The 144,179-nt window shown below is 40.1% G+C and overlaps 1 long non-coding RNA gene and 1 other non-coding gene across 4 annotated transcripts; both read left to right on the plus strand.

Annotated features, from left to right (window-relative positions):
• Nucleotides 1–22,032: 22,032 nt before the first annotated feature.
• LOC131819938 (uncharacterized) lies at nt 22,033–106,611 on the plus strand. Of its 3 annotated transcripts, none has more exons than XR_009349394.1 (3): nt 22,033–22,237; nt 95,357–95,416; nt 106,387–106,611. It is a non-coding gene; the product is annotated as an uncharacterized LOC131819938 (long non-coding RNA). The 3 variants fall into 3 exon arrangements; XR_009349393.1 differs by lacking the exon at nt 22,033–22,237 and adding an exon at nt 86,574–86,660; XR_009349395.1 differs by lacking the exon at nt 22,033–22,237 and adding an exon at nt 92,807–92,893.
• Nucleotides 106,612–133,419: 26,808 nt separating this feature from the next.
• Nucleotides 133,420–133,526, plus strand: LOC131820269 (U6 spliceosomal RNA). The gene has a single exon (XR_009349563.1). It is a non-coding gene; the product is annotated as a U6 spliceosomal RNA (small nuclear RNA).
• The last annotated feature ends 10,653 nt before the right edge of the window (nt 133,527–144,179 follow it).

Here is a 144,179-nt window from a genome sequence, read left to right on the forward strand (position 1 = left end):
AAGCAAGATATTGTAATACCACAGAAAGACTAGATTAAAGCAACAGAATATATATTATCAATTATATTTTATATTTAATATAAAAGCAAAAGCAATACAAGAGAGCAAAATACAATCTTGTAAACAAATGGTTCTGGAGTAATGGTGAAGCTAAATGTAAAAATATAAAATAAAATAAATTAAAAATATAAAATAAATCCAGGCAGATATCATACACTCTTCACAAAAATTAACTCAGATTGGATTATAAACCTAAACATGAAACATGTAGAAGGTAATATAGAAGAAAATTTAAATGACCTTGGTTTTGGCAATAACTTTAGCTACAAAAGCACAAGCCCTGAATTTAAAAATGTCTACTCTGTGAAACACAATGCCAAGAGAATGAAAAGGCAAAGCACAGACTATGAGAAAAAATTTGCAAAATACACATCTGGCAAAGGACTGTTAATCAAAAATACACAAAGACCCCTTAAAACTCAACAATGGGGGAAAAACCTGATTAAAAATGAGCCAAAGACCTTAGCAGATACCTCACAAAAGAAAATATTACAGATGGCAAATAAGCATATAAAAAGATGCTTCACATCATATGTCATCAGGAAAATGCAAATTAAAACAAAAAAGAGACACCAGTACATACCCAGAATCCAGAGCACTGACAACAGAACACGAAATGTTGGTGAGGATGTGGAGCAACAGGAATGTTCTTCCATGTCTATTGAGAATAAAGAATGGAAAACAACTTGGCAGTTTCTTAAAAAACTAAACATATTCTTGCCAGATGATTCAGCAGTAGCAGTTCTTGGTATTCATCCAAAGAAGATGAAATCTATACCCACAAAGATGTCTATAGTAGTTTTATTCATAACTGACAAAAGCTTGGAAGCAACCAAGATATCCTTCCATAGGTGAAAGGAAAAATAAAGTGTAGTATAGGCAAACAATGGAATATTATTTAATGCCAGAGAAATGAATTACCAAGCCATGAAAATATATGGATATAAATATTTAATAAATATTTGATTTTAGGCTTCTACCAGTCTATCAATAGTATTAGTATATTTTAACAGTGAATGCTCAGCATTCATGAATTTACCTAATAAAATATTTTGGTCTCAATATTTTAAATACTTCAACCTCTATGATTATATTCCTAATAATTTTGAATTGGGGTAAATAAACCTTAATTTTTTGTAACTTGTTTCTTATTGCAAAAGAGATCAATGAAATTTTAGAAAATACAAATTTACAAAAAAAAAGTTTAGTTTACTATTGCCAAATAATTTAAAACTTTATCTTATATTCAAATACATATATTTTTCTAAATTGATTTATATGCTACTAAAACCAAAAACTTTTAGTTATACTAGATTTCATATCATGCAATCAATGCCAGAAATCCATCTGGCAATGATTTGTCTTAAATAGAGTTAAGATGGGTGTTATTACAATGCAAGATGGAAACAAAGATAGTATAACAATTGGTGTTACATAACTTTTCCGTTTTGATCAAGTTACTAATCTACAAAAGGCTTTTATCAGTGACAGACTTGGGAATTTAACAAAACTTTTAAACTAGCATGTGCGACTCATTCCTAGAAAACAACACAAGAAAACAACACTTTATTTAGATTAAATCATGACTATTTCTCCATTTGAATAAAAAAGGTCGCAACCCCAATAAGTTTATTGAACATGAAAAGTTGAAATGCTATAATGCTCCTAAGGAATTAAATGATCCAGTCATGAATTACAAAAAAAGGATATAAATTACCAAAGTGTTTGTATAATTGGAATGTACAACTGCCCATTATCGTTCAATAGTGTAGGCTTGTACAAGAACTCTATAAAAGAACTCCACTTCTAAACTGTGGAACATATGTTCCCTTTCCCCCTATATACAACTATTAAGCCATTCATTTAGCTTTTAAAATATCCACTTAATACAGGCTTTTTACACATTTGAACAGGCAGCAGGGCTCTATTCTTATTGCTTACATCTGAAGGATAGACGTCTAGCGTAAGAGGTAAAGCCCATAAAGGAGCCCAATAATAACAACAAAATACAGTTTAGTGAGCCCTTACAATCTGCCAGCTACCTTTCTGAGAATACTTCAATTAATAAAACATATAAAATACCTGACCACAAAGAGCTTACATTCTTTTGAAATATAATAGTGAAATAAACCAATAATAGAGGGGCACCTCGGTGGCTCAGTCCATTGAGTGACTGCCTTTGGCTTGGGTCATGATCTCAGGGTCCTGGGATGTAACTCCCCAGCACGCTTTCTAGGCAGTGGGGTGTTTTCTTCTTCCTCTGCGCACCCTCCCAATTCTCTCTCTCTCTGTCTCAAATAAGAAAATAAACCAGTAATAGAATAATGATTGATGGTTGATGGTGATAAGTGTTACAAAGAAATACAAGAAAGGGAAAAGCCATTGCAGAATGCTGGGATGAAAGTTAATTTTATTTTGTGTTGGGTGGTTATATCTCATTTAGGAGATATTATTTGCACAAAGACCCAGGAAGTGAAGGAGAGTTTTATACAAATATTAAAGGAAAAGATTGCTCTAGGCAGAGCAAGTAAGTATATAGACTTTGTGTGAACAGCTTGTCTGTTGCTTTTGAGGAAAAGCAAGGAGGCCAATGTGGAGTTCATACTGGTAGAGAGAGGAAGAATGTATTGATGTATGACCTTCTAGTACATTGAAACGCCTTCAGTTTTTATTTAATATGAAAGGGGAACATACCAAAAGACTTTCAACAGCAGAATAAAATCATCTGACTTGATTTTTAGGTTAAATTGCTGTACCAAAATAAATTTGCAGGGAGAAAGGAGTGCAGTATGTGTGGAAGTGGGGTTATCAATCAAGTCAATAATTCAGGAACATATGATGGTGTTTTTAGCATGCTGGGTGTTAATAGAAGTGGTGAGGTATGGTTTTCATTTTGTATATATTTGGATGGTGAATATTCTGGTGAACGGGATGGGGTATGTGCAGGACAGACAATATCAACATTTATTTTACCTGCACAAACAGAAGGGTGGAGTCTTCATTTCCTGATATGGAGAGAACTCTGAGTTCAAATGTTCTTCCTCATTAAATGGCATAGTGATGATGAGGATTTAGTCAGACAGTGAAAGAGAGCAGTAAGCAAAGTGTTAAGCGGTAAGACATTATAATACATTTGAACATCAAAAAACGTTGTGTTGGATCATCTGTTTATGTGAGTAAATAAATAAATAAAGCTTCCTGGGGTTCTGATAGAGGTAAAGAAGACTGCTATATGATCCAAAGGGGCACGTGCACCAAATGTTTAAGGCAGTAATATCCACAATAGCCAAACTATGGAAAGAACCTAGATGTCCATCAACAAATGAATTTATATATATATATATATATATATATATATATATATATATATATATGCGCGATGGAATACTATGCAGCCATCAAAAGAAATGAAATCTTGCCATTTGCGTTGACATGGATGGAACTAGAGGGTATTATGCTTAGCAAAATAAGTCAACCAGAGAAAGACACTATCATATGATCTCCCTGATATGAGGAAATGGAGGTGCAATGTGGGGGGTTTGGGGGACAGGAAAAGAGTAAATGAAACAAGATGGGATCGGGAGGGAGACAAACCATAAGAGACTCTTCATCTCACAAAACAAACTGAGAGTTGCCGGGGTGGTGGGGAGGGTAGGGAGAGGGTGGTGGGGTTATGAACATTGGGGAGGGGATGTGCTGTGGTGAGTGCTGTGAAGTGTGTAAACCTGGCGATTCACAGACCTGTACCCCTGTGGCAAATAATACATTATATGTTAATTAAAAAAGAAGAAGAAGAAGAAGACTACTATAAATCATATGCTCTGGTGTTCAGCAAAGAGTGTGTAATCAGGCATATTTTATTAAAGTAACCAAGTAAAATGATGGTCGAAAATTGGAATAACAGAAAACATAAAAATCAGAGATTTAAAAAAAAATATGGGACAGTGTAGAGAATATAGTGAATGATATTATAATAGTGTTATATGGTGACAGATGGTGGCTATATTTGTAGTGATCATAGAATAATGTATGGAGATATTGAAAACCTGAAACCAATGTAACACTGAATATCAACTATACTCAAATGAAAAAATAGTAAAAATTAAACATTTTAATTTAAAAAGATAAAAAGAGGGACAAGAATTTGAAAAGTCAATTTCAAAAAGAGTAAGATGAGGCTAAGACATACTCTGAACCTTGAGGAAAACACCATTTTGAAAATTCTTCCCATTTTGAGAAAACTCAAATGAATCAGTACCATAAAAGAACCCATTTTAACTGAGAGATGTAATGAATGCTCAAGAAATAATTTTATGACAGGATAATTCCTCCCTCTGAAACAGCATACAGAAACCAGGGGAAACACCTGGAAGCAAAATAAGCTATACTGAAAATAAGAATTAGGAAAAAGATAAATGATGAAAGATAAGAAAATTAGACCTGCGACAAAGACCTAGTGAAGAGAATTTTTAGCTTGTGGTTTAATGTTTTTGAGGATAATCTAGAGTTCATAACTGCCTTTAGGCAGACTGGTTGTAGGCAGTTTAGGCAGACCCCTAAGACAGGCCTACTTTGGGCAGGTGGTGTTGGAGGAGGCCATTGGGCTGGACAAAGACAAATCCAACCATTTGACTAAAGTGTCTGTGAAGATGTTGAAGTCAGATGCAACAGAGAAAGACCTGTCAAACCTAATCTCAGAAATGGAGATGATGAAGATGATTGGACAGCACAAGGACACCATCAACCTGCTGGGTCCTGCACACAGGACGGTCCTTCGTACACTCTCATGGAATATGCCTCCAAAGACAACATACAGGAGTACCTGCAGGCCCAGAGGCCTCCTGACCTGGAGTACTGTTACAATATCAGCCACAATGCAGCAGAGCAACTCTCCTCCAAGGACCTGGTATCCTGTGCCTACCAGGTAGCCTGAGGCATGGAGTACCTTGCCTCCAAGAAGTGCATACACCAAGACCTGGCCACCAGGGAAGTGCTGGTGACAAAGGACAACATGATGAAGATCTCAGACTTCAGCCTTGCCAGAAATATCACCACATCAGTTACTATAAAAAGACAACCGACAGTGGACTGCCTGTGAAGTGGATGGTCCCTAAGGCCATGTTTGACCAGATCTACATCCACCAGAGTGACTTCTGGTCTTTTGGGGTGATCCTGGGCAAAATTTTCACTCTGGAAGCCTCCCATATCCTGGAGTGCCTGTGGAGGTGGTTTTCAAGCTGCTGAAGGAGTCATTTGATGGATAAGCCAATAAGTGCACCAGAGAGTTATACACAATAATGAGGGGTGGCTGGCATGTGGTACCTTCGAGCTGCTGGTAGAAGACCTGGATCATACTGTGGCCTTGACCTCCAACCAGGAGTACCCGGACCTGTCCTTGGCCCTGGAACAATACTGTCTATGCTTTCCCAACACCCAAAGCTCCACCTGCTCCTCAGAGAAGAATTCCACCTTCTCTCATGTGCCGTTGCCCAGGGAGGCCTATCTGCCCTGACACCCAGCCCAATTGCCAATGGTGGACTCAAATGACTAGTATCCCTATTACTCCTGTCCAGATTCTGTCATAAGCTGTAACCCTTACCCCCCACCCTCCCTGAAAGACTCACTGCCTTCTCCTTTGTCCCTTTCCTACTGGCAGGAGCCGGCTGCCTACCTGAGGCCTCCACCCGTTGAAGTTCACCTCTCTTCCCCTTTCTCTTCCTCCTCCTTACAACCTGCTCATGAAAGAAAGGCACAGAGAGGCAGGTACTTGCTCGTGGCTACTTCCTTCCCTCCCATATGTTGGACCAAGACCCCTCCCTGTCATCTGGTACTGCCTGGACGTCGAGGGAGTTGGAGATGAGGCATGCCAGTGAAAGCTGTCGGAGCTTTCCTGTTTTGGTTTTGTCTGCTTAGCATAACATGTAAGACTGAGTTCTGGTGGCAGGGACCTAGTCCTTGGGGCTATAGCACTAGCGAGGGGAGGTCAACTGCTCTGGGCCTTGGCTAAGAGCAACCCCTGCTCCAGAGATATGGTGCCAAGGGCTTATTAATTTTGATACTAATTTGCTTTTCTGACCAAATACCTGGTATCAAAAGATGGGAAGGCAAAGACTGGAAGCAGTGTTGTGACCATTGGGTCCAGCCCCAAACTATGAAGAAAACACAAAGTGTATAAATCTGAGTAAGTATATATTTACACACCTTTTTAAATAGGTTGTTATCAAAGATTTAATCAATGGGTAATATGCTTCTCGTGGCTGGGAAGCATCAGTTGCCATATATTAAAAACAAAGAAAAGAGGTGTCTGGGTGGCTTCCTCCATAAGTGTCCCTTCTTTTCAGGTCATGATCCCAGGGTCCTGGGATGGAGCCCCACATCAGGCCCTATGCTCAGTGGGAAACCTGCTTCTCCTTTTCCCTCTGCCCTGCTTATAGTTCCTCTTCCTGTCTCTCTGTCTGTCAAATAAATAAAATATTTAAAAAAATACAAGAAAGAAAAAAATGTTTTTAAAAGGTCTTTTTTTTTTTTAATTTTCTAGGGGTGCCTGGAAGACTCAGTTGTTTAAGCAGATGTTTGCCTTTGGCTGAGGTCATGATTCCAGTGTACAGGGATCCAGCCCTGCATGGGACTACTTGCACCCCAAGGAGCTTGCTTCTTCCTCTCCCTTTGCACGTGATTCCCCCTGCTTGTGTGCTTCTTCTTCTCTCTCTCTCTCTCTCTCTCTCTCCTGCTGTCAATAAACAAAATAAAATCTTTTACTAAATAAATAAATAAACAAACAAACAAATAAATAAATAAATAAATCTACTTTCACTCTAGGTCCCTTAACAAAAATTGGTACTGCTTTATTTAAAAAAAAAAAAAAGATAATTTAGAAAGATGCTTCCAGAGTTAAAAAGCTGTTTTGTTTCTTTGTCAGGATTAAATATATAAGTGCTTTAAAAAGTAAAAGAAAATATATGCTATATTAACACTAATCACACTATAACTTTGGTGGTTATATCAAGATAATGAAAAGTGATTTTAAAGCAAATTTCATTATCAGACATAAAGATCAATTCAAAATTACAGAAGAGTAAAAGGATGAATTCATCAGGGAGTATAATAATTCTTGACTTTTAATACTTAATAACAGGGCACCTGGGTGGCTCCGTGGGTTAAGCCGCTGCCTTCGGCTCAGGTCATGATCTCGGGGTTCTGGGATCGAGTCCCACATCGGGCTCTCTGCTCAGCAGGGAGCCTGCTTCTCTCTCTCTCTCTCTGCCTGCCTCTCTGTCTACTTGTGACCTCTGTCTGTCAAATAAACAAATAAAATCTTTAAAAAAAATACTTAATAACTGATTTGGGGATATATAGGGAAAAACTAAGAACAAAAATCATAACTTCTACCTTAGAAGAGAAATGGAAAAAAATTTCAACACCCTTATTTTAAGATTATATAAGATTATATAGACAAATGGTCATCAAATTGGTAAGATATGTAAGACTTGAACTAAATTATCAACTAACTAGATATGCTTGATATTACAGAACACTCCCAACAACTGCAGACTACATATATCTTAATCCATGATTTTCTTTGCAAAATCAACATTGATAATATTCTAGTCATACCGCCGTGTACCAGGAAAGAAGTAGCATATTTCTTGAAAAACACAGCTATCAAAGCTCCATTGAGAAACCGTAAAGATGGAGAAGGGATTTGCAAATTATATATCTGATAATGGACATCTACTCTGATTATTAAAAAATGAATAAAAATAAAAAACCTTACTAATAACCAAACAGAGTATCCAATTTTACATGTGAAGAACATTATTGAAGAGACATGTCACCAAAAGTATATGGATGGCTTATAAGCACATGACAAATTTCTCAACATTTAGACATTGAAGAAATACAAATTAAAATCATAATGAGACATGCTTACATATCTATTAGAATGGCTAAAATTATGAAGGCTAATTGTACTTCGTCTGAGCTCGATTGGGAAGCAACAAAAAATCTAAACTGTTGTTGGCATATATCATGATACCACCACTTTGGAAAATAGTTTGAAAATTTTTTTAAATGCAAAATATGTTGCAGTTACACAAATAGCCATTTTACTTCTAGGCATTCAACCAAGAGAAACAAACCCTATGTTCATACAAGGACTTGTATATGAATTTCATAGCAGCTTTATTTTTAAGAATTGAAAACAGTGGAAATGTTCATCAATGTCCATCAATAGAGCAAAGACAAATTATGATCTTTTCATTAAAGAGATTACTGTTCAACATCAAAATGAACTATTTACAATTGGAGATTCTCAAAGTAATGATGCTGAGAAAAGAAAAGCCAGACAATGAATAGTATATACTGTGTGATTCCATGACTATAAAAAATCAAGAAAATACAAATTTATATATAGTCACAGTCATCAAATATATTGGTGTGATTTTAGTGCCTTCTTCTGTGCTCCCATAGCTTCCTCCACTTGGATCTCCGAGCATTTGTTACACCATGTGAAAATATGAACTCTTTTTCTTTATTCTGTATTACTAGAATAAGAATCCTTGAAATTTTATGGACATTTGAACTCTCCGTTATTAGCAGAAATTCTATCACACAGTAAGTTTCCAAATATAAAAGCCAGAGTTTTACAATGACTTCTAAGCTTTTACATGATCTAGCCACTCATTTAACCTCTGTGACCTCTTTCCCTGCTACTCTTCAGTCACTCACAGTGGCCTCCTTGCTATTCCTCAGATATGCCAGGCATGATCCAACCTTATGGCCTTCAAGATAGCCAATTCCTTTGTCTGGAGTGACCTTATTGCTGATAGTTCTGGGCAAATTCATCACCTTTCCATACCTTTGTTCAATTGTCAGCTTCATTGTAACTACCCTGATCTTCCTATTAAAAATTTTAACTCCCCATCCCCTGCCTAGCAATCTTGATTTTTCTCACCCTGATCGAATTTTTCTTTTTCCCCATTGTACTCATCATTTTTGAATGCACTATGCAATTTTTATTAAGGTGTATAGCTTTTGATTGTCTCACCCATTAAAATAAAAGTTCTACAAAGCCAAGTATTTCATTTACCAGTGTAGTCTGAAGTAATATCTGCCATATAATAGGTTCAGTAGACAACTGGTAAATTTCAAAATAAATTAATGTTGAGAGTATACTGAATTTCATAAGTCATTTCAATATTTTTTCCAAAAAATAAACTATGTAAAACATACTTTATATTTACTTTCAAAATATTTTATAGCATATAATGGACAATATACATAAGCCTTAAAGAAACAATCATATAAATAACCATTTCATACCTGCTTAAAAATTGCATAATACCACACTCCTAGATCCTCTCTGAACGCTCTAAAATAACCCATCAAAGGAAATACATTTTTAAAAATAACAGAGCTTTTGGCAAATAATTTAATAAAATTAAAGTTTCATTCATCTATGTAGATCATAATAAATGTTTTTAATAAGCATGAAATTATAACTCTGAAGTGTGCTAAAATGAAACCACCTGCGAAGGGTGAGAGAACAAAAATAAACATCATTTTTCCAAATAAGAGGAATTTATTGCCTTTGAATCAAAGCATGTGGATTTGTTCAAACTGGCAATAAAGGATTATGGAAACACAAACCATAGAAAGTCAGATTTTAGATTTCTAAAAGACTTCGAAGTGAAGAGTATACATTTTTTAAATGCTACATAATGCTACATAATGACAAGATGACAGGTTGTGACAAATAGCATTTTAAAAGCTCTACTCATAATGGAACGGAAGGTGTCATTTCCCTATAATTTTATATATATCATTAATTTACTATATCTGGATACAACATATTACCAAACAGATGTTCATCAAAGACTAAATCATTTCTAATGGAACATAATAATTTGAACCTACATGTATTAATCATTTTTTTCGATCTAACATTTATAGTCTCGCTAAACATTTTATCAGTTGTCGACAAAATTCAAATAAAATAGGATAAAAAGTCGTGTTTGGAAAAGTAGATTTTTTTTCAAATTTGCATTTAAATGAAAATATTTGCTGATATTTTTAAAACTTTAAATGTAATTTTATATATATCTGACCTATCAGATGATATAAAATTCTTAGAGAAAATATGACATATTTTTTTATCTTGGTTGAAGGTATTAATAAAGAGCAACTGTTTGTATTATTTGTATTGTGATATCTTAGTTAATAAACATGAATAACTGGTATAAAATATGTTTTTTTAAAAATTTTATTTATTTACTTGACAGAGATCACAGGAAGGCAGAGAGGCAGCCAGAGAGAGAGGAATGGAAGCAGGCTCCCTGCTGAGAAGAGAGCCCACTGTGGGACTCAATCCCAGGAACCTGGAATCATGACCTGAGCTGAAGGCAGAGATTTTAACCCACTGAGCCACCCAGGCGCCCTAAAATATGTTTTTTTTTTTTATATAGAATTATAGTTCTTGCCAAAATATGGAACTAGCTGGAACTGAATGCCTCCTTCAAAGTCCGCTCTGGAGAAATTATGTAAGTGTAATATGGAACTATTTCAGATATTAACCAAAAACAAAGAAATGATGATAAATTCCTTAAAAGACTCAAAGTTGCTCTTGACTGGTATGTTTCAAGCTCTATTCCTGGTTTGAAGACAGGTTTTAACAGGCCTGTCACTGTAGAAATCAGCTGGATGTTTAGAGGCTATCAGAACTGTACAAAAACCTTAAAGGGGTAAGGACTTGAAAATCCTTTAGAGAGATTAGATCCCTAAGGCATTATTCCTCCACACATTTTCCTCCAATCAATTAAGACTGATGGATGAGGGGCACCTGAGTGGCTCTCTCATCACGTGGGTGGTGGGTTAAGCCTCTGCCTTCATCTCAAGTCATGGTCTCTGGGTCCTGGGATCCAGCCCCACATCGGGCTCTACTCAAAAGGAAGCCTGCTTCCCTCCCTGCTTGCCTGCCTCTCTGCTTACTTGTGATCTCTCTCTCTCTCTCTCTTTCTCTCTCTCTGTGTCCAATAAATAAATAAAATCTTAAAAAATAAAGGCTGATGGATGATAAATTATGAAAACTGCTCCCTCCAAATGATGCTTCTTCATAAGGATTTAAGAATTTAAAATTTTAAGAATTTAAAATTGAAACTTGATCATAGGATTTATCTTATAGAATAACATCAAGTGAAGGCAGTTATTATTAGTTCTTAAGTATTTGTGATTCTGAACTCTTGGCCTCATTAGTAAATTTATTTTTAAATTCTCCCATGGAGTGGTGATTGGCCTTCAGTCTTTCATTGATGTACATCATTGGGTCAAATGAGATGTGTGTGCCCAGAACTATATATAATCTTCTTTGTATTTCACTGGAGATGGCATTTCTGAGTTTTGTTCAATTGAATTTGGACAGATGTTTTAATAGTCACTTCTAGAGTTGGCCCTGGAGAATATCTTCCTTTTTTTCTCTTCCCGATTCTCTGAAAAACCTAATTCACATTATCACAGTGATATCACAATTCAAGTTTTTCCAAGCACTATAGCTGCAAAATAGAAGGAAGCTACTCAGAATGTAATACTATTGTGAATGATTGAGAAAGAAAACATTATTATAATTAAGCTACCAGGTTTCAATGTATTTTATTGTTGCTTAGAAAATCCTAGCATACCCAGACTTTACAGAGATTTGATGATCCGAAGAGGAGCTGAACTCATGGACCAAAATAACTATGCACATAAAAAGTACAATTACTTACCTAAAAAAGATGATGTGGTTAACTTTATATGGCAATCCAAGTGTTATTGGAACAGGAATATAAAAAAAAAGCTTAGGGGCGCCTAGGTGGCGCAGTGGATTAAGCCACTGCCTTCAGCTCAGGTCATGATCTCAGGGTCCTGGGATCAAGTCCTGCATCAGGCTCTCTGCTCAGCAGGGAATCTGCTTCCCTCTCTTTCTCTCTCTCTCTCTGCCTGCCCTCCTTCTACTTGTGATCTCTCTCTGTCAAATAAAGAAAGAAAGAAAATCTTAAAAAAAAGAATGACTGTACTTTTAAAAAATAGCTTAAAAGGGGCGCCTGGGTGGCTCAGTGGGTTAAGCCGCTGCCTTCGGTTCAGGTCATGATCTCAGGGTCCTGGGATCAAGCCCCACATCGGGCTTTCTGCTCAACAGGTAGCCTGCTTCCCTTCCTCTCTCTCTGCTCGCCTCTCTGCCTACTTGTGATCTCTCACTGTCAAATAAATAAATAAAATATTTTTAAAAATAGCTTAAAAGTATATGATAAAATAATGATATACATATACAAAGAAAAGATACTATACTGTGAATATAAATTAAGTGAAAATTGTTGAAATAAAGAATACAATAAATGGAGACTAAGATGAATATAGCTGTAAAATGAATAAATGAGTTGGGAAAAACAAACAAACAAACAAATTAATGACTTCTGCCCAAATGCAGCAGAAGAGAAAAAAAAATAAAGAAAATATTTAAATAAGTACTGAGATAAATTTTGGAGAATTAAAGAAAGATAAAAGACACCAGACTTAAAATGATGCCAAACATGAGAAATCGGAAACAAAACAAAACAAAAACCACACACAAAAAAAAACCACTCATATACATTATGGTGAGTTTTAAGAATATCAAAAACAGAGAAGAGCATAAATGATGCCCAAGAGAAGAACAGATCACCTAAAATGTACAAGAATAATACTGACAACAGAATTCTCAATAGTAATAGCATATAAAGGAGACAGCTGGGTGTTTGTATAGATGGAAAAGATATTTGAAACTAGATATTATACATCAACCCAAATTATTTTTTTTAAAGATTTTATTTATTTATTTGACAGAGATCACAAGTAGGCATAGAGGCACAGAGGCAGGCAGAGAGAGAGAGAAGGAAGCAGGCTCCCCGCCAAGCAGAGAGCCCGATGCGGGACTCGATCCCAGGACCCTGAGATCATGACCTGAGCCGAAGGCAGCGGCTTAACCCACTGAGCCACCCAGGCGCCCCCATCAACCCAAATTATTGATTAAATTTGAGAGCACAGTAAAAATACAATGAAGCATGTTAGGTCTTAGAACATTTATCACACAGCGACACACATTTTAGAAAACTTCCTTGGAGGACAGCTCAATTTAGATAGAGAAAACAGAATTATGTACTCAAAGGCACATTTTGAAGGAAGGATTGAATATAGTCTGCACTGCAAATATTCTTTAATCGTATGTTCTGAATTTCCTAAATTTAAGAAGTATTTGTTTAAATATTTATCTTTAAATAAACCCTAGGAGACTTTTTCTTGGATTCTGGAAAATCAGTCCATTGGGATACAAATCTTTTTGCCACTGATGGAAATTGCCTAATGTATTGTTACAGCAATTGTGATTTGCCAATACATGGGTGATGTGTGTGTGTTGTGTGTGTTTATTTTTATTTTTGATGGTTTTACTCTTCTATGAGATTTTTAAGTAGACATAATTTTAATAAATTATGATTTGTTGAAATTTATCTGAGGTTATATATAATAAAATGAAATTTGTGTGAACTAAAGAAGTGCGTCTCCATTTTTTTGTTTTAAGAGTAGACTGGTCTTTAAATATTGTCCAAAGAAGTACATTATATTCATTATTAAATTTGATAATATACAATAAAGTATTTATGGGCATATGGAACCATATCAAATTCTACTATTAATTCATATTAATAATTACCATAAGAGGAAAAAGGGATATTTTTCAAAATGAAAATTAGCATATTCTTCGGAATATGATATAGTGTTATTCACTGAACAGAGGGAACAAATGTCAAAGTTTAACACAGTTTACAGAATGTTTTAACATAAATTGAAATTTAAATCTGACCAAATTTCACAGTTTTAAGTAAAATGGTAGCATTTTATATCCTTGAAAAGTGGTAAGTGACCCAAAACATTGCTTAGAAAAACAAATTTAACACTACACTAGTCTGCGATGGTTAAGTGATGGTACAACTTGCCATTGTGTATCATCAAATGGTATATTTTTTTCTTTTGGTCTTGTCATTATATTTTATTTTAGCCATTCTGGTAAGTGTGTAGTGATATCTCAGTGTCATTTTAATTGCATTTCCTTGATGTCTAATTATGTCAAAATATATTATTTTGATGTTTAATGTTCTGAGCTTTCTCAGTTCAAGACCATGAAGCCACTTGGGAAAAATACAGTTGCAGATGCACTCATAGACCAACTCTTATTTAGAAATAAGAAGAAACATTACTACCCATTCCAACAAAAAATAGACTTGTTATGCAGTAGGGATTTTATAAATTACCTGACACAACTTATATAGTAAGATGAAATGGGACAGGTGGCTTCTTGCAGCTATATACAACATCATTTTAATTTCAATTTTCAGTATAATTTTTCCAAGGTATACACAGAATATATATTTAATGTAAATTGTGAACATTTTAAACTCTGTATATGGAAATTAATCAATCTTAAGTTTATAACAATCAAAATTAACGGAAGTTTATTTAAAATTAGTTAGCTTTCTCTGCATTGCAAGACAGAATAATCAAGAATTGGTAAGAAAAAAATAATCTCTGTAAAATTACCGGGGGTGCATTATTAAGTGTTCGGTAACCGATCAAACTCACAATTTGGATTGAATGGCAAGTGATTTTTAAAATCTGGAACTCATTGTCAATTTTTTTTTCTTCATTGTGTCTTAATAAATTACTCTGTTCATTTGCATGGAAGTGAAGAAAAATGCATGACATTTCATCTCAACACTAACACTTTTAACTGGCAACTCTGAATGTACTTTACAGCAGTGTCACAAAGTAAAGATCAATGATGTTTCATGAAATATTTGTTATAATTCTCAAGGAGATAGGGAGTTTGTGCAAAAATGCAAATCACTTTGCGACTAAACACATTGTTTATTTCAGCTAATTTTAAGAAAGTATGCTAAGACTCTCTCAAAAAAGGAAGCAATGATTTAGGTTTTCCTTCAAACTCCTTATCTAATCCTGAACCAACAGCACATAGTTCAAAGAGCAACTAATTGGAGCAGCTCCAATTTACACGTTTCCTAACAATGCTTAATTTAGTGGAATTTCTGTCCAATTATGTTAATTTGGTGTAGTGAAAGACAAACATTCAAAAAGATCATCCTTAATTTATATAGATTGCCAAACTCTGCATTTTCTGAATGACGCCCAGGAACGTATTTTCAAAAACAAACAAACAATGGCAGAACCACTATTATGTCATCTCTAGGCAGAAAGTGACTCAGAGCCTACATTACTCTCTACCTGAAAGTATACTGTAGGCACTGAAACTACTACCCTGAGTCTGTGCTATCAAATTCCTTAAGTTAGAAAGTTTTAAACCCGTCTGTGTGGGAGTCTTTCATTTACAGATAGAGACTTGGTTGTTTATACATTTTCATACTTGATTTTTAGGGTGTAATAACTATGTTTTAAAATTCATGGTGGTGGGACGCCTGGGTGGCTCAGTTGGTTAAGCAGCTGCCTTCCGCTCAGGTCATGATCCCAGCGTCCTGGGATCGAGTCCCACATCGGGCTCCTTGCTCGGCGGGGAGACTGCTTCTCCCTCTGCCTCTGCCTGCCACTCTATCTGCCTGTGCTCCTGCTCTCTCTCTCTCTCTCTAACAAATAAATAAATAAAATATTTAAAAAAAAATTCATGGTGGTTTTGAATACTGTTGGATAATTGTGCTAAAATGGTATATCCATTCCTCCTAGGAAACAGAAATTATAGAAAGGTAGTGCTTTTCAGATCTGACATCTTTGAGTCATTGCAGTTTCAGTATAAATGCAATAGGAAAAGTGACATTCATGTTTATGATATTTTCTATAAATAAATTAGAATGTACTGGAGGCCTGATATAAAGTGGGATGCCTAAACTTCAGTAAGATCTTGTTTTCAATTCAAAATAAATTTTATTTTTTATTTTTTTTATAATGTCCCTCAATTTCAGATAAGTACCCCCCATTAGGTCCACTCCATTTTTTTTTTAAGATTTTATTTATTTTATTTGACTTATAGAGATCACAAGTAGGCAGAGAGGCAGGCAGAGAGAGAGGGAAGAGGAAGCAGGCTCCCTGCTAGGCAGAGAGCCCGATGCGGGGCTCGATCCCAGGACCCTGGGATCATGACCTGAGCCAAAGGCAGAGGCTTTAACCCACTGAGCCACCCAGGCGCCCCCAAAATAAATTTTAAAGTGAATTATGCACCTCTAAGTTCAGAGACAATAAACATCAACCAACACAATTAATAAGTTCTATTTCTTGAAATTTCGGGAGCATTGATAGTCTCATCTCCTGGAAGAACAACAGCTAAAATTTTTGGTCATGGATTCTTGCTAAAATATCACTTTCCCAAAGAAAATTAATCGAATTTTCATTGATTGTTATTGATCATGAAGAATATAACAACCACGATAAAAAGAATAGGAAAACCATGATATCTCATCTGTAAGGGCATGTGGAAAGTAGGAAATGCTAATAAAAATAACTACCATTATTTCCTAAGTTTACATAATATAACAGAACAAAAATATTTCATAACAATATTTTCTAGGCTCATTCTGATAACTCTTTTCTACATTCAAATTTAAAGGTTGAGGCATGTGATATATATTACACAAAAAACATCCCAAGGAATTTGTTAAAAAAAAAAAAACTCTTAATAAAGGACAAATGCAAAGGAATTTTTTTCTAATTTAATTAACAAATTGTGAATCGACTTACCTATTTCATCACAGTGTATCAGGCACCAATAATATTTTTTAATCGTCATACCTGATGCAATAGTTACCATCTTTCAGACATACTGATCAGGAACAAGCAAATAAACAAGAGCACTGTAGCTTAAGATCTACCTGCATAAATATAGGACTACTTCAGACAATCTCTTCACCACAACATAGCAATGAATAGAAATCATACATGCTCTGTAATGGACATACAGATGAGATAGAAGGGGATGGGTGTTAATATATGCAGAATCTTTATTAATTACATTGTAAAACATAATATGGAAAAACAGAATACAATTTTAGAAATACCCAGGTCACCATCATTGTTTTATTTTTATATGTGTAGATAAGGAGTTTAATAAACAATCCATGACTATTCAACTTCTTATATTTTGTAAATTTTAGCAAAAGTAACAAACCTAGCAACTAGAAAATTGTATCGATCTGCAAAATACAGCTTTGCCAGTATGGTAGAGGAAAAGCAAAACAAAATAAGTAAGAAAAGTTTAACATTTCACAAGAGTTTTACTTTTATTTTTTTATTTATTATTTTTTATTTTTCATTTATTATTTACTTCTATTTTCTACTTTATTTTAATGAAAATGTCATGACCATAACATAAAAGCAGAATTAAACCAACATGAGAAATTATTTTTTCATAAGTTATAATAAACTAGCTTGGTGATTCATTCAAAAATTATATTACAAACTTCAGTGTTCTTGCAGTAAGTATCACTGCATAAACAAATGAGTCAGGAGTCATAAACTAATGATGATTCTAAATGTTATTTAGAGAGACATTCTGTTCTTAATATATTTCAAATATTCTACACAAGGCAAAGTGGATCCAAGTAATCTGTAGGCAAAATAAGATTTTAGAGAAGTATATATTTCCAACAGTATTTATAAAATATTACCTTTATGTAAGGCATCATCCTGGACTTTGTGGAGAACACACAAAGGAGTAAGAAGTGGCCCTTCAAGAAACATATACAATATCAAGGTTTAACATGAAGCAGCATGTCTTCTCTAAGTAAAAACACATTGTACCAACTGACTTTACTGAAACTTTATATTTATTGCTCTCGTTTTAGGTCATAGTGTCCTTCTGCATGCAGGCTGCTATAACGGACATGATATAGACTGAATAGCTTATAAAGAACAGGAATTTATTTCTCACAGTTCTAGAACTGAGAAGTTCAAGACTAAGGAAGGGGCAGATCCAGGGAGAGCCCACTTCCTCATAGATGGCTATCTTCTCACTGTAAACGTACATGATGAATGAATCAAGAGAACTCTCTGGGGTCTCCTTTAAAAGGACTGTCATCCCACTTATGACCTAATCACCTCCCAAAGGCCCCTATGTTTTAATACTATCACTTCCAGAGTTAGATTTCATAATATGATTTTGGGAGACACAAACATTCACACCATAGTATATATAAACAAAAAAAGACACAAAAACAACAAACAACAAAAATTATTTTAACTACCTATTATTTTCAACTACATAAAATTTTAATTTGTTTCTATATAATATTAAATAACTCATTTGAGTGATTCACTTATATCCAATGCATCTGAGTGCAATTAAATTTGCTTACCCAACATATCCAGCAGCACATTTCTTCAGACTATCCCATTCCCCACCTTACAGGATTTACCACAATTAGAAGACAGGGGATAGAGGATAGATAGATAGATGTATACGTAAACACACTTGTACATACACATATGCACAATTTTCCCTGTTAATGATACTCATGCAAATAAAATTGAAGCTCAAGGAAACCTGTCTTGTGTGTTACTTAATATCCAGTTTTTAGGGGCGCCTGGGTGGCTCAGTGGGTTAAAGCCTCTGCCTTCGGCTCAGGTCATGATCTCAGGGTCCTGGGATCGAGCCCCGCATGGGGCTCTCTGCTCGGCGGGGAGCCTGCTTCCCCCTTCCCTCTCTCTGCCTGCCTCTCTGCCTACTTGTGATCTCTGTCTGTCAAATAAATAAATAAAATCTTTAAAAAAAAAATATCCAGTTTTTAGTCAACATCCAAAAACAAATAATCCAATAAAAACCTGGATAGAAGACATGAACAAGTGTTTCCCCAAAGAACACATTCAAATGTTCAGTAGATACATGAAAAGATGTCCATCATCATGTATCATCAGGAAATTGCAAAGCAATACTAGAAAGACATACCACCTCACACCTGTCAGAATGGCTAAAATCAACACTACAAGAAACAAAAAGTGTTGGAGAGAATGTGAAAAAGTAACACTTGTGGGGGCTGCCTGGGTGGCTCAGTGGGTTAAGCCTCTGCTTTCAGGTCAGGTCATGATCTCAGAGTCCTGGAATCAAGTCCCACATCGGGCTCTCTGCCAGGCATGGAGCCTGCTCCCTCCTCTCTCTCTCTCTACTTGTGATCTCTCTCTGTCAAATGAATAAAATCTTAAAAAAAAAAAGAAAAAGTAACAATTGTGAACTGTTGGTGGTGATGCAAACTGATACAGCCATATTTGAAAACAGTATGGAATTTCCATAAAATTTAAAAATAGAAGTCCTTTGTGATCCAACAATCCTGTTGGTGTGTATTTACCCAATGAATATAAGAAAACTTATTCAAAGGGATGCTAGCACCCCTATGTTTATAGCAGCATTATTTGTAAAGCTAAGATATGGAAAGAGCCCAAGTATCCATCAATTTATGAACAAATAAAGAATAAGTGGTATGTATATACAATGGAATTTTAATCTGCCATAAAAAAGACTGAAATCTTGCCATTTGCAATAACATGGATGGAACTAGACAGCATAATGCTAAAAGTGAAATAAGTCAGTCAGAGAAAGACAAATACCTTTACTCATATATGGAATAAAAGAAAAGGAAACAAACAAGCAAAGGGGAAAATAATAAGACATAGAAAGAGAAACAAAGCAAGAAACAGACATTTCATTACGGAGAGCAAACTGATGGTTACTTGAGGGGATCGGAAAGGAGTGATGGATTAAATAAGTGATGGGGGTTAATTAGAGCACTTGTCATGATGAGCACTGAGTGCTATATGTTATATTGTACACATGAAACTAATACAACCATATATGTTAACTAACTGGATTTCAAATGAAAACTTTTTTAAAATCCCAGTTTTTAGCTCACATTCTGGCTTACAAAAGGGATTTAGTCAGGAATTTGGAAATTAGTTAATGAACAAATAAGGGGTGAACAGGCAGTTGTTAGATAAAATTACTATCCTTTCTGGCATGATCTTATACCTTTTATCTAGAATTATTTTTAGCACATTAGACTCTTCTTATTTTATTTTGAGTCATTAAACAAAAATTTCCTCAAAAGACCTTAGACTCCATCCAATTTGAGCAACACTGTGAGAGAGGAAATGGTGTCAAGGAGGAAAAAAAAAAAAAAGATGAAACTACATGTGTTTACTAGTGAATGCATAGTTCTTCCACAGAAGAAGCTCTAAATGGTCATGGCTCCAGCTTTATATGTGTTCAGTCATATGTTCAGAAGTAGGTAACACTATCAAAAAATATAAAGCATCTGAGATTATTTTCCCTTATTTGAAAGCTGGTGTATGAGTCTGCCGTGGTTTCTTGGGTGTTGATAGAAGACGCAGACTCATGGTTCAGAAATAATATAGTTTATTATTCACAGCAATAGAGGTAGCCAGAATATTAACAGTATTTGTGTGTGTGTGTGTGTGTGTGTGTGTGTGTGTTTGTGTGTGTGTGTGTGTGTGTGTGTGTGTAGGGGTGGGAGTTATATATCAGTTCTGAGCCTCAGTTCCCACAAAAAGAATCAAAACAGAGGCAGATAATATTTGCAAACACAACAGGTTAAGTTAAAAAAAAAAAGATACTATTTCTGTCTTCCAAGTCTATTCAATACAACCATCTTCAAAGGATGGTCTAGAACAAATAATAAATGCAGAAATGTAAGCAACCAATTGAAAAGTGTCTCCCAAGAAACACACTTTGAGAGTCTTCATTTGACAAAAATACTATAGGATATTACATGGATCAGGTGCATTGAATACTGGAAGGTTAAAATTACAAGGGACCAAATATTTTTAAGCAGTTCTGGCATCCAGTAGAGTTCAAATAGGTTTTATAAGATTGAGGAAAGAAGCCATCAAAACCTGGGCCCAGGGGCGCCTGGGTAGCTCAGTGGGTTAAGCCTCTGCCTTCGGCTCAGGCCATGATCTCAGGGTCCTGGGATCGAGCTCTGCATCAGGCTCTGTGTTCAGCAGGGAGCCTGCTTCCCCCTCTCTCTCTGCCTCTCTGCCTACTTGTGGTCTCTGTCTGTCAAATAAATAAATAAAATCATAAAACAAAACAAAAAACCTGGGCCCAATTTTCCCAAAAGTATGATTCTGATCCCAAAAGTATGATTCTGATTCTAGTCTCTATGATGTTATCCCTTGAAGACAATGTCTCTAATTGACTTGAATTAGTTTACTAAAGAGCATACCCCATTTGTTGTAGGAGATGAACAATATTTTAACCTATGCTCACGTAAGTAACTTGGTGCATAATCCCTTTTCTATTAAACCATAGTGCAAGGACCAATGCCGCGTTTTTGAGAGAACCCCAAGCTATTTTTCTAGAATGGCCGTATGCCTATATATCAGGCGTCCTGTTTTCACTCCCTTTGTGGAGCACCTACCCTGGAGGTCATGTAATAACCAATGACCAAAAAACAATCAAAAAGCCCAAACATCCAGGTCGAAGTGCCATCCCTGCCTGGAGATGAGTAGACTGCTCAACAGATCCTGGGCAGGCATCTCAGCCCAGGCCTGTGCTGGGGAAGCTGGTTGCTGGCTTTGGGCGCAATCAGGAAGCCAGCAAACTGACTGGAGAGTGCAGCCAGGGTTAACAGGACTGATGACCTTTTCGCAGCCAGGCCATGGGCGGACACCCGCTCAGGGAGCCAGGCTAGGAGTCTGCCCAGAGCCGGCGCTGGCCACGCTTGCAGCCCCCCAGGGCTTCGGTCCCGCGCCCCAGCCCGGGCCGGCCTCAGGAGGGAGGGGGGCGGGGGCGGCGCAGAGAAGGGGCTTTGCTAATTGCCAAAGCGGGTAGTGAGCTCGGGGAGGACTCAGGAGGGATGGGGGCGGGGGCGGGTCGAGGGCGGCGGGAGAAGGGACGTTGCTAATTGCCAAAGCGGGAAGTAAGCTCTCGGAGGATGTGGCGGAGAGTCTGGGAGGAGGTGGAGCGGCTGGCGGAGGAAAGGCACGCAGCGCCGCGGTGCTGTGCTGCGGCCCAGTCGGGACTGCAGGACCCACCGGACTCGCCGTCCGTGGGCTCCTGCGTGAGGCCCTGCAGTCCCGCTCCTGCTGCCTGCTGCCCCTTCCCGCCCCAAGGCTTCTCCGAACCACCCTCTGCGCACAGGTAAAGTTACACCGCGCCGCGCCCTCACCAGGAGCAGAAAGCTGGGGACGCGACCTGGGGGCGGGGAGGGGGGTTGTCTAGGCCCAGCCTCCCAGGAACCCCAGGGCACCGGGACCACCCCGGACGCTGGGCCGAACCCGGGTCCGCATGGGGTCGGGCTGGGGACAGTGCCTTGCGAGGTGCCCCCCACCAGCGGGCGCACTAGCCCCCATCGTTGGGCACCCCCACTCCCGTGTGCTGAGGACCACCTTCCCTCCCCAGCCTTGGCCCCGCTGCTTTTGTTCTGGACTTGGGATCCCAGGTGGAAACTAGACCCTCAGACCTCCCTGGCAGCAAGGAGGGCAGGGAGGGATTCTTGGTCTTCTGCCCTGGCTCTTCCTCTCTCCCCATTCACAAGCCTTCTGGCTTCCCTTTCCTCTCCTCATTGTCAGTTTTATTAAATGGTTTTCTTCTGCATGTTGACCCGAAGAGCTATTTCATGAAAGAATATACACGAAACTGAGTCGGAGCCCACCTGTGAGAGCCCACCTGTAGAGGCCTTTCTTTAGAATGGTCTCTGGTTCTAGCCTCAGTTCAGAATACTGCATGTACCTGAGGACCTAGTCCAGATGTTTCTTTCATCTCTGACTTGAATTTGAAATCCTCCTCAGACTTCAGCTTCCAGGATTTCTCCAGTCCTTGCTCTCCCACTGTCTTGGTGGGGATCCGCCATGAGTGTTGAACCCAGGAATGAATGAATGATATATACCACAGATCGCTGGGGCTTTGTCTTGTTTTGCTGAGGTTGGAAAGGCTTGGGAGAGACCCCCTGTATGCAGATACAGAGCAGCATGCAATTGCTTAGATAAACGTGATCCCCACTATATTGCTTGGGCATTGAACATTTCGCCCTTAACCTGTGGCTTGAGCAGTTAGGAGGAGACAATCTGGAGGTGAATCAGAAGATGGCTGAATCCACATGGTGGTGGTCTGGGTTTGGGAGATTTTCCTGGAGATTCAAACGAAAGATCTAAATTCTTCCAGTGGGGAGTGGTAAACATTTTATGGATGGGAGATGGAAAATAAATGGTCTGGTTAACCTTTCCCTCCCCCTCAAAACCCATTATTTGAAAAAACAAAAAGAGAAGTGAAGGGAGAAATCCTCCCACTCCCATCCCCACTCACCTCCATAGCCACCTCCTCTTCCAAGAACCGAACAAACAAGGTGCCAAGAAGTGTTAGGTACCAGCAGTGGTCTCAGATCTCATTCAAGGATCATGGTGAAAGGCATTCAGAGATTGTGGGGGCACAGGGATCCAATTAAGGGGGACAAGTTTAAGGTTTGCCTGGCCCCCTAAAAATTAATGGCACTAGAGAAGATGAGTTTTGGGAACTATAGGTTAATGGATACAATGTGTAAAAAGCTTCAGTGAGTCATGGTGGGAAGAGGCCATGAGGGCAGCAAATACAGTCTTAGATGATGTTATTAATAGCACTACAGGCTCTAGATTTCCTGTGGTGGCAAGACCAGCCCGGCCAAAGTGGATACTCACAACCTGGAACAGAGGGTCTTGGAGATCCCAGCACGTGAGTTATGATGAGAAGGTAAAATGATAGGAGGTGTCCTTTGGAAGGGCTGTCTCCTTGACTTTAAAAGGGAGAACCCACATCTGTAGGTGAAATCTTTTTGGCTACAAAGAGGGCCGAGGCCTCCTAAGGTCAAGGTCTCCTCGTCACTTGCAAAGATGTTGAAGAACATATTCAGACATTTCAAAGATGTCCTCATGTCCATCGGTTCCCACTCTGGAATTCTATCAATAAGGTGAGAGTTCCTCTAGTTGCAAAAAAGATCTAAAAAGACGTCCCTTTCTCATGTAATTTCTGTAACCTCCAGGGCACACCCACCTCCACCTTCCAGCTCTGTAATGAAGCCACAGCTGGTGCCAATTTGTGGAACTCCTTAAAGGCTATTCTCCCTTATATACCCCCGGACCAAGTTCCCATGCTCCCTCACCTGATTTCCTGCACTCACCTCCCACCTGGTGTGTTCACACCTGCAAGTGCCTTTTACCAACCCCTTTGCCAAAAGGCAGCCAGAGTGACCTTTCAAAGACCTATCAGTTCCTGGCATTTGTCTCCATAGAAATCTGCACTGATCTTCTAACAAATTCCCAGTCCTCCAAAGGCACCCATAATCCTCGCATCAGTTTCTTCATAGCCCTCCAACTGACTGATGCCTGTTCTGCCCCATCTCTCTGCCCTTCAACCACACTGCCTCCCTCTTCCTGTGGAGACCCCTCATGGCGCCTGCCTCCAAGCACAGGTGATTCCCATTGATGGGAAGACCCTCTTCCTCTCCCCTATCTCCCCACTCCAGTTACTCCCAGTTATTCCTGAGCTCACAAGCCCCATGGTACACACTCTCCATGCAGCCTGCTCTCTCTTTTCTAGCACTGGCCTCCGTTTCTAGCTGTGGTTGTGTCATGGATGTCCCTCCCCAGCCAGCCTCCAAGCTCTCCTTCCCTTTAGCTCCAACACCTGACACAGTGCCTGGCACGTAGTAAGCCCTGGCTAGCTTCTAAGAGCCTCACTGAGGGACTGAAAGCATTTTAAAAACGTCACCACGTAGGCTCCAAACTGTAGGCAGAAAAATCTTTGCCTGGATTGACATTTTAGAGACGTATTCGTCAAGTTGGATATGTTCACTGACTTTACCTTGTAAAATTAAAAAAAAAAAAAAGGACCTCTGTATCGCTTCGCATCTAACGAAGGCACATGTATACTATTAGACCACGTTATGAGCTTAATGGAAGGAGACAAGATGTTTTCGCTAAGAAAATGTATAAGACTGTTGAGGTCAAGTGGGAGGAAACAGTCCGTTTGTTGGAGCATTGCTATCTTACTCTATCACAGCCACTCATAAAAATCTGACACGGGGTGAGTCAGAATTGTCTGTCGGAGATGAGTTAGATCTTGCTCATGTTCCTACAGACATGAAATCCAGGAATGAAGAAGGAGGCTTTGAAAGCCTGGGTTGAGGAGGCGGTGTGGTTCACTGCGATGAGCTAAGTGCCCAGGGCCACCGGAGGACATGCGGGCCTGTGTCCTTCCTTTGTTCTGGGGTCCCTCTTGCACCATGTGGTGAGGCTGGTGGCTGGGAGCAGCTCAGGACAGGACCCGGTGGCATCTTACCTCTCCCACCCTCCTGTGGGCTCCAGTGGGCTCCAGTAGGTCCCAGGGGACAGCCTGCCTTCCTTGCAAAGCCCAGTAGCACTGGGAGCAGAAACTGGGACCAAAGAGTGAGCACCCTGTTTGACAAGCTGGACCAGCCACCTCTTCTCCAGATGCAGGGGGAGCCCTGGCATGCTGACTCCTCCCTTCTCCCTTTCCCCTTTCCTCTCTTCCTCCCTCTTCCCTTCCCCTCTCTCCTTCCCTGGTGGTGCCCTTTCCCAATGCCCACTTCATCCCTTTTCCTTTCTACATGCCTGTCTTCTAGAGTTTCTTCTCTTTCCTCCCCATTACTTCCCTTCATCTGAATCTCCTCTTTGGTCCCTTTGTCCCTGCTCTCTGCTCCTCCTCCCCTTCCCTGGCCCCTGTTCCCCTCCATCCCGACTGCAGGCAGAGCTGGACTAACATGCTCACTTGCTAGCTCAGCCACCCTCCAGAGAATCACTCCTTGGTGGCCACCTTCCTGACCCCCTGGTCCCTTCTCCACTTGTTCAGATATTGCTCTGAAGTCTGAGGAGGACAGAGGCGGGGCTGCCACAGAATCAGGCCAGAGGAGAACCAAACCATGTGTCCACACTGTCCCCCAGCACTGCTGCTCTGAGAGCTTTCAGAGTCCTCAACAGGGTTAGGATTTAGGGGCTTCTTCAGAACCGGGAGTGAAAACAACCATAGGTCAAAAGAAAAGCTATGGCCCCCACACAAAAATAATAATCACAAATGAAAACTATGTAAACTCTGAAGTCCCAAAGTCGAAGAATTGCCTTGAATCTGTCGCCAGAAAGCACCCAAGGCCTCACTCTCTGGGTTCTGGGTGCCCTGGGAATGGCAGGAGGCTCTGACATGCTCCTGCCAAACGATGGGGGCTAGCCCGCCCACTGGCGGGGGGGTGGGGGTTACTTCGTGCAGCGCTGTCCCCGGCCAGACCCCTGGCGGACGGGGTGCAGGGAGGCGTCCGGGGTGTTCCCGGTGCCCTGGGGTTCGCGGGAGGCTGGGCCCCGACACCCACCCACCCCGCTCGTGCTCGTGGCCCGGGTTTTCTGCTCCAGGTGAGGGCGCGGTGCGGTATCACTTTACCTGTGAGCAGAGGGTCCTCCGGAGAAGATATGGGGCGGGGAGGGGCAGCAGGCAGCGGGAACAGGACAGCGCGGCCTCGGAGGCTAGGCTGGAGCACGGGAGCGCAAGGGCGGCGAGTACTGTAGGTCCTGCAGTCCCGACTGGGCCGCAGCACAGCACCCTGGCGCTGCGCGCCCCTCCTCCGCCAGCCCCTCCACCTCCTCCCGGACTCTCCTCTGCATCCTCCTCGCGCTCACTTCCCCCCTCAGGAATTAGCAAAGCCCCTTCTCCGGGCCGATCCCGCCCCGCCCCCGCCCCCCTCCCTCCTGAGTCCTCCGCGAGCTCACTTCCCGCTTTGGAAATTAGCAAAGCCCCTCTCTGCGCCGCCCCCGCCCCCCTCCCGCCTGAGGCCCGGGCCCTGGCTGGGGTGCAGGGCAAAGCCCAGGCGGGCTGCGAGCATTGCCAACGCCCACTCTGGGCAGCCTCCTAGCCTGGCTCCCTGAGCAGGTGTCCTCGCGCGGCCTGGCTGCAAAAAGATCATCAGTCCTAAACGCCAGCTGCACTCTTGGGTCAGTTTGCTGGCTTCCAGATTGCGCCCAAAGCCAGGAACCAGCTTCCCCAGCACAGGCCTGGGCTGAGATGCCTGCCCGGGATCTGTCTGAGCAGTCTCCTCTTCTCCATGCAGGGATGGCACTTCGACCTGGATGTTTGGGTTTTTTGTTTGTTTTTTTTGGTCATGGGTTATTACATGACCTCCAGGGTAGGTGCTCCACAAAGGGAGTGAAAACAGGACACCTTGATATATAGGCATACGGCCATTCTAGAAAAATAGCTTGGGGTTCTCTCGGAAACGCGGCATTGGTCCTTGCATTATGGTTTAATAGAAAAGGGATTATGCACCAAGTTACTTAAATGAGCATAGGTTGAAATCGTTTACTGAGAGTAAATATGTAAAATAGTTATATTTTAACTATAAATCTATCATCAATCATAAATCTATTACACGAAGGTTACAGGCAATTGAAATGCAAGAGCACTCTCTTCAGGGTTTTAAATAATCCGTGTCTGTCTTGGCACATGAGAATGCAAAGATAGGAAATGGTTTGTAAAAGATCATATAATAGCTTTTACTAATTCTATTTATTTGACAGACAGAGATCACAAGTAGGCAGAGAGGCAGGCAGAGAGAAAGATGGGGAAGCAGGCTCCCCGCCAAGCAGAGAGCCTGATGAAGGGCTGGATCCCAGGACCCTGAGATCATGACCTGAGCCCAAGGCAGAGGTTTAACACGCGGAGCCACCCAGGCGCCCCCAGATGAAATACATTTCTGACTTAGAAACTCCATATAGAATTTTTTTGTCCATGATGACAACTGAAGAAAATGTGTCATCCCTAAACCTAACCTTAACCCCTAACAACGCTGAAACCTAAGCTGACCTTAAAGCCCAAACTAGAACCCTGAATCCCAAACCTGAAATGGAACCCAAAGCCTGTACCTGAGCCCTGGATCCAAGCCCTGAACCACGAACCCAAACCCTAAACCAGACCTCCAAGTCATGAACCCTGAACCCAAATCTCAGCATGAAGCCAAACCCCAAATTTGACCTTGAACTTTATCCCCTAAGCCCTGAGTCTTAAAGCCTAAATCATAAACTTAAAGCCCTAAACTATAACTCTGTTCCCTTGTCCTTCACTCTAAATCCTCACCCTAACACTAAACCCAAAGCCTGATCTAGAACTCTGACTAAAACCTGAACCTGAACCCAAATTCAAACCCTTCACCACACTTTGCTTATGCACTTGCCATTGATGGATATTTGCAGTTTCTACCTTTTGATTCTTGTGAACATTGTTTGGGTTGGGGGCTAGGGTTAGGGTCTTGGATTAGGGTAGGGTCCAGGCTTGAGACCAAGTTGAGGTCAGAGTGTGGGTCTGCATCAGGGCCATGTTCAGTGCCACTCTTTGGGTCAAGGACTGTTGTAATTCCACATTGTTTCCAATTCATTGTTCCTTAGCTATTTGGGGGGAAGTTGGGGGGTATTGGGCTCCATGCAGCTTGAATTTCCGGAATGAAATGGCGTCAGCTGGACCCCGGGAGGGAGCAGGACCTTCCACTGAAGGGTGAGCTCCCACAGTCCTGCACTGCCTTCCACCGCCTGCAGAGGGCGCCAGACCGCAGCTCCCGCCCTGAGCCCAGGCTGCGCAGCCACAGCTGGGTTCGGAGCCCCGGAGCCCCGCCTCTTCAGGACCCACTGTGGAGACTTCTGGAGAATGTGGGGCGCCTCCCACCCTGACAGGACAAGCTGAGGAGGGTGTGGCTCTGCAGCCACACTGACCGGACCCGTTGTGGAGGACGCGCCCACACTGGCAGCAGTCCGACCTCCTAAGGACTCTGGAGGAGGTGAGGAGAAGCCGCCTGAGTGGACTGTCAAGGGGTTCGTGGTCTCAGGACCCCACAGAGGAAGGGCGCCCTGTGTAGACACTGGGGCTTCCGTCGTTTTGTGTGAGGAGACGTGGCCTCCTGCTGTGCTGTGCGCGGGGCTGTGGGGTCCCCCCTTTCTGGGCTCGGGTGCTCCTCGGTCCTTGTCTGTGTTTGTGTGCTCGCGGATTCGGTTCCTGGGGCTCCTCAGATGGTCTGCAGTCAGGGAGCGTCCGCCTGCTTCGGTGCTTGTGCTCCCCCCACCTCAGCCCTGCGGGGTCCTTCCCGTGTCCACACCCACTCCAGGCTTGTGCCGAGTCCCGAAATTCAGGAGCCAGAGTGAGGACTCTGTAGACGGTTTTGGGGAGAGTAGGTATTTTCCCAGTGTGGGTTCTTCCCTGAGCACAGTGCCTCCCCATCTCCGTGTGTCCCCCTCCCTGTCTGTCGTCATTGTTGCAGGGCTGTCAGAGGACAGGTCTGTCACCTTCTTGGTTCAGGGGCCTCCCGGGTATCTTGCTGCCTTGGATGCAGGTGTAAATGAGATCGTTCTCCGTAGTCTCTTTCTGATGGTTCCTTCTGAGCACGTAGGAGTGCCACTAATTTGTGCATATTGATTTTTTTCCTTGCAAGTTCTTGAATGTATTAGTTCGATTTGCCTTAAACTCCATCTGCCAGTTATTTGACCAGCAGCATGGGTTTATTTGGGAAGAGCAGAGAATGGCAGTCTGGGCTGAGCAAGCTACGGTCCCATCACAGGCAAGTGCGAGAAACAAAGGAGAGGAACATTATTTCATGGAGGAGGAAGAAGTTGGGAAGGGTGCTTGAAGGAAAGTCCCCTGGAGAAAGGCAGAGTGATGGAGAATTCTCACCAGCTGAGCTGCAAAGCTCCTACAAAAAGTCAGGAGATGAACCTCCGGCTTCCCCTGTGGGGCCTGGAATTGGTGAGTCTCTCCTGTGGGGGATTGCAATGTGGGGTCTGTAATGGGCACTGAGCACCAGGCGCCCCCTTCCAGCCTCCCCTTCTGGCATCCCCCGTCCACTTTACTGGGGCTTCCCTTCCTGCTTTTGCACAGTTCTAACCAGCTTGTGGTGGAAGGTTGTGGAAAACTGAAATTCCAAGTCCACTGCTTCTACTGCACCTGAGATACAGGGGTCCATTATTTAATCCTCCCATGAGTCTCTTGCTAACATGTGTCCTCTCCATGTTGGGTGACCTGGATCTGGGAGGGCTTGGCCTCCATCCCAAAGTCTGATGTTCTCCCTGCTTCCGTGTCGTCGTGCTAACATGGATGTTTGGAAGAGTCATTTCCTCTGCGGTGATTTCAAAGTGCAGTCAGCTTGTTATAGCAGCACAAATACGTGCTGTCTCCACACTCAGATTCCCCAGCCGTCATTTCTTTACCACGTTTGCCACTTCACACGGGATGCTTCAGTGTGTTTGATCCCACACCAGGACAATGTCCTGCAGAACCACCACATAACCTGAAATGAGGAGATCATTACAGAACCCATCCAAGGGTTAGTGTTAGGGACCAGGGACATGGCAGGACTAACCTGAAGACCCCATGGAGAGCTGTCTGGGTGGCTGAGTTGACAGTGTACGTGAGGGTGTCTGGCTCTGGCTTTGTGTCCAGGAGTCAGCTCTGTGTGGGTGTGTCCTCAGCTGGGCATGCAGATTTCTGCTCCTCTGAATCCTTTCCGGAGTTCCAAATGGCACAGTTTCCTTCTGGGCGGCAGGCTGAGTCCTCTGGGATTGCCCAGGTGTCCCCAAATTGTAGGGCACCTACTGCAAGGCCTTAGGGGTCAGAATCCTGAGAACCAAACCAAAGGTTATGGTTAGGGCCCACCACATGGCAGGCCCGATCTGCCAGCACTCTGTCCATCTTTCTGGGGGAGGGGGCAGTCGAGGGATTTGTTCAGGGTGAGTGTCAAGCTCCAGGTTTGCATCCAGGGGCCTGCTGAATATGGGGGTGTCCAGAGGTAGGAATGCAGATTTCAGTTCCTCTGAATCCTTTCTGGGGTTCCAAATGGCATGGTTCCTTTCAGGGTGGCAGGGTGAGTCCTATGGTGTTCCTACTGTCTTCAATCTCTGAGGCTTTGGAGCCAGGCCGTCGGGGACAGACCTCTCAGGACAGAATCTAGGCTTAAGAGTTTGTGCCTATGGGCATGGCTGCACTGATCTGAAAGCACTGTGGCGAGGATCACAGGGGTCTGAGTTGAGAGCATGGTTCAGGATCAGTATCAAGGTCTGGGTTTGTGTCCAGGGGACCGCTGAATGTGGGGGTGGTCTCAGATGTTCAAGACGATTTCCCCTACTCTGAATCCTTTCCAGCATTCCAAATAGCCGGTGGCAAGCTGAAATCTCTGGGATTTCTCAGGTCTTGCCCTTGCCCTTGCAAGGGCAAGATACTTTTTACAGTAAAAGAATTCACCAGATGAGCTGAACAGCAGAAAAGACACAGCTCAGGAGTAAATCAGTGAACAGGAATATCATGCCAAAATCTTCTTTGAGAACACACTACAGAGCAAGGGAAGATAGGAGAGAAAGCTGAGATATAAAGGACAAACCCTCCAACTTTCCAACATCATTCCCTACTTGTTTATTTCCATTGCTGTCAGCTCCTCCCCAGTCAAAAATAAGTCACCTGAGCCAGCCTTTTTTCTTCCTGAGTTTGGGGCACTGCAAAGCCCACCAGAGGGGCCAAGGGCACCCCTGTACCTGCTGAGCTGAGCCCATTTGTACCCCAACATGGAGAAGGTACCAGCCTGGCCCTCTGGTGCTCCATGGTCTGTGGCAGTCCTTCCTTCTGGACCCTGCTTTGCTGCTCTTCCTTCCCTAACCCTGGTCTCAAACTAGGGATTGCTCCTGGAGGAGGAACTCAGGGAGATGAGGCTCAGGAGGGCCTCCCTGCCTGGAATCTCCGTGTGAGGAGTGCACAGCCAACAGATTTTGCGCAGGGACTTGCAAAATGCAGAGAGGCAGATTTCCTTTCTCTCTTTCTCTCTCTCTCTCTCTAGCCTCATACCAACCGGGAGTTCTTAGAACTTTCTTCAGTGACTTCTAGGTGTAGCTTGGCCACTATTTCCACAGAAAGGCCACTTGAGCATGATCAAACCCACGTATAAGCAATTACATTAAAAAAAAAAAAACAATAAGCCAATGCACACAGACCTTTGACAGCAGCACAGGACGCTCAAGGGACCAGAGTTCCTACCTTGGGCAATAGTGGTAGAGGCCGGGTTCTGCCACGCAGGTCCCTAGACCTTTGGCAGTTTCCATGATTGCAAATCCAGACATTCAGAATCCTGAGGGGCAACATACTAACCACAAAAGAGCAAAAATTCATCAGGATTCAGAGAGTGGAAATCCATTTGTACTGGAAAAGAAAGAAGTAGGCTTGCTGTGAATCCAGCAGGGAGGACAGGCATAGATAAAGGCTGGTGTATGGGTCACGGAAACTATTGTTTCTCAAGGGTCATGCTGTCTCTGTAAAATGCTATGAGGACTGTCTCTTGGGGAACTCCTGCTTTCCTACCAGTGACGCCCCCAGATTCTGCTTTGCTAGTCCCATGGATTCCTGGGGATACCCAGTTGATAAGCTACGCTGTCCTCATGACAACACTTGCTAATGGACTGAATGTGTGTGTCTTGTCCCAATTCAGATGTTGAAGCCCTGACCCTCAAGGAGTGCCATCAGGAGGTATGGGCTTTGAGAGGTGATGAGGTCATGAGATTGGAACACTTGTGAATGAGATAAAAGCACTTCTGAGAAAAGACCTGAGAGATTGTTCTGCCAGCTGTCATCCATGCAAGGCTACAACAGAAATATGGGCATCTATAGATAATGAAGCAGTCTCTTGCTAGATATCAGATCTCCCAGGATCTTGCTTTTGGACTTCTCAGTCTCTAGAACTGCAAGGAATAGTACATGTTTTGCTGTTTCAGCCACCCAGTCTGTCATCATTTGTTGCAGCAACTTGAACTGAATAAGGCAGAGCCCAAGTCCTGGTTAATCCCTGCTTCTACTCATTTCCCCTCAGAAAGAGCTTCTAATCCAGAACTGACCTCTGCTTTCCATTCACGTGCTTCAGACTCCTTCTGTGAGAGCCCAGACTTTGTAAAAGACTCTTCCCTCATGGCAACCAGCATTCTGTGACTCCTGAGGAATGTCCTCCCTGACTATATTGAGTCAATCAATCTGATTTTGATTCTGGAGTCCCAGGATCAAGGACTGCATCAGGCTCCCAGCTTCATGGGGAGTCCGCTTCTCCCTCTGACCTTCTCCCCTCTCATGCTCTCTCTCTCACTCTCTCTCTCTCTCTCAAATAAATAAATAAAAATCTTTTAAAAATCTGATTTTAACGGACCATAAGCTTGTTCTTGCTGGTCTTTGGAAGATTAGGCATTAGCCCTTCGGAGAAAGTTCTGAATGTCTGCTTCATGAAGGGGTGAACTGTGTCCCCAAAGTCTAATCACAGATGCTGAGACAAATCCTCCCAGGTGCTGGTTTTTCAAAGCACTTAATGCTTTGGCTTTGAAGTTCCTCACTTGACAGTTCTGCTTTAATCAGTTTGTGACAAAACAACCAATTGGTGGTGGATGCAAAGTGCACTGATAAAGTTAATGTCAGGGAACAATTTTTTGAGTATCAAGCATGTGCATGTGTGTGCACACACATATCCATGTGCTAAGCATTATGGTAAATGTCTGACAAGAACTAAAACATCAAAATGTCAGGATACCCCATTAGCTGATATTTTTATTATTCCTACATCCTAAACTATGAAAATCAGGGTCAGAGAATAAGAAGTGGCAAAAAGAATCAAGATTTGAGGCAGTTCGATTTCACAGCCAGCCTTGATCAATAGGCATGTACACCTGTGTCTACTTTCAGCTCTGTGTAACCTTGCCATAACCTTGGATAAGCCATTCATCTCTCAAGTTCAGGTTCTTGGTCCAAAGAGGGAAGGGGCACAGGTTGAGTACCTCCGGTGGGACTTCCTGGCAGGCTTGTTCATCCAAGCATTCCTGTTTCAGTTTGAGTAATTGAATCAAGTCTTTGTTTTACCGAAGGCCAAGCTTGTCCAGTGTGTCCATGCCACCAGCCAACAACATTTGTCCATGCCATGTAACAACTGAGCAACGTTCATAGGAATGGGGGGAGGAAAAGATGTCCACAGGTGTTGACAGATGTTCTGCATGGAGGGACAGGAGCTGGGGCCATCACCTGCTGTTTCTAGTGGCCTTCTCTGTCGAGTTAAAATAAATGGCAATAATTTGCAACGACAGGGATGAAAGTAGAGGGTATTATGCCAAGCGAAATAAGTCAGTCAGAGAAAGACAATTATCATATGATCTCACTCATATGTGGAGTTTAAGAAACAAAACAGAATCATAGGGGAGTAAAGGAAAAAAATAAAACAAGATGAAGTCAAAGAGGGAGACAAACCAGAAGAGACTTTAAAAAAAAAAAAGATTTTTATTTACTTATTTGACAAACAGAGATCACAAGTAGGCAGAGAGGCAGGAAGAGAGAGAGAGGAGGATGCAGACTCCCCAGGGAGCAGAGAGCCTGATGTGGGGCTCGATCCCAGGACCCTGAGATCATAACCTGAGTTGAAGGCAGAGGCTTTATCCCACTGAGCCAGCCAGGTACCCCTCAGAAGAGACTCTTAATCACAGTAAACAAACTGAGGGTTCTTGGAGGGGAGGGGGATGGGTGGATGGGGTAACTGGGTGATGGACATTAAGGAAGGCATGTGATACAGTGAGCACTGGGTGTTATAAAAGACTGATGAATCACTAACCTGTATGTCTGAAACTAGTATTATATGTTAATTAATTGTATTTAGATTAAAATTTTCTTTAAAAATAATTTTAAAATAAAATAAATAACAATCAAATAATGATCAGAGTTATCCAGCAGGGAGTATCAGATCTAGATGTCAGTTAAATTTAAGGGGCTTGCCGAAGTTTAGGAGAGTCACGCTAGGTCATTTTCCTGTGTGGGGAAGTCTTCAGGGGCAGTTCCAAAGACAAAGAATATTAATATTTCTCCTTCCCCCATTCCTCCTAGAGCCAAAGATGTTTCCTCCACTCACCCACTGGCCCTGTATGTAGGTGTTGCTTTCTCTCTACCAATCAAAAAATCAGTGAGTAACTAGAACTTCACCTTTTCCAGTATCCCCCTACCCCCGACCTTTTGTCTTTAATGGCCATGGGCAACAGGGACAAAGACATTTTTTAAAAACTTACAGAGATCTATTATGCTCTACTACCTTGGCCCGCATGGGCCACTGCAAAGGGATTCTGTGAACCGTGTACTCAGATGAATGGTCATTATCTTCAAAAAGGCAGGGGCAGTGATAGACACAGGAATCAAAAAAGCAAGAGTTAATGGACCATCAGAATAATGGAGTACCAACACTTTTTTGTCCTTGGCTTGAATCCTCAAGGTCCAGTGTCTCAACAGAATTTTCATTTTGGTCTCATCTGACTCACTTGTCCACCCCTGGGCCAGTTGGCAGTTATACTGAGAACTGGAAATTTTCCTTAGAAGAGAGAAAGAGTATTTGTCAGGTAAACCAAGGAAATGTCCATTATAGGAAGTTAGGCCTTTTGTCGTGGTACTCCATTAGCACCCTCCTGACTGTTAAAGAAAAAAAAAATTTGTGACACCCATTAAAGACAGTAAGGAAGATTTTATTCAAGGGATGCTACTACGATGGGATTTTATTTTATAGTATGGGAGAGAAATCTGGCTCAGCTCAGACAAATGGAGATTTACAGCTAAAGAGCATGGTGGGGGTCACTGAATGTAAAATTAAGATGGAACATCAAGGGTAAGGATGAAGGGATTCTGGCTAAACCATCTGGACAGTAATATTGTTGAAGAAAGGCTAGGGTCATAAACTATTGAGATCAGGGGATAAGGAATTTTTTAAAAGACTTATTAATATATTTTAGAGAGAGGGAGCAGGGGTAGGGGTAGAGGGAGAGGGAAAGAGAATTTTAATCAGACTCTTCACTGAGCATAGAGCCTGAGGTGAGGCTTAATCTCAGGACCGTGAGATCATGACCAGAGCAGAAACCAAGAGTCAAACGTTCAACCAGCTGCACCAACCAGGTGCCCTGGGAATAAGGGATTTGATCAGATATTAAGCATTATAGATACTGAAGCACCTGGGTGGCTTAGTTGGTTAAATCTCTGGCTTTGGCTTAGGTCATGATCTGATCCCAGAATCAAGCCTGGCATTGGGCTTGCTGCTCAGTGGGGAGTCTGGTTCTCTCTCTCCCTCTGCTATTCCCCCTGCTCAGGCTCTCTCTCTGTCAAAATAAATAAATCTTAAAAAAAAAAAAAAAGAGTGGTAAGATACCAGGGGTGAGAGATAAGGAATTTGATCAGATATGAAGAGTAGGATAGGAGATTGCTGAAAAATTGACTAAGCAGATTTCTTGCTAAAACTGGGCTAAGTGGGCGGAGCCTGAGGTCAAGGCTGGACAGAAAGAGGACTCAGAGGAACTTGACTCCAGTCTGGTCAAGGAGAAAATCTTCATCATCCATGACCATTGTATTTTCTGCAGTCACACATTTTACTAATTCTTTTATCAGACATTCAGTGAACGAGAAACATGGACACAGCAGCAATAATATAACAAATGTAAGTGCTCTAGCAGAGACAAAGGCAGTATAGGAATCCACTTCATCAGATTTAGAATATGCATGACTCCATGACTGAATTACTATCACTGCTTGACTGTTGAGATTAAGATGTAGTACAGAGGATCAGAGGGAAGGAAGGGAAATCTGAATGGGAGTTATCAGAAAGGGAGACAAACCATGAGGCACCTTTAACTATAGGAAACAAACTGAGAGTTGCTGGGGCGGGAGGGGAGTGGGAGACATGGAGTAACTGGGTGATAGGCATTAAGGAGGACACGTGATGTGATGAGCACCAAGGGTTATCCACAACTGATGAGTTACTAAATTCTCTGAAACCAATGATGTACTATCTAATGGCTAATTGAATTTAAATATCTAAAAAAGACACTTAAAAAAAAGATGTAGCATAACTCACAATATCCTTTGAGTGGAAGAATGTGCGGACTTTCCACACCTCTGCTGTCCAAGTCCCATGGCTAGTAGCCACATGTGGCTAATGACCACTTAAAAGGTGGCCAGTTCAAATGGAGAAATGCTGTAAAAGCAGGATAAACACTGGCTTTCAAAGACATATTGTAACCAAAGGTCAGAGAGTATTGCCACCCTCACATCACAAACATCGCATGACTTCTACAGCTAATGAGAGTGGGACCCAAGATGGGAGAGGTCAACCTGAAAGTCCAGGATGTCAGAAAGAATATGGGGAAGAAAGAGTCACAATCCTGGAGTGGATGGGCTGAGGACTGTCAGATTGCCTTTCTTTTTTTTTTTTTTTTTTTTTTTTTTTTTTGGTGATTCTGTCTGTATACGGACAAGGATAATTCACTGGAGATGACATCTGTATGCCTCACCTTTTCAAGGGAAAATTATGAAAACGCATATACACCCACAGCCATAGTTTAATTATATTTGAAATGTATTCAGAACTACTCCAGTCAGTAAATTGCATATTTTCACATTTAGCTTCTCAATTTTCTCTTCGGCACCTCCCATTCTTGAAATGCCAACACAAATCCCATCTCTTGACTAAGGACCATAAACTACCTCACTATCAGAGTCTACACAGTTCATTCATTCATTTGATTCATTCAAAGCAACCTAATCTTGAGTGATGTCTTAGGCGCTCTTCTAGGGACTGGTGACACGGTGAACAAAATAGGTAAAGATCTCACTTTCATGGAGCCTATCTGGTATTTAGGGGAAAATCTTTCCTTATCAACATAAAAAGACTTATTATGGATGTTGCTTAGAATTTCAGTTTTTTTTTTTTTCTTGACAGTATCTCAGGTGATCATCTTTGAGGGGGTTCTCCTGAAAAATACCTTTGGGGGGTGCTGACTCGACTTTCTGAGTCAGACACTTTCCTAAAGACAGGGGTCACAGAAAAAGTGACAACTGTCACTCTTGCAGTAAGAACAGGGATCACAGTACTTGAAACAGAGATATGCTGCTCAGCTGTCAGAAAGTCCACAAGGCTCCAAATGTGTGTGGCCAACTAATGGAACCTGTAACTCAGAGGTTGTCATCCTGAGAGCAATGGGAAATCCCTCTATTTAAGGAATCTCCTTGACGGAAGCTTGACAATGGCCTTGATTTACTTACTATGATGTTTAGGTGATTATACACATTAAGAAAAGTGCACAAGGCACTTACATTTCCATGATACCATCAAAGATATTGTTGTTTTATTAAAATGTTACATCTAGAGCTGTAACGTATAGAGTAGTTAAGTCAATCAGTATGTGGTACAGGTGAGACTATTGTAACAGCCATACTTCCATAAAAAAGAAAAATTTTTTGTGGTTTCTGATCTAGGAATCAGCCAGTGAATAATTCTATATCAGTGTCCAGTTACCGGGCTAAACATGTAATCTATTTATATTTCTGAGGGTAAGCTGAATTGTGATCACTGAGCCAGCTGTGTTCTAGTAACTACTCATTTACCCAACATAACAGATATAAGAAGGTAAAAGGCTTCTAAGGAGACTGGTTACTTATATTTTGAACCACATTTTGGCAGGTATAACTTGCAACTTGTGCTTAGTGCTAAGATTTCTGATATTTACTTTCTCCTTCCTTTGGCAAGTCAAGTTAGTTAAAAAGTAATTAGAGTTGAGTCCATTGTTTTTCTTAAATGTTTACAGAGATATAGAACTCTCAAGTTTCTTTACTAGACAGGATTAGATCACATTAGTGATAAAGATCAGAATGATTTACATTGCTAAAACGAGAACTTCCTGTCAGTTTGGAGAAAGCTCATTTTTATAACCAACATATTGGCTGGGCTAGAGATTAATGAGTGCTATGGGTGGGGTGATGAAAGTGATATATTCAATGACCTGTGGAATTTGTTCTGTAATTTCCCCACTCCTCTGGTCAGCAGAGCGTCTTCTTCAGTACCCAGCACTGCCCATAACTGCATTCAGAAAATCACTCTCCAAAAATGGTTATTTGTTTTGCCTTTTTGATAATTTTTTAAAACATTTGATTTATTTACTTGTCAGAGAGAGAGAATGAGAGCATAAGCAGGGGGAGCAGCAGAGGGACGGGGAGAAGCAAGCTTCCTGCTTGGTGGGATTGCACAAGGGCTGAAGAAGACAGAATGGGAAGGGGACAAGGAGAATAGTGGGTTTCAGATTCTTGGGAACAAAGCCCACATTTATTTCTATGTTTATCTCACTGCTCTAAACCCAGGTCACAGCACAGTGCCTGCAGCAGAGTCATGGAAGTGCTCCAGAACTGATAACTATTGCTATTTATGCTACTCAAATTCCTCCACAAAGGGCCAAGTGTCATAGCTTCTCCCAGTTCCCCACACTGAACGCAATGAAGAATCAAACTATCGGGTTAAGGATGGCGAGGGGCATTTAACAGGACCCAGATCACAGGAGCCATATTGTATTGCAGGACCAGGGGTCTTACCAGTGACTAGGTATTCACTCCTCTTGAGAGGCTAGCTCCTTGGATCTCCCTCTTCAATCCTCTGAACCCATGTCTGGCATCAGAAACAAAAGTAAACATAACGTATCGCCCTCGTTTATTTTTTACTATTATTTGTTACAGAGGAAGAGAGAGATCACAAGCAAGGGGAGCAGCAGGCAGAGGGAAGGCAGGCCCCCTACTAGAGCCTGGTATGGGATCCAATCCCAGGACCCTGGGATCATGACCTGAACCAAAGGTAGATGCTTAACTGAGTAAGCTACCCAGGCATCCCTTATTGTCCTTCTTTAAAATTTAATGTATTCTCTCTCCCTCTCTCTTTGTCCCCACTCTGTCACTCATACTCACACAATCACAGAGTCACAGACAATAGCAAGGTATTTCCCATTCTAATTCGCTAAGGCACTATGAGCTTAAGCTCAACAGAATCACTTTGCCAGCTGCTGCTCTACCGTGCCCTGATCCCTGCTCTATCCCCAAGCTCGATCTGTAACTCAAGTGTCATGGTGGTGGCTCTTTCTGCCCTCCCTCCACAAGGCTGTCATCAGCACACTCTTCCCCGTGGCTCCACTCCCCGGCACTGGCTGCCTTTGGTCTACTGGTATGCCCTCTCCTAGAGCTTTTCCACTCTCCCTGAGGGGAAGACAACCCTTACTTCTCCCCTGTGGCTGTCACGTGTCCGCTATATATTGTGACGATCAGCCCAATTAAGAGATTGGGAACTAAAAGACCGGCTTCTGCTTATGGATAAAACTAACTCTGGGGTTTGGGACACATGACAGCAGCACATGGTGGTAGAACTGAGATGGTTAGGGAGTTAATCTGCATTTTCACATCTGGTCAGCAGCAGAACAAAGAGGACACCCCAGATCTCCTATCTCCCAGAACAGTACTCTTCAGGTAACTTACAGCACCATCCTTCTCCAGCTTTGGAAGTGGCACTTTTCCAACCCCAAAGTCTTGATTCTAGGCAGCACTCCGAGAGATACTCCCTCCAGAATCACCCCTGGCTGGAAGTAGTGGTTGGCCAAGGCCTCTCAAATATCTTCCCTTCAGAGTTGCGCTTGCATCAAACTCAAAACTGTGGCACGTACGGGACTTTCCTGTCGGCCTCTAGCTCTAATGACCTATTGGACTTCAGAGGTGCTCTTTTATACCCACTTACCTTATAACATCAACGTGTGACTCCTCTAGAATTCTCTCCATGGTTTTTCTCCTGTACTAATTGTTATGGACTGAATTGTGTCCCCACAAAAGTCATATGAAGAATTCCTAATCTCCAGTGTGACTGCATCTGGAGATAGGGCCTACCCAGAAGGGGGTACTGAAGGCTTGGTGAGGTCACAGGAGTCCTAATCTGCTAGGACTGGTGTCCTCATAAGGGCCCTCATAAGGGCCCCCTCTCTGGGGGCCCACAGAGAAGAGGTCATCTGAGGGCACAGTTGAAAAGATAGTGATCTATAGACCAACAAGAAAATGCTCACTGGAGACCAACCTTGCTGGCACCTTGATCTGGAACTTCTGGCCTCCAGATCTGTGAGAAAATACATTTCTGCCATTTAAGCCCTCCAGCCTGTGTTTGGTATAGCATCCTGAGTAGACAAAAATATACTGATAAAGCCTTCTGTCAAGCTTGGGAGAAACTTTCTATACACTGTGCTCCATGCTTTTGGGTCTAACCCTTCTCTCCATAGCCATTGCTAATATTTGAGCCAGAGAAGTCATAAGTACTAGCAATGTTGGAATTGGATAGGGGATCAATAACCATCTAACACAGTATCCCCAGCTATGAAGAATTAACACACAGACACACAGACACACACACACACACACACACACACACACACACTACAAACATGGTTATCTCACTTAATTACATTGGTGATTTCTTGATACCCAAGCCCACATGCCAGCTCCCCTTCGGAGTACTAACCTCACTATCTCCCTGTGACCTACCCACCTCCATGCAGACCTAGGACCTTATAACTCAACTCCTGCTGAGCTAATGACAAAAGTTTATGATTCAGTTCCTATCTCTCCTGCTTTATTAATGACCTCTTAAAGTCTAGTGACCCATCCTCCTCTTCTTTCTAAAAAACAAAACAAAACAAAACCCACTGCTTCCTGGGAACCTTTCAGATTTTTAAAAAAATTTTTAAAATTTTTTATTTCTTTTCAGCATAACAGTATCCAGTGTTTTTGCACCACACCCAGTGCTCCATGCAATACGTGCCCTCCCCAGTTCCCACCACCTCATTCCCCCTACCCCCCCACCCCTTTTAAATCCTCAGATTGTTTTTCAGAGTCCATAGTCTCATGTTTCACCTCCCCTTCCAATTTCCCTCAACTCCCTTCTCCTCTCCATCTCCCCTTGTCCTCCATGCTATTTGTTATGCTCCACAAATAAGGGAAACCCTATGACCATTGACTCTCTCTGCTTGACTTATTTCACTCAGCATAATCTCTTCCAGTCCCGTCCATGTTGCTACAAAAGTTGGGTATTCATCCTTCTTTCAGATGTTTTTTACCTCTATAATCTACTGGAGGATAACAATGTACCAGAACCCTTGAGTGACCATTAATGCCTATTGGTCACATCGTGTATGCTACGTAGGACCCTATTCTGTGTTCTTAACAATCATGGCTTCGACTCGTTCTGAAGGTGGACTTTAACTGGAGTCTATTGTGCAAATACCTGAAGCAGGAAGTCCCCTGCCCAGTGAATGAGGCATGCAGACTTCCAGAGGTCTTGAGGTCCTCTCTTCAAATATACACATTCACTTTGAGAAATCAGGATTCCCACCCAAACGAGAGACAAATGAAAAGAAAAAAAGTAAAAAAAGAAAAGAGGAAAAAAGAGAGAGAGAGAGAGAGAGAGAGAGAGAGGGGAAAGAAAGGGAAGATGAAAAATAAGGTTCAGCCCAGATGGGCCCCAAAATAAGATTAATGAAGTAGACAAACAAAAAGAGATAAAAAGACTGATACAAGTATATGACAAGAGAAATATATATATATATATATATATATATATATATATATATGTATACACACACACATATATGTATATATATACATGTGCAAATAAAGAAAGAACCTCGTCAAAAAGAACCACAAGTGTAAAATTTATATGCTATCAGGACAAACACAAAAAACACAGAAACACTGGTGGAAGAACATGGGAAAGTTCTTATAAATTCTCAGTGTGTGCGAGGAAGGTTGTTTTGATTCTTCCTGGATGTATCTTGATATCTTTGTTAAAGGACTCAACTTTCCTAAGATAATGGGGATTAAAAATTGGTTTACCTATAGGGGTAGTATTGATTGGGGAAAGGGGATTACTTTAGAGTTTAACTCTATATGAATATTAGAGGATAAAACTAAAAAGGAATAAACTAGACTAAACTAAAATTTTAAAAAGGGAATTCAAAAAATAAAAATGCAAAAGAAAAACATAGGTGTATGTATCGAAAAGTTAGGTTAGAAAGGTATTTGGAATTTGATGTACTGTACAACTCGCTGTGATGGTAAATAGGTTAAAAAAATTACCTATGTGTAAAAAAAAAAAAAAAAAATGAACCGGAATAGTGGGAACAAGTGAACAATACAAGTTTTCCTATGAAGTAGTGGTTGTTCTCTTGTAGTCGTTTTTTTTTCTTTCTTGGTTTGTTTTCTCGGGGAGGGGCCTGCCACGTGGGTTGTCAGTCAATTATGAGTGGCTGCCTTCGGCTCAGGTCATGATCCCAGGATCCTGGGATCGAGTCCATCTTCAGTCTCTCTGCTCAGCAGAGAGCCTGCTTGTAACTCTCCCTTTGCCTGAAGCTCTGCCTACTTGTGCTCTCTCTGTCAAATAAATAAATAAATAAAATCTTTTTAAAAAACTGGAAGGGCTTCTCAGTCACTCTTTCCTACTATCCCCATTTGTACATAAGGAAAGGCAGTGCAAACCTGGAGGGAGGATCCAAGAATAAAAATGAAAGAAAGAAAGAGAGAAAGAAAGAAAGAAAGAAAATGAAAAAGAAAGAAAATGAAAGGAGAACTGGATGAGAGACTAGAACCAGAGCTTCACCAAAGTATAGCCTTCCAGGAAGTAGAAAATGGGATGTTTGCTTCCAGCTTGGAGAGTATTGGAGCTTGGGTAAAAGAAACAAGCAAAATCCCAATGATTACGAGGCTCTGGAGGAATGGGGTGGGGTACCCAGGTGACCAGTAGGTTACAAACACTGATTCTACCCATTTTCATTAGAAAGAAAAAAAAATACCCTGCAGTTCATCCTCTTCATGCCCCTCCCTCCTGAAAAGAGAGTACAAAGCAGTGACTCTCGAGGTACATAAAAATGAGTGAGACATAAACCAACAATCACAAATGTTTCAGAAAAATCAAGCCACGGAATAAAAGAACAGCTTTAATATGTTTTATCCTTTCTTTCAAGAGAGAATATGCACCTAAGGGGGGGAAAAAGTGTTAGACATTAACATCAATGTAATTAAATTAATCATATGGATAAGCCAGAATATCTTATCATGAAATGAGAGCAGGCAGTTATAAAAATAATTAACCGATATCTTGGAAATACAAATAGCAACAGAAGTAAAAAGAAACCTTTCAAAGAGATGGGTTGAATAGCAGAATGAGCACTGCTTAAAACCAAACCAGAGAGATGGAATATCAAGCTAAGGAATTCTCTAAGAAGGCAACCCAAGGAAGTAAAAGAAAAAACCTCTGAGTGACAGGTAAGGAATTACAGAAGACAGACCTAAAAGTTCCAGTAGAAGTCTACAGACATCCCATCGGTTTGTTATCCTTCCTGCTTATCTTCTCAGCCAAAAGTAAAGCACCTTAGCGCCGTTGGACATTTTCCCAGTTATTGTTGGCTTCTGGCTCAGAGGCTCAAGTGCTGGTTTGGGCCCCAGTTTTCCCCCAGGATTCCCCTACCAGCACCTGTGACTTTTTCAGACAGCCTCCTCAGGAAGCCCAGGACAACCAGCAGCTTCAGCGCTACCCAGTCCCTAGCACTGTGCCTCCTAAGCTAACACTTCGTTACACTCTACCCGTCGAGAGCCGGTCCGAGGCGACGCCCCAGGACTCCAATGAGTCCAGCTGCCAGATGCCAATCCAGCGATGAGAAAGCTCCTGAGCTCCAGAAAGCCACATGGGGACGCTGAGCCCCAAGACCCCTGCATCATGGTCCCGCCCCTCCACGCAGACCCCGCCCCTTTATCAGCCAGGCTCTGTTGGAGTGCGGGGCCTTGTGGGAGTTGTGGTCCCCGCAGGGCCTCCAGCCTCCTGCGGGAAGGTGGGGCTGGCAGCTGGAAGAACCCGGGAACCACAGCTGCGAAGGACGAAGGACGCCTCTGCCTCCCTGGGAACTCAGGCTCTATGGCGGCCAATTAGGCAGGACCACGTGAGTCTCCAAAACAAAGAGCAGGAGCAGGCTGGGCGCCTTCCCCTAGGCCCGCCGCCCTCCTGTCCTCCCACCCTCTCGCACTCCCTCACTCCCATGAGCCCCCTCTCAGGTTTGGGACTTGATGAGGGAGCAGGAGGCTGACTGAGGAAAAAGCAAAAGCTGGCACCTTGCACCCCCTCTCCACCCGCTCCCCTCTGTAATATGTGTAACATTCCTCAGGCACCCCTGACCGCCATAAACGAGAAACAAAGAGTTAACTTGCAGAGCTCACAATCCTGCAAGACAGGCATCTCCCAACTATCTTGATGTTAATGGCTTGGTAAAAGACAACTCCTCTTTAGCATATGAAAACTCCCTTGAAACCTCCCTTACCCTCACCTTCCCCCAACCACAGATTTCTTAACCTGCAGCTCTTCCTGCCCACAGGTGCTGTCCCCATGCCTCAATAAACCACCCTTTTGCAGCAAATATGTCTCAAGAATTCTTTCTTGGTCATCAGCGCCGGACCTCAGCCCACTGAACCTCGACATTAAAGAAATACAAATTAAAATCATAATGAGACATGCTTACATATTTATTAGAATGGCTAAAATTATAAAGGCTAATTGTACTTGGTCTGAGCTAGATTGAGAAGCAACAAAAAATCTAAACTGTTGTTGGCATATATCATGATACAACCACTTTGGAAAATAGTTTGAAATTTTTTTTAAATGACTACTAATATCACCTACATTATTTTAAAGCCTGTTTAAGGCTTCTGAAATACATAGGTTTTGTAAACACTTATTAAGCATCTTGTATATATCAAACACTTTAAAAATCTCTGCTTTAAAAACAAAACAAAACAAAAAAACTCTACCTCAATGGAACTTTGAGTCTGAAAAAGATACAGGCAATATACAAGGCAACAGATAGAATAATTACATATTTGATTATATACTCCGAGGATGTCACATTAAATTGATATGAAAATGATGAGAAGGATCTGGATTTCTTGTCAAAATTTTTTGCCTTAAAAAGAAATTGATATTTAGGGAAAGTTGTTACTGAAAGAGGTCCTGTGTCAACCAAAAATGTTAAACCATGATCTGACTAAATTTTCCAGTTGTGATCATTGCTTTGTTTAGCTGTCTTATATTAAGACTGAATTTAGTAATTCAGTCTCAAATTTCAGTAAGTCTTTTTTTAATGATTTTATTTATTTATTAGAGAGCGAGAGGGAGGGGCAGAGGGAGAGGAAGAACCAGACTCCTTGCTGAGCAGGCAGCTGATGCAGGACTGGATCCTAGTACCCTGGCATCATGGCCTAAGCTGAAGGAAGACACTTAACCAACTGAGCCACCCAGGCACTCTAGACTGTAAACTTCTTAAAGGTAAAAACGTTTATTCTTCTAGTAGTTCCACAGACATTTCTAACATCCATAAGAAAGCATGTACTGATGTAAAATGCCAGCAAATCCAATTATTTAGAAAAGAAAGAAAGAAAGAAAAGATATATCTGGATAAAGAGAAAAACAGAAAATCTAATAATACATTGAATTATTAGAGCAAAGAGTGGAGGAAGAGAAAATAAATATGAAATAGAGATTTCCACTAAAAGAAAAAAATTGAATAAGGCAGGAGATTTAGAAAATTATTATGACAGACTTGAGAAAAAAATAAAATGGGAATTTTTAGAAAATAGCAATGAATGAAAAGGTAAATTGCTCCTACCTCTATAATATTAGCTGTTTGTTGTTGTTGTTGTTGCTAATTTACCTATTTAAGCTAATAAACAAAGAAAGGTTTCATTTAGGGATAAGGTTTCTATATATATATATATATATATATATATATATATATATATATTTTGCATTTAGGGATAAGATATATATATATATATATATATATATATATATATATATATATACATATATTAATTTTCATTGTTATAAAATGTGTCACAGGGCGCCTGGGTGGCTCAGTGGGTTAGGCCGCTGCCTTTGGCTCGGGTCATGATCTCAGGGTCCTGGGATCGAGTCCCGCGTCGGGCTCTCTGCTCGGCGGGGAGCCTGCTTCCTCCTCTCTCTCTCTCTGCCTGCCTCTCTGCCTGCTTGTGATCTCTCTCTGTCAAATGAATAAATAAAATCTTTTAAAAAAAATATGTGTCACAGAAAGTGTTTAAACTTTAAGATACAGATGCAACATGTAACGAACTACGTTGTTTGAACGTCCAATTTGTAAATGCTATTAGAGGAAACTTGGTGGAAATGTCCTTATGTGGTTGTGTTTCTGGAACTAAGTATATTTATTAATAAGGAATAGTTTAAAATTATGAAATGACCAGGAGTGGACAATTTTCCTAATCCTATCAGCTCTTTGCAGCTCTTTTATTAGCCCCCTTCAGGAATATCAGTTTTATTTATCTAATTAAATTTTATATTAATGTGCTTTTGACTTTTGGCCTTTCTCTTCCTTCTGTTCTTTTTTTCCCCCTAAATTACATGTTTCTGTTTAACAGCTACTATCAATTTTTTGATATGAATTCTCAGCATCAATTTACTAACTCCAGAGATGAAGCAGCATCAATATTTAGAAGCGAAGAATACAAAGCCTTGGGCATCTGGATGGCTCAGTCAGTTAAGCATCTGCCTTTGACTCAGGTGGTGATCCCAGGGTCGTGGGATGGAACCCCAGGTTGAACTTTCTGCTCAGCTGGGAGCCTACTTCTCCCTCTCCCTCTGCCTGCAGCTCCCTTTGCTTGCGTTCTCCCTCTTTTTGTCAACTAAATAAAATAAAATAAAATAATGTAAATAATACAATTATTTATTTATTAAAATGCATTTATTACACAATACATAATGTACTGCATAATTATAATAATGATTAAATAATTTATTAAATATTTATATTAAATATATCGATTTAATTAAATAAATATTTTTTAGAATTTAAAATATTTCAAATTTAGATTGTTAAATATTAAATCATTAAATTAATAAATATCTAAACATAATTAAATAAAATAATTTATTTATTAAAATGAATAAAATAATGTTGTCATTATCTGAGCATGTATTTTTAAATAGTCTAAAAAAACCATCTAATACAGTCTAAATACATTGAGTTCAGATATTTATACAAGTTAACCCAGACACTCAACCCACAGACAGTTTCAAAACATTTGTTTTTATCTACTACTCAAAATACGATTGTAATGTATTTATTTATAACTTTGACATAGCAAGGAAACTTGGAGGAAAAGGAGACATTTGCTTTTAATATTTGAAAATTATTTTGTTGATTTAAAAACAATAAAAACCTTAACACATGAGCATTTCTTCTTAAAAAACACTGTGAAGTTTCTGAGTCACATTCTATTAAAAGTGCTGATAAAATGGCCTCAGTTACTCATTTAAATTATCAGCTGAATGGGTAACAAATGAAGTAGAGAGCTTTTTAATTATTTATGAATGTATTGCTTGTGGATGGAGTGCCACATAGAGTTACCTCTCTTTTTGGCTTTGTTTTGTGAGCAGCAGTGGAATCTATGAATGAGATTAAACATAAGGACATTCACAGAAATTCTTAATGAACTTCTGGGGAAGGGCAATAAGTGCAAGGAAAAACTGCAGCAAGACTAATTACAAATTTCAAGTGGTCATCGCTTAATTATAGAAGCTTTTAAGTTCAAGTAATATATCTTTTTTATGAGCCTATCATATTGTATTAATTACCACAAACTGCACTCTTGAACACTTATCTTTTCACATATTTCTTATTCTTAGTACTTAAAATTACCCTTATGATTGATCAGTAAATGGATTTTACTGACAATGCATTTATTTACATAAATAAATAATGCTGTTTATATATATAAAAACAATTGAATATGTGTATGTGTTCAATGAAATTTTTTTTCAAATTAACATCTTAATTCTACCACATAGGTTACAAATAGATATAGACTTTATAGATTCATCAAATATTTTATTCTCAAATTTATATCTCCTTTGTGAAGTAAATGAAACTGTATATTTTAAATATAATCCTATCACATGTAACAGTTACTAGTGCATCCCAGGACATACATAGGTCAGGTCCTACTCAAGGCATCACGGATAACTGGATTTAACTTTCTATCCTGGGAGTCTTCTGTATATTTCTGTGGCTTTTATACTACAATCAGGAGGAAGAATTCTTTTGCTAAAAGCTTCCAAATCACTATGTGAGTAGATTATTTGTAGACTAGTGATATAATATTATAGTTTAATATGTAAAGCATGATAAAATAAAATGCTATTGCCATATTTAATTTGTTCAGTAAAGCATTCATTTAGTTATCAAGCATTCATTTGCTTTTTTTTAAGATTTTATTTATTTATTTGACAGACAGAGAGCACAAGTAGACAGAGAGGCAGGCAGAGAGAAAGGAAGGGAAGCAGGGTCCCTGCTGAGCAGAGAGCCTGATGTGGGGCTCTATCCCAGGACTCTGGGATCATGACCTGAGCAGAAGGCAGAGGCTTTAACGCACTGAGCCACCCAAGAGCCCCAAGCATTCATTTTCTTTATACAGAAGAGATAGAACAATATTATATAGTAGAAAATACAGTAAATAATCTAGAAACCTTGATCATTTTGTTTTGGCAATTTTAGAACATAAAATTAGCTAAAGCTCAAGTGCAAGTTATATTTGTATCATAGGAGGAAAAGTTAATTAAAAGTTTGTTTATTACCATAGTTTAACACTTCAACAAAATGATAACGAGTCAAAAATTAATGAATATATGAAGTATACAATAAAAACAATAATCTTGAGTGTACGTGACTCACTGTAGGTATTGATAGGCTAGAAATCAAAGGGAAAGTATCTATAGGGTTTGTTCAGTTCCATGCTCATCAGATTAATAGGCTTTCTCATATTGCTTCCTTCACCACATTAATTTGTCTAATGAAGTTTTCAAGAGTAAAAGACAGTGATAGGTTCATGGCTGGAGAGAAGGTACAGAATCTAAGATAGTTCAGCAGTGCTTATTATTTAAGAGAAAGACAGCATGGGAGGTGAGGGGTGGAAGTAAAGGGATAAGAAGAGAGAATCTTAAGCAACCTCCTTGCCCAGCACAGAGCCTATAGGGGCTTCGTCTCATCGCCCTGAGATAACAACCTGAGCTGAAATCAAGAGTCAGATGCTTATCTAATTGAGTCACCCAAGTGCACCATTTTTTTTTCCTGTATCTTTATTTTCATCTCTTTCTGTAACTGAGTTTCCCTTCAAAATCAGGACTTGCATACACAATCTAAATAATTATTTTGGGATTTGATCACGTGGAAGAGGAGAGAATGAGAAGAGCTAAGTGGTCCAGGAGAAACATATATGAGTTCAGACTGAGTGGATTATGATTGTGGACAACTGAGCATCAATCCTAATGCACAGAATACATCTCAGAATTATTTTCCTGAAACAAGAAAGAATCTGTTTAACCCACTGGCTTCTGCATCCTATCCACAGTGGTTAAAATTCATCCCAGAAGTAATTAATGTCCCTGACTTTTCTATTACTGGGCATGAGAGAGGAGCTGAGTGGGCTTGGTCAGTGTCCCACCTAATGAAAGGCAGAGCAGATTCAGGCAAAAAAAAAAAAAAATTATTAGTTCTTTCCAAATTAGATTTAATGGGATTCTATTTTTCATTCATGAATTCATTTTACATTTTATATTTTATCGATTTTTCTAAGCTTTGGCCAATATTCACTGCATTTTTGAATAGCTTTTATCTATTATTGTAAATCATTTTTCTGCTACATTTGTTTAGTCATGGTTATCCATTTCTTCTTCCAAGTTTTTCAGATATGTGATATCAATTTCCAAATAAATTATTTAAAATGTTTATTTTTTATACTAAACTTCTATGAAAAACATTGATATATGTATTATGGCATATTGTTCCCCTTTCAACTTATTTTTTAAAATGTGAATGTGCCTTGGCAAATATATATTGTTTCTTTTTATGTTTATGTAGATTCTTCATAATTTTCCCAAGTTCATTGGCTTATGGTTTCTATTTTTTAAATAATTTTCCTACTGCCAATTAATAGATTTTTTTCCATTACCTTGTCTAAGTTGCTATTGCCATTATAAGTAAAAAAGCATCTGGAAATCTATATCCCTGTCCAGTTTCCTCAAATCACTCATTATTTTCAGGATCTAGTTGGATTTTCTTACAGGTTCCAGGTGGACAAGCTTTTGAACTGGTGCTAATTATTATTTCTGTTTCTGGCTTCCTGCATTTACCAGCTTAGGGATCATTTTTAACAATTATGATGAAATGAGGCATCCTATTCTTATTCTCAACTTCATTAATAATGATATTAGTGTAACATGTCCTACAAGATAATAATAGATACATGTAAAATAATTTCATTGACCAAAAAAGTGGTGGAAAATGTAAATAAAACACAGTGGCAACCAACTAGTCATTTCAAGTTGAGCTATTTTTTTCCCCCTTTATCTCCCTGTCTCTTTAATTTCCTGTAGCACATTCCTACAAAGTATTTTAAGGTGTTTTATATGCACATACATAGAGATCATCATGGAGTCTAAATCTAATAATTCCTTGTCAGTTTTAAATATTTTAAGTATTGTTCATTCCTATGTCAGTTGTCTATTAACTTTTTCTCCACACTGCACTTAATTGCAAGGAAATATTTAATTTTAATATAAATTAATTAATCACTTTAATAAATATTTTTACCTTATGGATTAATCTTTGATGCTTATTTCTTAATTTTTTTTAACTTTTAAAATTTTATTTATTGAGAGAGAGAGAGAGTGAGAGAGAGAGAGAGAACAAGCGCAAGCAGGGGAAGCTGCAGAGGGAGAGGGAAAAGAAGAAGCAGGTTCCCCACCAAGCAGGGAGTCAAGCTCAGTCTCAGGGCCTTGGGATCATGATCTGAGGTGAAGGCAGAGGCTTAGCTGACTGAGCCACTGAGTCTAATTGTTATCTTTGATATTTAAGGAAATACTTTATCATCTCTAATTGATCCCCTATGTCACAAATACAGTTTTCTCTATGGTGCTATTAATTTTATTGTCTTCAGATTAGACTCTTTTTCTAGAAGCATTTTTAATCAGTCTCTTAGGTCTATAATTTAGTTTTTATACATTTCATTTAGTATTTTATTTTATCTTCATCATTTCTGAGTATTCCTGACCAGTACTCATTGGTCAAATCTTTCTTATTAATCTATTCCAAAAATTTGTTTGTTTCTATAAGATTTTGTTATTACTGCTGTCGTTCTTAGGTTTTGCCTTTATATTCTTTTTGTTTTGTTTTGTTGTTTTATGCTTTGGTGTTTTTGTTGTATTGTTTTCTCTTTCTTTTGAATTAATACAATCAAAGTTTTAGATTTCCTTCATACCTTTAATTATTGTCACTTATTTTCACAAATGATATTACCATAGTACAGTGATTCTAAATATTTCTGAATTAGCTGTATTATTTCTTTTTAGGTATAAAGTTAACTTCCAGTTACATGGACTTAATATTTTGGTCATTCTATTCTAGTTTTATTGCCTTATCATTGGAAAATATAGCCTGATACTGAACTCTAGGTAATGATGTGGGAGAGCTAGGTTCTTGTCTCTTGGAGTCAAAGAAGGAATCTCGTGGGCAATGGAGAGTGAGTAAGTGACAGAAGTTTATCAAGTGAATATTCTTTTTGCACCACACCCAGTGCTCCATGCAAGCAGTTCCCTCTATAATACCCACCACCTGGTACCCCAACCTCCCAACCCCCCGCCCCTTCAAAACCCTCAGATTGTTTTTCTGAGTCCATAGTCTCTCATGGTTCAGCTCCCCTTCTAATTTCCCCCACCTCCCTTCTCTTCTCTAACTCCCCATGTCCATGAAAAATTAACTTAAAAGCATTCATCCACCAGAGTACCCAAAGGGCTCCCATATAAACTATCTGTCGTTACATTATGTCCCAATGTGGAGCTCGATCCCAGGATCCTGAGATCCTGAAGGCAGAGGCTTTATCCCACTGAGCCACCAGCCCCAATGTATTCTCTTCAGTACCAGAATCTGTAACCAATTGACAGATGAAAAAGGAGGCAGTCAAGTGAAAAACAATAGGTCTTAGACCTGCAAGAAATTCGAATTAGATGAATTCAGCTACTCAGGCACTGTTTTACATTTTCAGATCTCTGCAGAATAGGGGTTAACCTTTTCACAGCATGTAAAAGAGAAGACTATAACACATAATATGTGTAAGCATGTAAATATCAAAATATATCCCATTAGCTGCTAAGACACACAGGGCCTATTTTTTCTCTCAAATTCATGAATATGTAGGAGCAATAAGTGAGAAGTGAATGTATACTCTTCTCTTCGAAGTCTTTTAGAAATCTAAAATATGACTTTCTATGGTTTGTGTCTCCATATTCCTTTATTGCCAGTTTGAACAAATCCACATGCTTTGATTCAAAGGTAATAAATTCCTCTTATTTGGAAAAATGATGTTTATTTTTGTTCTCTCACCCTTCGCAGGTGGTTTCATTTTAGCACACTTCAGAGTTATAATTTAATGCTTATTAAAACATTTATTATGATCTACATAGATGAATGAAACTTTTGTTTTATTAAATTATTTGACAAAAAATCTGTTATTTTTAAAAATGTATTTCCTTTGAAGGGTTATTTTAGAGCATTCAGAGAGGATCTAGGAGTGTGGTATTATGCAGTTTTTAAGTAGGTATGAAATGGTTATTTATATGATTGTTTCTTTAAGGCTTATGTATATTGTCCATTATATGCTATAAAATATTTTGAAAGTAAATTTAAGGTATGTTTTACATAGTTTATTTTTTGGAAAAAATTATTGAAATGACTTATGAAATTCAGTATACTCTCAACATTTATTTATTCTGAAATTTACCAATTGTCTATTGAACCTATTATATGGCAGATATTACTTCAGACTACCCTGGTAAATGAAATGCTTGGCTTTGTAGAACTTTTATTTTAATGGGTGAGATGATTAAAAGCTATAAACCTTAATAAAAATTGCATAGTGCATTCAAAACTAATGAGTACAAGGGGGAAAAAGAAAAATTCGATCAGGGTGAGAAAAATCAAGGTTGCTAGGCAGGGGATGGGGAGTTAAAATTTTTAATAGGAAGATCAGGGTAGTTACAATGAAGCTGACAATTGAACAAAGGTATGGAAAGGTGATGAATTTGCCCAGAGCTATCAGCAATAAGGTCACTCCAGACAAAGAAATTGGCTATCTTGAAGGCCATAAGGTTGGATCGTGCCTGGCATCTGAGGAATAGCAAGGAGGCCACTGTGAGTAACTGAAGAGTAGCAGAGAAAGAGGTCACAGAGGTTAAATGAGTGGCTAGATCATGTAAAAGCTTAGAAGTCATTGTAAAACTCTGGCTTTTATATTTGGAAACTTACTGTGTGATAGAATTTCTGCTAATAACGGAGAGTTCAAATGTCCATAAAATTTCAAGGATTCTTATTCTAGTAATACAGAATAAAGAAAAAGAGTTCATATTTTCACATGGTGTAACAAATGCTCGGAGATCCAAGTGGAGGAAGCTATGGGAGCACAGAAGAAGGCACTAAAATCACACCAATATATTTGATGACTGTGACTATATATAAATTTGTATTTTCTAGATTTTTTATAGTCATGGAATCACGCAGCATATACTATTCATTGCCTGGCTTTTCTTTGAGAAAAGCATCATTACATTGAGAATCTCCAATTGTAAATAGTTCATTTTGATGTTGAATAGTAATCTCTTTAATGAGTAGATCATAATTTGTCTTTGCTCTATTGATGGACATTGATGAACATTTCCACTGTTTTCAATTCTTAAAAATAAAGCTGCTATGAAATTCATATACAAGTCCTTGTATGAACATAGGGTTTGTTTCTCTTGGTTAAATGCCTAGAAGTAAAATGGCTATTTGTGTAACTCCAACATATTTTGCATTTCAAAAAATTTTCAAACTATTTTCCAAAGTGGTGGTATCATGATATATGCCAACAACAGTTTAGATTTTTTGTTGCTTCTCAATCTAACTCAGACCAAGCACAATTAGCCTTTATAATTTTAGCCATTCTAATAGATATGTAAGCATGTCTCATTATGATTTTAATTTGTATTTCTTCAATGTCTAAATGTTGAGAAATTTGTCATGTGCTTATAAGCCATCTATATCCTTTTGGTGACATGTCTCTTCAATAATGTTCTTCACATGTAAAATTGGATACTCTGTTTGGTTATTAGTAAGGTTTTTTATTTTTATTCATTTTTTAATAATCATAGTAGATGTCCATTATCAGATATATAATTTGCAAATCCCTTCTCCATCTTTACGGTTTCTCAATGGAGCTTTGATAGCTGTGTCTTTCAAGAAATATGCTACTTCTTTCCTGGTACACAGAGGTATGACTAGAACATTATCAATGTTGACCTTTGCAAAGAAAATCATGGCTTAAGATATATGTAGTCTGCAGTTCTTGGGAGTGTTCACCATCCTTGCCTCTAACTCATCTCTCACTGCCCACACATTCAGATATAGGGGAATATTGATTGACAAAATATTAATTGCCAAATAACACTAGTTGGAGAATAAGAAAAATGCAGGCACCTAATTATATAATATTACTTAAATAAAATATGTTTTTATAAGTGCTATTGGAAGTAAATTCCTCAATACTTTAATCACACAGAATGATGGAATCCTAGATTTTTTTTTCTTGTATTTACTAAGAAAATGATCATGCCTCAAGTATATTAAAATGGAATAGGGAAAATTAAAATTTGTTTTAAGTTGATTTGCATGTGTTGTGCATATGTGAGAGAGAAAGTGAGAGAGAAAGAGAAAGAGAGAAAAAGAGAAAGGGAAAGACAGAGAGGTGGCTGCAGTGAATTGATGAGTTGCAGGATAGATTTTAAAGATTTGTCTTTTGCTTTCTACATTTCCTTTTCCTTAGGTTCAAGAGAACAATCAGTAATATCTCAGATGACTGCTGGTAACATCAGCAGAAAGAGTGAGAGGTTCCCAGAAAATTAAAGATGAGATATAGTTTTCCTGACATAAGAAAAGTCATTTTTTGTCCCCAGCTATTTTCAATGATCTATACCCCACCTGTGTACTTGCCCAAGCACACTTCTTCCAAAACTCCCTGGGAGGTTCTTACAAAGAAATGCAAAAACCTCACTAGTTAAGGATTTTGAGGGAACAAGGCAATCGGAAAACTCACAGTCACCACCAGACCAGGAAATAGCCTAAGCTATTGAGACAATAAATCAGTGGTAAAACTCCTAGTGCTATTTCAAAAGTAATCAAGGCCTTGCATTCCTTGTCCCAGAAAATGAGCCCAAGACCCCATCTAGTTTATAGCTGCTCTTGAAGCCTGCAGAGTCCCTTTCCCTTGTCCAACAGTTACCTCTGCTTTATTCTAACGTTGAAGTTTCTGCCCTCGGTGGAATACAAGCTTCATTCAGGTGAACATGCAATACATATTGCACAAATACATATGTGGATGTGCATGCATCCACAACCTTATGACCAACCATACATGGGATAATAAAACTCTCCCTTCTGAGTATTCATCTTAAATACTAAATAAAAATGTCTCTCCTGTTCAAACAGTCAAGGCTTTGGAACTTATTCCCTGTGATCTCCTTGTATGTTGTAAACAAAGATTCCTTTGTTTGACAACTCCACCTGTTTCTGTGATTCACCAAAGACTGACCTCAGTTAGTTCCGTTACTGTAATGGCTTTCACTACTCTGATTCTACCTCTGCAAGTCTCCAAATTTAACTATTTTTTTCTCCCAATTCCGCATGTTCTTGGCTTTAAACTGCAACTCTGAAGAGATGATTTGCTTGTTTAAAAAAAAAATCAAGAAAAGGGAGTAGTAGTCAACATTGTTACTTTGAACTTCCTGCCCTAAGGGGCTCTCCTGTTGTTTCTCTTTGACTTCCTGGACTGAAACGACAGAAATTTGGCAATGCATCACTCCCCAATCCAGATTACTGACAGAACAGTTTAGACTCTTAGAAAAATATTAGTTTAAAAGATCACATAGTTAAATACTTAAGCATGTAGTGTAATATAGTGGTTTACAAGAAATATATTTTGGTCATCTGAATATTTGGTTTTCAACCATGGCTACTGACTCACAGCTCCTAAAACTCTTGGGATTTCCTGTGATAAGGGTGAGACAGGTGTGTTTTGTTATGTTAATGAAGTGACCTTCAGACCTCACTCAAGGCAAGGGCTGTTTGCCTGAAGGACCAACCACTTGGTGAAAGCCTTCATAACTTTTTGCCCAACATGCCTCCCCTTCCTCCCAATTCAGGATTATCTGGGGAGGGAAGAGGAGCTGGAGATTAGATCAGCAAATGACAATGATTTAGTCAGTCATGACTATGTCATGAAGCCTCCACAGAAAACCTGAAAGGACTGGGTTCAGAAAGCTTTTAGTTTGTTAAATGTATGAAAAGGCAGGAAGAGTGGCAGTCTTACAGAAGGTAATAGAAACTCTGTGCCCATTCTCCATACCTTGCCCTGTGCACTTCTTTATCTATCTATTGATTTAAATCTTCTATTATATCTTTTAATAAGCTGGCAAACATAAAGTAAGTATTTTTCTGAGTTTTTTGAGTCCCTGTAGCAAATTAAAAGAACGTAAGAAGTAGGCCACTGGGACTTCCAACCTGTAGTTGCTCCGTCACAAGCACAGGTAATAACCTGGGGCCTACAGTGAGACTGGCATCTGAGATGGGGTTGGAGATAGTCTTGGAGGACTGATCCCTTACTGATGAAATCTTAGGCTATGTTCAGGTAGATAGTGTCAGAATTTAGTCGAATTCTTGGAGATCCTGCTGTTGTCTGAAAATTATTTGGCATTGTTGGTATGATGTCCTAAAACCCAAAAAGATATAGCTACCTCAAAATAAGAATAAGGTTGACAGCTTATATATACTAAGTGAGTATATCAGGGATTTAAAATATACCCAATAAATAATGTAAGGAAATAAGGAAAGATTTTGAAATAAAAACAAGAATAAGAACCTAGTGGTACTACTAGATTAAATATATGTAATCTAGTTGAATTAAGAATACAATGGATAGAATACGTAATGGATTCAATAGAGATAAGAAGTCACTTAAGGATATAGTCATCTGGATACCAGCAAAGCATTAAAATTATCAATATAAAAGAGGTGTAAGATGTAGGTGATGTGTGTGGAACAAAAGCTAGAGAAAAAATTAGATTTCCTTACTACTCATAGCCTGTTGACAAGTCCTTGAAGTTCCTCTGGGGACTCAGATGCTTCCATGTGGACACAACCACTCAGGGCAAAAAGCATTCTTAGTCCACCCCCCCAGGATACTGAAAATCTACTTTCACATGTAAAAATTACTTTGGAAACTTCTTTATCTCTACTCCCCACCCCTGCCCTCAAGATATACATTGGCAATCATCTCCCAAGCATATACCCACTGATACACATCAGAAGAGTCTCTTCCCTGAGTTTTTACTAAATAGTAATAAATGACCTTTCCCTAACAATAGCTAGCCCCCTCAAGGTCCTGGAAACCTTGTTTATAAACTACCTTGGAGGCTTGTGCTATCCCTAACCTCCTCCCAAATTGAAAGTATATAATCAGCCACTCTTCATGACCCTCTCTCTCTACTCCAAATAAATAAATAAATATTTTTTAAATAAAATAAAATAAATGACTTTTTTTAAATGAAAGAAGAAAACGGAAAGAAATATTTGAATATTAATGAACATCTATTTCTCAATCATAAAATAGTCAAGACACTGGATTAAAACTTACATACAAGAAAAGAAAGAAAATATTCATAACTATAGTTGAATCTATGAATCCGAAACTAGGGCATACATACCAAAGACAAAAAAAAATAAAAATCATAAGTGTTAGAGAGAAAAAAAATAATTCATTAATAAAGAAACAAGAATCAGACTGACAGAAATTTTTTAAATAACATCAGATATAAAAAAGAATGAAGTAATAGCTTTATTATCTTGAAAAAAATAATCACAAATGTAAACATTTAGATCCTTATAAAATGTCATTGGATTAGGAAGGCATAATAAAAAAAAATATTTTCAGGAATACAGACCACAGATAATTTGCCTTAATTTGTGTAGGCAGCACTTAAATACTAATATTATTTTAACAGTTAAAATGTACTCTATGACCTATGGGGTGGGGGAAAAGAGGATGACCAAGTCATCTTGAAATAATTCAGTTTTATGAAAAAAGTAAAAAGATCGAAAAAAGACTTGAAGAAAAGAGAGATAAAACATATGCATAATAAAAATAAATAAATAAATAAACAACTGGAGTGCCTGGGTGACATAGTCGGTTCAAGTGTCTGTCTTCAGCTCAGGTGATGATCCCAGGGTCCTGGTATTGAGCCCTGCATCAGGCTCCCTGCTCAGTGGAGAGTCTGCTTCTCCCTCCCATTGAGAAAAAAATTTGACTTATTTATTTGAGAGAGATAATCTTTAAATTTTACTTATTTATTTGAGAGAGAGTGAGAAAAGGAAAACATGCACACAGCAGGGGGATTAAGAGAGGGAGAGGAAGAAGCACCCCACTGAGCAGGGAACCCCCTGCGGGGCTCTATCCCAGGACCCGGGTATTATGACCTGAGCTATAGTTAGACACTTAACTGACTGAGCCACTCAGGTACCCCAATAAATACAATCTTTAAAAATAATAATAATAATAATAAATAATATTTCAGATAGTATGATTTTTTTAAATGTAAACTTGGTATAAAAATAGGATGACATACTTGTCTAATTATAGCAAAAGACTTTGATAAGTTTAGATACAGTAGTACATAAAAAATTTAACTTCTTTCATTAACTGATAATTTAATTAGATTAAATTAAGAGACATTAAAATTTACAGAATCTAATAGTCCTGATTTATTAATAAATGTAGCAATCCTGACCCCAAAACTATAGTCTTCAGTAACTATATAAGCATAAGTTGAACATTTACACTAACAGGCCATTATTTAGGCCAGAAGTATATGCCAATAAATTCCTAGAGTTAAATATCAGGCTATATTTTCCAAGAATAAGGCAATATAATTAGAAAACAATGACCAAAATATTAAATTCATATAATTGGAAGTTAACTTCATACCTAAAAAGAAATAATACAGCTAATTCAGAAAATTTTAGAATTACAGTACTTGGTAATATCAACTCTCAAAATGAGTAATGGACATGTGGGGCTAAGGAAGAAGAGATCCACAGGGAACTTTGTGAACAGGCTCTCAGAAATCCCCAAAATGTGGTGTGGCAAAACCAGAGTAAAGAGATAAATTGGACCACCCTACCCCAGGGAAGAGCACCCTGATCTAGGCATGTGGGATGGAGGACCACCCTGCTCTAGGTGTATGGGGTGGGTCATGTGGGGTGGGTGTCTCTATGATAAACACCTGTAACCAAAAAAGAATAATCAGACCCTAAAAAGGAGGTAAGCCATTGCAGCAGTTATTGATAGAGATGTTAAAAGGATTAAAGTTGCCTGGTTACCTTTTTGTAAAAAATAAACCCTGAAGGCACTCATTGTTAACTGTGTGGGGATCCCTCTTAGTTGTGAGAGCTTTTTCTATATATTCACTTGGTAAACTTCTGTCACTTACTCACTCTCCATTGCCCACGAGATTCCTTCTTTGACTCCAAGAGACAAGAACCTAGCTCTCCCACATCATTACCTAGAGTTCAGTATCAGGCTATATTTTCCAATGATAAGGCAATAAAACTAGAATAGAATGACCAAAATATTAAGTCCATGTAACTGGAAGTTAACTTTATACCTAAAAAGAAATAATACAGCTAATTCAGAAATATTTAGAATCACTGTACTATGGTAATATCATTTGTGAAAATAAGTGACAATAATTAAAGGTATGAAGGAAATCTAAAGCTTTGATTGTATTAATTCAAAAGAAAGAGAAAACAATACAACAAAAACACCAAAGCATAAAACAACAAAACAAAACAAAAAGAATATAAAGGCAAAACCTAAGAACGACAGCAGTAATAACAAAATCTTATAGAAACAAACAAATTTTTGGAATAGATTAATAAGAAAGATTTGACCAATGAGTACTGGTCAGGAATACTCAGAAATGATGAAGATAAAATAAAATACTAAATGAAATGTATAAAAACTAAATTATAGACCTAAGAGACTGATTAAAAATGCTTCTAGAAAAAGAGTCTAATTTGAAGACAATAAAATTAATAGCACCATAGAGAAAACTGTATTTGTGACATAGGGGATCAATTAGAGATGATAAAGTATTTCCTTAAATATCAAAGATAACAATTAGACTCAGTGGCTCAGTCAGCTAAGCCTCTGCCTTCACCTCAGATCATGATCCCAAGGCCCTGAGACTGAGCTTGACTCCCTGCTTGGTGGGGAACCTGCTTCTTCTTTTCCCTCTCCCTCTGCAGCTTCCCCTGCTTGCGCTTGTTCTCTCTCTCTCTCTCACTCTCTCTCTCTCAATAAATAAAATTTTAAAAGTTAAAAAAAATTAAGAAATAAGCATCAAAGATTAATCCATAAGGTAAAAATATTTATTAAAGTGATTAATTAATTTATATTAAAATTAAATATTTCCTTGCAATTAAGTGCAGTGTGGAGAAAAAGTTAATAGACAACTGACATAGGAATGAACAATACTTAAAATATTTAAAACTGACAAGGAATTATTAGATTTAGACTCCATGATGATCTCTATGTATGTGCATATAAAACACCTTAAAATACTTTGTAGGAATGTGCTACAGGAAATTAAAGAGACAGGGAGATAAAGGGGGAAAAAAATAGCTCAACTTGAAATGACTAGTTGGTTGCCACTGTGTTTTATTTACATTTTCCACCACTTTTTTGGTCAATGAAATTATTTTACATGTATCTATTATTATCTTGTAGGACATGTTACACTAATATCATTATTAATGAAGTTGAGAATAAGAATAGGATGCCTCATTTCATCATAATTGTTAAAAATGATCCCTAAGCTGGTAAATGCAGGAAGCCAGAAACAGAAATAATAATTAGCACCAGTTCAAAAGCTTGTCCACCTGGAACCTGTAAGAAAATCCAACTAGATCCTGAAAATAATGAGTGATTTGAGGAAACTGGACAGGGATATAGATTTCCAGATGCTTTTTACTTATAATGGCAATAGCAACTTAGACAAGGTAATGGAAAAAAATCTATTAATTGGCAGTAGGAAAATTATTTAAAAAATAGAAACCATAAGCCAATGAACTTGGGAAAATTATGAAGAATCTACATAAACATAAAAAGAAACAATATATATTTGCCAAGGCACATTCACATTTTAAAAAATAAGTTGAAAGGGGAACAATATGCCATAATACATATATCAATGTTTTTCATAGAAGTTTAGTATAAAAAATAAACATTTTAAATAATTTATTTGGAAATTGATATCACATATCTGAAAAACTTGGAAGAAGAAATGGATAACCATGACTAAACAAATGTAGCAGAAAAATGATTTACAATAATAGATAAAAGCTATTCAAAAATGCAGTGAATATTGGCCAAAGCTTAGAAAAATCGATAAAATATAAAATGTAAAATGAATTCATGAATGAAAAATAGAATCCCATTAAATCTAATTTGGAAAGAACTAATAATTTTTTTTTTTTTGCCTGAATCTGCTCTGCCTTTCATTAGGTGGGACACTGACCAAGCCCACTCAGCTCCTCTCTCATGCCCAGTAATAGAAAAGTCAGGGACATTAATTACTTCTGGGATGAATTTTAACCACTGTGGATAGGATGCAGAAGCCAGTGGGTTAAACAGATTCTTTCTTGTTTCAGGAAAATAATTCTGAGATGTATTCTGTGCATTAGGATTGATGCTCAGTTGTCCACAATCATAATCCACTCAGTCTGAACTCATATATGTTTCTCCTGGACCACTTAGCTCTTCTCATTCTCTCCTCTTCCACGTGATCAAATCCCAAAATAATTATTTAGATTGTGTATGCAAGTCCTGATTTTGAAGGGAAACTCAGTTACAGAAAGAGATGAAAATAAAGATACAGGAAAAAAAAATGGTGCACTTGGGTGACTCAATTAGATAAGCATCTGACTCTTGATTTCAGCTCAGGTTGTTATCTCAGGGCGATGAGACGAAGCCCCTATAGGCTCTGTGCTGGGCAAGGAGGTTGCTTAAGATTCTCTCTTCTTATCCCTTTACTTCCACCCCTCACCTCCCATGCTGTCTTTCTCTTAAATAATAAGCACTGCTGAACTATCTTAGATTCTGTACCTTCTCTCCAGCCATGAACCTATCACTGTCTTTTACTCTTGAAAACTTCATTAGACAAATTAATGTGGTGAAGGAAGCAATATGAGAAAGCCTATTAATCTGATGAGCATGGAACTGAACAAACCCTATAGATACTTTCCCTTTGATTTCTAGCCTATCAATACCTACAGTGAGTCACGTACACTCAAGATTATTGTTTTTATTGTATACTTCATATATTCATTAATTTTTGACTCGTTATCATTTTGTTGAAGTGTTAAACTATGGTAATAAACAAACTTTTAATTAACTTTTCCTCCTATGATACAAATATAACTTGCACTTGAGCTTTAGCTAATTTTATGTTCTAAAATTGCCAAAACAAAATGATCAAGGTTTCTAGATTATTTACTGTATTTTCTACTATATAATATTGTTCTATCTCTTCTGTATAAAGAAAATGAATGCTTGGGGCTCTTGGGTGGCTCAGTGCGTTAAAGCCTCTGCCTTCTGCTCAGGTCATGATCCCAGAGTCCTGGGATAGAGCCCCACATCAGGCTCTCTGCTCAGCAGGGACCCTGCTTCCCTTCCTTTCTCTCTGCCTGCCTCTCTGTCTACTTGTGCTCTCTGTCTGTCAAATAAATAAATAAAATCTTAAAAAAAAGCAAATGAATGCTTGATAACTAAATGAATGCTTTACTGAACAAATTAAATATGGCAATAGCATTTTATTTTATCATGCTTTACATATTAAACTATAATATTATATCACTAGTCTACAAATAATCTACTCACATAGTGATTTGGAAGCTTTTAGCAAAAGAATTCTTCCTCCTGATTGTAGTATAAAAGCCACAGAAATATACAGAAGACTCCCAGGATAGAAAGTTAAATCCAGTTATCCGTGATGCCTTGAGTAGGACCTGACCTATGTATGTCCTGGGATGCACTAGTAACTGTTACATGTGATAGGATTATATTTAAAATATACAGTTTCATTTACTTCACAAAGGAGATATAAATTTGAGAATAAAATATTTGATGAATCTATAAAGTCTATATCTATTTGTAACCTATGTGGTAGAATTAAGATGTTAATTTGAAAAAAAATTTCATTGAACACATACACATATTCAATTGTTTTTATATATATAAACAGCATTATTTATTTATGTAAATAAATGCATTGTCAGTAAAATCCATTTACTGATCAATCATAAGGGTAATTTTAAGTACTAAGAATAAGAAATATGTGAAAAGATAAGTGTTCAAGAGTGCAGTTTGTGGTAATTAATACAATATGATAGGCTCATAAAAAAGATATATTACTTGAACTTAAAAGCTTCTATAATTAAGCGATGACCACTTGAAATTTGTAATTAGTCTTGCTGCAGTTTTTCCTTGCACTTATTGCCCTTCCCCAGAAGTTCATTAAGAATTTCTGTGAATGTCCTTATGTTTAATCTCATTCATAGATTCCACTGCTGCTCACAAAACAAAGCCAAAAAGAGAGGTAACTCTATGTGGCACTCCATCCACAAGCAATACATTCATAAATAATTAAAAAGCTCTCTACTTCATTTGTTACCCATTCAGCTGATAATTTAAATGAGTAACTGAGGCCATTTTATCAGCACTTTTAATAGAATGTGACTCAGAAACTTCACAGTGTTTTTTAAGAAGAAATGCTCATGTGTTAAGGTTTTTATTGTTTTTAAATCAACAAAATAATTTTCAAATATTAAAAGCAAATGTCTCCTTTTCCTCCAAGTTTCCTTGCTATGTCAAAGTTATAAATAAATACATTACAATCGTATTTTGAGTAGTAGATAAAAACAAATGTTTTGAAACTGTCTGTGGGTTGAGTGTCTGGGTTAACTTGTATAAATATCTGAACTCAATGTATTTAGACTGTATTAGATGGTTTTTTTAGACTATTTAAAAATACATGCTCAGATAATGACAACATTATTTTATTCATTTTAATAAATAAATTATTTTATTTAATTATGTTTAGATATTTATTAATTTAATGATTTAATATTTAACAATCTAAATTTGAAATATTTTAAATTCTAAAAAATATTTATTTAATTAAATCGATATATTTAATATAAATATTTAATAAATTATTTAATCATTATTATAATTATGCAGTACATTATGTATTGTGTAATAAATGCATTTTAATAAATAAATAATTGTATTATTTACATTATTTTATTTTATTTTATTTAGTTGACAAAAAGAGGGAGAACGCAAGCAAAGGGAGCTGCAGGCAGAGGGAGAGGGAGAAGTAGGCTCCCAGCTGAGCAGAAAGTTCAACCTGGGGTTCCATCCCACGACCCTGGGATCACCACCTGAGTCAAAGGCAGATGCTTAACTGACTGAGCCATCCAGATGCCCAAGGCTTTGTATTCTTCGCTTCTAAATATTGATGCTGCTTCATCTCTGGAGTTAGTAAATTGATGCTGAGAATTCATATCAAAAAATTGATAGTAGCTGTTAAACAGAAACATGTAATTTAGGGGGAAAAAAAGAACAGAAGGAAGAGAAAGGCCAAAAGTCAAAAGCACATTAATATAAAATTTAATTAGATAAATAAAACTGATATTCCTGAAGGGGGCTAATAAAAGAGCTGCAAAGAGCTGATAGGATTAGGAAAATTGTCCACTCCTGGTCATTTCATAATTTTAAACTATTCCTTATTAATAAATATACTTAGTTCCAGAAACACAACCACATAAGGACATTTCCACCAAGTTTCCTCTAATAGCATTTACAAATTGGACGTTCAAACAACGTAGTTCGTTACATGTTGCATCTGTATCTTAAAGTTTAAACACTTTCTGTGACACATATTTTTTTTAAAAGATTTTATTTATTCATTTGACAGAGAGAGATCACAAGCAGGCAGAGAGGCAGGCAGAGAGAGAGAGAGGAGGAAGCAGGCTCCCCGCCGAGCAGAGAGCCCGACGCGGGACTCGATCCCAGGACCCTGAGATCATGACCCGAGCCAAAGGCAGCGGCCTAACCCACTGAGCCACCCAGGCGCCCTGTGACACATTTTATAACAATGAAAATTAATATATGTATATATATATATATATATATATATATATATATATATATATATCTTATCCCTAAATGCAAAATATATATATATATATATATATATATATATATATATATATAGAAACCTTATCCCTAAATGAAACCTTTCTTTGTTTATTAGCTTAAATAGGTAAATTAGCAACAACAACAACAACAAACAGCTAATATTATAGAGGTAGGAGCAATTTACCTTTTCATTCATTGCTATTTTCTAAAAATTCCCATTTTATTTTTTTCTCAAGTCTGTCATAATAATTTTCTAAATCTCCTGCCTTATTCAATTTTTTTCTTTTAGTGGAAATCTCTATTTCATATTTATTTTCTCTTCCTCCACTCTTTGCTCTAATAATTCAATGTATTATTAGATTTTCTGTTTTTCTCTTTATCCAGATATATCTTTTCTTTCTTTCTTTCTTTTCTAAATAATTGGATTTGCTGGCATTTTACATCAGTACATGCTTTCTTATGGATGTTAGAAATGTCTGTGGAACTACTAGAAGAATAAACGTTTTTACCTTTAAGAAGTTTACAGTCTAGAGTGCCTGGGTGGCTCAGTTGGTTAAGTGTCTTCCTTCAGCTTAGGCCATGATGCCAGGGTACTAGGATCCAGTCCTGCATCAGCTGCCTGCTCAGCAAGGAGTCTGGTTCTTCCTCTCCCTCTGCCCCTCCCTCTCGCTCTCTAATAAATAAATAAAATCATTAAAAAAAGACTTACTGAAATTTGAGACTGAATTACTAAATTCAGTCTTAATATAAGACAGCTAAACAAAGCAATGATCACAACTGGAAAATTTAGTCAGATCATGGTTTAACATTTTTGGTTGACACAGGACCTCTTTCAGTAACAACTTTCCCTAAATATCAATTTCTTTTTAAGGCAAAAAATTTTGACAAGAAATCCAGATCCTTCTCATCATTTTCATATCAATTTAATGTGACATCCTCGGAGTATATAATCAAATATGTAATTATTCTATCTGTTGCCTTGTATATTGCCTGTATCTTTTTCAGACTCAAAGTTCCATTGAGGTAGAGTTTTTTTGTTTTGTTTTGTTTTTAAAGCAGAGATTTTTAAAGTGTTTGATATATACAAGATGCTTAATAAGTGTTTACAAAACCTATGTATTTCAGAAGCCTTAAACAGGCTTTAAAATAATGTAGGTGATATTAGTAGTCATTTAAAAAAAATTTCAAACTATTTTCCAAAGTGGTTGTATCATGATATATGCCAACAACAGTTTAGATTTTTTGTTGCTTCTCAATCTAGCTCAGACCAAGTACAATTAGCCTTTATAATTTTAGCCATTCTAATAAATATGTAAGCATGTCTCATTATGATTTTAATTTGTATTTCTTTAATGTCGAGGTTCAGTGGGCTGAGGTCCGGCGCTGATGACCAAGAAAGAATTCTTGAGACATATTTGCTGCAAAAGGGTGGTTTATTGAGGCATGGGGACAGCACCTGTGGGCAGGAAGAGCTGCAGGTTAAGAAATCTGTGGTTGGGGGAAGGTGAGGGTAAGGGAGGTTTCAAGGGAGTTTTCATATGCTAAAGAGGAGTTGTCTTTTACCAAGCCATTAACATCAAGATAGTTGGGAGATGCCTGTCTTGCAGGATTGTGAGCTCTGCAAGTTAACTCTTTGTTTCTCGTTTATGGCGGTCAGGGGTGCCTGAGGAATGTTACACATATTACAGAGGGGAGCGGGTGGAGAGGGGGTGCAAGGTGCCAGCTTTTGCTTTTTCCTCAGTCAGCCTCCTGCTCCCTCATCAAGTCCCAAACCTGAGAGGGGGCTCATGGGAGTGAGGGAGTGCGAGAGGGTGGGAGGACAGGAGGGCGGCGGGCCTAGGGGAAGGCGCCCAGCCTGCTCCTGCTCTTTGTTTTGGAGACTCACGTGGTCCTGCCTAATTGGCCGCCATAGAGCCTGAGTTCCCAGGGAGGCAGAGGCGTCCTTCGTCCTTCGCAGCTGTGGTTCCCGGGTTCTTCCAGCTGCCAGCCCCACCTTCCCGCAGGAGGCTGGAGGCCCTGCGGGGACCACAACTCCCACAAGGCCCCGCACTCCAACAGAGCCTGGCTGATAAAGGGGCGGGGTCTGCGTGGAGGGGCGGGACCATGATGCAGGGGTCTTGGGGCTCAGCGTCCCCATGTGGCTTTCTGGAGCTCAGGAGCTTTCTCATCGCTGGATTGGCATCTGGCAGCTGGACTCATTGGAGTCCTGGGGCGTCGCCTCGGACCGGCTCTCGACGGGTAGAGTGTAACGAAGTGTTAGCTTAGGAGGCACAGTGCTAGGGACTGGGTAGCGCTGAAGCTGCTGGTTGTCCTGGGCTTCCTGAGGAGGCTGTCTGAAAAAGTCACAGGTGCTGGTAGGGGAATCCTGGGGGAAAACTGGGGCCCAAACCAGCACTTGAGCCTCTGAGCCAGAAGCCAACAATAACTGGGAAAATGTCCAACGGCGCTAAGGTGCTTTACTTTTGGCTGAGAAGATAAGCAGGAAGGATAACAAACCGATGGGATGTCTGTAGACTTCTACTGGAACTTTTAGGTCTGTCTTCTGTAATTCCTTACCTGTCACTCAGAGGTTTTTTCTTTTACTTCCTTGGGTTGCCTTCTTAGAGAATTCCTTAGCTTGATATTCCATCTCTCTGGTTTGGTTTTAAGCAGTGCTCATTCTGCTATTCAACCCATCTCTTTGAAAGGTTTCTTTTTACTTCTGTTGCTATTTGTATTTCCAAGATATCGGTTAATTATTTTTATAACTGCCTGCTCTCATTTCATGATAAGATATTCTGGCTTATCCATATGATTAATTTAATTACATTGATGTTAATGTCTAACACTTTTTCCCCCCCTTAGGTGCATATTCTCTCTTGAAAGAAAGGATAAAACATATTAAAGCTGTTCTTTTATTCCGTGGCTTGATTTTTCTGAAACATTTGTGATTGTTGGTTTATGTCTCACTCATTTTTATGTACCTCGAGAGTCACTGCTTTGTACTCTCTTTTCAGGAGGGAGGGGCATGAAGAGGATGAACTGCAGGGTATTTTTTTTTCTTTCTAATGAAAATGGGTAGAATCAGTGTTTGTAACCTACTGGTCACCTGGGTACCCCACCCCATTCCTCCAGAGCCTCGTAATCATTGGTATTTTGCTTGTTTCTTTTACCCAAGCTCCAATACTCTCCAAGCTGGAAGCAAACATCCCATTTTCTACTTCCTGGAAGGCTATACTTTGGTGAAGCTCTGGTTCTAGTCTCTCATCCAGTTCTCCTTTCATTTTCTTTCTTTTTCATTTTCTTTCTTTCTTTCTCTCTTTCTTTCTTTCATTTTTATTCTTGGATCCTCCCTCCAGGTTTGCACTGCCTTTCCTTATGTACAAATGGGGATAGTAGGAAAGAGTGACTGAGAAGCCCTTCCAGTTTTTTAAAAAGATTTTATTTATTTATTTATTTGACAGAGAGAGCACAAGTAGGCAGAGCTTCAGGCAAAGGGAGAGTTACAAGCAGGCTCTCTGCTGAGCAGAGAGACTGAAGATGGACTCGATCCCAGGATCCTGGGATCATGACCTGAGCCGAAGGCAGCCACTCATAATTGACTGACAACCCACGTGGCAGGCCCCTCCCCGAGAAAACAAACCAAGAAAGAAAAAAAAACGACTACAAGAGAACAACCACTACTTCATAGGAAAACTTGTATTGTTCACTTGTTCCCACTATTCCGGTTCATTTTTTTTTTTTTTTTTACACATAGGTAATTTTTTTAACCTATTTACCATCACAGCGAGTTGTACAGTACATCAAATTCCAAATACCTTTCTAACCTAACTTTTCGATACATACACCTATGTTTTTCTTTTGCATTTTTATTTTTTGAATTCCCTTTTTAAAATTTTAGTTTAGTCTAGTTTATTCCTTTTTAGTTTTATCCTCTAATATTCATATAGAGTTAAACTCTAAAGTAATCCCCTTTCCCCAATCAATACTACCCCTATAGGTAAACCAATTTTTAATCCCCATTATCTTAGGAAAGTTGAGTCCTTTAACAAAGATATCAAGATACATCCAGGAAGAATCAAAACAACCTTCCTCGCACACACTGAGAATTTATAAGAACTTTCCCATGTTCTTCCACCAGTGTTTCTGTGTTTTTTGTGTTTGTCCTGATAGCATATAAATTTTACACTTGTGGTTCTTTTTGACGAGGTTCTTTCTTTATTTGCACATGTATATATATACATATATGTGTGTGTATATATATATATACATATATATATATATATATTTCTCTTGTCATATACTTGTATCAGTCTTTTTATCTCTTTTTGTTTGTCTACTTCATTAATCTTATTTTGGGGCCCATCTGGGCTGAACCTTATTTTTCATCTTCCCTTTCTTTCCCCTCTCTCTCTCTCTCTCTCTTTTTTCCTCTTTTCTTTTTTTACTTTTTTTCTTTTCATTTGTCTCTCGTTTGGGTGGGAATCCTGATTTCTCAAAGTGAATGTGTATATTTGAAGAGAGGACCTCAAGACCTCTGGAAGTCTGCATGCCTCATTCACTGGGCAGGGGACTTCCTGCTTCAGGTATTTGCACAATAGACTCCAGTTAAAGTCCACCTTCAGAACGAGTCGAAGCCATGATTGTTAAGAACACAGAATAGGGTCCTACGTAGCATACACGATGTGACCAATAGGCATTAATGGTCACTCAAGGGTTCTGGTACATTGTTATCCTCCAGTAGATTATAGAGGTAAAAAACATCTGAAAGAAGGATGAATACCCAACTTTTGTAGCAACATGGACGGGACTGGAAGAGATTATGCTGAGTGAAATAAGTCAAGCAGAGAGAGTCAATGGTCATAGGGTTTCCCTTATTTGTGGAGCATAACAAATAGCATGGAGGACAAGGGGAGATGGAGAGGAGAAGGGAGTTGAGGGAAATTGGAAGGGGAGGTGAAACATGAGACTATGGACTCTGAAAAACAATCTGAGGATTTAAAAGGGGTGGGGGGGGTAGGTGGAATGAGGTGGTGGGAACTGGGGAGGGCACGTATTGCATGGAGCACTGGGTGTGGTGCAAAAACACTGGATACTGTTATGCTGAAAAGAAATAAAAAATTTTAAAAATTTTTTAAAAATCTGAAAGGTTCCCAGGAAGCAGTGGGTTTTGTTTTGTTTTGTTTTTTAGAAAGAAGAGGAGGATGGGTCACTAGACTTTAAGAGGTCATGAATAAAGCAGGAGAGATAGGAACTGAATCATAAACTTTTGTCATTAGCTCAGCAGGAGTTGAGTTATAAGGTCCTAGGTCTGCATGGAGGTGGGTAGGTCACAGGGAGATAGTGAGGTTAGTACTCCGAAGGGGAGCTGGCATGTGGGCTTGGGTATCAAGAAATCACCAATGTAATTAAGTGAGATAACCATGTTTGTAGTGTGTGTGTGTGTGTGTGTGTGTGTGTGTGTGTGTGTCTGTGTGTTAATTCTTCATAGCTGGGGATACTGTGTTAGATGGTTATTGATCCCCTATCCAATTCCAACATTGCTAGTACTTATGACTTCTCTGGCTCAAATATTAGCAATGGCTATGGAGAGAAGGGTTAGACCCAAAAGCATGGAGCACAGTGTATAGAAAGTTTCTCCCAAGCTTGACAGAAGGCTTTATCAGTATATTTTTGTCTACTCAGGATGCTATACCAAACACAGGCTGGAGGGCTTAAATGGCAGAAATGTATTTTCTCACAGATCTGGAGGCCAGAAGTTCCAGATCAAGGTGCCAGCAAGGTTGGTCTCCAGTGAGCATTTTCTTGTTGGTCTATAGATCACTATCTTTTCAACTGTGCCCTCAGATGACCTCTTCTCTGTGGGCCCCCAGAGAGGGGGCCCTTATGAGGGCCCTTATGAGGACACCAGTCCTAGCAGATTAGGACTCCTGTGACCTCACCAAGCCTTCAGTACCCCCTTCTGGGTAGGCCCTATCTCCAGATGCAGTCACACTGGAGATTAGGAATTCTTCATATGACTTTTGTGGGGACACAATTCAGTCCATAACAATTAGTACAGGAGAAAAACCATGGAGAGAATTCTAGAGGAGTCACACGTTGATGTTATAAGGTAAGTGGGTATAAAAGAGCACCTCTGAAGTCCAATAGGTCATTAGAGCTAGAGGCCGACAGGAAAGTCCCGTACGTGCCACAGTTTTGAGTTTGATGCAAGCGCAACTCTGAAGGGAAGATATTTGAGAGGCCTTGGCCAACCACTACTTCCAGCCAGGGGTGATTCTGGAGGGAGTATCTCTCGGAGTGCTGCCTAGAATCAAGACTTTGGGGTTGGAAAAGTGCCACTTCCAAAGCTGGAGAAGGATGGTGCTGTAAGTTACCTGAAGAGTACTGTTCTGGGAGATAGGAGATCTGGGGTGTCCTCTTTGTTCTGCTGCTGACCAGATGTGAAAATGCAGATTAACTCCCTAACCATCTCAGTTCTACCACCATGTGCTGCTGTCATGTGTCCCAAACCCCAGAGTTAGTTTTATCCATAAGCAGAAGCCGGTCTTTTAGTTCCCAATCTCTTAATTGGGCTGATCGTCACAATATATAGCGGACACGTGACAGCCACAGGGGAGAAGTAAGGGTTGTCTTCCCCTCAGGGAGAGTGGAAAAGCTCTAGGAGAGGGCATACCAGTAGACCAAAGGCAGCCAGTGCCGGGGAGTGGAGCCACGGGGAAGAGTGTGCTGATGACAGCCTTGTGGAGGGAGGGCAGAAAGAGCCACCACCATGACACTTGAGTTACAGATCGAGCTTGGGGATAGAGCAGGGATCAGGGCACGGTAGAGCAGCAGCTGGCAAAGTGATTCTGTTGAGCTTAAGCTCATAGTGCCTTAGCGAATTAGAATGGGAAATACCTTGCTATTGTCTGTGACTCTGTGATTGTGTGAGTATGAGTGACAGAGTGGGGACAAAGAGAGAGGGAGAGAGAATACATTAAATTTTAAAGAAGGACAATAAGGGATGCCTGGGTAGCTTACTCAGTTAAGCATCTACCTTTGGTTCAGGTCATGATCCCAGGGTCCTGGGATTGGATCCCATACCAGGCTCTAGTAGGGGGCCTGCCTTCCCTCTGCCTGCTGCTCCCCTTGCTTGTGATCTCTCTCTTCCTCTGTAACAAATAATAGTAAAAAATAAACGAGGGCGATACGTTATGTTTACTTTTGTTTCTGATGCCAGACATGGGTTCAGAGGATTGAAGAGGGAGATCCAAGGAGCTAGCCTCTCAAGAGGAGTGAATACCTAGTCACTGGTAAGACCCCTGGTCCTGCAATACAATATGGCTCCTGTGATCTGGGTCCTGTTAAATGCCCCTCGCCATCCTTAACCCGATAGTTTGATTCTTCATTGCGTTCAGTGTGGGGAACTGGGAGAAGCTATGACACTTGGCCCTTTGTGGAGGAATTTGAGTAGCATAAATAGCAATAGTTATCAGTTCTGGAGCACTTCCATGACTCTGCTGCAGGCACTGTGCTGTGACCTGGGTTTAGAGCAGTGAGATAAACATAGAAATAAATGTGGGCTTTGTTCCCAAGAATCTGAAACCCACTATTCTCCTTGTCCCCTTCCCATTCTGTCTTCTTCAGCCCTTGTGCAATCCCACCAAGCAGGAAGCTTGCTTCTCCCCGTCCCTCTGCTGCTCCCCCTGCTTATGCTCTCATTCTCTCTCTCTGACAAGTAAATAAATCAAATGTTTTAAAAAATTATCAAAAAGGCAAAACAAATAACCATTTTTGGAGAGTGATTTTCTGAATGCAGTTATGGGCAGTGCTGGGTACTGAAGAAGACGCTCTGCTGACCAGAGGAGTGGGGAAATTACAGAACAAATTCCACAGGTCATTGAATATATCACTTTCATCACCCCACCCATAGCACTCATTAATCTCTAGCCCAGCCAATATGTTGGTTATAAAAATGAGCTTTCTCCAAACTGACAGGAAGTTCTCGTTTTAGCAATGTAAATCATTCTGATCTTTATCACTAATGTGATCTAATCCTGTCTAGTAAAGAAACTTGAGAGTTCTATATCTCTGTAAACATTTAAGAAAAACAATGGACTCAACTCTAATTACTTTTTAACTAACTTGACTTGCCAAAGGAAGGAGAAAGTAAATATCAGAAATCTTAGCACTAAGCACAAGTTGCAAGTTATACCTGCCAAAATGTGGTTCAAAATATAAGTAACCAGTCTCCTTAGAAGCCTTTTACCTTCTTATATCTGTTATGTTGGGTAAATGAGTAGTTACTAGAACACAGCTGGCTCAGTGATCACAATTCAGCTTACCCTCAGAAATATAAATAGATTACATGTTTAGCCCGGTAACTGGACACTGATATAGAATTATTCACTGGCTGATTCCTAGATCAGAAACCACAAAAAATTTTTCTTTTTTATGGAAGTATGGCTGTTACAATAGTCTCACCTGTACCACATACTGATTGACTTAACTACTCTATACGTTACAGCTCTAGATGTAACATTTTAATAAAACAACAATATCTTTGATGGTATCATGGAAATGTAAGTGCCTTGTGCACTTTTCTTAATGTGTATAATCACCTAAACATCATAGTAAGTAAATCAAGGCCATTGTCAAGCTTCCGTCAAGGAGATTCCTTAAATAGAGGGATTTCCCATTGCTCTCAGGATGACAACCTCTGAGTTACAGGTTCCATTAGTTGGCCACACACATTTGGAGCCTTGTGGACTTTCTGACAGCTGAGCAGCATATCTCTGTTTCAAGTACTGTGATCCCTGTTCTTACTGCAAGAGTGACAGTTGTCACTTTTTCTGTGACCCCTGTCTTTAGGAAAGTGTCTGACTCAGAAAGTCGAGTCAGCACCCCCCAAAGGTATTTTTCAGGAGAACCCCCTCAAAGATGATCACCTGAGATACTGTCAAGAAAAAAAAAAAAACTGAAATTCTAAGCAACATCCATAATAAGTCTTTTTATGTTGATAAGGAAAGATTTTCCCCTAAATACCAGATAGGCTCCATGAAAGTGAGATCTTTACCTATTTTGTTCACCGTGTCACCAGTCCCTAGAAGAGCGCCTAAGACATCACTCAAGATTAGGTTGCTTTGAATGAATCAAATGAATGAATGAACTGTGTAGACTCTGATAGTGAGGTAGTTTATGGTCCTTAGTCAAGAGATGGGATTTGTGTTGGCATTTCAAGAATGGGAGGTGCCGAAGAGAAAATTGAGAAGCTAAATGTGAAAATATGCAATTTACTGACTGGAGTAGTTCTGAATACATTTCAAATATAATTAAACTATGGCTGTGGGTGTATATGCGTTTTCATAATTTTCCCTTGAAAAGGTGAGGCATACAGATGTCATCTCCAGTGAATTATCCTTGTCCGTATACAGACAGAATCACCAAAAAAAAAAAAAAAAAAAAAAAAAAAAAGAAAGGCAATCTGACAGTCCTCAGCCCATCCACTCCAGGATTGTGACTCTTTCTTCCCCATATTCTTTCTGACATCCTGGACTTTCAGGTTGACCTCTCCCATCTTGGGTCCCACTCTCATTAGCTGTAGAAGTCATGCGATGTTTGTGATGTGAGGGTGGCAATACTCTCTGACCTTTGGTTACAATATGTCTTTGAAAGCCAGTGTTTATCCTGCTTTTACAGCATTTCTCCATTTGAACTGGCCACCTTTTAAGTGGTCATTAGCCACATGTGGCTACTAGCCATGGGACTTGGACAGCAGAGGTGTGGAAAGTCCGCACATTCTTCCACTCAAAGGATATTGTGAGTTATGCTACATCTTTTTTTTAAGTGTCTTTTTTAGATATTTAAATTCAATTAGCCATTAGATAGTACATCATTGGTTTCAGAGAATTTAGTAACTCATCAGTTGTGGATAACCCTTGGTGCTCATCACATCACGTGTCCTCCTTAATGCCTATCACCCAGTTACTCCATGTCTCCCACTCCCCTCCCGCCCCAGCAACTCTCAGTTTGTTTCCTATAGTTAAAGGTGCCTCATGGTTTGTCTCCCTTTCTGATAACTCCCATTCAGATTTCCCTTCCTTCCCTCTGATCCTCTGTACTACATCTTAATCTCAACAGTCAAGCAGTGATAGTAATTCAGTCATGGAGTCATGCATATTCTAAATCTGATGAAGTGGATTCCTATACTGCCTTTGTCTCTGCTAGAGCACTTACATTTGTTATATTATTGCTGCTGTGTCCATGTTTCTCGTTCACTGAATGTCTGATAAAAGAATTAGTAAAATGTGTGACTGCAGAAAATACAATGGTCATGGATGATGAAGATTTTCTCCTTGACCAGACTGGAGTCAAGTTCCTCTGAGTCCTCTTTCTGTCCAGCCTTGACCTCAGGCTCCGCCCACTTAGCCCAGTTTTAGCAAGAAATCTGCTTAGTCAATTTTTCAGCAATCTCCTATCCTACTCTTCATATCTGATCAAATTCCTTATCTCTCACCCCTGGTATCTTACCACTCTTTTTTTTTTTTTAAGATTTATTTATTTTGACAGAGAGAGAGCCTGAGCAGGGGGAATAGCAGAGGGAGAGAGAGAACCAGACTCCCCACTGAGCAGCAAGCCCAATGCCAGGCTTGATTCTGGGATCAGATCATGACCTAAGCCAAAGCCAGAGATTTAACCAACTAAGCCACCCAGGTGCTTCAGTATCTATAATGCTTAATATCTGATCAAATCCCTTATTCCCAGGGCACCTGGTTGGTGCAGCTGGTTGAACGTTTGACTCTTGGTTTCTGCTCTGGTCATGATCTCACGGTCCTGAGATTAAGCCTCACCTCAGGCTCTATGCTCAGTGAAGAGTCTGATTAAAATTCTCTTTCCCTCTCCCTCTACCCCTACCCCTGCTCCCTCTCTCTAAAATATATTAATAAGTCTTTTAAAAAATTCCTTATCCCCTGATCTCAATAGTTTATGACCCTAGCCTTTCTTCAACAATATTACTGTCCAGATGGTTTAGCCAGAATCCCTTCATCCTTACCCTTGATGTTCCATCTTAATTTTACATTCAGTGACCCCCACCATGCTCTTTAGCTGTAAATCTCCATTTGTCTGAGCTGAGCCAGATTTCTCTCCCATACTATAAAATAAAATCCCATCGTAGTAGCATCCCTTGAATAAAATCTTCCTTACTGTCTTTAATGGGTGTCACAAATTTTTTTTTTCTTTAACAGTCAGGAGGGTGCTAATGGAGTACCACGACAAAAGGCCTAACTTCCTATAATGGACATTTCCTTGGTTTACCTGACAAATACTCTTTCTCTCTTCTAAGGAAAATTTCCAGTTCTCAGTATAACTGCCAACTGGCCCAGGGGTGGACAAGTGAGTCAGATGAGACCAAAATGAAAATTCTGTTGAGACACTGGACCTTGAGGATTCAAGCCAAGGACAAAAAAGTGTTGGTACTCCATTATTCTGATGGTCCATTAACTCTTGCTTTTTTGATTCCTGTGTCTATCACTGCCCCTGCCTTTTTGAAGATAATGACCATTCATCTGAGTACACGGTTCACAGAATCCCTTTGCAGTGGCCCATGCGGGCCAAGGTAGTAGAGCATAATAGATCTCTGTAAGTTTTTAAAAAATGTCTTTGTCCCTGTTGCCCATGGCCATTAAAGACAAAAGGTCGGGGGTAGGGGGATACTGGAAAAGGTGAAGTTCTAGTTACTCACTGATTTTTTGATTGGTAGAGAGAAAGCAACACCTACATACAGGGCCAGTGGGTGAGTGGAGGAAACATCTTTGGCTCTAGGAGGAATGGGGGAAGGAGAAATATTAATATTCTTTGTCTTTGGAACTGCCCCTGAAGACTTCCCCACACAGGAAAATGACCTAGCGTGACTCTCCTAAACTTCGGCAAGCCCCTTAAATTTAACTGACATCTAGATCTGATACTCCCTGCTGGATAACTCTGATCATTATTTGATTGTTATTTATTTTATTTTAAAATTATTTTTAAAGAAAATTTTAATCTAAATACAATTAATTAACATATAATACTAGTTTCAGACATACAGGTTAGTGATTCATCAGTCTTTTATAACACCCAGTGCTCACTGTATCACATGCCTTCCTTAATGTCCATCACCCAGTTACCCCATCCACCCATCCCCCTCCCCTCCAAGAACCCTCAGTTTGTTTACTGTGATTAAGAGTCTCTTCTGAGGGGTACCTGGCTGGCTCAGTGGGATAAAGCCTCTGCCTTCAACTCAGGTTATGATCTCAGGGTCCTGGGATCGAGCCCCACATCAGGCTCTCTGCTCCCTGGGGAGTCTGCATCCTCCTCTCTCTCTCTTCCTGCCTCTCTGCCTACTTGTGATCTCTGTTTGTCAAATAAGTAAATAAAAATCTTTTTTTTTTTTAAAGTCTCTTCTGGTTTGTCTCCCTCTTTGACTTCATCTTGTTTTATTTTTTTCCTTTACTCCCCTATGATTCTGTTTTGTTTCTTAAACTCCACATATGAGTGAGATCATATGATAATTGTCTTTCTCTGACTGACTTATTTCGCTTGGCATAATACCCTCTACTTTCATCCCTGTCGTTGCAAATTATTGCCATTTATTTTAACTCGACAGAGAAGGCCACTAGAAACAGCAGGTGATGGCCCCAGCTCCTGTCCCTCCATGCAGAACATCTGTCAACACCTGTGGACATCTTTTCCTCCCCCCATTCCTATGAACGTTGCTCAGTTGTTACATGGCATGGACAAATGTTGTTGGCTGGTGGCATGGACACACTGGACAAGCTTGGCCTTCGGTAAAACAAAGACTTGATTCAATTACTCAAACTGAAACAGGAATGCTTGGATGAACAAGCCTGCCAGGAAGTCCCACCGGAGGTACTCAACCTGTGCCCCTTCCCTCTTTGGACCAAGAACCTGAACTTGAGAGATGAATGGCTTATCCAAGGTTATGGCAAGGTTACACAGAGCTGAAAGTAGACACAGGTGTACATGCCTATTGATCAAGGCTGGCTGTGAAATCGAACTGCCTCAAATCTTGATTCTTTTTGCCACTTCTTATTCTCTGACCCTGATTTTCATAGTTTAGGATGTAGGAATAATAAAAATATCAGCTAATGGGGTATCCTGACATTTTGATGTTTTAGTTCTTGTCAGACATTTACCATAATGCTTAGCACATGGATATGTGTGTGCACACACATGCACATGCTTGATACTCAAAAAATTGTTCCCTGACATTAACTTTATCAGTGCACTTTGCATCCACCACCAATTGGTTGTTTTGTCACAAACTGATTAAAGCAGAACTGTCAAGTGAGGAACTTCAAAGCCAAAGCATTAAGTGCTTTGAAAAACCAGCACCTGGGAGGATTTGTCTCAGCATCTGTGATTAGACTTTGGGGACACAGTTCACCCCTTCATGAAGCAGACATTCAGAACTTTCTCCGAAGGGCTAATGCCTAATCTTCCAAAGACCAGCAAGAACAAGCTTATGGTCCGTTAAAATCAGATTTTTAAAAGATTTTTATTTATTTATTTGAGAGAGAGAGAGAGAGTGAGAGAGAGAGCATGAGAGGGGAGAAGGTCAGAGGGATAAGCGGACTCCCCATGAAGCTGGGAGCCTGATGCAGTCCTTGATCCTGGGACTCCAGAATCAAAATCAGATTGATTGACTCAATATAGTCAGGGAGGACATTCCTCAGGAGTCACAGAATGCTGGTTGCCATGAGGGAAGAGTCTTTTACAAAGTCTGGGCTCTCACAGAAGGAGTCTGAAGCACGTGAATGGAAAGCAGAGGTCAGTTCTGGATTAGAAGCTCTTTCTGAGGGGAAATGAGTAGAAGCAGGGATTAACCAGGACTTGGGCTCTGCCTTATTCAGTTCAAGTTGCTGCAACAAATGATGACAGACTGGGTGGCTGAAACAGCAAAACATGTACTATTCCTTGCAGTTCTAGAGACTGAGAAGTCCAAAAGCAAGATCCTGGGAGATCTGATATCTAGCAAGAGACTGCTTCATTATCTATAGATGCCCATATTTCTGTTGTAGCCTTGCATGGATGACAGCTGGCAGAACAATCTCTCAGGTCTTTTCTCAGAAGTGCTTTTATCTCATTCACAAGTGTTCCAATCTCATGACCTCATCACCTCTCAAAGCCCATACCTCCTGATGGCACTCCTTGAGGGTCAGGGCTTCAACATCTGAATTGGGACAAGACACACACATTCAGTCCATTAGCAAGTGTTGTCATGAGGACAGCGTAGCTTATCAACTGGGTATCCCCAGGAATCCATGGGACTAGCAAAGCAGAATCTGGGGGCGTCACTGGTAGGAAAGCAGGAGTTCCCCAAGAGACAGTCCTCATAGCATTTTACAGAGACAGCATGACCCTTGAGAAACAATAGTTTCCGTGACCCATACACCAGCCTTTATCTATGCCTGTCCTCCCTGCTGGATTCACAGCAAGCCTACTTCTTTCTTTTCCAGTACAAATGGATTTCCACTCTCTGAATCCTGATGAATTTTTGCTCTTTTGTGGTTAGTATGTTGCCCCTCAGGATTCTGAATGTCTGGATTTGCAATCATGGAAACTGCCAAAGGTCTAGGGACCTGCGTGGCAGAACCCGGCCTCTACCACTATTGCCCAAGGTAGGAACTCTGGTCCCTTGAGCGTCCTGTGCTGCTGTCAAAGGTCTGTGTGCATTGGCTTATTGTTTTTTTTTTTTAATGTAATTGCTTATACGTGGGTTTGATCATGCTCAAGTGGCCTTTCTGTGGAAATAGTGGCCAAGCTACACCTAGAAGTCACTGAAGAAAGTTCTAAGAACTCCCGGTTGGTATGAGGCTAGAGAGAGAGAGAGAGAAAGAGAGAAAGGAAATCTGCCTCTCTGCATTTTGCAAGTCCCTGCGCAAAATCTGTTGGCTGTGCACTCCTCACACGGAGATTCCAGGCAGGGAGGCCCTCCTGAGCCTCATCTCCCTGAGTTCCTCCTCCAGGAGCAATCCCTAGTTTGAGACCAGGGTTAGGGAAGGAAGAGCAGCAAAGCAGGGTCCAGAAGGAAGGACTGCCACAGACCATGGAGCACCAGAGGGCCAGGCTGGTACCTTCTCCATGTTGGGGTACAAATGGGCTCAGCTCAGCAGGTACAGGGGTGCCCTTGGCCCCTCTGGTGGGCTTTGCAGTGCCCCAAACTCAGGAAGAAAAAAGGCTGGCTCAGGTGACTTATTTTTGACTGGGGAGGAGCTGACAGCAATGGAAATAAACAAGTAGGGAATGATGTTGGAAAGTTGGAGGGTTTGTCCTTTATATCTCAGCTTTCTCTCCTATCTTCCCTTGCTCTGTAGTGTGTTCTCAAAGAAGATTTTGGCATGATATTCCTGTTCACTGATTTACTCCTGAGCTGTGTCTTTTCTGCTGTTCAGCTCATCTGGTGAATTCTTTTACTGTAAAAAGTATCTTGCCCTTGCAAGGGCAAGGGCAAGACCTGAGAAATCCCAGAGATTTCAGCTTGCCACCGGCTATTTGGAATGCTGGAAAGGATTCAGAGTAGGGGAAATCGTCTTGAACATCTGAGACCACCCCCACATTCAGCGGTCCCCTGGACACAAACCCAGACCTTGATACTGATCCTGAACCATGCTCTCAACTCAGACCCCTGTGATCCTCGCCACAGTGCTTTCAGATCAGTGCAGCCATGCCCATAGGCACAAACTCTTAAGCCTAGATTCTGTCCTGAGAGGTCTGTCCCCGACGGCCTGGCTCCAAAGCCTCAGAGATTGAAGACAGTAGGAACACCATAGGACTCACCCTGCCACCCTGAAAGGAACCATGCCATTTGGAACCCCAGAAAGGATTCAGAGGAACTGAAATCTGCATTCCTACCTCTGGACACCCCCATATTCAGCAGGCCCCTGGATGCAAACCTGGAGCTTGACACTCACCCTGAACAAATCCCTCGACTGCCCCCTCCCCCAGAAAGATGGACAGAGTGCTGGCAGATCGGGCCTGCCATGTGGTGGGCCCTAACCATAACCTTTGGTTTGGTTCTCAGGATTCTGACCCCTAAGGCCTTGCAGTAGGTGCCCTACAATTTGGGGACACCTGGGCAATCCCAGAGGACTCAGCCTGCCGCCCAGAAGGAAACTGTGCCATTTGGAACTCCGGAAAGGATTCAGAGGAGCAGAAATCTGCATGCCCAGCTGAGGACACACCCACACAGAGCTGACTCCTGGACACAAAGCCAGAGCCAGACACCCTCACGTACACTGTCAACTCAGCCACCCAGACAGCTCTCCATGGGGTCTTCAGGTTAGTCCTGCCATGTCCCTGGTCCCTAACACTAACCCTTGGATGGGTTCTGTAATGATCTCCTCATTTCAGGTTATGTGGTGGTTCTGCAGGACATTGTCCTGGTGTGGGATCAAACACACTGAAGCATCCCGTGTGAAGTGGCAAACGTGGTAAAGAAATGACGGCTGGGGAATCTGAGTGTGGAGACAGCACGTATTTGTGCTGCTATAACAAGCTGACTGCACTTTGAAATCACCGCAGAGGAAATGACTCTTCCAAACATCCATGTTAGCACGACGACACGGAAGCAGGGAGAACATCAGACTTTGGGATGGAGGCCAAGCCCTCCCAGATCCAGGTCACCCAACATGGAGAGGACACATGTTAGCAAGAGACTCATGGGAGGATTAAATAATGGACCCCTGTATCTCAGGTGCAGTAGAAGCAGTGGACTTGGAATTTCAGTTTTCCACAACCTTCCACCACAAGCTGGTTAGAACTGTGCAAAAGCAGGAAGGGAAGCCCCAGTAAAGTGGACGGGGGATGCCAGAAGGGGAGGCTGGAAGGGGGCGCCTGGTGCTCAGTGCCCATTACAGACCCCACATTGCAATCCCCCACAGGAGAGACTCACCAATTCCAGGCCCCACAGGGGAAGCCGGAGGTTCATCTCCTGACTTTTTGTAGGAGCTTTGCAGCTCAGCTGGTGAGAATTCTCCATCACTCTGCCTTTCTCCAGGGGACTTTCCTTCAAGCACCCTTCCCAACTTCTTCCTCCTCCATGAAATAATGTTCCTCTCCTTTGTTTCTCGCACTTGCCTGTGATGGGACCGTAGCTTGCTCAGCCCAGACTGCCATTCTCTGCTCTTCCCAAATAAACCCATGCTGCTGGTCAAATAACTGGCAGATGGAGTTTAAGGCAAATCGAACTAATACATTCAAGAACTTGCAAGGAAAAAAATCAATATGCACAAATTAGTGGCACTCCTACGTGCTCAGAAGGAACCATCAGAAAGAGACTACGGAGAACGATCTCATTTACACCTGCATCCAAGGCAGCAAGATACCCGGGAGGCCCCTGAACCAAGAAGGTGACAGACCTGTCCTCTGACAGCCCTGCAACAATGACGACAGACAGGGAGGGGGACACACGGAGATGGGGAGGCACTGTGCTCAGGGAAGAACCCACACTGGGAAAATACCTACTCTCCCCAAAACCGTCTACAGAGTCCTCACTCTGGCTCCTGAATTTCGGGACTCGGCACAAGCCTGGAGTGGGTGTGGACACGGGAAGGACCCCGCAGGGCTGAGGTGGGGGGAGCACAAGCACCGAAGCAGGCGGACGCTCCCTGACTGCAGACCATCTGAGGAGCCCCAGGAACCGAATCCGCGAGCACACAAACACAGACAAGGACCGAGGAGCACCCGAGCCCAGAAAGGGGGGACCCCACAGCCCCGCGCACAGCACAGCAGGAGGCCACGTCTCCTCACACAAAACGACGGAAGCCCCAGTGTCTACACAGGGCGCCCTTCCTCTGTGGGGTCCTGAGACCACGAACCCCTTGACAGTCCACTCAGGCGGCTTCTCCTCACCTCCTCCAGAGTCCTTAGGAGGTCGGACTGCTGCCAGTGTGGGCGCGTCCTCCACAACGGGTCCGGTCAGTGTGGCTGCAGAGCCACACCCTCCTCAGCTTGTCCTGTCAGGGTGGGAGGCGCCCCACATTCTCCAGAAGTCTCCACAGTGGGTCCTGAAGAGGCGGGGCTCCGGGGCTCCGAACCCAGCTGTGGCTGCGCAGCCTGGGCTCAGGGCGGGAGCTGCGGTCTGGCGCCCTCTGCAGGCGGTGGAAGGCAGTGCAGGACTGTGGGAGCTCACCCTTCAGTGGAAGGTCCTGCTCCCTCCCGGGGTCCAGCTGACGCCATTTCATTCCGGAAATTCAAGCTGCATGGAGCCCAATACCCCCCAACTTCCCCCCAAATAGCTAAGGAACAATGAATTGGAAACAATGTGGAATTACAACAGTCCTTGACCCAAAGAGTGGCACTGAACATGGCCCTGATGCAGACCCACACTCTGACCTCAACTTGGTCTCAAGCCTGGACCCTACCCTAATCCAAGACCCTAACCCTAGCCCCCAACCCAAACAATGTTCACAAGAATCAAAAGGTAGAAACTGCAAATATCCATCAATGGCAAGTGCATAAGCAAAGTGTGGTGAAGGGTTTGAATTTGGGTTCAGGTTCAGGTTTTAGTCAGAGTTCTAGATCAGGCTTTGGGTTTAGTGTTAGGGTGAGGATTTAGAGTGAAGGACAAGGGAACAGAGTTATAGTTTAGGGCTTTAAGTTTATGATTTAGGCTTTAAGACTCAGGGCTTAGGGGATAAAGTTCAAGGTCAAATTTGGGGTTTGGCTTCATGCTGAGATTTGGGTTCAGGGTTCATGACTTGGAGGTCTGGTTTAGGGTTTGGGTTCGTGGTTCAGGGCTTGGATCCAGGGCTCAGGTACAGGCTTTGGGTTCCATTTCAGGTTTGGGATTCAGGGTTCTAGTTTGGGCTTTAAGGTCAGCTTAGGTTTCAGCGTTGTTAGGGGTTAAGGTTAGGTTTAGGGATGACACATTTTCTTCAGTTGTCATCATGGACAAAAAAATTCTATATGGAGTTTCTAAGTCAGAAATGTATTTCATCTGGGGGCGCCTGGGTGGCTCCGCGTGTTAAACCTCTGCCTTGGGCTCAGGTCATGATCTCAGGGTCCTGGGATCCAGCCCTTCATCAGGCTCTCTGCTTGGCGGGGAGCCTGCTTCCCCATCTTTCTCTCTGCCTGCCTCTCTGCCTACTTGTGATCTCTGTCTGTCAAATAAATAGAATTAGTAAAAGCTATTATATGATCTTTTACAAACCATTTCCTATCTTTGCATTCTCATGTGCCAAGACAGACACGGATTATTTAAAACCCTGAAGAGAGTGCTCTTGCATTTCAATTGCCTGTAACCTTCGTGTAATAGATTTATGATTGATGATAGATTTATAGTTAAAATATAACTATTTTACATATTTACTCTCAGTAAACGATTTCAACCTATGCTCATTTAAGTAACTTGGTGCATAATCCCTTTTCTATTAAACCATAATGCAAGGACCAATGCCGCGTTTCCGAGAGAACCCCAAGCTATTTTTCTAGAATGGCCGTATGCCTATATATCAAGGTGTCCTGTTTTCACTCCCTTTGTGGAGCACCTACCCTGGAGGTCATGTAATAACCCATGACCAAAAAAAACAAACAAAAAACCCAAACATCCAGGTCGAAGTGCCATCCCTGCATGGAGAAGAGGAGACTGCTCAGACAGATCCCGGGCAGGCATCTCAGCCCAGGCCTGTGCTGGGGAAGCTGGTTCCTGGCTTTGGGCGCAATCTGGAAGCCAGCAAACTGACCCAAGAGTGCAGCTGGCGTTTAGGACTGATGATCTTTTTGCAGCCAGGCCGCGCGAGGACACCTGCTCAGGGAGCCAGGCTAGGAGGCTGCCCAGAGTGGGCGTTGGCAATGCTCGCAGCCCGCCTGGGCTTTGCCCTGCACCCCAGCCAGGGCCCGGGCCTCAGGCGGGAGGGGGGCGGGGGCGGCGCAGAGAGGGGCTTTGCTAATTTCCAAAGCGGGAAGTGAGCTCGCGGAGGACTCAGGAGGGAGGGGGGCGGGGGCGGGGCGGGATCGGCCCGGAGAAGGGGCTTTGCTAATTCCTGAGGGGGGAAGTGAGCGCGAGGAGGATGCAGAGGAGAGTCCGGGAGGAGGTGGAGGGGCTGGCGGAGGAGGGGCGCGCAGCGCCAGGGTGCTGTGCTGCGGCCCAGTCGGGACTGCAGGACCTACAGTACTCGCCGCCCTTGCGCTCCCGTGCTCCAGCCTAGCCTCCGAGGCCGCGCTGTCCTGTTCCCGCTGCCTGCTGCCCCTCCCCGCCCCATATCTTCTCCGGAGGACCCTCTGCTCACAGGTAAAGTGATACCGCACCGCGCCCTCACCTGGAGCAGAAAACCCGGGCCACGAGCACGAGCGGGGTGGGTGGGTGTCGGGGCCCAGCCTCCCGCGAACCCCAGGGCACCGGGAACACCCCGGACGCCTCCCTGCACCCCGTCCGCCAGGGGTCTGGCCGGGGACAGCGCTGCACGAAGTAACCCCCACCCCCCCGCCAGTGGGCGGGCTAGCCCCCATCGTTTGGCAGGAGCATGTCAGAGCCTCCTGCCATTCCCAGGGCACCCAGAACCCAGAGAGTGAGGCCTTGGGTGCTTTCTGGCGACAGATTCAAGGCAATTCTTCGACTTTGGGACTTCAGAGTTTACATAGTTTTCATTTGTGATTATTATTTTTGTGTGGGGGCCATAGCTTTTCTTTTGACCTATGGTTGTTTTCACTCCCGGTTCTGAAGAAGCCCCTAAATCCTAACCCTGTTGAGGACTCTGAAAGCTCTCAGAGCAGCAGTGCTGGGGGACAGTGTGGACACATGGTTTGGTTCTCCTCTGGCCTGATTCTGTGGCAGCCCCGCCTCTGTCCTCCTCAGACTTCAGAGCAATATCTGAACAAGTGGAGAAGGGACCAGGGGGTCAGGAAGGTGGCCACCAAGGAGTGATTCTCTGGAGGGTGGCTGAGCTAGCAAGTGAGCATGTTAGTCCAGCTCTGCCTGCAGTCGGGATGGAGGGGAACAGGGGCCAGGGAAGGGGAGGAGGAGCAGAGAGCAGGGACAAAGGGACCAAAGAGGAGATTCAGATGAAGGGAAGTAATGGGGAGGAAAGAGAAGAAACTCTAGAAGACAGGCATGTAGAAAGGAAAAGGGATGAAGTGGGCATTGGGAAAGGGCACCACCAGGGAAGGAGAGAGGGGAAGGGAAGAGGGAGGAAGAGAGGAAAGGGGAAAGGGAGAAGGGAGGAGTCAGCATGCCAGGGCTCCCCCTGCATCTGGAGAAGAGGTGGCTGGTCCAGCTTGTCAAACAGGGTGCTCACTCTTTGGTCCCAGTTTCTGCTCCCAGTGCTACTGGGCTTTGCAAGGAAGGCAGGCTGTCCCCTGGGACCTACTGGAGCCCACTGGAGCCCACAGGAGGGTGGGAGAGGTAAGATGCCACCGGGTCCTGTCCTGAGCTGCTCCCAGCCACCAGCCTCACCACATGGTGCAAGAGGGACCCCAGAACAAAGGAAGGACACAGGCCCGCATGTCCTCCGGTGGCCCTGGGCACTTAGCTCATCGCAGTGAACCACACCGCCTCCTCAACCCAGGCTTTCAAAGCCTCCTTCTTCATTCCTGGATTTCATGTCTGTAGGAACATGAGCAAGATCTAACTCATCTCCGACAGACAATTCTGACTCACCCCGTGTCAGATTTTTATGAGTGGCTGTGATAGAGTAAGATAGCAATGCTCCAACAAACGGACTGTTTCCTCCCACTTGACCTCAACAGTCTTATACATTTTCTTAGCGAAAACATCTTGTCTCCTTCCATTAAGCTCATAACGTGGTCTAATAGTATACATGTGCCTTCGTTAGATGCGAAGCGATACAGAGGTCCTTTTTTTTTTTTTTAATTTTACAAGGTAAAGTCAGTGAACATATCCAACTTGACGAATACGTCTCTAAAATGTCAATCCAGGCAAAGATTTTTCTGCCTACAGTTTGGAGCCTACGTGGTGACGTTTTTAAAATGCTTTCAGTCCCTCAGTGAGGCTCTTAGAAGCTAGCCAGGGCTTACTACGTGCCAGGCACTGTGTCAGGTGTTGGAGCTAAAGGGAAGGAGAGCTTGGAGGCTGGCTGGGGAGGGACATCCATGACACAACCACAGCTAGAAACGGAGGCCAGTGCTAGAAAAGAGAGAGCAGGCTGCATGGAGAGTGTGTACCATGGGGCTTGTGAGCTCAGGAATAACTGGGAGTAACTGGAGTGGGGAGATAGGGGAGAGGAAGAGGGTCTTCCCATCAATGGGAATCACCTGTGCTTGGAGGCAGGCGCCATGAGGGGTCTCCACAGGAAGAGGGAGGCAGTGTGGTTGAAGGGCAGAGAGATGGGGCAGAACAGGCATCAGTCAGTTGGAGGGCTATGAAGAAACTGATGCGAGGATTATGGGTGCCTTTGGAGGACTGGGAATTTGTTAGAAGATCAGTGCAGATTTCTATGGAGACAAATGCCAGGAACTGATAGGTCTTTGAAAGGTCACTCTGGCTGCCTTTTGGCAAAGGGGTTGGTAAAAGGCACTTGCAGGTGTGAACACACCAGGTGGGAGGTGAGTGCAGGAAATCAGGTGAGGGAGCATGGGAACTTGGTCCGGGGGTATATAAGGGAGAATAGCCTTTAAGGAGTTCCACAAATTGGCACCAGCTGTGGCTTCATTACAGAGCTGGAAGGTGGAGGTGGGTGTGCCCTGGAGGTTACAGAAATTACATGAGAAAGGGACGTCTTTTTAGATCTTTTTTGCAACTAGAGGAACTCTCACCTTATTGATAGAATTCCAGAGTGGGAACCGATGGACATGAGGACATCTTTGAAATGTCTGAATATGTTCTTCAACATCTTTGCAAGTGACGAGGAGACCTTGACCTTAGGAGGCCTCGGCCCTCTTTGTAGCCAAAAAGATTTCACCTACAGATGTGGGTTCTCCCTTTTAAAGTCAAGGAGACAGCCCTTCCAAAGGACACCTCCTATCATTTTACCTTCTCATCATAACTCACGTGCTGGGATCTCCAAGACCCTCTGTTCCAGGTTGTGAGTATCCACTTTGGCCGGGCTGGTCTTGCCACCACAGGAAATCTAGAGCCTGTAGTGCTATTAATAACATCATCTAAGACTGTATTTGCTGCCCTCATGGCCTCTTCCCACCATGACTCACTGAAGCTTTTTACACATTGTATCCATTAACCTATAGTTCCCAAAACTCATCTTCTCTAGTGCCATTAATTTTTAGGGGGCCAGGCAAACCTTAAACTTGTCCCCCTTAATTGGATCCCTGTGCCCCCACAATCTCTGAATGCCTTTCACCATGATCCTTGAATGAGATCTGAGACCACTGCTGGTACCTAACACTTCTTGGCACCTTGTTTGTTCGGTTCTTGGAAGAGGAGGTGGCTATGGAGGTGAGTGGGGATGGGAGTGGGAGGATTTCTCCCTTCACTTCTCTTTTTGTTTTTTCAAATAATGGGTTTTGAGGGGGAGGGAAAGGTTAACCAGACCATTTATTTTCCATCTCCCATCCATAAAATGTTTACCACTCCCCACTGGAAGAATTTAGATCTTTCGTTTGAATCTCCAGGAAAATCTCCCAAACCCAGACCACCACCATGTGGATTCAGCCATCTTCTGATTCACCTCCAGATTGTCTCCTCCTAACTGCTCAAGCCACAGGTTAAGGGCGAAATGTTCAATGCCCAAGCAATATAGTGGGGATCACGTTTATCTAAGCAATTGCATGCTGCTCTGTATCTGCATACAGGGGGTCTCTCCCAAGCCTTTCCAACCTCAGCAAAACAAGACAAAGCCCCAGCGATCTGTGGTATATATCATTCATTCATTCCTGGGTTCAACACTCATGGCGGATCCCCACCAAGACAGTGGGAGAGCAAGGACTGGAGAAATCCTGGAAGCTGAAGTCTGAGGAGGATTTCAAATTCAAGTCAGAGATGAAAGAAACATCTGGACTAGGTCCTCAGGTACATGCAGTATTCTGAACTGAGGCTAGAACCAGAGACCATTCTAAAGAAAGGCCTCTACAGGTGGGCTCTCACAGGTGGGCTCCGACTCAGTTTCGTGTATATTCTTTCATGAAATAGCTCTTCGGGTCAACATGCAGAAGAAAACCATTTAATAAAACTGACAATGAGGAGAGGAAAGGGAAGCCAGAAGGCTTGTGAATGGGGAGAGAGGAAGAGCCAGGGCAGAAGACCAAGAATCCCTCCCTGCCCTCCTTGCTGCCAGGGAGGTCTGAGGGTCTAGTTTCCACCTGGGATCCCAAGTCCAGAACAAAAGCAGCGGGGCCAAGGCTGGGGAGGGAAGGTGGTCCTCAGCACACGGGAGTGGGGGTGCCCAACGATGGGGGCTAGTGCGCCCGCTGGTGGGGGGCACCTCGCAAGGCACTGTCCCCAGCCCGACCCCATGCGGACCCGGGTTCGGCCCAGCGTCCGGGGTGGTCCCGGTGCCCTGGGGTTCCTGGGAGGCTGGGCCTAGACAACCCCCCTCCCCGCCCCCAGGTCGCGTCCCCAGCTTTCTGCTCCTGGTGAGGGCGCGGCGCGGTGTAACTTTACCTGTGCGCAGAGGGTGGTTCGGAGAAGCCTTGGGGCGGGAAGGGGCAGCAGGCAGCAGGAGCGGGACTGCAGGGCCTCACGCAGGAGCCCACGGACGGCGAGTCCGGTGGGTCCTGCAGTCCCGACTGGGCCGCAGCACAGCACCGCGGCGCTGCGTGCCTTTCCTCCGCCAGCCGCTCCACCTCCTCCCAGACTCTCCGCCACATCCTCCGAGAGCTTACTTCCCGCTTTGGCAATTAGCAAAGTCCCTTCTCCCGCCGCCCTCGACCCGCCCCCGCCCCCATCCCTCCTGAGTCCTCCCCGAGCTCACTACCCGCTTTGGCAATTAGCAAAGCCCCTTCTCTGCGCCGCCCCCGCCCCCCTCCCTCCTGAGGCCGGCCCGGGCTGGGGCGCGGGACCGAAGCCCTGGGGGGCTGCAAGCGTGGCCAGCGCCGGCTCTGGGCAGACTCCTAGCCTGGCTCCCTGAGCGGGTGTCCGCCCATGGCCTGGCTGCGAAAAGGTCATCAGTCCTGTTAACCCTGGCTGCACTCTCCAGTCAGTTTGCTGGCTTCCTGATTGCGCCCAAAGCCAGCAACCAGCTTCCCCAGCACAGGCCTGGGCTGAGATGCCTGCCCAGGATCTGTTGAGCAGTCTACTCATCTCCAGGCAGGGATGGCACTTCGACCTGGATGTTTGGGCTTTTTGATTGTTTTTTGGTCATTGGTTATTACATGACCTCCAGGGTAGGTGCTCCACAAAGGGAGTGAAAACAGGACGCCTGATATATAGGCATACGGCCATTCTAGAAAAATAGCTTGGGGTTCTCTCAAAAACGCGGCATTGGTCCTTGCACTATGGTTTAATAGAAAAGGGATTATGCACCAAGTTACTTACGTGAGCATAGGTTAAAATATTGTTCATCTCCTACAACAAATGGGGGTATGCTCTTTAGTAAACTAATTCAAGTCAATTAGAGACATTGTCTTCAAGGGATAACATCATAGAGACTAGAATCAGAATCATACTTTTGGGATCAGAATCATACTTTTGGGAAAATTGGGCCCAGGTTTTTTGTTTTGTTTTATGATTTTATTTATTTATTTGACAGACAGAGACCACAAGTAGGCAGAGAGGCAGAGAGAGAGGGGGAAGCAGGCTCCCTGCTGAACACAGAGCCTGATGCAGAGCTCGATCCCAGGACCCTGAGATCATGGCCTGAGCCGAAGGCAGAGGCTTAACCCACTGAGCTACCCAGGCGCCCCTGGGCCCAGGTTTTGATGGCTTCTTTCCTCAATCTTATAAAACCTATTTGAACTCTACTGGATGCCAGAACTGCTTAAAAATATTTGGTCCCTTGTAATTTTAACCTTCCAGTATTCAATGTACCTGATCCATGTAATATCCTATAGTATTTTTGTCAAATGAAGACTCTCAAAGTGTGTTTCTTGGGAGACACTTTTCAATTGGTTGCTTACATTTCTGCATTTATTATTTGTTCTAGACCATCCTTTGAAGATGGTTGTATTGAATAGACTTGGAAGACAGAAATAGTATCTTTTTTTTTTTAACTTAACCTGTTGTGTTTGCAAATATTATCTGCCTCTGTTTTGATTCTTTTTGTGGGAACTGAGGCTCAGAACTGATATATAACTCCCACCCCTACACACACACACACACACACACACACACAAACACACACACACACACACACACAAATACTGTTAATATTCTGGCTACCTCTATTGCTGTGAATAATAAACTATATTATTTCTGAACCATGAGTCTGCGTCTTCTATCAACACCCAAGAAACCACGGCAGACTCATACACCAGCTTTCAAATAAGGGAAAATAATCTCAGATGCTTTATATTTTTTGATAGTGTTACCTACTTCTGAACATATGACTGAACACATATAAAGCTGGAGCCATGACCATTTAGAGCTTCTTCTGTGGAAGAACTATGCATTCACTAGTAAACACATGTAGTTTCATCTTTTTTTTTTTTTTCCTCCTTGACACCATTTCCTCTCTCACAGTGTTGCTCAAATTGGATGGAGTCTAAGGTCTTTTGAGGAAATTTTTGTTTAATGACTCAAAATAAAATAAGAAGAGTCTAATGTGCTAAAAATAATTCTAGATAAAAGGTATAAGATCATGCCAGAAAGGATAGTAATTTTATCTAACAACTGCCTGTTCACCCCTTATTTGTTCATTAACTAATTTCCAAATTCCTGACTAAATCCCTTTTGTAAGCCAGAATGTGAGCTAAAAACTGGGATTTTAAAAAAGTTTTCATTTGAAATCCAGTTAGTTAACATATATGGTTGTATTAGTTTCATGTGTACAATATAACATATAGCACTCAGTGCTCATCATGACAAGTGCTCTAATTAACCCCCATCACTTATTTAATCCATCACTCCTTTCCGATCCCCTCAAGTAACCATCAGTTTGCTCTCCGTAATGAAATGTCTGTTTCTTGCTTTGTTTCTCTTTCTATGTCTTATTATTTTCCCCTTTGCTTGTTTGTTTCCTTTTCTTTTATTCCATATATGAGTAAAGGTATTTGTCTTTCTCTGACTGACTTATTTCACTTTTAGCATTATGCTGTCTAGTTCCATCCATGTTATTGCAAATGGCAAGATTTCAGTCTTTTTTATGGCAGATTAAAATTCCATTGTATATACATACCACTTATTCTTTATTTGTTCATAAATTGATGGATACTTGGGCTCTTTCCATATCTTAGCTTTACAAATAATGCTGCTATAAACATAGGGGTGCTAGCATCCCTTTGAATAAGTTTTCTTATATTCATTGGGTAAATACACACCAACAGGATTGTTGGATCACAAAGGACTTCTATTTTTAAATTTTATGGAAATTCCATACTGTTTTCAAATATGGCTGTATCAGTTTGCATCACCACCAACAGTTCACAATTGTTACTTTTTCTTTTTTTTTTTAAGATTTTATTCATTTGACAGAGAGAGATCACAAGTAGAGAGAGAGAGAGGAGGGAGCAGGCTCCATGCCTGGCAGAGAGCCCGATGTGGGACTTGATTCCAGGACTCTGAGATCATGACCTGACCTGAAAGCAGAGGCTTAACCCACTGAGCCACCCAGGCAGCCCCCACAAGTGTTACTTTTTCACATTCTCTCCAACACTTTTTGTTTCTTGTAGTGTTGATTTTAGCCATTCTGACAGGTGTGAGGTGGTATGTCTTTCTAGTATTGCTTTGCAATTTCCTGATGATACATGATGATGGACATCTTTTCATGTATCTACTGAACATTTGAATGTGTTCTTTGGGGAAACACTTGTTCATGTCTTCTATCCAGGTTTTTATTGGATTATTTGTTTTTGGATGTTGACTAAAAACTGGATATTTTTTTTTTAAAGATTTTATTTATTTATTTGACAGACAGAGATCACAAGTAGGCAGAGAGGCAGGCAGAGAGAGGGAAGGGGGAAGCAGGCTCCCCGCCGAGCAGAGAGCCCCATGCGGGGCTCGATCCCAGGACCCTGAGATCATGACCTGAGCCGAAGGCAGAGGCTTTAACCCACTGAGCCACCCAGGCGCCCCTAAAAACTGGATATTAAGTAACACACAAGACAGGTTTCCTTGAGCTTCAATTTTATTTGCATGAGTATCATTAACAGGGAAAATTGTGCATATGTGTATGTACAAGTGTGTTTACGTATACATCTATCTATCTATCCTCTATCCCCTGTCTTCTAATTGTGGTAAATCCTGTAAGGTGGGGAATGGGATAGTCTGAAGAAATGTGCTGCTGGATATGTTGGGTAAGCAAATTTAATTGCACTCAGATGCATTGGATATAAGTGAATCACTCAAATGAGTTATTTAATATTATATAGAAACAAATTAAAATTTTATGTAGTTGAAAATAATAGGTAGTTAAAATAATTTTTGTTGTTTGTTGTTTTTGTGTCTTTTTTTGTTTATATATACTATGGTGTGAATGTTTGTGTCTCCCAAAATCATATTATGAAATCTAACTCTGGAAGTGATAGTATTAAAACATAGGGGCCTTTGGGAGGTGATTAGGTCATAAGTGGGATGACAGTCCTTTTAAAGGAGACCCCAGAGAGTTCTCTTGATTCATTCATCATGTACGTTTACAGTGAGAAGATAGCCATCTATGAGGAAGTGGGCTCTCCCTGGATCTGCCCCTTCCTTAGTCTTGAACTTCTCAGTTCTAGAACTGTGAGAAATAAATTCCTGTTCTTTATAAGCTATTCAGTCTATATCATGTCCGTTATAGCAGCCTGCATGCAGAAGGACACTATGACCTAAAACGAGAGCAATAAATATAAAGTTTCAGTAAAGTCAGTTGGTACAATGTGTTTTTACTTAGAGAAGACATGCTGCTTCATGTTAAACCTTGATATTGTATATGTTTCTTGAAGGGCCACTTCTTACTCCTTTGTGTGTTCTCCACAAAGTCCAGGATGATGCCTTACATAAAGGTAATATTTTATAAATACTGTTGGAAATATATACTTCTCTAAAATCTTATTTTGCCTACAGATTACTTGGATCCACTTTGCCTTGTGTAGAATATTTGAAATATATTAAGAACAGAATGTCTCTCTAAATAACATTTAGAATCATCATTAGTTTATGACTCCTGACTCATTTGTTTATGCAGTGATACTTACTGCAAGAACACTGAAGTTTGTAATATAATTTTTGAATGAATCACCAAGCTAGTTTATTATAACTTATGAAAAAATAATTTCTCATGTTGGTTTAATTCTGCTTTTATGTTATGGTCATGACATTTTCATTAAAATAAAGTAGAAAATAGAAGTAAATAATAAATGAAAAATAAAAAATAATAAATAAAAAAATAAAAGTAAAACTCTTGTGAAATGTTAAACTTTTCTTACTTATTTTGTTTTGCTTTTCCTCTACCATACTGGCAAAGCTGTATTTTGCAGATCGATACAATTTTCTAGTTGCTAGGTTTGTTACTTTTGCTAAAATTTACAAAATATAAGAAGTTGAATAGTCATGGATTGTTTATTAAACTCCTTATCTACACATATAAAAATAAAACAATGATGGTGACCTGGGTATTTCTAAAATTGTATTCTGTTTTTCCATATTATGTTTTACAATGTAATTAATAAAGATTCTGCATATATTAACACCCATCCCCTTCTATCTCATCTGTATGTCCATTACAGAGCATGTATGATTTCTATTCATTGCTATGTTGTGGTGAAGAGATTGTCTGAAGTAGTCCTATATTTATGCAGGTAGATCTTAAGCTACAGTGCTCTTGTTTATTTGCTTGTTCCTGATCAGTATGTCTGAAAGATGGTAACTATTGCATCAGGTATGACGATTAAAAAATATTATTGGTGCCTGATACACTGTGATGAAATAGGTAAGTCGATTCACAATTTGTTAATTAAATTAGAAAAAAATTCCTTTGCATTTGTCCTTTATTAAGAGTTTTTTTTTTTTTAACAAATTCCTTGGGATGTTTTTTGTGTAATATATATCACATGCCTCAACCTTTAAATTTGAATGTAGAAAAGAGTTATCAGAATGAGCCTAGAAAATATTGTTATGAAATATTTTTGTTCTGTTATATTATGTAAACTTAGGAAATAATGGTAGTTATTTTTATTAGCATTTCCTACTTTCCACATGCCCTTACAGATGAGATATCATGGTTTTCCTATTCTTTTTATCGTGGTTGTTATATTCTTCATGATCAATAACAATCAATGAAAATTCGATTAATTTTCTTTGGGAAAGTGATATTTTAGCAAGAATCCATGACCAAAAATTTTAGCTGTTGTTCTTCCAGGAGATGAGACTATCAATGCTCCCGAAATTTCAAGAAATAGAACTTATTAATTGTGTTGGTTGATGTTTATTGTCTCTGAACTTAGAGGTGCATAATTCACTTTAAAATTTATTTTGGGGGCGCCTGGGTGGCTCAGTGGGTTAAAGCCTCTGCCTTTGGCTCAGGTCATGATCCCAGGGTCCTGGGATCGAGCCCCGCATCGGGCTCTCTGCCTAGCAGGGAGCCTGCTTCCTCTTCCCTCTCTCTCTGCCTGCCTCTCTGCCTACTTGTGATCTCTATAAGTCAAATAAAATAAATAAAATCTTAAAAAAAAAATGGAGTGGACCTAATGGGGGGTACTTATCTGAAATTGAGGGACATTATAAAAAAAATAAAAAATAAAATTTATTTTGAATTGAAAACAAGATCTTACTGAAGTTTAGGCATCCCACTTTATATCAGGCCTCCAGTACATTCTAATTTATTTATAGAAAATATCATAAACATGAATGTCACTTTTCCTATTGCATTTATACTGAAACTGCAATGACTCAAAGATGTCAGATCTGAAAAGCACTACCTTTCTATAATTTCTGTTTCCTAGGAGGAATGGATATACCATTTTAGCACAATTATCCAACAGTATTCAAAACCACCATGAATTTTTTTTTAAATATTTTATTTATTTATTTGTTAGAGAGAGAGAGAGAGAGCAGGAGCACAGGCAGATAGAGTGGCAGGCAGAGGCAGAGGGAGAAGCAGTCTCCCCGCCGAGCAAGGAGCCCGATGTGGGACTCGATCCCAGGACGCTGGGATCATGACCTGAGCGGAAGGCAGCTGCTTAACCAACTGAGCCACCCAGGCGTCCCACCACCATGAATTTTAAAACATAGTTATTACACCCTAAAAATCAAGTATGAAAATGTATAAACAACCAAGTCTCTATCTGTAAATGAAAGACTCCCACACAGACGGGTTTAAAACTTTCTAACTTAAGGAATTTGATAGCACAGACTCAGGGTAGTAGTTTCAGTGCCTACAGTATACTTTCAGGTAGAGAGTAATGTAGGCTCTGAGTCACTTTCTGCCTAGAGATGACATAATAGTGGTTCTGCCATTGTTTGTTTGTTTTTGAAAATACGTTCCTGGGCGTCATTCAGAAAATGCAGAGTTTGGCAATCTATATAAATTAAGGATGATCTTTTTGAATGTTTGTCTTTCACTACACCAAATTAACATAATTGGACAGAAATTCCACTAAATTAAGCATTGTTAGGAAACGTGTAAATTGGAGCTGCTCCAATTAGTTGCTCTTTGAACTATGTGCTGTTGGTTCAGGATTAGATAAGGAGTTTGAAGGAAAACCTAAATCATTGCTTCCTTTTTTGAGAGAGTCTTAGCATACTTTCTTAAAATTAGCTGAAATAAACAATGTGTTTAGTCGCAAAGTGATTTGCATTTTTGCACAAACTCCCTATCTCCTTGAGAATTATAACAAATATTTCATGAAACATCATTGATCTTTACTTTGTGACACTGCTGTAAAGTACATTCAGAGTTGCCAGTTAAAAGTGTTAGTGTTGAGATGAAATGTCATGCATTTTTCTTCACTTCCATGCAAATGAACAGAGTAATTTATTAAGACACAATGAAGAAAAAAAAATTGACAATGAGTTCCAGATTTTAAAAATCACTTGCCATTCAATCCAAATTGTGAGTTTGATCGGTTACCGAACACTTAATAATGCACCCCCGGTAATTTTACAGAGATTATTTTTTTCTTACCAATTCTTGATTATTCTGTCTTGCAATGCAGAGAAAGCTAACTAATTTTAAATAAACTTCCGTTAATTTTGATTGTTATAAACTTAAGATTGATTAATTTCCATATACAGAGTTTAAAATGTTCACAATTTACATTAAATATATATTCTGTGTATACCTTGGAAAAATTATACTGAAAATTGAAATTAAAATGATGTTGTATATAGCTGCAAGAAGCCACCTGTCCCATTTCATCTTACTATATAAGTTGTGTCAGGTAATTTATAAAATCCCTACTGCATAACAAGTCTATTTTTTGTTGGAATGGGTAGTAATGTTTCTTCTTATTTCTAAATAAGAGTTGGTCTATGAGTGCATCTGCAACTGTATTTTTCCCAAGTGGCTTCATGGTCTTGAACTGAGAAAGCTCAGAACATTAAACATCAAAATAATATATTTTGACATAATTAGACATCAAGGAAATGCAATTAAAATGACACTGAGATATCACTACACACTTACCAGAATGGCTAAAATAAAATATAATGACAAGACCAAAAGAAAAAAATATACCATTTGATGATACACAATGGCAAGTTGTACCATCACTTAACCATCGCAGACTAGTGTAGTGTTAAATTTGTTTTTCTAAGCAATGTTTTGGGTCACTTACCACTTTTCAAGGATATAAAATGCTACCATTTTACTTAAAACTGTGAAATTTGGTCAGATTTAAATTTCAATTTATGTTAAAACATTCTGTAAACTGTGTTAAACTTTGACATTTGTTCCCTCTGTTCAGTGAATAACACTATATCATATTCCGAAGAATATGCTAATTTTCATTTTGAAAAATATCCCTTTTTCCTCTTATGGTAATTATTAATATGAATTAATAGTAGAATTTGATATGGTTCCATATGCCCATAAATACTTTATTGTATATTATCAAATTTAATAATGAATATAATGTACTTCTTTGGACAATATTTAAAGACCAGTCTACTCTTAAAACAAAAAAATGGAGACGCACTTCTTTAGTTCACACAAATTTCATTTTATTATATATAACCTCAGATAAATTTCAACAAATCATAATTTATTAAAATTATGTCTACTTAAAAATCTCATAGAAGAGTAAAACCATCAAAAATAAAAATAAACACACACAACACACACACATCACCCATGTATTGGCAAATCACAATTGCTGTAACAATACATTAGGCAATTTCCATCAGTGGCAAAAAGATTTGTATCCCAATGGACTGATTTTCCAGAATCCAAGAAAAAGTCTCCTAGGGTTTATTTAAAGATAAATATTTAAACAAATACTTCTTAAATTTAGGAAATTCAGAACATACGATTAAAGAATATTTGCAGTGCAGACTATATTCAATCCTTCCTTCAAAATGTGCCTTTGAGTACATAATTCTGTTTTCTCTATCTAAATTGAGCTGTCCTCCAAGGAAGTTTTCTAAAATGTGTGTCGCTGTGTGATAAATGTTCTAAGACCTAACATGCTTCATTGTATTTTTACTGTGCTCTCAAATTTAATCAATAATTTGGGTTGATGGGGGCGCCTGGGTGGCTCAGTGGGTTAAGCCGCTGCCTTCGGCTCAGGTCATGATCTCAGGGTCCTGGGATCGAGTCCCGCATCGGGCTCTCTGCTTGGCGGGGAGCCTGCTTCCTTCTCTCTCTCTCTGCCTGCCTCTGTGCCTCTATGCCTACTTGTGATCTCTGTCAAATAAATAAATAAAATCTTTAAAAAAAATAATTTGGGTTGATGTATAATATCTAGTTTCAAATATCTTTTCCATCTATACAAACACCCAGCTGTCTCCTTTATATGCTATTACTATTGAGAATTCTGTTGTCAGTATTATTCTTGTACATTTTAGGTGATCTGTTCTTCTCTTGGGCATCATTTATGCTCTTCTCTGTTTTTGATATTCTTAAAACTCACCATAATGTATATGAGTGGTTTTTTTTTGTGTGTGGTTTTTGTTTTGTTTTGTTTCCGATTTCTCATGTTTGGCATCATTTTAAGTCTGGTGTCTTTTATCTTTCTTTAATTCTCCAAAATTTATCTCAGTACTTATTTAAATATTTTCTTTATTTTTTTTTCTCTTCTGCTGCATTTGGGCAGAAGTCATTAATTTGTTTGTTTGTTTGTTTTTCCCAACTCATTTATTCATTTTACAGCTATATTCATCTTAGTCTCCATTTATTGTATTCTTTATTTCAACAATTTTCACTTAATTTATATTCACAGTATAGTATCTTTTCTTTGTATATGTATATCATTATTTTATCATATACTTTTAAGCTATTTTTAAAAATATTTTATTTATTTATTTGACAGTGAGAGATCACAAGTAGGCAGAGAGGCGAGCAGAGAGAGAGGAAGGGAAGCAGGCTACCTGTTGAGCAGAAAGCCCGATGTGGGGCTTGATCCCAGGACCCTGAGATCATGACCTGAACCGAAGGCAGCGGCTTAACCCACTGAGCCACCCAGGCGCCCCTTTTAAGCTATTTTTTAAAAGTACAGTCATTCTTTTTTTTAAGATTTTCTTTCTTTCTTTATTTGACAGAGAGAGATCACAAGTAGAAGGAGGGCAGGCAGAGAGAGAGAGAGAAAGAGAGGGAAGCAGATTCCCTGCTGAGCAGAGAGCCTGATGCAGGACTTGATCCCAGGACCCTGAGATCATGACCTGAGCTGAAGGCAGTGGCTTAATCCACTGCGCCACCTAGGCGCCCCTAAGCTTTTTTTTTATATTCCTGTTCCAATAACACTTGGATTGCCATATAAAGTTAACCACATCATCTTTTTTAGGTAAGTAATTGTACTTTTTATGTGCATAGTTATTTTGGTCCATGAGTTCAGCTCCTCTTCGGATCATCAAATCTCTGTAAAGTCTGGGTATGCTAGGATTTTCTAAGCAACAATAAAATACATTGAAACCTGGTAGCTTAATTATAATAATGTTTTCTTTCTCAATCATTCACAATAGTATTACATTCTGAGTAGCTTCCTTCTATTTTGCAGCTATAGTGCTTGGAAAAACTTGAATTGTGATATCACTGTGATAATGTGAATTAGGTTTTTCAGAGAATCGGGAAGAGAAAAAAAGGAAGATATTCTCCAGGGCCAACTCTAGAAGTGACTATTAAAACATCTGTCCAAATTCAATTGAACAAAACTCAGAAATGCCATCTCCAGTGAAATACAAAGAAGATTATATATAGTTCTGGGCACACACATCTCATTTGACCCAATGATGTACATCAATGAAAGACTGAAGGCCAATCACCACTCCATGGGAGAATTTAAAAATAAATTTACTAATGAGGCCAAGAGTTCAGAATCACAAATACTTAAGAACTAATAATAACTGCCTTCACTTGATGTTATTCTATAAGATAAATCCTATGATCAAGTTTCAATTTTAAATTCTTAAAATTTTAAATTCTTAAATCCTTATGAAGAAGCATCATTTGGAGGGAGCAGTTTTCATAATTTATCATCCATCAGCCTTTATTTTTTAAGATTTTATTTATTTATTGGACACAGAGAGAGAGAAAGAGAGAGAGAGAGAGAGATCACAAGTAAGCAGAGAGGCAGGCAAGCAGGGAGGGAAGCAGGCTTCCTTTTGAGTAGAGCCCGATGTGGGGCTGGATCCCAGGACCCAGAGACCATGACTTGAGATGAAGGCAGAGGCTTAACCCACCACCCACGTGATGAGAGAGCCACTCAGGTGCCCCTCATCCATCAGTCTTAATTGATTGGAGGAAAATGTGTGGAGGAATAATGCCTTAGGGATCTAATCTCTCTAAAGGATTTTCAAGTCCTTACCCCTTTAAGGTTTTTGTACAGTTCTGATAGCCTCTAAACATCCAGCTGATTTCTACAGTGACAGGCCTGTTAAAACCTGTCTTCAAACCAGGAATAGAGCTTGAAACATACCAGTCAAGAGCAACTTTGAGTCTTTTAAGGAATTTATCATCATTTCTTTGTTTTTGGTTAATATCTGAAATAGTTCCATATTACACTTGCATAATTTCTCCAGAGCGGACTTTGAAGGAGGCATTCAGTTCCAGCTAGTTCCATATTTTGGCAAGAACTATAATTCTATATAAAAAAAAACATATTTTAGGGCGCCTAAGTGGCTCAGTGGGTTAAAATCTCTGCCTTCAGCTCAGGTCATGATTCCAGGTTCCTGGGATTGAGTCCCACAGTGGGCTCTCTTCTCAGCAGGGAGCCTGCTTCCATTCCTCTCTCTCTGGCTGCCTCTCTGCCTTCCTGTGATCTCTGTCAAGTAAATAAATAAAATTTTTAAAAAAACATATTTTATACCAGTTATTCATGTTTATTAACTAAGATATCACAATACAAATAATACAAACAGTTGCTCTTTATTAATACCTTCAACCAAGATAAAAAAATATGTCATATTTTCTCTAAGAATTTTATATCATCTGATAGGTCAGATATATATAAAATTACATTTAAAGTTTTAAAAATATCAGCAAATATTTTCATTTAAATGCAAATTTGAAAAAAAATCTACTTTTCCAAACACGACTTTTTATCCTATTTTATTTGAATTTTGTCGACAACTGATAAAATGTTTAGCGAGACTATAAATGTTAGATCGGAAAAAATGATTAATACATGTAGGTTCAAATTATTATGTTCCATTAGAAATGATTTAGTCTTTGATGAACATCTGTTTGGTAATATGTTGTATCCAGATATAGTAAATTAATGATATATATAAAATTATAGGGAAATGACACCTTCCGTTCCATTATGAGTAGAGCTTTTAAAATGCTATTTGTCACAACCTGTCATCTTGTCATTATGTAGCATTATGTAGCATTTAAAAAATGTATACTCTTCACTTCGAAGTCTTTTAGAAATCTAAAATCTGACTTTCTATGGTTTGTGTTTCCATAATCCTTTATTGCCAGTTTGAACAAATCCACATGCTTTGATTCAAAGGCAATAAATTCCTCTTATTTGGAAAAATGATGTTTATTTTTGTTCTCTCACCCTTCGCAGGTGGTTTCATTTTAGCACACTTCAGAGTTATAATTTCATGCTTATTAAAAACATTTATTATGATCTACATAGATGAATGAAACTTTAATTTTATTAAATTATTTGCCAAAAACTCTGTTATTTTTAAAAATGTATTTCCTTTGATGGGTTATTTTAGAGCGTTCAGAGAGGATCTAGGAGTGTGGTATTATGCAATTTTTAAGCAGGTATGAAATGGTTATTTATATGATTGTTTCTTTAAGGCTTATGTATATTGTCCATTATATGCTATAAAATATTTTGAAAGTAAATATAAAGTATGTTTTACATAGTTTATTTTTTGGAAAAAATATTGAAATGACTTATGAAATTCAGTATACTCTCAACATTAATTTATTTTGAAATTTACCAGTTGTCTACTGAACCTATTATATGGCAGATATTACTTCAGACTACACTGGTAAATGAAATACTTGGCTTTGTAGAACTTTTATTTTAATGGGTGAGACAATCAAAAGCTATACACCTTAATAAAAATTGCATAGTGCATTCAAAAATGATGAGTACAATGGGGAAAAAGAAAAATTCGATCAGGGTGAGAAAAATCAAGATTGCTAGGCAGGGGATGGGGAGTTAAAATTTTTAATAGGAAGATCAGGGTAGTTACAATGAAGCTGACAATTGAACAAAGGTATGGAAAGGTGATGAATTTGCCCAGAACTATCAGCAATAAGGTCACTCCAGACAAAGGAATTGGCTATCTTGAAGGCCATAAGGTTGGATCATGCCTGGCATATCTGAGGAATAGCAAGGAGGCCACTGTGAGTGACTGAAGAGTAGCAGGGAAAGAGGTCACAGAGGTTAAATGAGTGGCTAGATCATGTAAAAGCTTAGAAGTCATTGTAAAACTCTGGCTTTTATATTTGGAAACTTACTGTGTGATAGAATTTCTGCTAATAACGGAGAGTTCAAATGTCCATAAAATTTCAAGGATTCTTATTCTAGTAATACAGAATAAAGAAAAAGAGTTCATATTTTCACATGGTGTAACAAATGCTCGGAGATCCAAGTGGAGGAAGCTATGGGAGCACAGAAGAAGGCACTAAAATCACACCAATATATTTGATGACTGTGACTATATATAAATTTGTATTTTCTTGATTTTTTATAGTCATGGAATCACACAGTATATACTATTCATTGTCTGGCTTTTCTTTTCTCAGCATCATTACTTTGAGAATCTCCAATTGTAAATAGTTCATTTTGATGTTGAACAGTAATCTCTTTAATGAAAAGATCATAATTTGTCTTTGCTCTATTGATGGACATTGATGAACATTTCCACTGTTTTCAATTCTTAAAAATAAAGCTGCTATGAAATTCATATACAAGTCCTTGTATGAACATAGGGTTTGTTTCTCTTGGTTGAATGCCTAGAAGTAAAATGGCTATTTGTGTAACTGCAACATATTTTGCATTTAAAAAAATTTTCAAACTATTTTCCAAAGTGGTGGTATCATGATATATGCCAACAACAGTTTAGATTTTTTGTTGCTTCCCAATCGAGCTCAGACGAAGTACAATTAGCCTTCATAATTTTAGCCATTCTAATAGATATGTAAGCATGTCTCATTATGATTTTAATTTGTATTTCTTCAATGTCTAAATGTTGAGAAATTTGTCATGTGCTTATAAGCCATCCATATACTTTTGGTGACATGTCTCTTCAATAATGTTCTTCACATGTAAAATTGGATACTCTGTTTGGTTATTAGTAAGGTTTTTTATTTTTATTCATTTTTTAATAATCAGAGTAGATGTCCATTATCAGATATATAATTTGCAAATCCCTTCTCCATCTTTACGGTTTCTCAATGGAGCTTTGATAGCTGTGTTTTTCAAGAAATATGCTACTTCTTTCCTGGTACACGGCGGTATGACTAGAACATTATCAATGTTGATTTTGCAAAGAAAATCATGGATTAAGATATATGTAGTCTGCAGTTGTTGGGAGTGTTCTGTAATATCAAGCATATCTAGTTAGTTGATAATTTAGTTCAAGTCTTACATATCTTACCAATTTGATGACCATTTGTCTATATAATCTTATATAATCTTAAAATAAGGGTGTTGAAATTTTTTTCCATTTCTCTTCTAAGGTAGAAGTTATGATTTTTGTTCTTAGTTTTTCCCTATATATCCCCAAATCAGTTATTAAGTATTTTTTTTAAAGATTTTATTTGTTTATTTGACAGACAGAGGTCACAAGTAGACAGAGAGGCAGGCAGAGAGAGAGAGAGAGAAGCAGGCTCCCTGCTGAGCAGAGAGCCCGATGTGGGACTCGATCCCAGGACCCCGAGATCATGACCTGAGCCGAAGGCAGCGGCTTAACCCACGGAGCCACCCAGGTGCCCTGTTATTAAGTATTAAAAGTCAAGAATTATTATACTCCCTGATGAATTCATCCTTTTACTCTTCTGTAATTTTGAATTGATCTTTATGTCTGATAATGAAATTTGCTTTAAAATCACTTTTCATTATCTTGATATAACCACCAAAGTTATAGTGTGATTAGTGTTAATATAGCATATATTTTCTTTTACTTTTTAAAGCACTTATATATTTAATCCTGACAAAGAAACAAAACAGCTTTTTAACTCTGGAAGCATCTTTCTAAATTATCTTTTTTTTTTTTTTTAAAATAAAGCAGTACCAATTTTTGTTAAGGGACCTAGAGTGAAAGTAGATTTATTTATTTATTTATTTGTTTGTTTGTTTATTTATTTATTTAGTAAAAGATTTTATTTTGTTTATTGACAGCAGGAGAGAGAGAGAGAGAGAGAGAGAGAAGAAGAAGAAGCACACAAGCAGGGGGAATCACGTGCAAAGGGAGAGGAAGAAGCAAGCTCCTTGGGGTGCAAGTAGTCCCATGCAGGGCTGGATCCCTGTACACTGGAATCATGACCTCAGCCAAAGGCAAACATCTGCTTAAACAACTGAGTCTTCCAGGCACCCCTAGAAAATTAAAAAAAAAAAAAGACCTTTTAAAAACATTTTTTTCTTTCTTGTATTTTTTTAAATATTTTATTTATTTGACAGACAGAGAGACAGGAAGAGGAACTATAAGCAGGGCAGAGGGAAAAGGAGAAGCAGGTTTCCCACTGAGCATAGGGCCTGATGTGGGGCTCCATCCCAGGACCCTGGGATCATGACCTGAAAAGAAGGGACACTTATGGAGGAAGCCACCCAGACACCTCTTTTCTTTGTTTTTAATATATGGCAACTGATGCTTCCCAGCCACGAGAAGCATATTACCCATTGATTAAATCTTTGATAACAACCTATTTAAAAAGGTGTGTAAATATATACTTACTCAGATTTATACACTTTGTGTTTTCTTCATAGTTTGGGGCTGGACCCAATGGTCACAACACTGCTTCCAGTCTTTGCCTTCCCATCTTTTGATACCAGGTATTTGGTCAGAAAAGCAAATTAGTATCAAAATTAATAAGCCCTTGGCACCATATCTCTGGAGCAGGGGTTGCTCTTAGCCAAGGCCCAGAGCAGTTGACCTCCCCTCGCTAGTGCTATAGCCCCAAGGACTAGGTCCCTGCCACCAGAACTCAGTCTTACATGTTATGCTAAGCAGACAAAACCAAAACAGGAAAGCTCCGACAGCTTTCACTGGCATGCCTCATCTCCAACTCCCTCGACGTCCAGGCAGTACCAGATGACAGGGAGGGGTCTTGGTCCAACATATGGGAGGGAAGGAAGTAGCCACGAGCAAGTACCTGCCTCTCTGTGCCTTTCTTTCATGAGCAGGTTGTAAGGAGGAGGAAGAGAAAGGGGAAGAGAGGTGAACTTCAACGGGTGGAGGCCTCAGGTAGGCAGCCGGCTCCTGCCAGTAGGAAAGGGACAAAGGAGAAGGCAGTGAGTCTTTCAGGGAGGGTGGGGGGTAAGGGTTACAGCTTATGACAGAATCTGGACAGGAGTAATAGGGATACTAGTCATTTGAGTCCACCATTGGCAATTGGGCTGGGTGTCAGGGCAGATAGGCCTCCCTGGGCAACGGCACATGAGAGAAGGTGGAATTCTTCTCTGAGGAGCAGGTGGAGCTTTGGGTGTTGGGAAAGCATAGACAGTATTGTTCCAGGGCCAAGGACAGGTCCGGGTACTCCTGGTTGGAGGTCAAGGCCACAGTATGATCCAGGTCTTCTACCAGCAGCTCGAAGGTACCACATGCCAGCCACCCCTCATTATTGTGTATAACTCTCTGGTGCACTTATTGGCTTATCCATCAAATGACTCCTTCAGCAGCTTGAAAACCACCTCCACAGGCACTCCAGGATATGGGAGGCTTCCAGAGTGAAAATTTTGCCCAGGATCACCCCAAAAGACCAGAAGTCACTCTGGTGGATGTAGATCTGGTCAAACATGGCCTTAGGGACCATCCACTTCACAGGCAGTCCACTGTCGGTTGTCTTTTTATAGTAACTGATGTGGTGATATTTCTGGCAAGGCTGAAGTCTGAGATCTTCATCATGTTGTCCTTTGTCACCAGCACTTCCCTGGTGGCCAGGTCTTGGTGTATGCACTTCTTGGAGGCAAGGTACTCCATGCCTCAGGCTACCTGGTAGGCACAGGATACCAGGTCCTTGGAGGAGAGTTGCTCTGCTGCATTGTGGCTGATATTGTAACAGTACTCCAGGTCAGGAGGCCTCTGGGCCTGCAGGTACTCCTGTATGTTGTCTTTGGAGGCATATTCCATGAGAGTGTACGAAGGACCGTCCTGTGTGCAGGACCCAGCAGGTTGATGGTGTCCTTGTGCTGTCCAATCATCTTCATCATCTCCATTTCTGAGATTAGGTTTGACAGGTCTTTCTCTGTTGCATCTGACTTCAACATCTTCACAGACACTTTAGTCAAATGGTTGGATTTGTCTTTGTCCAGCCCAATGGCCTCCTCCAACACCACCTGCCCAAAGTAGGCCTGTCTTAGGGGTCTGCCTAAACTGCCTACAACCAGTCTGCCTAAAGGCAGTTATGAACTCTAGATTATCCTCAAAAACATTAAACCACAAGCTAAAAATTCTCTTCACTAGGTCTTTGTCGCAGGTCTAATTTTCTTATCTTTCATCATTTATCTTTTTCCTAATTCTTATTTTCAGTATAGCTTATTTTGCTTCCAGGTGTTTCCCCTGGTTTCTGTATGCTGTTTCAGAGGGAGGAATTATCCTGTCATAAAATTATTTCTTGAGCATTCATTACATCTCTCAGTTAAAATGGGTTCTTTTATGGTACTGATTCATTTGAGTTTTCTCAGAATGGGAAGAATTTTCAAAATGGTGTTTTCCTCAAGGTTCAGAGTATGTCTTAGCCTCATCTTACTCTTTTTGAAATTGACTTTTCAAATTCTTGTCCCTCTTTTTATCTTTTTAAATTAAAATGTTTAATTTTTACTATTTTTTCATTTGAGTATAGTTGATATTCAGTGTTACATTGGTTTCAGGTTTTCAATATCTCCATACATTATTCTATGATCACTACAAATATAGCCACCATCTGTCACCATATAACACTATTATAATATCATTCACTATATTCTCTACACTGTCCCATATTTTTTTTAAAATCTCTGATTTTTATGTTTTCTGTTATTCCAATTTTCGACCATCATTTTACTTGGTTACTTTAATAAAATATGCCTGATTACACACTCTTTGCTGAACACCAGAGCATATGATTTATAGTAGTCTTCTTCTTCTTCTTCTTTTTTAATTAACATATAATGTATTATTTGCCACAGGGGTACAGGTCTGTGAATCGCCAGGTTTACACACTTCACAGCACTCACCACAGCACATCCCCTCCCCAATGTTCATAACCCCACCACCCTCTCCCTACCCTCCCCACCACCCCGGCAACTCTCAGTTTGTTTTGTGAGATGAAGAGTCTCTTATGGTTTGTCTCCCTCCCGATCCCATCTTGTTTCATTTACTCTTTTCCTGTCCCCCAAACCCCCCACATTGCACCTCCATTTCCTCATATCAGGGAGATCATATGATAGTGTCTTTCTCTGGTTGACTTATTTTGCTAAGCATAATACCCTCTAGTTCCATCCATGTCAACGCAAATGGCAAGATTTCATTTCTTTTGATGGCTGCATAGTATTCCATCGCATATATATATATATATATATATATATATATATATATATATATATAAATTCATTTGTTGATGGACATCTAGGTTCTTTCCATAGTTTGGCTATTGTGGATATTACTGCCTTAAACATTTGGTGCACGTGCCCCTTTGGATCATATAGCAGTCTTCTTTACCTCTATCAGAACCCCAGGAAGCTTTATTTATTTATTTACTCACATAAACAGATGATCCAACACAACGTTTTTTGATGTTCAAATGTATTATAATGTCTTACCGCTTAACACTTTGCTTACTGCTCTCTTTCACTGTCTGACTAAATCCTCATCATCACTATGCCATTTAATGAGGAAGAACATTTGAACTCAGAGTTCTCTCCATATCAGGAAATGAAGACTCCACCCTTCTGTTTGTGCAGGTAAAATAAATGTTGATATTGTCTGTCCTGCACATACCCCATCCCGTTCACCAGAATATTCACCATCCAAATATATACAAAATGAAAACCATACCTCACCACTTCTATTAACACCCAGCATGCTAAAAACACCATCATATGTTCCTGAATTATTGACTTGATTGATAACCCCACTTCCACACATACTGCACTCCTTTCTCCCTGCAAATTTATTTTGGTACAGCAATTTAACCTAAAAATCAAGTCAGATGATTTTATTCTGCTGTTGAAAGTCTTTTGGTATGTTCCCCTTTCATATTAAATAAAAACTGAAGGCGTTTCAATGTACTAGAAGGTCATACATCAATACATTCTTCCTCTCTCTACCAGTATGAACTCCACATTGGCCTCCTTGCTTTTCCTCAAAAGCAACAGACAAGCTGTTCACACAAAGTCTATATACTTACTTGCTCTGCCTAGAGCAATCTTTTCCTTTAATATTTGTATAAAACTCTCCTTCACTTCCTGGGTCTTTGTGCAAATAATATCTCCTAAATGAGATATAACCACCCAACACAAAATAAAATTAACTTTCATCCCAGCATTCTGCAATGGCTTTTCCCTTTCTTGTATTTCTTTGTAACACTTATCACCATCAACCATCAATCATTATTCTATTACTGGTTTATTTTCTTATTTGAGACAGAGAGAGAGAGAATTGGGAGGGTGCGCAGAGGAAGAAGAAAACACCCCACTGCCTAGAAAGCGTGCTGGGGAGTTACATCCCAGGACCCTGAGATCATGACCCAAGCCAAAGGCAGTCACTCAATGGACTGAGCCACCGAGGTGCCCCTCTATTATTGGTTTATTTCACTATTATATTTCAAAAGAATGTAAGCTCTTTGTGGTCAGGTATTTTATATGTTTTATTAATTGAAGTATTCTCAGAAAGGTAGCTGGCAGATTGTAAGGGCTCACTAAACTGTATTTTGTTGTTATTATTGGGCTCCTTTATGGGCTTTACCTCTTACGCTAGACGTCTATCCTTCAGATGTAAGCAATAAGAATAGAGCCCTGCTGCCTGTTCAAATGTGTAAAAAGCCTGTATTAAGTGGATATTTTAAAAGCTAAATGAATGGCTTAATAGTTGTATATAGGGGGAAAGGGAACATATGTTCCACAGTTTAGAAGTGGAGTTCTTTTATAGAGTTCTTGTACAAGCCTACACTATTGAACGATAATGGGCAGTTGTACATTCCAATTATACAAACACTTTGGTAATTTATATCCTTTTTTTGTAATTCATGACTGGATCATTTAATTCCTTAGGAGCATTATAGCATTTCAACTTTTCATGTTCAATAAACTTATTGGGGTTGCGACCTTTTTTATTCAAATGGAGAAATAGTCATGATTTAATCTAAATAAAGTGTTGTTTTCTTGTGTTGTTTTCTAGGAATGAGTCGCACATGCTAGTTTAAAAGTTTTGTTAAATTCCCAAGTCTGTCACTGATAAAAGCCTTTTGTAGATTAGTAACTTGATCAAAACGGAAAAGTTATGTAACACCAATTGTTATACTATCTTTGTTTCCATCTTGCATTGTAATAACACCCATCTTAACTCTATTTAAGACAAATCATTGCCAGATGGATTTCTGGCATTGATTGCATGATATGAAATCTAGTATAACTAAAAGTTTTTGGTTTTAGTAGCATATAAATCAATTTAGAAAAATATATGTATTTGAATATAAGATAAAGTTTTAAATTATTTGGCAATAGTAAACTAAACTTTTTTTTTGTAAATTTGTATTTTCTAAAATTTCATTGATCTCTTTTGCAATAAGAAACAAGTTACAAAAAATTAAGGTTTATTTACCCCAATTCAAAATTATTAGGAATATAATCATAGAGGTTGAAGTATTTAAAATATTGAGACCAAAATATTTTATTAGGTAAATTCATGAATGCTGAGCATTCACTGTTAAAATATACTAATACTATTGATAGACTGGTAGAAGCCTAAAATCAAATATTTATTAAATATTTATATCCATATATTTTCATGGCTTGGTAATTCATTTCTCTGGCATTAAATAATATTCCATTGTTTGCCTATACTACACTTTATTTTTCCTTTCACCTATGGAAGGATATCTTGGTTGCTTCCAAGCTTTTGTCAGTTATGAATAAAACTACTATAGACATCTTTGTGGGTATAGATTTCATCTTCTTTGGATGAATACCAAGAACTGCTACTGCTGAATCATCTGGCAAGAATATGTTTAGTTTTTTAAGAAACTGCCAAGTTGTTTTCCATTCTTTATTCTCAATAGACATGGAAGAACATTCCTGTTGCTCCACATCCTCACCAACATTTCGTGTTCTGTTGTCAGTGCTCTGGATTCTGGGTATGTACTGGTGTCTCTTTTTTGTTTTAATTTGCATTTTCCTGATGACATATGATGTGAAGCATCTTTTTATATGCTTATTTGCCATCTGTAATATTTTCTTTTGTGAGGTATCTGCTAAGGTCTTTGGCTCATTTTTAATCAGGTTTTTCCCCCATTGTTGAGTTTTAAGGGGTCTTTGTGTATTTTTGATTAACAGTCCTTTGCCAGATGTGTATTTTGCAAATTTTTTCTCATAGTCTGTGCTTTGCCTTTTCATTCTCTTGGCATTGTGTTTCACAGAGTAGACATTTTTAAATTCAGGGCTTGTGCTTTTGTAGCTAAAGTTATTGCCAAAACCAAGGTCATTTAAATTTTCTTCTATATTACCTTCTACATGTTTCATGTTTAGGTTTATAATCCAATCTGAGTTAATTTTTGTGAAGAGTGTATGATATCTGCCTGGATTTATTTTATATTTTTAATTTATTTTATTTTATATTTTTACATTTAGCTTCACCATTACTCCAGAACCATTTGTTTACAAGATTGTATTTTGCTCTCTTGTATTGCTTTTGCTTTTATATTAAATATAAAATATAATTGATAATATATATTCTGTTGCTTTAATCTAGTCTTTCTGTGGTATTACAATATCTTGCTTACAATTATCGTTATGGTAAACTTTTTTAAAGATTTTATTTATTTATTTGACAGAGATAGAGATCACAAATAGGCAAGAGACAGACAGAGAGAGAGATGAGGAGAAGCAGGCTCCCTGCTGAGCATAGAGCCCAATGCGGGACTCGATCCCAAGCCCCTGGGATCATGACCTGAGCCGAAGGCAGAGGCTTAACCCACTGAGTCACCCAGGCACCCCATCGTTATGGTAAACTTTTAAGTCAGTCCTCAGTCTTTGTTCTCCTTCAACACTATGTTGACTACTGTGAGTCTTTGCCTCTCCATATAAACTTTAAAATAAGTTTGTTAATATTAAAAAAAAAGAACTTGCTGGAATGCATTAATTGTATAGATAAACTTGGAAACCAGTGACCTCTTTAGCTTAGCAGGAGATAGACCATGGACATCAGTTGTCACAGTGGTGCCTCTGGCAGAACCTATTGCAAATCCCTAGGCAAAATTAGACCTCAAGGATCTGAGAGAATGTCTAAGAAGTACTTGATACAACCCTTGGGTATGGTTTATTGAAGTGTCCACCTGTCTGAAAGCTGGGGAATCTAGATAAGGGAGGGAAAATTAGTTATGATAAAACATATCAACAAACATCAATAAATTTTGTAAAACTAATTGTCATGGCTCATATACACTATGACCAACAGAGGGACCATCAGAAGGAAAGCATCAGTTATGTTTATTGTGAAAATTTTTTTTCAAAATAAAGCAATGTGAGGGGAAGACACAATGAGAAAATTACCATTTTTTAAATGGTTAAACTTCTTACAAAATGGAATAGGTTTTATATTCTAAGTAGTATATTGAAAAGTAAACCATTGGGGCGCCTGGGTGGCTCAGTGGGTTGGGCTGCTGCCTTTGGCTCGGGTCATGATCTCAGGGACCTGGGATTGAGTCACGCATCGGGCTCTCTGCTCTGCAGGGAGCCTGCTTCCCTCTCTCTCTCTCTCTCTGCCTGCCTCTCTGCCTACTTGTGATCTCTGTCTGTCAAATAAATAAATAAAATCTTTAAAAAAGAAAAGAAAAGTAAAACATTAAAAAATAAAATTTTAATTAAAAAATTATGTAATTTTAAAAAAAGGTTTAAAATAGCAGAACCATTTTTCTTATAACTGGAAAATACATTGTATATATATCTATCAAAAATAACTTGTCATGGGGGCGCCTGGGTGGCTCAGTGGGTTAAAGCCTCTGCCTTCGGCTCAGGTCATGATCCCAGGATCCTTGGTTCGAGTCCCACATCGGGCTCTCAGCTCAGCAGGGAGCCTGATTCCTCCTCTCTCTCTCTGCCTGACTCTGCCTACTTGTGATCTCTGTCAAATAAATAAATAAAATCTTTTATTAAAAAATTTTTTAAAAAATAACTTGTCATGTCTGGAATCAGGAGCATATGGAAAAAATAATATCTGAGGACAATACTTCTGCCATGTTTTGTGCCTTGTTAATATTTTTAACAGTCAGGCAACTTTAAGCTTTATTGAAATACCTGCTACGATACCAGCAGTGCCTTTTGGAGCCCTATGACTATAAAAATTAATTGCAAATATTCAAAATGTTTACTATGGTGTCACTATTTAGGGCCACCACCAAGTATGTTTCAGAAGTAAGCGTAACTGTTACTCTTCCGTAAGGCAAAAGGGCATATATTCAGGAGTTCCATCTGCTGTACCAGGAGGTGAATCAAGTAATGATTTTTGTCTATAAAATAATTCCCTTTTCAATCTAACATTCCTCATTCCACATTATAATAATAAAAACTAGAAGGAGACTAAAACAAACAAACAACTACAACTACAACAACCAGCTTTTCCTTCAGTGGAAAAGTAAATATAACCTTATGAGTAGCCTGAAATTTATTTTTAAATATTTTTAAGATAAACGTTTTTGTTAGAAAACCATATATTTTATATGACTAAGAAATAACAGGCAAAGTTTTATTAACTTCTAAAAAGTCTAGTTACTTTTATTTATCTATTAACTCATCTCTTTATGAAGTAGAACATGATCACACCTATTGTATCTACCCAAGTTTGTATGCTTTGGTTATTTTATGTTTGCTATTTCCTTGCTTAATTTTTACAATATTTGATACATAATAGTATCTTTAAGTCCATCTATGGTTTCACAGAATTTGTTTGAACTTCATAAAAATGTACCATACTTTTTGCACTGTCCTTGTTTTACTTCTCTATTAGCTTTCCAAGATTTATTCACTTTAGAGTGTGTAGCTATCATTTATTTTTATTCCTCCATAATGCTATGTTTACAAATTTGTATTTATCTGTACATTTAAAAATATCTTAATTATATACCATTTCTCATCTCACGTAACACTCATGTTACTTCTACACTTATCAGATATTATGTAACTGAAAACCACAACTCAGCAACAATAGAACACCATTTTTCAAAATTAAATGGCTTACCAGAATTCTTTAATTCTATCCTTTATTTGTATTAGATGACCCTTTATTCTGGTATTTGGCATTGTTCATATGGAGGAAAGCTTATAAGTTGATATTCCATAAATAGAAGGATTTATTATGATTGATTAATTATTTTCATTTAGAATGCATAGAATATGGTTGATTTAATATTTCTTTCTTACCCTCTGCCTGGAACATAGTGCTATCTATGTAATAGCCACTTAAATATTAAGTTAATTACCTAGACTTTAAACTGCATATTAATAGGAATAACATACAGAACTCTTCTCAGATTGGGACACCTGGGTGGCTCAGTCAGTTAAACGCCTGAGCCTTTAGCTCAGGTCATGATCTTAGGGTCCTGGCACTCAGTTCTGCAACAGATTCCCTGCTTAGCCGGGAGTTTGCTTCTCCCTCACCCTGCTGCTACCCCTGCTTGTGCTCTCTCTCACTCACTCTCTTACAAATAAATAAAATTAAAAAATAAATTCTTCTCAGATAGCTAATATAGAATATCGTCTTTGTATTCATCAAAGGGCAAGTGCCATATGATAATGAAATTCAGACTACTTCAAATTTATTTTTTAACCAGTAAGAAAGTACTAGAAATAAGCCAAAAATGTCTTCAATGAATTAAAGAAATAGATTGATTTTCAATATCTTAATGTTTCTAAAATAAATTGCAAGATTTTTATACTAGATATCAGTGTAAATATTCATTATACAAGGATATTCTAAAAATAAACCCGAGAAAACTACTTGACATATATGATGACAAAAACGAGTTTGACAAAAGTCAGTTTGGGTAAAACTTACAATACCTACCACCTGAAACTCTTGTTCTATAATTTAATTATTTTAATTTACAAAAATACAAAAATAATATATCAGAGTAAGTCTATTGATAGCTTTGAAGGTATGCTCTGGTTGTGCACTGTTTACTATTTAAAGCGGAATCAAATATGTGATGCTTATGGTGTGACTATATTAAAATTCAACAAGTTCAGAAGCATACGAGGAATAGAATAAAGACAAAAGATGACCCTTACTTATCCTAAAGATAGACAATGGTATATATGTGCTAGTTGGGGAGAGAATCCAGTCAGTAGATGGAGGATGTGGTAGTGGAAAAAAAAAGAAACAACGTTTTGGTTGAAAGTTTAGCACTATATTTAACAAAGTGAAATTGTGTGTTAATAGCCTTGAATAAAATCCAAAAAATATTTTCAATTCATTGAAGATTATTTAGGAAAAACTTGAAAAATACAACTTGATAAGGATTCCAATAAAAGATTCATAAGCAATACAAGTTTCAGAATTTTTAGTATATTTTCCCTAAAAAGCCATTTGATTTAAATTAAAAAGAATTCTGTTTACCTGCCACTTAAATAAGAGGAAATTATTTGGTTTTGTAATAAGTCAATAAAATAAATTAACATATTTTTAGAAAACAGATATGCACACTAATTTAAAAAGAATAGTGCTTCATCTGTTCAGCAAACATTTGTAAAATTCCTTGCCATCAGCTAGCTCTGGAGTTCTGCTAGGTGAGTAAGGCCATGTATGTTACTGCTCAGAGTACTGACGCAAAGCAATTGTCCCCTTCACGTCCATTTTTTGCCGTTGATATGTCATGCTATGTTGTTTAGAGATCCATAGATGGCCCTACATGAAGGCCTTTTTTTGTGTGTATATGGGTGACTGTGATTTACCTTTCAAATAAGATGGCTCCTGATTTACAGTGATTCAACTTATGATATATTTGGCAATGATGTGAAAGTGAAAGTGATTCAGTAGAAACTGTACTTTGAATTTTGAATTTGGGTCTTTATAAATTTGGGCCAGTGACATGTGGTGGTGCCATCTTGTGATGCTGGGCAGCGGCAGTGAGCCACAGCTCCCAGTCAGCTAGAAGATTACAGGGGTGAACACCTGATATTCTTACAACCATTCTATATATAACCATTCTTCTTTTTTTTAGTGTAATATTTAATAAATTGCATGTGATATTTGATACTTTGTTATAAAATAGGCTTTGCTTAAGATGATTTTTCCCAAATGCAGGCAAATGTAAGTGTTCTGAGTATGTTTAAATAAGCTTAAGGTAAGCTATGATATTTGATAGTTTAGGGGTATTAAATGCATTTTCAATTTTTTATGTGTTTCTCTGTACATAGCCCCCTTGTAAGCTGAGGAACATCTCTATATGTATATGTCGCCTTGGTATGGATTACATATTATTGGCATGAAACATCTAGAGCAGTACGCGTGCCATATAATTGTCTACAACATCCAACAAGTTTCTTGAAAACTTGTGCCAAAGGGGTTATGTCTTTAACGATTCTTATTTCAGAAGGGTTCTCTCAAACTTAAGATTTTTCAGAAGTTAAGTGAAAATCTGACCAAACTAAACATTTTTCCATTTTCCCTAGTGAGCAAAGATAGCTAAAATCTATCTGCCATTTTCAACACTGTACTCAACGACTGTAATTCTAATTTAAGAACAGATTATTTATATCAAAACCACATGTTGGCCTAATCTTATACAATATTCATAAATCTCACTCAGAGCCTTGGACACTTTTATTTGTTGAGTCTATATGGTACTACGGACATTCATCTTTTTTGACCTCTTAGCTTCATGTATGTCTATACTTTTGAAAATACATGCATCATAGTTCCATTGTAAAATGTCTGGGTTATAAAATGTGCTATGCTATCAAAATGGTAATAAGAACATACAAATGACCTAATGTAATGAACTGGACCAGATTGCCAGATATCACATTTCATACCAGAAAGATTCAGTGGTAAGTTTTAAAATGGCCAGCTATACTTCAACTGAATTATAACTCATTTAACTTCTTTCTTTGTGTACAGTATTATACATTAGTCAGTATTATAGTAAATAAGTACTTTGGACAGATGTAAATATGCTGTAATAAACAATGTTTTTCTTCTTTCTTTTAGTCCTTTTTACTTGTAAGACTAGCCACAAATACCATGCCTCCCCCAAAATAATTTGCAATCCAAATTTATCTCCAAATGAATTTATTGCACAGAAAAAAAATACATATATATATACACACACAGTAGACATGTTCAAAAATAGTTACACAATAGCAGGGCCCTATATGTAAGCTGTATAGTTGTTTTGTTTTGTTTTGTTTTTTTCTTTAAAAAAAAAAAGAGGTTATGTGAAATATTGGAATTTTATTTCCAGGCCTAGTATTCAAGACAGTTAACTACAGTTACGGTGTCAACAGCCTCTTGTTGGCAGTATGATTTTATTGGCTCCATGGAATAACAGCAAGAATTTACTATTGCTTCTTTCTTTTCTGACACACACCGAAAAAAAAATTGGCACATTTGCTCAAGACCAACCAGAATCATTTTAACCTATCAAAATTGATGGGAGGCCTTCACTGCCAAAGTCACTGCTGGGTTTTCACAATTCATTGCAGACAATCTGCTACTCCCATTAGGATAAAGGAGAGAAGAGTCATAATCAGGGAAGAAAGCCGGATTAATACTTGTAATTATCATTGAATTATTTAGCCTGCTATAGGATTATTATTATTAGTGTCATTTGATAATTTTCTCTCATTTTATTAAACAGAACTGTGAGTAATTACCCTACCTAATATTTCTCTGTATTGGATGACTAGCTAGCAAACACTCATGAAAATATCTATTAGCCACACATATAAAATGCTGCATTATGATGCTGTTGAATCAGAACATACCACTACCTGATCCTGTAGCTCTTTGAGGATTTGCAAATCAATTAATTCTATGTTTATTGGATTCTTCCCATACAATTAGAAAATTTATAATAGAGTCCATGAACATTATTAGTTTTACCATTTTAAACCAGCAATCACACTTTGATTTTTACAACAAAAGCAGAAATATAAACACACACATTTCGATCAGTTTTCTGTTAGTCTGTCTGGACTTCAAAATCCTATTCCTCAAGATAATGCACACCAAAGTTCTGGATTAAACAAGAAATTAGATGGCACCTGAACACTTGGTTTAATATTCTCAAAAGGACTATGCAACTTATTTCTTACATAATGACATTGTTTTACAAAGATCCACGCTTTTATAATGTTAGTATTTTTAATAATCAATAAAGTCAATTAATCATGATTAAAAATCAAACATAAAAATTTCTACTTTTTGCTTTTGCCCCCTCCATTTAGAACTTACTTATAGCCTGATAATTCAAAGGTCCCTATGTTTATGAAAATCTGGACAGAAATAGCTCTAAGATCCCATTCAGAACTTGATATTAATCTAAGACTTTTGGCTCCATTTATCCTGAGAGCAAAGAGTAGGACAAAGGATTTGAGTACTGTTAGTTTATCTGGGAGATTACCCAAGGTAGAAAAGAATGGGAAAGTGATACAGTGAAGAAGCAACTTTGTCAAAGAGGTACATTGTTGATATAATTGTTGTGGATAGAAAATGAAGGCTTGCTTTTACTGAAAGGTCCTAAGAAACTTCTTTAAGTTGTCCTCATGAAGACCTGAAAACTGACAATTTTACCTATGGTTCTTATTTCCACTTCACTGAGAGCTGTCCTCAGAGGACATTAACTCTCCTACACTTTTGGGTTGTGTTGGAGACATTCTAAAATGAGAGAGAGAACATGAGATGCTATCAGTGTTAAGTAGCTGCAATTTCCCATGGAACTATCCACCACAGGTTTGGCTATAATCAGGTGTTGGGCCTTGATATCAGAGGGATTTGAGGCAGTATCATTTTAGGTTAATCATTATATCTGAAATTTCCAAAAACTTCAACTGATGAAACTTTGATTATAAATCTATAAATATAACAATAAATCATTCAAATTATTTTCATAGAAATACACAAACAAAGCATCAATTGATTAATATTTACATGTTACAAAATACTGAACTGAAAGAATTTGGTCATAGAACAACGTGTAAGAAGTAGAACTTAGGTTTAGGTTAGAACTCAGGATGCATTTGAGACTCAGTTAAGAAATTGAATGGAGGGACGCCTGGGTGGCTCAGTGGGTTAAGCCACTGTCTTCGACTCAGGTCATGATCCCAGGGTCCTGGGACCGAGCCCCAAATCAGGCTCTCTGCTCAGCAGGGAGCCTGCTTCCTCCTCTCTCTCTGCCTGCCTCTCTGCCTGCTTGTCATCTCTCTCTGTCAAATAAATAAATAAATAAAATCTTTAAAAAAAGAAATTGAATGGATGTCTGACTATCTTATAGGTTTGCTAAAAATCAGTGACTTTGTGTTCACGTGTGGCTATGCAGGAATTTTTAACTTTCTCTAAGAAGTTATTAGATTTGATTATATAAGGGCAGTAAAGGATGGGGTAAAGCAAAGTACAAACCCCATAAAGACAAAGACACTGAGTATGAGAAAAGAGTAATAGATAAGAAGAATCAATGCATTTGAGGAAAATGGGAATTGAAATACACAATGATTGTTGATTTTTTTAGATGGAGAAAACAAAACTAGCTTGCAAGAAGGAAATAACAGAAGACATGTTGTGATGTGATACAGAATCCTGGAAAAGGCAGTAACGTGGATTAAAGGAGTAGGGAGAGCATATCAGGTAATTTGGATAGGAAGGAGTTAGGAGATAATTGCTTGATAAATTTTATATGGCCCACTTAAATGCACAGATTTCTCTTCTTTAATTTATATGGAGAACAGGGTGTCCTTTCTCTTCCCTTTCAGAGCACCAGAGGTGTACTCTTTCAGACTGAAAACCTGAAAAGCTCAGGACTCAGTTGCTTAAGCACAGCTGAGAGGACATATTTCAATTAAGATTTACATTTTGCTGTATGTAGTAGACTGTCAAAAGTGGTTTAACCATATTTTTTCATTTAACAAGAAGACTACAGAGAGTGTTTTCTGGTGTTGGTTCAGAGTCCTAAGAAAGTCAAGTGAAGTATCTTAGAGGTTTTCATGGCTTTTTATTCACAGTTGCAAAAATTGCTGTTGGAGTTCTCACTATTAAGCCCACATTTCTGGCAGAAAGATAGAGGTAAAAGAGAATGATATCTTGTACGACTGATACTTTGTCATATGGTTACAATGTAACTAGAAAAGAGACAATAAAATATTTGATGTTGTTTTAAATTTCCTTGTTGTCAATCCCTCAGTGCTTTCTGATATTAAAGGAAAAAGTAAATGGATATTGACCTGGCAACTATCAACACCTGTCAGTTTCTCTTGGATAACCAATATCTCTATAATCTCTTCTTCCCAGTAAAAAAAATAAAATATATTCATAACCCACACTGTGCCATCTCAAGTTACTGCACCAAGATAAAATTACAACGATTTTCAGTTGTTCCAAATGGACAGAATACCCTTCCTTATGATATCATGTCTTATAAGATAGATAATTGGCTTGCTACCAATCTACCCAGATGTGACTGTGGAAGAGACAGGAAAAAAATAATAATATTTATTCATTCCTTGGGTTGACCCTGTTTACACGGATGCATAACTATTAGAAAAGGTCGGTTTGGGACATTGGAATGAATTTACTTAATGGGTCTGTATGTAATTGGGTTGGAGGAAATTTTTAATTTCTACAAAAATTATTAGAGTTCTATCTTATTCTCTTTTGTTAATTTTCACATGTTAACAAAGCCAACATTTTTGTCTAGCAGACAAGATCTTAAATCCTAACAAAACTCAATTTTTTCCTTTTTTTTTTTTTAAGTTTGAGAGCCTCATGTTCTCTCATGCTGCTTTAAATACAACTGAAAAAAAAAAGGAGCTAAATGGGGCAGTAAGACCAGACTTTTTATTTTATTTATCTTATTTTTAATTAAAAAATTAAAGATTGTATTTATTTATTTGAGAGAGAGAGAGAGCATGAGTGGGGCAGGGGGATGTAGCGGCAGAGAGAGACTGAGAAGTATATTCCGTAATGAGCAGGAAGCCCGATATGGGGCTCGATCCCAGGATCCTGACTGAGATCATGATCAGAGACAAAGGCAGATACATGTGCAAAATCCTTTTTTTTCTGGGAAACAATACTTTACAAGAGATGTTTGAAAAAGTACTGGGGGATCAACTTTAATCGGAGATACAAAAATTTAATTGACTTTTGTAAAGCTACAGGGATCCAAATGATGGGAATCCCAGCCCGTTTAGGTTGTGGACCACAGAGTATTCTTCTCTGTAATATTTTATTTTCTTCCATGTCTACTAACTCCAGTCCAAGTTCACTGATCTCTTTTTAGATAGTGCAAAACATGGCAAAGAATACCAAACAAGTGCCCAATATTCTACATTTATTACATCATTTCTAACTTATAGAAGTGTGTTATCAAGGCTGGTTCTGTGAACGAACCTAGCTATGCTAAAGTGTGTTTTGTTCTCCAAGAAATTAAATGCATCATTATCACACAATTATAAAATACTAGTGTCAGGAATTTTTATTCAAAAAGTAATAAGAGAAGCAGATATTAAAACTAGTTCACATGGTTATTTGGGATATAAGCAGAGTTGTGCAGCAGTAGTGCTCTGGGCCCATAATTTGGGATATAGAATTTATGTTTTCTAATGAAAAATCACTAACTTGCATTATTGTTAACAAGAATCTTGTGCATTACCATCAGTTTTCTACATTATAACCTCTTGCTCTACAGTTTGTAAATAACTTTGTCAATAGCAAGCTAATAAACGGGGTGATTCCAATGGATTGAGATAATCTCCAGAGTTTCTGCTACATAATGCCCAGGACTCCATTGAAAGGACACCTAAGAATTTATTTTGCCTAAAAATTTGATCATTTTTTTCACTGTCCTTACCTATTTTCCAAACCTAGTCCTTTTGCTTCACCTTTCAGTCTACGGACAACCCTGTATCTGATTGACTTGTTAATTCTGGGAATGTTTTGCAGATTAATTTGCTTGCCAGAGGTGGTCCCTCTAACTGATGTCTAAGAACCCTAATTAGTTAAGAAAACTTTTTTTAACATTTTCATTGCTACTTATTATTATTATTATTATTATTATTGCTAATATCTCTATTATAAATAATTCACAAGGGCATCTTTCTGACAAAAGACAAAGAGCTGGCTACTAGTAGAAAAAGTACATTTGACTCTGTCAGTGAAAGTGGTAAAGGGATTTGAGAAAATAAGGCAAAGCACTGGCATTATGTGTTAAAACTTTAAATATTATAGAAACATTTACTTAATTTCTAATACTGTTGTTGCTTACAATTAATTAAGATGTTTTCCATGAACCACGCATTACAGCAAATATATTGTTTATACAGATTAAATTTTCATCAAAAGGGACGCCTGGGTGGCTCAGTTGGTTAAGCAGCTGCCTTTGGCTCAGGTCATGATCCCAGCATCCTGGGATTGAGTCCCGCATCGGGCTCCTTGCTCGGCCGGGAGCCTGCTTCTCCCTCTGCTTCTGCCTGCCATTCTGCCTGTGCTTGCTCTCTCGCCCACTCTCTCTGATAAAGAAATAAAATCTTAAAATAAGTAAATAAATTTTCATCTAAAAATTGTAAGTGTATTTTATTGTAGGATCCTGATAAGCATTTTGCAGATGAGAAAAGTGAAATTTAGAAAAGTATGTCTCTTCAAATCCCTCATACAATATCTGGCCTAGATAGAAGGATATACTATCACAATTGAGGAAGATAATTGAGATTACTTAAAATGATAAACTTTACTGTATAGGGTTTTTTAAAAGTTTGCCACAGATTCAGATTCTTTTAAAATATATATCTATTTTGTGTAAAGAGAATGCACTGAGGAGTAAAAAGAAAGTGATATATCAGTGCTACCAACTAATGGCTATAATATCATTACCTTATTTATGAACAATGAAACAGTGTGCAATATTTAAATAAATTTAAATAAATTCCTATTTATTTTATATATTTATAAATTTAAATAAATTCCTATTTATTTATTATTAAAGAAATCCCTCTAACAAACTGTATGTTTTGAAGGTTGCTAGCAGGAAAGTGTTGTACTACATGGAAGTAATCAGAAAATGTGATCTAAAAGTTTGCTTTCAAGGGCGCCTGGGTGGCTCAGTGGGTTAAAATTCTGCTTTCAAGAAGCTATAACAGTAAGTACTGAGCATTAGCTATTATATGCTATGGATGAATAACTGAAATCTACATTTGAAAGTAATGGTACACTATATGTTAACTAATTGAATTTTTAAAAGTTAATAAAAAAAACCACTATTTTATAAAACAATATACCCAACAGGCTCTTTTGCTTTAAAATACTCACTTTGTAATGAGAGTCATTACTTTTGTCTAGCCAATTCTTACACCACTGTTTATCCCTTCCCTGCTTTATCCCTTCCCAGTATCAATAAAGGCTCACTTGGGTTACCTAGAAGCCATGAGAAAGCTTGTAATAGATCTGGCTGGTTTTCACCAGCAATTTGACCACCATGTGCACAGGGAAGTCTATTGATAAAGACTTTATTGCAATAAGTTGCAAATACATGGATGATTTTGAATTCTCTTTCTTGAGGTCTTGTTTCATGATAATAAATTTAGGGTGGCTTATTGGAATGGATGTTATTAACATATCTTCATAGTTCTAAGTACATGGAATTGTAAAATAGATTAATGAATGTGGCATTACTGACAACTGTCCTCATTTTGAAATCAAATTACAGTGTACTCAGATGAGGAAGCAAAGCAGATATGGGATTTTGAGTGAAATAATTTAAAAAAGTCTTAGGGGTATGATCACACTATTGGGTCATTCAGTAGAAAAATGTCAACTGATTGAGATTCTGTGTTCCCTGATTTCAGAGAGAAGTTAAGATAAATAAGTAACACGAGGAGACTAGGAAGCCAAACATAAGTGATAATTTTGTGCCAGGGTGTGTATACATCTGTTTATCTTCTTGTTTTACCACTAAGGTTGCTCCTAGAAGAGAGTTTAAATATGTGTTGGAGCTAATCTCTGTGGATTACACAAGAAACCACATCCTACAGCTCTCCCTGAAACACCCCTAATGATTTCAATGTAATTTGGTTTTTGCATTTTTAGAAATAACAAAATACTTTGCAAACTCATCTACTTTATTACCACCACAAGTGAGTCAGCTGACTCCACATTTTAACACAGTGACAGTCACAGAGGAATGGAGGAATGAGTAGAGTTATCAATATATGTGCTTTTAAGAAGTATGACAGGATAGCAGCTATTTCCAGGAACCAAAACATGGGTCAGCAGCTGTGCAGGAAAAGTGATGGAATAAATTACTCATTTCAGAGGAGTTCTATAACATATTAGTTCTATAATGTATCTTCAGCACCCAATTATGCGCTTTGATCTAAAGATAAGGATTTACAGTTAAGGTCCCATTTATGATTTGACTGGTAGGGTCTGAATCATTTTTACTATTGTTTTGATTATTACTTGAAACCTATAGTAGTACTTGGGATATGTGTTGTGTATTCTGTGAACATGTGCTATTTTTAGATTAGATAACTTCTGTCTCGAACCCCTGTTAATTTGTTTGTTTTGTTTATTTGATAGTGGTTTCAGTAAATGGATATATCTGAAAAATTGCAAAGCCACTATTAAAATAAGTTATTATGATATATAGCATGGAATTGCACATTCCTCTTTTGAATCCGACAGAGCTTCACCATATCCTTAACAACTTGGGAAAAACATGCTATTATTTTTCTTTATAAAATTTCTCCTGTTAGGCTGTGATGGTTGTCATCAGCAGTAACTCCTCTTAAGGCTTTGTCAAAAGAGTTGAAAAAATTGGAAAGGTGTGAATGAAGCTGTTTGCTGAATATAAAGAAAAGAGCATTGAAATACAATTCACACTCTTACTTCTCCTACTATGCTTTCAGATGTTTGACATTTGAAAATTTTGCTTCTAGAAGAGATGCCCTATATAATTCTTACTTTAAGGAGCAAGTTGCTTTTATAATTTTTTTATTATTCTACCATTCAAGTATTTCCATTTAAATTAAATTCAATACCATTTAAAAAAAATCAAAAGTGCAGCCAGTATTCAATTCCTGGGCTAAATAATTTTAGAAAGCTTTATGTTATTGAACCTACAGGGTTTTTCTGTTGTTTTAACTCTTTCTGTGATTTTTCCCATTAGTCACGTAATTGACTGCAATATAACAGACATGGAGGATAAAGAAGAACTGAATAGAACAATCCTTGGCCTCATGAAGTTGAGAATCTAGCAAGGGAGTCAAACAATTCAATCATTCAGAGACAATTTACTGAGTGCCTGGTTTAAGATGAGAACAACAAAACCCCAGCACAGAGAAATCATTTTAGTGGGAGAGATAGATAATAGGTAAGCCAACTTAAAAAAAAAAATCGTACTGGTTTTTCTTTAATAGTGATGCATATTTGAACTAAATAAGCACATTTTAAAAAGAGCAGTGATTGAGAAGAGGCTTTTTAACTGAGTGGTCCGAAAGGGCCTCCCTGAAAAAGTCTGTTTTGAACAGATTTCTGAATAATATCAGCTAGGAAGCTGTGTAAAAATCTTAGGGATGGGTGATTTTTCCAGTCAAAAAACTGTAAAGGCTCCAAAGTCACAATAGAGCTATAAGTTTCTCTAATAAAGTAACTTCTGACAAAGAATGAGAAGAAATAACTAACCCAAGTTTGAAAGAAAAGGGACAGACTTTTTATGGAATTCATATTTAATTAAAGCTCTAAAGGACAAAAATACAATAGAGCAAAATTCTGGTCACGCTGATATACCTAATGAAAGTTCATAAACAAGGTGTGGGTAGCAAAGAGTGTGTGGGAATGTTGGTAAGAACAGTGGGGAAGAGTCATCCCTGAACATGTTCTTAAATGAAGCAATTCTTGTGTTGTTTTAAAGGGTAAATTGGAGTTTGCCTAAGTGATTAGAGAAGGATGCCTCAGCTTATGGAAGTTCAAAGCCATAAAGATGTGATAAACTACTGCAGACATTTTCATGTATATTTGTTGTTGCTTCTAGTAATGGTGATCTAAAAACTCCTACTTAAGACAACTAATAATCCAGACAAAATAGCTTTTAAAGTTAAAAATATCAGAATGATTATAAAAATCAAGGGTGGGATTACTGTGCCAAAATACGAAATACAATGAGAGCCTAGAGATATATGCCCTGAAGCCATTTTAGCTATGAGAGCATTTGAAACTGCTAAAACACACTGAGCTGTGTTGTTAATAGACTCTTGATACTAGAGAAACAAAATTCAAAATCCAGCAGCAATCAAATTTGAGGACTTTGGTACAACCCAAATTTAAGTTGAGATCCCCAAAGCACAAGGAGAAGCAGAAATAAGACTATAGCCTACCTTGCCTTCTGTGTAAACTGAGAAAGTCAATCACTGAATTTGGAGTATGATTGTCTTGTAGAGTCTCCAATATAAGATAAAATCCTGCCAAGGAGGACCATACCATTATTATAGCTCTTAATTATCCCTACTCAATAAGAGTTTCAAATATAATGTCTTGAACATAGCAAAATGTAACAAACCACACAAAGAAAAACTATTAACAAGATTTGATAGACAAAATGGGATTAAGTATGATGTTAAAATGATCAATAAAGATTGTAAAATGGCTTGATTACTCTGCTCAAAGAAATGAGAGGGGAAGCAAATTGAACAAAAACTGAAACTAAAAATATTGAGAAAGGTTTTATAAATGAACCAAATGGATGCTCTAGAACTTTAAAGATATGACAGCTAATTTAAGATACCACAGGGGTGCCTGGGTGGCTCACTTAATTAAACCTCCAATTCTTTTTCCTTTTTTTTTTAACACCTTAATTGTATTTTATTTCTTTCATTTTGGCTCAGGTCATGATGTCAGGGTTGTGAAATAGAGCCCAGAGTTGGGCTCTGTGCTGAGCGTTGGGCCTGCTTAAGATTCTTTCCCCTTCTTTTTCTATCCCTCCCTGTGCTCTCACTTGCTCGCTCTCTCTTGCTTGCAAATAAATAGATAGATACATAGATAATAGACAAAGCAAAATAAAAGCAGATTATGAAAATAAATATAAAGATTTTGAAATGAAAACAAGTTCAAAATAAAATAGAGAAGACCTACACAGCTAAAAGTTCATTCAGAAAATCTATTAAAGAAGTCAGTATGACACAAATCAAAAGATTTGAGCATGTACTTTACAGAAAGGGTAATCCAAATGGCCACTCATATATAAAAACTGTTTATCTTTATTATGAATCTGGAATTAAATTGAATTAAATTAAAAATAAATTAAAACCTAAAATGACATACTATTACACACTTACCATATTGGGCAACAGTAAAATTGTCTTGCAAGAATGTGAAAGAATGAAAGTGCCCATAATAAAAACATTTGAGGTAAGTTGGACAATATTTAGAAAACTTAAAAAACTTAAATAAAGATTTGGTCCATTCCTAGAAATACAACATGGAACTAAATGAATATTTTCACCAGGATATGCACACAGATGATTATAGCTATTTCATTCATAACGGCAGATCAGTAGTGGTCTATTTGCACAATGTTACATTAAATAAGAGAAAATATTAACAAACTGGGAGGAGGGGCTAGGTTGTTATCATAAACAGATCTTCTATGGTGCTGATTATGTTCTATTTCTCAAAATCTTTAAGTTAAAAAAGTTTTCAAATTTATATCTAGATAGATAGATAGATAGATAGGTAGGTAGATGATAGATAGACAAATATCCCAGAAGCTGCAATGCTAGGCTAAGACCAGGCTTTAAAGGGCTTTTCTATGCTCTACTAAATACTTTAAACCATTCATTATATCATAGCTCAGTGTTCAAATCTCCATTTGTTTCCTCAGTTTCCTCATATTTATCTTAAGGTGACCTGATCCAGACTTTTGATCACCTTTGTCTAAATATTTCTATTTTAACAAAGTCCTTTTTAACACTGAGAGTCTAAAACATAGAAAAATACTCTGATTGTTATCTCACTAGAGTGGAAAATATATAGTTACCCATTAACTAATGATATCCATGTCTACATTAGATCCATGACATTTTTAATTCTTGGGAGCTTTTGGTTAAATGAATTTTTTAAGCTTCCTTTAAATGAAGCTTTAAGCCATCACCACATGAATAAAATTAAAGAACTAAATGAAAACAAGCCAAGTATTTACAGAGTAATAGAATGTGCAGTGGAAAGAATACAATTCTGAAATCATAAAGCCTAAATTAGTGTGATGCATCTTTACTAGCCATGTAATCATAAACCAGTTATCTAAATGTGTTAGCCTCAGTTTTTTCACCCATGAAATGGTGATGATAATACTTATTATGCAGAGTTGTTGTGTGGATGTGATGAAGCATGGAGCATGAGAGTCTCATATTCCATGCTAAAATGATAGCTATTTTTATACTTATAATAATTCTAATAATAGTAATTAAATTGTTCAAAATGGTAATATTCATTTATATTGAGGCATTGTATTGACTATTCACAGATACATTTACCAAAATAAATTTCATTTTACTTTACCCCCTCTGAGGATATATATTCCCTAATTCAATATGAATCTCATTATGAATAATAATTATCATAATAAATATGCTGATTTTTCTTCTATTTATTTTTAGTGAAGTATCCTTTACTGAATAAGCAAGTCTGTCTAATTCAAAATTTGCATGCTGCTTTCTTATGAAACTAGATTATAGAGTTGTATGAAATAAATTCATGCAGTTAAGACATTTATGTTTGGAAAACTGGGTGGTCAGTTTAGTATTTCAAAAGAAGATTTTAAATTTAAACCTTAAAACTGAGCTCCTTCAGCCTTATTTATAGGCCATCCTTCATGCTTCATAAGTACTCCTTCATTGTAAACTAAGTAATAGTTTTTGTCACAGTGTCTATAACGAAAATGGATTTTATATTCTATTATTTCAGAGTTCGTTGCAGTTTCTACTTCCTTACTTCCTTTTTTGAAAAATAGATTAATTCTACAAAAAGTTTTTTCCAGCTTTATTGAAAAAAAACGACATATTATAATTTGTAAATGTAAGAAATGATTTCTTATAACATTGCAAACTTTTAACATTGTGTAAATTTTGTACAATTTGATAAATTGGTATACATCTTTATTGCAATATAATCTATATAAAAATGTTAATACATCTACTATCTTGTATAGTTGCCACTGTTTTTTATGCATGTATCGTAAGGAATTTTAAGATCTATTCTCTTAGCAACTTTTATGTATATAGTATAGTAGAGATAAACTTCAGAGGTCTTGTGGGTTTTGTTCCAGACTGCCTCAATAAAGTGATTATCTCAAAAAACTAAGTCAAATTATTATTTTTTTTTGGTTTCCCAGTGCAAATAAAAAATTATGTTTCCCAGTGCATATAAAAAATAATCACTATACTGTACTGTTCAAAAGCATTATGCTTTTTAAGAAAAACCATGTATATACCTTAAGTAAACTAGTTCTGAGTTTTCAGTGGGTCATAATTACTGATCACAGATCACCATAACAAATACAATAATAATGAAAAAACTTGAAATATTGCAAGAATTACCAACATGTGACAGAGAGACACAAAATGAACAAATGTTGTTAGAAAAATGGTGGCAGCAGACCTCTTTTATACAAGATTGCTATAAACTTTCAACTTGTAAGAATGTGATATATGCAAAGTTTAATAAAGGGAAGCACAATAAAAATGTATGTATATATTATTAACTATGATCATCATGCTGTACATTAGATCCCCAGAACTTTTTCATATTATAGTTGCAAGTTTGCACCCTTTGACCACCTTACTCCACCCCAGGTTCACCCCTTGTCAACTCAACTCTACGTTTCCATTAGTTTGCCTTTTCCTCAGATCCTGTATGTAAGGGATATCATAATACATAAATTAAAAAAATATATAAAATCTTTGAAATATTTCACTTAGTATAACACCTTCAAGATCCATCCATGCTGTTGTAAATGGCAGTATTTCTTAATTTTTCATGGTTAAGTAGTATTCCATAGTATATTTTAACCATACTTATTTTATTCATTCATCCATTAATGGATATTGAAGTTATTTCCATCTCTTGCTTAGAGTTAATAATTTTATAATAAACATAAGAGTGCAGATATGTCTTTGAACAGTGACTTCGTTTCCTTTAGATATATACCTAGAAGTGGGATTACTGAATCATATGGTATTTTTACTTTTAATAATATGAATAATATCCATACTGTTTTCCATACAAATTTATATCCCTAGCACAGTGCATAAGTTCCCCATTTTCCCCAATATTTACCAAAATTTGTTAGTTTCAATTTTTGGGTAGTATATATTCTAATAGGTAGTAATATCTTGCTGTGTTTTTCAGAGGTAAACAACAACAACAACAACAACATAATGACTTTGTCCTGAGTTTTTTACATTGAGCACTTTTTAATGCTCCTGTTGGTCATTTATATAACTTTTTTGAAAAAAAAAAAGTCTATTGAGATCCTTTTGCTATTTTTTAATTATATATATTTTTTCTATTTGTATCTGTTGGTTATTAACCTCTTTTCAGATATAAGATTTGTAAGTATTTTCTTACATTCTGTGGATTGTGTTTTCATTCTCTCTCTCTTTTTTTTTTGGCAATGCAGAAACTTTAGTTTGATGTAGTACCATTTATTTATTTTTGCTTTTTTTTTGCTTGTGTTTTTGGTCTGGTATCCAGAAAACTATTGGCAAGACCAATGTCAAGGAGAATTTTTCCTATGTTTTCCTTTAGGAAATGTAGTTTCATGCATCACCTTTAAGTCTTTAATCTATTTCAAGTTAAGACTTATGAGTGATATAAGGTTCCAGTTTTACTGTTTATGTGACTATTCAGTTTTAAATATCATTTATTGAACAGACTATCTTTACCCATTACATATGTTGGCCCCTGTCAAATATTAGGTGACTATGAAAGGATTTATTTCTGGACTCTCAATTCTGTTCTACTTGTTTATGGGTCTTTTTTTATGCCAGTATACTTTATTGTTTTGAGCATGAGGGCTTTGTAGTATAGTTTCAAATCAAGAAGTGTAATTTCTCTTCTTCATTCTTTCTCAGAACTGCTTTGATTATTTGTCGTCTTTTATGGTCTCATATAAATTTTAGGATTCTTTACTTACTTCTGTTGGTATGTGATTTGGTGAGTGCTGTGAAGTGTGTAAACCTGGTGATTCACAGACCTGGGGATAAAAATATATGTATATAAAAAATATATGTATATAAAAAATAAAAAATTTTAAAAAAATAAATAAATAAATAAAATCTTTAAAAAAAATTATATGGATTTTTTTTAAGATTTTTAATTTATTTATTTGACAGAGAGAGATGACAAGCAGGCAGAGAGGCAGGCAGAGAGAGAAGAGGAAGCAGGCTTCCTGCTGAGCAGAGAGTCTGATGCGGGGCTCGATCCCAGGACCCTGGGATCATGACCTGAGCCGAAAGCAGCGGCTTAACCCACTGAGCCACACAGGCGCCCCTAACATTGGATTTTTGATAGGAATTGGATTTACAGATGGTTTTCGGTAGTATGGACATTTTAACAATGTTAATTCTTGCCATTCATAAATATGAGCTATCTTTCCGTTTGTGTCTCCTTCAATTTCTTTATCAATGTCATAGTTTATGGAGTACAGATCTTTCATCTTCTTAGTTAAATCTATTCCTAAGTATTTTATTATTTTTGATGCTATTGTGAATTAGATTGTTTTCTTTATTTTTTCAGATAGTTCATCATTAGAGTGTTAAAATGCTCCTGTCTTGTGCTTACTTTGGCAGCACATATACTAAAATTGGAATGATGCAGAGAAGATTAGCGTGATCACTAAACAAGGATGACATGAAAAACTGGGAAGCATTCCATATTAAAAAGAAATGAAACAAAACAAAATTCTTGTCTGTTATATATTGATCTTGTATTTGGCAGCTTTACTAAATTTGTTTATTCAAAATTTTTTGTGAAGTTTTTAGGATTTTTTAACATGTAAGTTCATGTTATCCAAAAAAATAAAATTTTACTTCTTCCTTTTTTTTTTTTGGAGTCTCTTATTTCCTTGTGTTCCTTGTTTCTCTGGCTAGGACATCCAGTAGTATGTCAAATGAGAGTAGTGAAAGTGGATACACTTGTCTTTTTTCTGATCGTTAAGGGGAAAACTTTCAAACTTTTTTGATTGAATATGAGATTAGCTCTGGGCTTGCAATATGTGTTTTCTCTTTAATGGATTTTTAAAATTATTTTTTAAATTTTTTTATAAACATATAATGTGTTTTTATCCCTAGGGGTACAGGTCTGTGAATCACCAGGTTCACACATTTCATAGCACTCACCATCACTCACCATAGCACTTGCCCTCCCCAATGTCCATACCCCCACCATCCTCTCCCAACACACCTCCCCCCAGCAACCCTCAGTCTGTCTTGTGAGATTCAGTCTTTTATGGTTTGTCTCCCTCCCAATCCCATCTTCTATTTTTCTTTTCGTACGCCCGAAACCGCCTATGTTGCATCTCTACTTCATCATATCAGGGAAATCATAGGATAGTTGTCTTTCTCAGATCGATTTATTTCGCCAAGCATAATACCCTCTAGTTCCATCCACGTCATCACAAATAGCAGGATTTCATTTCTTTTGATGGCTGCATAGTATTCCATTGTACATATATACCACATCTTATTTATTGATTCATCTGTTGAAGGACATTTAGGTTCTTTCCATAGTTTAACTATTGTGGACATTGCTGCTATAAACATTTGGGTGCATGTGCCCCTTCAGAATGCCACGTTTGTATCTTTAGGGTATATACTCAGTACTACAATCACTGGGTCATAGGGTAGTTCTATTTTCTGCTTTTTGAGGCACCTCCACGCTGTTTTCCAGAGTGGTTGCACCAGCTTGCATTCCCGCGTACAGTGTAGGAGGGTTGCCCTTTCTCCACATCCTCGCCAGCATCTGTCATTGACTGACTTGTTCATTTTAGCCATTCTGAAAGGTGTGAGGTGGTATCTCATTCTGGTTTTGATTTGTATTTCCCTGATGCCGAGTAATGTGGAGCATTTTTTCATGTGTCTGTTGGCCATTTAGATGTATTCTTTGCAGAAATGTCTGTTCATGTGCTCTGCCCATTTCTTCATTGGGTTATTTGTTCTTAGGGTGTTGAGTTTGATAAGCTCTTTATAAATTTTGGATACTGGCCCTTTATCTGGTATGTTATTTGCAAATATCTTCACCCAGATAACTTCTGACAGTCATCTTTTGGCTTTGTTAACTGTTTCCTTTGCTGGGCAAAAGCTTTTTGATCTGATGATATCCCAATAGTTCATTCTTGCCCTTGCTTCCCTTGCCTTTGGTGATGTTCCTAGGAAGAAGTTGCTGCTGCTGAGGTCAAAGAGGTTGCTACCTGCTCTCTCCTCAAGGATTTTGATGGATTCTTTCTCACATTATACTTCTTCATCCATTTCCAGTCTATTTTCATGTATGGTGTAAGGAAATGATTCAATGTCATTTTTCTGCATGTGGCTGTTCAATTTTCCCGACTCTAAGGCCAGCGGCACCTTCTCTTCCCCGGGGGTGGCGTGCTGTACCTTCCCACACTTGCTCCTGGGTACCGCGGTGACACAAGTGTGCGACCACGCTTCTCTCTCAAGTAGAGGGGATGCTAGGGCAAAGAGAATTTCACTCCATGCGGGTATCTTCCAACCTGCTGTGGAGACTAGAACAGGCAAGCAGCAGCATCCCCAAACCCAACTCTGATTTCCCAACAAAAGATGTACTTTCCCAGGGGAGATGCCCAGGCAAAGAGGCTATCGCTGTATGCGGGTTTCTCCCACCCAGAGACTGGGCTCGGGCAAGCAGCAGCAGCCCGCAGAACATTTCTCAGGGAATGCGGTGCTTTCGCAGAGGCTTTGGCTTGGAGCGTACAGCACTTCGCCGCTGCTTCCTCAACAAGGCTTCATTCGCATCAGGGAAGAAGAGCTGTGGGAGAGCTGGTGCCTCCTGGCCTTGCTTTCCGGGATCCATGTTCCCATCCTGGGTTCACCCTGTCAGGCCGAACTAAGCAGACAAAGCCAGAACCGTGCAGTAGCGTACGTAGCCTAGGATGGCACTCTATGCACACTACCATCTCGCGGTGTAGGCATCGCTTGGCCTTTTACTCAGGCGCTCAGGAGGACTCGCGGACTAGGCCAGCGCTTTCCCCACTGGAAAGGAAGGTGACAGGATCCCTGCACACTGCCCTGTGCACTGAACAGGGAGCTTTGCGGAACTTTCCCCTCTCCTTCCCCTTAAACCCCGTGCCTCCTCCAAGCTTCCACATCCTGGAGGAAGACGGCACCTGATGGCCAGTTCTTTCTGGGAGTTGTTTCTCGAGCTCAGGGTAGGCGCCTGGTGGCAAGCCCATGACTCCCCCACGGACAAGTGGCCAAAGAGCTGCTGTTTCCTTGAGCCCAAAGGCTTTCTGCCCAGACTCCTTCCTCAGAGTGGAGCCCTTTCCCCTGCCCTAATCTTCCCCTCGTGTCTCCTTAGCAGCCAGGCTTCCATCGCTCTGCAGTGACAGACTTGTCCTTTTCCTTAAGGCTCTTTCCACAGGCATCAACGCGCTTCTCTCTCAGGTAGAGGGGATGCCCAGGCCAAGAGGATTTCGCTCCATGCGGGTTTATGACACCGTGCTGTGGAGACTAGCTCCGGCAAGCAGCAGGCAGCATCCCACAGACCCGACTCTGATTTCCCAAAGAATGCTGTGCTTTCCCACAGGGTATGCCCCGGCAAAAGGCTTTTCCTCTATGCGGGTTTCTCCCATCGTTCTGCGAATACTAGGCTAAGGCAAGCAACAAAAGCAGCCCACAGAACCGACTCGGATTTACCAGTGTCTGCTATGCTTTCACAGAGGTTTTCAGGTTGGCGCAAACCGCACTTCGCTGCTGCTTCCTCAGCAAGGCTTTGTCGTTGGCTCTGTCGAGACAGGGTAGAAGTGCCGCGGGAAAGCTCGTGCCTTTTGGGCCTTGCTTTCCCGAGCTCTAAGTTCGCGCCCGGGGTTCACCTTGCTAAGCCGAACTAAGCAGACACAGTCACAACCCTGCAGCAGCGTGCGTGGCCTAGCATGGCACTCTAGGCCTATTACCATCTCCTGGTGTATGTAAGGCTTTGCCTTTTGCTCAGGCGCTCAGGCAGACTCGGTGTCTAGGCCAGTGCCTTCACCACAGGAGAGAGGAGCCGTCAGGATATGTGCACACGGCCCGTGGACTGGGTTTGGGAACTGTGGGGGACTGTATCCACTCCTTCCCCGGCACACCCCTTGACACCCACAACGCTGCCACATCTTGGTGGAAGACGGCATCTTACTGCCCGTTTCTCCATGGGATTGTTTCTGCGAGTTCCGGGTATGGCACCTGGGGTCAAGCCCGTCTGCCCTTGGGACAGGTGGCCAAGGAGATGCTGTCCCCTTGGGACCAGAGGCACAGGACAGGCCTGCCTTCTGCACTGACTCCTTCATCAGAGTGGAGCATGCGTACCTGTCCTAGTCGTCCCCTCATGTCTCCTTAGCAGCCAGGCTTCAATCACTCCGCAAAGGGAGCGGGTGACACTTGTCTTAGCACGTGGAGGAGGCACGGGGTTTAAGGGGAAGGAGTAGGGACAGTCCCCCAAAGCTCCATAATCTGTGCACGGGCCGTGTGCAGGTATCCTGTCGCCTCCTCTCTCCTGTGGGGAAGGCACTGGCCTAGCCGAGTCTGCCGGAGTGCCACAGCAAAAAGCAAAGCTTAACCTAACCCAGGAGATGGTAATAGGCATAGAGTGCCATGCTAGGCCAAGCTCGCTGCTGCAGGGTTGTGACTTTGCTTAGTTCAGCATAGCAAGGTGAATCCCGGGCGTAAACTTGGAGCCCGGAAATCAAATCCCAAGTGGCACCAGCACTTCCTCAGCTCTTCTTTCCTGCCGCGCAGAGTAAACACCCAATGCCTTTCTGAGGAAGCAGCAACGAAGTTCGGATCGTGCCAAGCCGAAAACCTCTTCGAAAGCATAGCAGTCGCTGGGAAATCAGTCGGTTCTGAGGGCTGCTGTTGCTGCTTGCCTTAGCCTAGTATTCGCAGCAGGATCGGAGAAACCCGCATAGAGCGAAAGCCTCTTTGCCCTGGCATCCCCTCTGGGAAAGCACAGCATTCTTTGGGAACTCAGAGTCCAGTCGGAGCGCTGCTACTGTTTCCCTGGGCTGGTCTGGCCAGACTGAGATTCCGCCTAAGCGCCAGAGTAAAAGCCCAAGCGATGCCTACACTGGGAATGGTAGTGTGCATAGAGTGCCATCCTAGGCTATGCACGCTACTGCAGGGTTGTGGCTGTGTCTGCTTAGTTCTGCCTGGCAGGGTGAACCCAGGATGTGAACATGGAGCCCGGGAAAGCAAGGCCCAAGAGGCACCAGCTCTCCCGCAGCTCTTCTTCCCTGACGCGACGGAAGCCTTGCTGAGGAAGCAGCAGCGAAGTGCTGTTCGCTCCAAGCCAAAGCCTCTGCGAAAGCCCAGCATTCGCTGAGAAATGTTCTGCGGGCAGCTGGTGGTTGCCTGAGCGCAGTCTCGCGGTGGTAGAAACCCGCATACAGCGAAAGCCTCTTTGCCTGGGCATCACCCCTGGGAAAGCACAGCGTTCCTTGGGAAATCAGAGTTGGGTTTGGGGATGCTACTGCTGCTTGCCTGAGCTAGTCTCTGCAGCTCGGTGGAAGATACCCGCATGGAGCGAAATACCATTTGCCCTAGCATCCCCTCTGCCTGAGAGAGAAGCCAAGGGTGGGGAAGGCACAGCATGCCGCCCCCGGAGAAGGCAAGGAGCCGTTGGCCTTGGGGTCGGGAAACGCTCGGGAAGCAGGATAGCCTGCCGTGGCACAAACAGCAGGCCGGTGGCAAGACAAGTGTCACCCGCTCCCTGTGCGGAGAGATGGAAGCCTGGATGCTAAGGAAACGTGAGGGGACCTCTAGGGCAGAGGCGCGTGCTCCACTCTGAGGAAGGAGTCTGGGCAGAAGGTAGGCCTGTCCTGTGCCTCTGGTCCCAAAGGGACAGCATCTCCTTGGCCACCTGTCCCAAGGGCAGACTTGGGCTTGCCACCGGGTGCCATACTCGGAACTCCCAGAAACAACCCCACGGAGAAACGGGCAGTCAGATGCCGTCTTCCACCAAGATGTGGCAGCGATGTGGGTGGCAGGGGGTGTGCCGGTGAAAGAGTGAAGACAGTCCCCCACAGTACCCCATGCCAGTGCACGGGCCGTGTGCAAGGATCCTGTGGCCTCCCCTCTCCTGTGGTGAAGGCACTGGCCTAGATCCCGAGTTTGCCTGAGCGCCAGAGCAAAAGGCAAAGCCTTACCTACCCCAGGAGATGGTAATAGGCATAGAGTGCCATGCTAGGACACGCACGCTGCTGCAGATTTGTGACTGCGTCTGCTTACTTCGGCATAGCAAGGTGAACCCCGAGAGTGAATTTGGACCCCGGGAAAGCAAGTCCAAGAGGCCCCAGCTCTCCCGCGGCTCTTCTTCCCTACCACGACAGAGCGAACACCCAAAGCTTTGCTGATGAAAGAGCAGCAAAGTGCGGTTTGCGCCAAGCTGAAAACCTCTGCGCAAGCATAGCAACGCTGGGAAATCAGAGTCGGTTCTGAGGGCTGCTGTTGCTGCTTGCCTTAGACTAATATTCGCAGCACGATGTGAGAAACCCGCATAGAGCGAAAGCCTCTTTGCCCAGGCCTCCTCTCTGGGAAAGCACAGCAATCTTCGGGAAATCAGAGTCCGGTCTGAGGGATGCTCCTGTTGCCTGAGCTGGTCTCCTCAGCACGGTGCCATTAACCCGCATGGAGCGAAATCCTCTATGCCTGGGCATCCCCTCTGCCTGAGAGAGAAGCGCGGGTGCACCAGTGGAAAGAGCCTTAAGGAAAGGGACACGTTTTTCAGTGTGGTCCCCAGGAGCATGTCTGTGGAAGGTGCAGCACGCTGTCCGGGGAGAACAGGAGCCATTAACCCTCTGGTCTGGAAACGGTTGCAAAGCAGGAGAGCCGGCAATACAATTATCACCCGCTCCCAGTGCAGAGAGACAGAAGCCAGGCTGCTAAGGAGACAGAAGGGGATGAGTAGGGCAGGGCGCGTGCTCCACTCTTAGGAAGGAGTCTGGGCAGAAAGCATGCCTGTCCTGAACCTCTGGGCCTAAGAAGACAGCAGCTCCATCCGACCTGTCCCCGGGACACACATGCGCTTGCCACCAGGAACCTACGCTGAACTCACAGAAACAGCTCCCTGAAAGAACAGGGAGTCAGATGCCGTCTTCCTCTAGGATGTGGAAGCTTGGAGGAGGCACGGGGTTTAAGGGGAAGGACTGGGGACAGTCCCCAAAAGCTCCACAATCTGTGCACGGGCCGTGTGCAGGGATCCTGTCGCCTCCTTTCTCCTGTGGGGATGGCACTGGCCTAGCCGAGTCTGCCTGAGAGCCAGAGCAAAAAGCAAAGCCTAACCTACCCCAGGAGATTGTAATAGGCATAGAGTGCCATGCTAGGCCAAGCTCGCTGCTGCAGGGTTGTGACTTTGTCTGCTTATTTCAGCATAGCAAGGTGAATCCCGGGCGTAAACTCGTAGCCAGGGAAATCAAATGCCAAGAGGCACCACCTCTCCCGCGGCACTTCTTCCCTGCCCCGCAGAGTGAACACCCAATGCCTTTCTGAGGAAGCAGCAGCGACGTGCGTTTCCTGCCAAGCTGAAAACCTCTGCGAACGCATAGCAGTCGCTGGGAAATCAGAGTCGGTTCTGTGGGCTGCTGTTGCTGCTTGCCTTAGCCTAATATTCACAGCTTGAAGGGTGAAACCCGTATAGAGCGAAAGCCTCTTTGCCTTGGCATCCCCTCTGGGAAAGCACAGCAATCTTTGGGAAATCAGAGTCCGGTCTGAGGGATGCTCCTGTTGCCTGAGCTGGTCTCCTCAGCACGGTGTCATAAACCCGCATGGAGCGAAATCCTCTATGCCTGGGCATCCCCTCTGCCTGAGAGAGAAGCGCGGTTGCGCCTGTGGAAAGAGCCTTAAGGAAAGGGACACGTTTTTCAGTGCTGTCCGCAGGAGCATGTCTGTGGAAAGTGCAGCACGCTGCCATGGGAGAAGAGCAGGAGCCATTGGCATTCTGGTCTTGAAAAGGTTGCGGAGCAGGAGAACCGGCCCTGGCAGGCACAGCGGCCGGTGACAATACAACTGCCACCCGCTCCAAATGCAGAGTGAAAGAAGCTTGGCCGCTAAGGAGACAGGAGGGGAAGAGTAGGGCAGGGCGCGTGCTCCACTCTTAGGAAGGCGTCTGGGCAGAAAGCATGCCTTTCCTGAACCTCTTGGTCTAAGGAAACAGCAGCTCCATGGCCACCTGTCCCTGGGGCAGACTGCGCTAGCCACCAGGCGCCTACGCTAAACTCGCAGAAACAGCTCACTGAAAGAACGAGGAGTCAGATGCCATCTTCCTCTAGGATGTGGAAGCTTGGAGGAGGCACGGGGTTTAAGGGGAAGGAGTGGGGACAGTCCCGAAAAGCTCCATAATCAGTGCACGGGCCGTGTGCAGGGATCCTGTCGACTCCTCTCTCCTGTGGTGAAGGCACTGGCCTAGCCGAGTCTGCCTTAGAGCCAGAGCAAAAAGCAAAGCCTAACCTACCCCAGGAGATGGTAATAGGCATAGATGCCATGCTAGGTCAAGCACGCTGCTGCAGGGTTGTGACTTTGTCTGCTTATTTCAGCATAGCAAGGTGAATCCCGGGCGTAAACTCGGAGCCCTGGAAATCAAATGCCAAGAGGCACCACCTCTCCCGCGGCAGTTCTTCCCTGCCCCGCAGAGTGAACACCCAATGCCTTTTCGAGGAAGCAGCAGCGAAGTGCGGTTCGTGCCAAGCTGAAAACCTCTGCGAACACATAGCAGTCGCTGGGAAATCATAGTCGGTTCTGTTGGCTGCTGTTGCTGCTTGCCTTAGCCTAATATTCGCAGCACGAAGGGTGAAACCAGTATAGAGCGAAAGCCTCTTTGCCTTGTCATCCCCTCTGGGAAAGCACAGCAATCTTTGGGAAATCAGAGTCCTGTCTGAGGGATGCTCCTGTTGCCTGAGCTGGTCTCCTCAGCACGGTGTCAAAAACCCGCATGGAGCGAAATCTTCTATGCCTGGGCATCCCCTCTGCCTGAGAGAGAAGCGCGGGTGCACCTGTGGAAAGAGCCTTAAGGAAAGGGACACGTTTTTCAGTGCGGTCCCCAGGAGAATGTCTGTGGAAGGTGCAGCACGCTGTCCGGGGAGAACAGGAGCCATTAACCATCTGATCTGGAAACGGTTGCAAAGCAGGAGAGCCGGCAATACAATTATCACCCGCTCCCTGTGCAGACAGACAGAAGCCTGGTTGCAAAGTAGACAGGAGGGGATGAGTAGGGCAGGGTGCATGCTAACAATTAGGAAGGGGTCTGGGCAGAAAGCATGCCTGTCCTGAACCTCTGGGCCCAAGGAGACAGCAGCTCCTTGGCCACCTGTCCCTGGGGCAGACATGCGCTAGCCACCAGGCGCCTATGCTGAACTCGCAGAAACAGCTCCCTGAAATAATGGGGAGTTAAATGCCGTCTTCCTTCAAGATGTGGAAGCTTGGAGGAGGCATGCGGTTTAAGGGTAAGGAGTGGGGACAGTCCCCCAAAGCTCCCTATTCAGTGCACGGGCGGTGTGCATGAATCCTGTCACCTCTCGTTTCCTGTGGGGAAAGCACTGGCCTAGTCCGAGAATCCGCCTGAGCGCCAGAGTAAAAGGCCAAGCGATGCCTACACTGGGAGATGGTAGTGTGCATAGAGTGCCATCCTAGGCTATGCAGGCTACTGCAGGACTGTGGCTGTATCTGCTTAGTTCGGCCTGGCAGGGTGAACCCAGGACACGAACATGGAGCCCTGGAAAGCAAGGCCCAAGGGGCACCAACTCTCCCATAGCTCTTCTTCCCTGTCGCGACTGAAGCCTTGATGAGGAAGCAGCAGCGAAGTGCTGTTCGCTCCAAGCCAAAGCCTCTGCGAAAGCACATCATTCGCTGAGAAATGTTCTGTGGGCTGCTGCTGCCTGCTTGAGCCCAGTCTCGCGGTGGGAGAAACCCACATACAGCGAAAGCCTCTTTGCCTGGGCATCGCCTCTGCCTGAGAGAGAAGCGCGGTTGTGCCTGTGGAAAGAGCCTTAAGGAAAGGGAAACGTTTTACACTGGGGTCCCAGGAGCATTTCTGTGCAAGGTGCTGCACGCTGCCCGGGGAGAAGAGCAGGAGCCGTTGGCATTCTGGTCTGGAAAGGGTTGCGAAGCAGGAGAACGGGCCCTGGCAGGCACAGCGGCCTGTGGCAATACAACTGTCACCCGCTCCAAATGCAGAGTGAACGAAGCCTGGCTGCTAAGGAGACAGGAGGGCATGAGTAGGGCAGGGCGCGTGCTCCACTCTTAGGAAGGAGTCTGGGCAGAAAGCATGCCTTTCCTGAACCTCTTGGCCTAAGGAGACAGCAGCTTCATGGCCACCTGTCCACGGGGTAGACTGCGCTAGCCACCAGGCGCCTACGTTAAACTCGCAGAAACAGCTCCTTGAAAGAACGTGGAGTCAGATGCTGTCTTCCTCTAGGATGTGGAAGCTTGTAGGAGGCACGGGGTTTAAGGGGAAGGAGTGGAGACAGTCCCCAAAAGTTCCATAATCTGTGCACGGGCCGTGTGCAGGGATCCTGTCGCCTCCTCTCTCCTGTGGTGAAGGCACTGACCTAGCCGAGTCGGCCTTAGAGCCAGAGCAAAAAGCAAAACCTAACCTACCCCAGGAGATGGTAATAGGCATAGAGTGCCATGCTAGGTCAAGCTCGCTGCTGCAGGGTTGTTACTTTGTCTACTTATTTCAGCATAGCAAGGTGAATCCCGGGCGTAAACTCGGAGCCCGGGAAATCAAATCCCAAGAGGCACCACCTCTCCCGCGGCAATTCTTCCCTGCCCCGCAGAGTGAACACCCAATGACTTTCTGAGGAAGCAGCAGCGAAGTGCGGTTTGTGCCAAGCTGAAAACCTTTGAGAACGCATAGCAGTCGCTGGGAAATCAGAGTCGATTCTGTGGGCTGCTGTTGCTGCTTGCCTTAGCCTAATATTCGCAGCACGAAGGATGAAACCCGTATAGAGTGATAGCCTCTTTGTCTTGGCATCACCTCTGGGAAAGCACAGCAATCTTTGGGAAATCAGAGTCCGATCTGAGGGATGCTCCTGTTGCCTGAGCTGGTCTCCTCAGCACGGTGCCATTATCCCCCATGGAGCGAATCCTCTATGCCTGGGCATCCCCTCTGCCTGAGAGAGAAGCGCGGTTGCGCCTGTGTAAAGAGCCTTAAGGAAAGGGACACGTTTTTTAGTGCGGTCCCCAGGAGCATGTCTGTGGAAGGTGCAGCACGCTGTCCGAGGAGAACAGGAGCCATTAACCCTCTGGTCTGGAAACGGTTGCGAAGCAGGAGAGCCGGCAATACAATTATCACCCGCTCCCTGTGCAGACAGACAGAAGCCTGGTTGCTAAG

The sequence above is a fragment of the Mustela lutreola genome, chromosome 17, assembly GCF_030435805.1.
Source record: "Mustela lutreola isolate mMusLut2 chromosome 17, mMusLut2.pri, whole genome shotgun sequence".
Classification (NCBI taxonomy): domain Eukaryota; kingdom Metazoa; phylum Chordata; class Mammalia; order Carnivora; family Mustelidae; genus Mustela; species Mustela lutreola.